Here is a 141,487-nt window from a genome sequence, read left to right on the forward strand (position 1 = left end):
CTCTTAGTCTGCCAGCGTCTGCTGCCACGGTAATGCTACCACCATTCCCATCATGCACAGGGGCATACGAGCTCCCATGAGTCCCCACACCGCTCCCTGCCATCTGCCGTGATTTATAGAAAATGGCCGATGATTTATGGCCTAGTCATCTCACAATGAAGTTGTTTTCTTTCATTATGGCGACCTCCCGACCCAGCCGCCACTCCCCTGCATGCTTGGGGAAATGTGTGCTAATCATACACCATAAAGATCTTTAAACAGAAGGGGGGTTGGCCAGGGCAGTGGAAATGGAGGGGGCTTTAATAAAATTAATTTTCAACAGCGTGTGAATACTAATAGAGCCGAGTAGAGCAGACCTTGGTGGTGGCGTGTCGGAGATGAGACGCGGCCACCGCAGAGAGATACCGGCCTTAATGAGACTGTTTTAGGGTATTAAGGACGGTGGAGACTAGGTAGCTGCCTGACGGGCCATGCACTGTAGCTACTGCACCGTTTCTCCTTCAGCTTTTGATCTCGAATTGAAAAGGACCTTTTGGAGTCTTGGGTGATCCAGAAGAGTTCAAAGATTAATGCCTAGTTAAAGCTTGTAAAACCTGGATGTCTCAGTGGTCACACATTTGCCCCAATGTTAATTTAATCATATGCTGCTGATTGTAACAAACAATACAGGGAATCCACTTCAAAGCTGGCCAGACTACTAACACTTTCTTTTTTTATCACTAATGATGCAGGTGGCGATAGTGTTTTTCCACTCTTTATTGGAGTCTTCAGATGACTGGAGAGCGCACACAACCCAAGGATGCTGCAGTGACAAATGAGAGTCTGCGGTCTCATTGCTGATTCACCACATCTTAAGTGTAATGGCCTGTGCCCTCTATCCTACCCCTGATTGGGGAAGGCTACGGTGCACCTGTGAGCCCATAAGAGCAGCAGGACAACTAATAACTGTTCAATTCAACTTTCAGTTTGCCTCCTCTAATGCCGTGTACACTAGCACGCGGTGCCGCGCAGTGAAACGCCGCTTCCCATTCATTTTCAATGGAAGGAAAGCGGTTAGAAGCAGAGAGGGCGGAGGACGGTGGTAGCCTACTTTCGCAGCCAAAATTATATATATATATAAAAAAAATATAAAAAATACACAGAGGATGCTTTTACTCTCAAGAAAATGCAAAGAGCGCCATCTGCTGCTATTCCCATGTCCTGCAGGAGATTTTTTTCTCCCACATTCTCGGGAAGATACTGTATATCTGCTCTCAATTTATACTTCAAATATACAACATATGTGATTACATGCGTCGGACAGGGACTGATGTTGGTTTATTTCAAGTTTCAATTTCAACAAATTCTATCAAGGGTGAAAGAAGTGAACAAAACATGAAATATGTACAGTCATAATACACAGAAAATATAACAGACGGTATATAAATATAGGTACGGGAGGGATAAAACAATGACTGAAGCTAAACAAAAGAAGCGTGCATTGTAAATGGTTCACAAGGAATAGAACAGCCAAGCCAATATTACATCTGTGGAAAATACTGCCATTAAACTATTGGCTTTATTTACAGCAGCCTTGGGATGCATCCCAAATGGAACCTTATGCCCTATATAGGGCACTACTTTGACCGGGTCCCACAAGGCTCTGGTCAAAAGTAGTGCACTGGGTAGGGAATAGGGTGCCACTTGGGACATAACCTTGGTCTTCGACGCAACACATTTCCTGTCTAAATCATGACATATAATACAGTATTTCGAAATAGGGGCAAAAATAACAATTCAAAAGCAGTATTCAGAAGCTATTAGTATGGATTAATATTGCAGGTATACTGTAAAATATAAATAAACAAGGCACAAGCAAATACACGCTCAAGATACATGGCTTGAGGATAATAGGGTTTGGTTTTTGATACAGGCCAACGTGTGCACACAGCATACAGTTACAGTATAGTATACAATGTTTGGTCTGTTAAATCAGCCCTAGCTTGGTAGCTGTGATGGATATCAATAGTGTGTGTGTGTGTTATATAATACAAGCTGACCAGACATTCATAGATTAGAAGCAATGTTTCTTCAACATAAAGTCAGAGTTGGGAATGTTAGTTAATCATTGAGGTTGCTGGGTATAATATTGCATGTTCCCTCACATGCAAATGAGGTCTCTCTCTGACTCTCTTTTTATAACAAGTCTGTGAATCAATGATTAAAAGTACTGTACAAAAACACTCATTTTGAGTTTCATTTTTGATTCAATTGCAACAGGCAGGTCTAACAAAAGAAATACTGTGTTTGTATTTGACAACATTTTGGACTTGGTCATAGCTATAGCTGATTAAATTGCTATGAGTTCTCACATTTGAGAAAACAGAAACATTGTGCACTGTTACAGTACATTTAGCAGTCAATGTAGTGAAACTGTACTACAGAAACAGTAAGGCCCGATAGTGTTCTCAGTAACACGCCACCTTTATCTGGAACTTTTAACAGGGTTGGGCTCAATTCCTTTCAATCAAATCAGGAAGTAAACTGAAATTCCAATTTCATTTTTATCCCCATAGACAAGCATTGAGGAAAATTGGGAATTGGAATTTCTGAATGGACTGAATTGAAATGGAATTGACCCAAACTCTGAATTCTTGTTCTAACCGAAACAACTGTACCTTTAACATTCATAATAAGGAGAGTAAAATACATTAGGTTTAACGCCATGATTAGTATTTCTAAAGCAGCAGTAACATTTCATAGGTGCGCATAAAAATGACATCTATACATTTCAAACAAGGATGGTTAACTTACAATGGTCATTTACAGTGCTTTGACAAAGACGTTTATCCAAGTAGTTGGATTTTTTGTAACTAATTCATTATTGCTGGATTCAATTCAAAAGACATATTTTTTCCCTGTCTTTAAATTGTAAAAAAAATTATAATAATTGCACTGGCACTTAAAATGTCCTTAGATTATCGACTAATACGTCAGATTGTCAAGGTCTTTCTACTATGTGACGAATAGGTACTGCCCATATTTCGATTTTAGACAAAATATTTCACATTTGAAAATTCTAGGACTCTAGAATTCTAGGACTCTAGAATACTTCAGATCCCAGTAGTTTTGACTCATTACAACGTGCCCGAATGTTAAAGCACAAAAAACAGCAGACTCAAACTCCACCAACTCAACCAATAACTCCCCTTCCATAATAATGTATGAAAGGTGAGATTGTAATCCTTGTGACAAGGGAAAACATTCCTTCACCAGTAGTTGGGTCCAAACCACACAGTCGAAACACAGGTGTTACACACACAGGCAGTTTACAGAGGCTTATTCAACACAGCTTTTCACTGCATGTACTAATCATTGGCCAGCCAAATGATCTTCTCCCACTAATGGAAATGAACGTTTTTTTTTTTTTTTGATTCTCACTAAGAAATTCTACCGCTTCACAAGGATTATTCTTTAAAAATACAGGCTTAAAAACATAGCATCGTCACTAAGAACAAATTCTTCAGACGGCAAATACTACAGAACAATTACTATCGAAATCGCCATTTTTAAACTGCCCCTTTACAAACAGCACGGTTCCAAATAAGCCTATCTGTCCATTGCGAGAAGGAACAGAGGCAATCGTGTGCAGGGCGACACTCTGCTTCCATCAACATTAAAACCTTTCAGACGGTTTGTAAAGGACTCAAGTTTCATTCAAAGCTCTATACATTCATTCGACTGGGTCTGAAGTAGTGTCGCATTCGTATCTTAAAACGTGGAATAAAAGTATTTACAAGACAACAAAACGGAAGGAAATAAAATACTGATTGCAACAGGCATAGGGTTTCCCAACAAGGAACAGCCTACAGCCTTTATTAGAATACATTAAAACCACAAGGAGGTCTGGAAAGAAAGATTGAGGCACAACCGTTTCCCTATCTGGGTCACGTTCATTAGGGCACGCTATGGAAAATATTTAAAAACGGTGAAAAGAAAAGAAAATTAGTGTTTCTTATTGGACCAGTAGTCCAGGTAGTCCCTTCCTGTTTCATTCCGTTTTGCACCGTTTGGTGCCTTATGAACATAACCCTGTACTGTATGTACCTGCACACACACATGGATGAAGCCGGAGGGCCACGTTCATTAGTATGAGGAGATGTCTGAAGAGCTGCTGCTGTTGCTGGTGGACGTCTGGGCTCTCTTTATGTACAAGTTCAGCAGCTTCATCTGGTGGGATAGTAAAGACGCTGAATGAAACCAACACATCGTTTCAAGACATTGAAAAACATTCTGCAACCAATAGATCTTGAAAAAAAGAGAAGGGAATTAAAGACATTTTCTGCATCCCAAATGGCACCCTATTTCCTAGTGCACTACGTAGGAAATGGCACCCTATTTCCTAGTGCACTACGTAGGGAATAGGGTGCCATTTGAGACCGACCCAGACAGGGTGCTGAGATGAGACGGTAGTGTACCTTGCTTCCTGTGAGCTGGGCCAGGTAGGGCTTCAACTCTTCACCGATGACAGAGTAGACAGCCACCAGACAGAACACACTGGCCTTCCTCACACTGCTCTCTGTGTTGTCATACCCCTGTACACAGAGAGACATCAGAACAATATTAGACATACACCGAGTACAGCAAACATTAGGAACACCAAACTGTCGAGTGTGAAAAACCCAGCAGCGTTGCAGTTCTTGACACAAACCGGTGCACCGTACCCTGTTCAAAGGCACTTCAATATTTTGACTTGCCCATTCACCCTCTGAATGGCACACATACACAATCCATGTCTCAAGGCTTAACATTCCTTCTATAACCTGTCTCCTCCCCTTCTACACTGATTGAAGTGGATTCAACAGGTGACATCAATAAGGGATCATAGCATTCACCTGGTCAGTCTATATCATGGAAAGAGCAGATGTCCTTGTTTGTTTTGTATATACTCAGTGTCTAGACAGTGTGGCATAATCCCAAGGACAGAAAGTCCTTATCTTATGTAACTAAACCCCAAGCATCAACACTTTATTGGAAGCAGATACATACCAAGTGCTTCTATTTAAAGTAGATACATATCAAGTTCTTCTATTTAAAGTAGATCCATTTCAAGCGCTTCTATTTAAAGTAGATCCATTTCAAGCGCTTCTATTTAAAGTAGATCCATTTCAAGTGCTTCTATTTAAAGTAGATCCATTTCAAGTGCTTCTATTTAAAGTAGATCCATTTCAAGTGCTTCTATTTAAAGTAGATCCATTTCAAGTGCTTCTATTTAAAGTAGATCCATTTCAAGTGCCTCTATTTAAACTAGATACATATCAAGTGCTTCTATTTAAAGTAGATCCATTTCAAGTGCTTCTATTTAAAGTAGATCCATTTCAAGTGCTTCTATTTAAAGTAGATACATTTCAAGTGCTTCTATTTGAAGTAGATACATTTCAAGTGCTTCTATTTGAAGTAGATACATACCAAGTGCTTCTATTTAAAGTAGAACATTTCAAGCGCTTCTATTTAAAGTAGATACATTTCAAGTGCTTCTATTTGAAGTAGATACATTTCAAGTGCTTCTATTTGAAGTAGATACATTTCAAGTGCTTCTATTTAAAGTAGATACATACCAAGTGCTTCTATTTAAAGTAGAACATTTCAAGCGCTTCTATTTAAAGTAGATACATTTCAAGTGCTTCCGCGTCAACTAATCAGTAAGTACATCAATAAATCAACCAATGGACTAACCAATCACTCAACTTGACCTATAAAGCCATTTTTACCTGCAGTAGTCCTGGTATGATGTCAGGCAGCAGCTGGTGGAGGGACTCCTTGGTGATGCGTTCTATCACCTTGGTCTGCATCTTGATGGAAGCCAGGTTGATGGGGTAGTCAGCTGTCTGGACGATGGGACACAGCACCTTGATACACTGTTCTGGGTGGATGGAGCCAGCCAGGGTGGAGGCTGACTCCTCTGCTGCCCGCACAACCTGGGTAGAGAGGGAAGGGTAGAGTGAGGAGGGTGAAATGGTTGATCATGGAATGTGTTCATTTTGGTTTATTGGCAGAGAAGGGTACATGTACAGTACCAGTCAAAAGTTTGGACACCTACTCATTCAAGGGTTTTTCTTTATTTTTGACTATTTTCAACATTGTAGAATATTAGTGAAGACAGCAAAACTATGAAATAACACATGTAGTAACCAAAAAAGTGTTAAACAAATCAAACTAGATTTTATATTTGAGATTCTTCAAAGTAGCCATCATTTGCCTTGATGACAGCTTTGCACACTCTTGGCCTTCTCTCAACAAGCTTCATGAGGTAGTCACTTGGAATGCATTTCAATTAACAGGTGTGCCTTGTTAAAAGCTAATTTGTGGAATTTCTTGAGCCAATCAGTTGTGTTGTGACAAGGTAGGGGTGGTATACAGAAGATAGCCCTATTTGGTAAAATACCAAGTCCATATTATGGCAAGAACAGCTCAAATAAGCAAGGAGAAATGACAGTCCATCATTACTTTAAGACATAAAGGTCAGTTAATACGTACAATTTCAAGAACTTTGAAAGTTTCTTCAAGTGCAGTTGCAAAAACTATCAAGCGCTACGATGAAACTGGCTCTCATGAGGACCGCCACAGGAAAGGAAGACCCAGAGTTACCTCTGCTGCAGAGGATAAGTTCATTAGAGTTACCAGCCTCAGAAATTGCAGCCCAAATAAATGCTTCACAGAGTAACACAGAGTAACAAACACATCTCAACATCAACTGTTTAGAGGAGACTGTGTGAATCAGGCCTTCATGGTCGAACTTCTGCAAAGAAACCACTACTAAAGGACACCAATAAGAAGAAAAGACTTGCTTGGGCCAAGAAACACAAGCAATGGACATTAGACAAGTGGAAATCTGTCCATTGGTCTGATGAGTCCAAATGCGAGATTTTTGGTTCCAACCACCGTCTCTTCGTGAGACGCAGAGTAGGTGAACGGATGATCTCCACATGTGTAGTTCCCACCGTGAAGCATGGAGGAGGAGGTGTGATGGTGTGGGGATGCTTTGCTGGGGATTTATTTAGAATTCAAGGCACACTTAACCAGCATGGCTAAAACAGCATTCTGCAGCGATACCCCATCCCATCTGGTCTGCGCTTATTCGGACTTATTCATTTGTTTTTCAACAGGACAATGACCCAAAACACACCTCCAGACTGTGTAAGGAGAGGGATGGAGTGCTGCATCAGATGACCTGGCCTCCACAATCACCCGACCTCAACCCAATTGAGATGGTTTGGAATAAATTGGACCGCAGAGTGAAGGAAAAGCAGTTCAGCATATGTGGGAAATCCCTCAAGACTGTTGGAAAAGCATTCCTCATTAAGCTGGTTGAGAGAATGCCAAGAGTGTGCAAAGCGTTCATCAAGGCAAAGGGTGGCTACTTTGAAGAATCTCAAATATAAAATATATTTTGATTTGTTTAACACTTTGTTGGTTACTACATGATTCCATATGTGTTATTTCATAGTTTTGATGTCTTCACTATTATTCCACAATGTCGAAAATAGCAAAAATAAAGAAAAACCCTTGAATGAGTAGGTGTCCTAAGACTTTTGACTGGTACAGGCGAGACTATACTTCATCCCGACAGTCTTTTCATAATTTTATTTCATGAGCTATCAACTCCATTAAAAAACGAACACATCATCACAGAGATGAAAGCTATTAACTCAAGATGTGTAGACTTAGCATGTCCTCTAAAGCAGAGCCTCATAAACAGAGACAGCCAGTGAGAGCTACCTCTTTGTGGGAGTCTTTGTGTGCCTCCAGAGTCTTCATGATGGTGAGTTCTGCATAGTTCTTGAAGCGTGCCGGCTGGTTACGTAAGATCTCCTTCAGCACTCGTAGTGCCAGGGCCCGGATGGTGTGCTGCAGGTTGGGGGGAAAGGACAAGACATGCTCAGAACCAACCATTCAGAGACAGTGGAAGGAAAAACAATGGGTTAAAACATCAGATTGTGGCATTGCTCCCAGGACAGGAGTTTACTTTATCTCTCCATCCATCCATACATCCATTTATCTTTTCCTCCAGAGTCCTTACATCTTGGTCCGACAGGGTCTCCAGCAGCAGGAGCAGCATGGTTTTGAAGTGTTCCTCCCACACTGCCAGGCTGTCCTCCCGGGCTATCTTCAGCAGCTCCACCAGGGCTCCCCTCCTCTCCTCTGGCCTCTCACTGGGGTTAGACAGCTCCTTCAGCAGCTCACCCGCCTTTCGACGACCACAATAGGTATTAGTCAGTGACCGCTGAATTACATATAGATCACTAAATGGAATTTGATAGGATCTCCATGTCCGTGACTTTATAGTGTTATTATGTAGCTATAGTAAAACACTGAAAAAAATGGTTGTTAAATGAATTCAACCAATCACCAGTTCCAGCTGCTCCGCAGGGGAACTGTTCTTGGTGTGCAGCATCTTGTTTTCTCCACCACACTCTTGGCGCCCTGCGAGGAAGAGGGTTGAGAGGGGGGTGGGGGAGTCTTACCTTACAGCTAATACATAGCCTATTATAAACAGGGTGGTCCAAGCCCTAAATGCTGATTGGCTGACAACCGTATAGCACGGGTATGACAAAACATGTATTTTTACTGCTCTAATTACATTGGTGACCAGTTTATAACAGCAATAAGGCACCTCAGGGGTTTATGTTATATACGACACCTGGGCCTTATTGCTTAAAATGTTTTATGACCATCCAAAATGGCACCCTATCCCTATATAGCGCACTACTTTTGACCAGAGCTATGTAAGGAATAGGGTGGTCAAAAGTAGTGCACTACATAGGGAACAGGGTGCCATTTCAGACTCTTGAGACAGCCTCACCATCTCGAAGCTGCTCCACGTCGTCCTCGTACACCGTCTCTCTCAGGGCAGCCTTGTCGTAGGCGCTGATGGTGTCTGTGTAGTTGTAGGGGTTGTAGTCGCGGCCCCGGGGCCCGGAGAAGGAACGCGGGGAGGGGGTGTTGAGTAGGGAGGTCTTGTTGTCCAGGGCCGTGCGACCCCCGGGCCCCTCCACCACGTCAACACCAGAGTGTGATGCTGTTCCAACACCCGGCTGAGGAGAAACAAGACTATTGATAAAAATGTAACATAACAAATGTACAGTTTTTTTTTAAATAACTAAACGTATGCATGTCCATTCTAGAGAAGATAAAAAATATTCACCAAAGAGAACATTTGCCAAACAAGTGCACTTGTTCACTCCCCCCTCTGGATTTAAAAGGAGTGGGCTGTGGGAAGACACTCCCTCTAGTCTATTCTAACACCAATCCAAATATTTTAAATCAATGAGGGTGAGTGAGTGAGTGAGTGAGTGAGTGAATGAGTGAGTGAGTGAGTGAGTGAGTGAGTGAGTGAGTGAGTGGAGAATAGTAGGGCAATTGCCAAAGCCCCTCACCGTGTCCTCTCTCTTGCCTCTGCCCGGCTCCATGAGGTCCTCCTGACTGCGGAAGCTGAAGTTCTGGATGGCCTCGGTGACGCCTCGCAGGGAACTATAGATCTGATCGGTGTTCAGGTTCTCTGTGTCGTACTCCAACATGCTTCAGGTCACACCGCGAGGGGAGGGTTATTATTCAAGTACGACACTAACATACATCACCACCACAGGAAGAAGACATCTCTGCCCAGTGGGCAAAAGCGGGGGGGAAAAACTGGTTGAAATGACGCCATTTTATTTACCTAGTACGTAAAGATGTCATTTCAAGCAGTTTCTCATGTAAAAGATCAACCGTGCATAACAGTAGGTGTTGACAGAGACAGAGTGGAACAGACTGGAGAGTCAAGGTGTTAATGTGGTGAATCCCCCGAAATGTGGCCACATGAGAGCACAGATTGCGGAATGGAAAATAAAAATGAAGTGAAAGGAAAGGAAAGGAAAAACAAAATAGACCGTGGGGTAGGGACAAATCAAGGGTGACACAGCTATGTGACAATGTACCTGGGAGAGTAAGCACTTCGTAGGGTCTTCAGGGAGGGGGCAGCAGGGGTGGAGGAGAGAGAAGGGAAGGGAGGGGGGTATTTTGACAGGCCATCAGCACTCCAACCCCATAGCCGACTGTAATGTGCCCAGAGCACGGCAAGGGAGGGAGGGAAGGAAGGAGGGTGGGAGGGAGGGAAAGAAAAGGGGGGAATAGAGGCGCGAGGGAGAAAAAGAGAGACGTGAGGAGGGAACAGAGCCGAGCAGGGGGGAACTACTTGTTGTGGTTGTTAGTTAAGTTAGTAGTGATGTAACTAACTTCTACGGTGTGTTGGGGACCAGGTATTAAAATGTTACGTCAGACCTACCTGGGAGAGAGCCCCCCCCCATGGGAGCAGTTGGTGGGAGAGGTGAGGGGGCTGCTGCGACTGCTGGGGTGGCGAGGTAGGGGAGGCGTCCGTCCCATGGTGCTACTGGGAGAAGCCTGCGGATCACACAGAATCGGAGCAGGTACAGTACATTATAAACTGGGTGGTTCGAGCCCTGAATGCTGATTGGCTGACAGCCGTAGTATATCAGACCGTATACCACAGGTATGACAAAACAGTTATTTTTACTGCTCTAATTACGTTGGTAACCAGTTTATAAATAGCAATAAGGCAACTCAGGGTTTGTGATATATGGCCAATATACCACGGCTAAGGGCTGTATCCAGGCACTCTAAGAACAGCCCTCAGCCGTGGTATATTGGCCATATACCACACCTCCTCTGTCTTTATTGCTTAATCATATGATGCTATCCCAGTATGTTTAGATTACAATTGTCCATGTTACAGCAAGCAAGGTTTAGGTTGATGGCTAACGGTGCCAGTGAGAAGAGGACCTTCCTGAGCAAATTCCCTACTCTTCTTCTCATGGGGAGTAGATATTTGGGATCCAGCCATTTTGGCCCTGCTCAGTCTCATCCTCTCGAAGACGTCGACTAGACGTGAACGTCAGAGTCAGGTCTTACCACGCCGGTGTTGCTGGAGTTCCGCAGGTGGCTATGCAGCAGTTTAGTGGCTCCGTCCTGGAAGGTCTTGGGCAGGGCCCCCAGCAGCATGGTGAACTCTGGGGTGTTCAGCTCGAACAAGGCGATCAGAACCACCTGGGCCGCCTGGGGATTAAAGGGTCACAGCGAGGTCAATGGTTAGAGGTCGACAAAGAGGGCGTTCACTTTTTCCCCCACTAACATCGATATGCGATATCACGCAACAGGGAAGTGCATTTCAAGGTAATGTTCGGCCCTTAGAGAAGAGGGAACATTCGACAAGCCCATTATGCTCTTACGGAACAATGAGTAGTCAATCAATGTACTGACAAATACATGATCCTTGTGCACCGCGCGGAAATACAGAAGCACACATTCGTTGAGGTTCAGCTAGCATTCAGTTAGTCAGGCGCGTTAGAACCAATGTCAGTTCTCGTAAACCAGTTCAAAAACCAGCATCGCAATGCTCTCGGGTGAAATTCCATGCATGTTGGTCAACCAAACCTGGTCACTGCAGATAAACAAGAACTATGAGTAGCAAGTAACAGCAGCACAGGCTATTAGAAAAACGAAATATTACCGCACATTCAGAGCCATTGTGTTGCCCATTCCCACCCCGTCGCTTAAAGGGGAAATCTGCAGTTGCGACATAAACGGTTTGACTTATAAATGAATTATATGTACCCAAATATTAGCTTGTTTAACTCCATTGTTTGTAAACAAAGTAAATGTAAAACAAACACGGTACAGCCTCAAAACATAGTTAAAACTATCATTTTGATATCATGGATGGTTAGTCCTTGCATCCCTAGCTCGGTCTATGAATTTGAGAGTGGTTGCATTTCTCCAGCCCAATCTCCCAGCTTTTTAGCAAAACAGTGGTTGGGTCAACACCTTGTTATCTTTTCAACTGCTGATTGCCGCTTTAACATTCACTCATTATGAAGAACACTTTGAAAGCAGAAACAACTGTTCTGGCTCATTCAGAGCCATTTCAGTCCCCATTCCCACCCCTGCATTGTCCTTTACATTCATAGTTATAAAGCAGAAACAACTCTGTGTCTGCCAGCAAGGCGAAGTTGGATTAGAGACAGAGAGCCCAGGCTTGAGGAAGTTATGTTAGGCAGACTGCAGACCGTGCAGCTTACTGATGGGCCGGGGGGCTCTACTACCTGCTTGCACCTCTCCTCCACGTTCCCCTCTCCAGGTAGAGAGGCTACGGTGGTGCTGGGCCTGCCTGACAACTCCTCACCTGCCCAGCTATGGTGGAAGCTCTGGGGTTGGGGTCGACCGACGGGTAGGGTGGGGAAATGATCCGTTTAAAATACAAAAATAAAAACAACCAAAAAAAGGGATAAAGCCAGCAAACAACAGTTATTTTAGAGCTTCGGCTGATCAGTTGAAAATTGGCCGGCTGGTTAAATCTGGGACATTTACAGAAATGCTGATTAATGTGCATTGTCCCTGTGAAACACAAAGTCAAACATTTTTTTAAAGTGTCTGACGCTGTTGCTATGGAAACAAAGAAACCCAACTCGACCCACCTTCCGGACGTCGGAGCTCTTTGGTTCCGTGGTCCAGGTGATGATGCGGGAGACGGCCAGGCGTGTCTCGCTGGAGTTGACAAAGTCTGCGGGGTCCATTTGACGGGCCAGGCACTCAATGTACCTCAGGATGGCCACCTTGACCTTCAGGTTGGGGGTCTGGGTCTGGTCGACGATGAAACGCATCAGGATGTTAAACTGCTGGTCCAACGGGAACGAGTCCCTGGGAAAGAGAGAGGAAAAGAAATAGAAAAAGGCATGAGATAAGAGGGATTGATCCACTAGAACAGGGATCATCAACTAGATTCAGGCAAGAGAGGGTTTTTTTCTTGCGTGGATTGTCGTGGGGCCGGTACCTAATTACAAATCATTTGTAGATGGCAAATTGACTGCAAGAAGTCCAAAGCGATATAATATTTGACTAAAACATAATAATTTCAAACCTCATTTGTATATTATCACGTGTCTTTCTTTTATGTGTGGAAATACTTGGGAACAGATTTCCCAAAATAAAATCACCTGGACCTGATAAAAAAAACGTATGTCCAACAATGAAAATGCAAAAAAATATATTTTCTCAGACAACATGGGGGGACAAATAAAACCACTCGTGGGACAAATTCGATCCCGCGGGTCGCCAGTTGGGGAACCCTGCACTAGAACCTCTACAAACAGACAAAAGCAACATCTAAGGGCTTTTCACACTACCAAGCAGAGCCAAACCAAGCTGTACTGAGCTGGCCTGGTTACACATCCACCATAGTGGGTGGAATTGTGCTGAAAAGCAAAAAGTGGAGAAATGTGTGAAAACAGTAATAGAGATGGGGCTTTAGTTCTGACCTGGTGACGTCCAGAGCCTTCTGGACCTTGGCCTGTACGGAACCCAGGAGGTCAGCTCCCATCTTCTTCAGCAGCTGGGTGAGCAGGACAAACAGCCAGTCCTGCACGTCCTCTCTGTGCAGGGTGATGAAGTCTACCAGGGTCTCCAGAAACATACTGAACACCTGACACCAGACACAGTGACCACCCAGCCAGTCAATAACAGGCTATACATATTTACTTTACCGTTAAGGAGTATTACAGTAGGCCAACGTACAGAACATCAATAATTAACCAATCAACTATCTGAATAGTTCGATTCGATTGCATTACTATTAAAAAGTGACGGACAAAAACAAAAACACTTACTCGCTGATGTTATAAATCCACCGCAAAGACCACCATGCGACACAAAAACAGACAGTTAGTTAGTACAGTAACTACATTAGCTTCACGTCAGAACACAGGTTATATCAGACACGGGGGGGCTCACCTTGCTGTGTGGGTCAGCAAACATCCTTGTGAAGATCTCACACAATCTCTTCAGCTCCACGCGACTGCGACACACGAGCGGAAGAAAAGTAAGGCAATCAATCGCACAGCACCTTTTGGTTTCGGCCAGATTTCAAATCAAACTTTATTTGCCACATGCGCCGAATACAACAAGTGTAGACTTTACCGTGGAATGCTTACTTACAAGCCCTTAACCAACAGTGCAGTAAAATAAGAAGAAAATATTTACCAAGTAGGCTAAAATAACAAGTAACAATAACAATAACGAGGCTATATACAGGGGGCACCGGTACCGAGTCAGTGTGCAGGGGTACAGGCTAGTTGAGGTAATCTGGACATGTAGGTGGGGGAGAAGTGACTATGCATAGGTAACAAACAAACAGCGAGTAGCGGCAGTGTACAAGGGGGGGGGGGGGGGGGGGTCAATGTAAATTGTCCGGTGGCGATTTTTATGAATTGTTCAGCAGTCTAATGGCTTGGGGGTAGAACCTGTTTAGAAGCCTCTTGGACTTAGACTTGGCACTCCGGTACCACTTGCCGTGCGGTAGCAGAGAAAACAGATTTGTATCTAGAGCACAGTTGTCTCAGTGACGGCCTCAAATACGCGACATTACAAAAGTTCAAAACAAAAATAGATCGTCTCTATCCCACCTGAGAATTCTCTGGCTAACGAGCAGGCTCTGTAGTCCCAGCAGCCCCTCCTTCCTCTCAGACCAGTTGGAACTGGCACAGTGGTTCAGCACCTCGGCCACGTCCTCCGTCTGTCTCATGTAGTGGGGCGGGCCGCCGTTCCGCGAGCCATACGAGCGCTCAGAGCAGGCGCTGCTGGCGTCGCTGTTAGCGTCGTCGTCTGAGTAGATGCCCGGGGACTCGTACCGCCGTCTGACTGGCCGCCGCTGAGGGGTCAAGGGTTAAGAGGTCAAATGGTCCTACAGGTACATATACAGCATGCTCACTAAGTCATGCCACAGAGTGAAGAGAAACCAACGACACTTACTGTTCAACAAGCTGCCATAAGACTACATTCGAGAGGCAAATAAGAGTCCAAATAGATGCTAATCCAAGAAAATGAGAATGCGAAAAAGCCATCAAAGCTATTATGATCAGCATGCTATGACTCAGATGGTAAAGAGGATGGAGAATCTAAGTCACACCTTGTTGTTCCTGGCGTCTCCTAGTAACAGGGCATCGGCTACAGCTGCCTCCACCTCGGTCCCAGTGTTGAGGATCCTCATGGCGTTGACAGAGGCTGAGATACGGGCCTGGTGGGCCAGACCTAGACGCTCTGGAGGAAACACAGGGATATTATAATACTTTTAGAATAGTATTGTAGTATTATAGGAGCACAGTAATACAGTATTACAAAGGAAAAGCAGTCGACCTATTAAATGGGGTGTAAAAGTCACGGGGGAAAAAACAAACCAAGCAAATTTCATCAGCAGGTCATGAGAAACTCAAGAGAAGACAACACAAAATAATAATATGATGAATTGTTTTATTTTACAGCACAGTATGAGGGCCAATAAAAAAAGTGTACTAACAAAACAGAATGACACAAAATAACACAGATTGACTTGAAAAATAAGACGCATCCAAACTGAAATAAGGAGGATGCTCAGCTCTCCATCGCCCTCTGTGGGTGATCGAGGCGAACTGCATGATGGAACACTGACATGCCATTGTCTGGTCTAATAGAGACGTGCAGGACAGGTCACCTGAGCGGCCCACAGACTCAGCCGAGTGGAGAGCACTGGTGGAGCGGGAGACACGTCTGGACGCTAGAGGAGGAACACGGGAGGGAGTGGGGTGATACTTTACTTGGATAGTCCAATCTACTAACCCTTATCCTAACCTTACACTTATCCTAACCCAAAACGTCACCCTTAGCCTAACGCTTATTCTAAAACTAACCGTAACCTTAGAAACCAGTGGCTTATCAACCGATAGTTTGTTGATAGTATGACCATCTGTAGAGCTACAGATGGAAAACCGGGAGAGGATATCCCACACGTGAAGTTAGACACAGCTTTAAAAAGAGCATCTTCTTCAACTCACACAGTACATGACCTGTCAACCCGAGCAGGAGGAATTCTACCATGTGGCAACGCTAACTGGCTTCATGCAAACATTAGCGGGAAAAACGCTGAGAGGCGTCCCGGCGTTGGACACAAAGGCTCTGATCGCAAGTCTATAAGCTGACCGCGGACACAAGTTCAGCGTCAACTCATCCCGTGCCGTGTCATCAATGACTCTGGCATGATTAGTAAAAAATGGTTGTTGAGGAAAATGTTGTTGTCACTCAGGAGTGAAAAGGAAAAATTTGAAAGACACAAGTAAAAGGCATGCAGAAGACGGAAGCAGAAGAGGTTCGTTTTGGTTGGTTTTCTTGTGGTCTGATGATGGCCTTTGTGTTCTATTCTACAGAGGGCTAGTCAGGGTTCAGGCCCCCGGCAACCAAGCATTTGAGGGGCATGGTGGCTATGGTCTCTGGGCTGGGCATGTTACTATACCGTACTCACCCAGAGGAGAGAATCCCCGAGCGGGGCTGGTGTCCCGGCTGCTCTCCCTAGAGGTGTCCCTGCTGCAGCCCTGACTCATGCTGGGCCGGGGGATACGACTCCTCGCTAGCATAGTGGTGGGGGGGACGGGGACACAGAGAGAGAGAGCAGCAGCAGGAGGAGGATGAAAGAGCTTTATAACACACAGCCAGACAGACAGCCCAACACACTCAGAGAGAGAGAGAGCCCAACACACTCAGAGAGAGAGAGAGCCCAACACACTCAGAGAGAGAGAGAGCCCAACACACTCAGAGAGAGAGAGAGCCCAACACACTCAGAGAGAGAGAGAGCCCAACACACTCAGAGAGAGAGAGAGCCCAACACACTCAGAGAGAGAGACAGCCCAACACACTCAGAGAGAGAGACAGCCCAACACACTTAGAGAGAGAGAGAGCCCAGCGGAGTAGAGGAGGAGTTGAATTAGTCAGGACAGAGGAAAAGAGGTTGCATTCAGTGACAGACAGGAAATTAGGTGGTTCAGAGAGCAGAGAGGTTGGAGAGGAGGAGTACAGCTGTAGAGGGGCTGTTTTCTGTCTTCAGTGTATCTGTGTGTTGTCCTTCCTGGTCCTTACCCAGGCCTGATCTGTCTGGACTGGTGTCTCGGCTGCAGCCATGGCTGCGGGGGACTTTAGGCCTCCTGTCTGCTGGCGTTGCTGCTCCAGTTGCCCTGGGGATCCTGCCGTATGTATGGCTCAGGAGACGACCAGGGGAGCCAGAACGACTGCCAGCTGCAACACAACATAGTATGGTATATTTATAAAGGGAGAAACATACATACCCACACAAATGTCGAAAAGGTGGTAAAAAATGTCAAACAATTGCTCTAGATCAGTGATTCTTGATCCTGGGGTCCCAAAGGTGCACATATTTGTTTTTGCCCTGGCACTACACACCTGATTAAAAGTTTGATGACTTGATTAGTGGAATCAGGTGTGTAGTGCAGGGCAAAAAACAAATATGTGCACCCTTTTGGGTCCCCAGGACCAGAATCAAGAAACACTGATCTAGAGAAACAACGTGTCTTTTTTCATTACGGAGTGTTGCCCATATAGCGGGGGAAGACACTCACGTTGAGACACTGACACCATTTTGGCTCGACTTCTCCCCCTACTGTCTGTGACAGAGGGACTCGCCCCCACGCCGCTCCCCGAACTCGTTCTCCTGGTACGCACACGGCCTGGAAGGGAGAGAGAGAGAGACAGACGGAGAGAGATAGTGATAGAGAGAGAGAGACAGACGGAGAGAGACAGTGATAGAGAGAGAGAGGGGAGGGAGAAAACAGACTTAACTTCACGTGGACACAGATCCATTCAAATGCAGACACACGCGGCTTGGCGACACCAGCCATCATCACCTGCAGCCAGAGATCTCATACATAAACAGAGACACTCGCTAGTCTATACTTGCAGGTTGCTGCCAGCCATTTCAACAGACACATGCACTCAAATCTCTATTAAGCTGGTCCAAGCAAGACATCTCAAGTCACAAATGTCTCATCCTCTATAAAAAACAAAAATCCATCTCAACATATTCATTCACAACAATAGACACAAATACAGAAACATGATTCACAACAAGTATATTCAAGTATTCTGTTCTAGGTAGGACAATGGTTCATTCAGGGGGAAAGGAGAGTACAGCACAGCATGAGTTCATGACATTACCGTTAAACAGGCAACGATAAAGGTCAATAACCCGACAGACACTGAGGCTGCCTGCCTTTACAGTCACGTGAGTTGGACAGGTCTATTTGTGGACACAGTCAATGTCTCGGTCTCCTCTCTCTGGCTATGATGACCCAGTTCAACGTAGTTCTACCATGCAGACAGTCCATGCAGAGTTCAACAGATGAGCACCGTATATAGTCAATGACGTAGCACACTACAAAGACGACCACTGTAAACATGGCGCAGTGTATTACACAGACCAAAAGGGGACAGAGAAATCTGGGTCAAGTCTTCCAGCTCCCACACATCAAGAACAAACACACAGTTAGCCATCTCATCTTACCCTCTGGCCTAATGTTACCAGGTGTGTTGTCTAAGGGCAAAAACAAGAGCAGGAAAGTCCAGGAGAGAGGTTAGCAGAAGTTAGCAGGATAATCCCCATATGGAAGACTGGGAGGGGTTACAAGATTTTGGAAAGGCCTTAAGATGTATTTTAATCATCATATTTTGAAAAATAAAATTGAAATTGTTGTTAAATCTCCATGCTATGGTCCTATATCCCTCGTAGTCAGCAAAAGCGTCTGTGAAGGTATGAGGCTCACAGAAATAGAATTATAAAACGGGGGTGGTTGAAGCACTGAATGCTGATTGGCTGACCGCCGTGGTACATCAGACCGTATACAACGGGAATGACAAAACATTTTTTTATTTTCACTGCTCTAATTATGCCGGTAACCAGTTTATAAGAGCAATAAGGCGCCCCAAGGATTTTGTGGTATATGATCACTATACCGCGGCTAACGGCTGTTTCCGGGCACTCGTGCCTAAGAACAGCCCTTAGCCGTGGTATACTGGCCATATACCACACCCCCTCGGACCTTACTGCTTAATTAGAACACACACACACACAAACACACACACACACACACAGAGAGACAGAACATATGTTTTGGCTCACCTAGAGAGGCGTAGGAGCCGGGTGGCAGAGCGGAGGCAGCGCTGAAGGGGGCGGGCGAGGCGGGCACGGGAGTCATCCTGGTCTTGGCACTAGCGGTGGCGGCAGCGTTCACATCCACGTCGCTACGGGAACGCTGGAGAGAGCCCGGGGTGGAGGGACCTCTGGAGGAAGCCGCTTTCGCTTCGGGGAGAGGAGTGAAGGGAAGAGAGGAAGGGAGGAAACGGAGAGGGAGGAGAGAGGAACAATGGTTATAAGCCAGAGAGAGGAAAGAGAGGGCGAGAAAAGAGGGAACGTTAACAGCTATAAACCAAACTCCCGTTTCAAGTCGTAATGTCACGTGCACAAGTACAGTGAAATGCCTTTCTTGCAAACTCTAAACCCAACAATGCCGTGATCAACTTCAATGTAGTACTACAAATAACACAAGGTAGAACCAAAACACACAGGAAATAGAAATAAGAAGAACCCCAGAAAGTAAGACGCTACACACAGGGTCAGTTCCAATACTATATTTACAATGTGCTGGGATACTGGACAGATTTCATACAGTACATGTCACGGACATTGTTGCTGTGCTTGAAAAATCATGATCGACATCTTTAGGAAAAATATATCTTCTGGTCTCTGATTATATCCAGAGCTGTGGATCATTTAACCGATAGAAGAGATCTGAGATATTTTCTCCAGTCAGTGATAGTAATGTCAGTGGTTGTAATGTCAGTGGTAGTAATATATGCGGTAGTAATGTCAGTGGTAGTAATGTCTGTGATGTAATGTCAGTCCTTACTCCTGGTCACGGTGTTTCCCATGGAGCTCTTGGCGGACTGAGGGCGGCTGTGGAGACAGACAAAGAGATAGAGTGATTAACCTGACTGACTAAGATCAATACTCCTTCAATACTACTACTTCTCATATCACAGACAGAGAGGGAGAGAGAAACTGAGACAGAGCACTACTCGAGAGACAGAGCACTACTCGAGAGACAGAGCACTACTCGAGAGACAGAGCACTACTCGAGAGACAGAGCACTACTCGAGAGACAGAGCACTACTCGAGAGACAGAGCACTACTCGAGAGACAGAGCACTACTCGAGAGACAGAGCACTACTCGAGAGACAGAGCACTACTCGAGGGACAGAGCACTACTCGAGAGACAGAGCACTACTCGAGGGACAGAGCACTACTCGAGGGACAGAGCACTACTCGAGAGACAGAGCACTACTCGAGAGACAGAGCACTACTCGAGGGACAGAGCACTACTCGAGAGACAGAGCACTACTCGAGGGACAGAGCACTACTCGAGGGACAGAGCACTACTCGAGGGACAGAGCACTACTCGAGAGACAGAGCACTACTCGAGGGACAGAGCACTACTCGAGGGACAGAGCACTACTCGAGGGACAGAGCACTACTCGAGAGACAGAGCACTACTCGAGGGACAGAGCACTACTCGAGAGACAGAGCACTACTCGAGGGACAGAGCACTACTCGAGGGACAGAGCACTACTCGAGGGACAGAGCACTACTCGAGAGACAGAGCACTACTCGAGAGACAGAGCACTACTCGAGAGACAGAGCACTACTCGAGGGACAGAGCACTACTCGAGAGACAGAGCACTACTCGAGGGACAGAGCACTACTCGAGGGACAGAGCACTACTCGAGGGACAGAGCACTACTCGAGAGACAGAGCACTACTCGAGAGACAGAGCACTACTCGAGGGACAGAGCACTACTCGAGGGACAGAGCACTACTCGAGAGACAGAGCACTACTCGAGAGACAGAGCACTACTCGAGAGACAGAGCACTACTCGAGAGACAGAGCACTACTCGAGGGACAGAGCACTACTCGAGAGACAGAGCACTACTCGAGAGACAGAGCACTACTCGAGGGACAGAGCACTACTCGAGGGACAGAGCACTACTCGAGGGACAGAGCACTACTCGAGGGACAGAGCACTACTCGAGAGACAGAGCACTACTCGAGAGACAGAGCACTACTCGAGGGACAGAGCACTACTCGAGAGACAGAGCACTACTCGAGAGACAGAGCACTGCTCGAGGGACAGAGCACTACTCGAGGGACAGAGCACTACTCGAGAGACAGAGCACTACTCGAGAGACAGAGCACTACTCGAGGGACAGAGCACTACTCGAGATACAGAGCACTACTCGAGAGACAGAGCACTACTCGAGAGACAGAGCACTACTCGAGAGACAGAGCACTACTCGAGAGACAGAGCACTACTCGAGAGACAGAGCACTACTCGAGAGACAGAGCACTACTCGAGGGACAGAGCACTACTCGAGAGACAGAGCACTACTCGAGGGACAGAGCACTACTCGAGGGACAGAGCACTACTCGAGAGACAGAGCACTACTCGAGAGACAGAGCACTACTCGAGGGACAGAGCACTACTCGAGAGACAGAGCACTACTCGAGAGACAGAGCACTACTCGAGAGACAGAGCACTACTCGAGAGACAGAGCACTACTCGAGAGACAGAGCACTACTCGAGGGACAGAGCACTACTCGAGAGACAGAGCACTACTCGAGAGACAGAGCACTACTCGAGGGACAGAGCACTACTCGAGAGACAGAGAGCGCAAGAGACAGAAAATGATAGAGAAAGACAGAGAGAGTGCCAAGTAAGCGAGACAAGGAGAGAAAGAAGGAGACAGGGAGACAGAGGAGGAGAAGGATAGAAAGGATGGAGTGTCTCACTTGAGGCTCTCCTGTGAGGAGGAGGAGGAGCGGTCTGAGGCAGGGAGGGACAGGATGCTGTCAGAACTCTTCATGTGGGACTGGAGAGCCTTCTGATAGGACGACTCTAGAGCCTGGAACAGCTGCTCCGCCTCCCGGCTGAAGTGGCCGTGGAACGTCCAGTAGCACCTGCACAACACAACAGAGAGGGCAAAGGCCCAGAGACAGTGAGACAGCCTGTCGTCAACAGGGCAATGTTTCAGGTTGGCAGATAAAATAGCAAACGTGGAGGAAAAGTTGTTACCGTGATGACAAACTCATATTTTCAAATAGAAACATGGTTCATACACGTCCGACATAGTGCGAGAAGTGACTTACTTCCTGGCCACTGATCTGGCCTCGGAGTCTGCATCATGGACTCCTTTCTTGATGGTCTCTGTCAGAACAGCTACACTCCTGTGAGGGATCAAGAAGAGTAGGAACACAAAGCTTCACTCTGTCTGCATGCAGCATCCCAATACCCTCCTCTCCACCAAAACCACCACAGCATAAAAAGCTACGGTTACGTCCCAAATGCCAACGCTTTTCCCTGTATAGTGCACTGCTTTCGACTAGGCCCCATGGGCACTGCTTTTGACCAGAGCCCTATGGCACCCTATTCCCTATATAGTGCACTGCTTTCGACCAGGGCCCATAGGGCTCTGGTCAAAAGTAGTGCCCATGGGGCCTAGTCGAAAGCAGTGCACTATACAGGGAATAGGGTGCCATTTGGGACGCAGTGTAAATCAATGAGAAGGCGACAAGAGAGCTCCCCTGACATCCCAGTCAGAGATTTGGTATCCCCACAATGGTGAAGCACAGTGTGCTTTAATGGGATAGATATCCCTCCCTGGCATTGCCATGGAAACTGCTGAGATGAGGAGGCACTCACTGACAACAACGTAGTTTCATGTTACCTGGACGGGCTCATCACAAACTCACTGGACAGTGGCTAGAAAAAAGGTTTACAGTACAGTAGCTATGTACAACACGGCAATACAATATTGAGTTGTTGAGGAGGGGGGACAATTCTAAGTATGAGTTCATAGGCCTGTCTAGTAGCCACCATTAAAGCGTACCTCTCTAGAGAGCTGGTCTGCCACTCCTGCAGCAAGAGGTCCAAGAACTCAAAACAGCGCCTGGAAATAGAACAAGAAGACTGTTAGGGAAAACAAACAGACGCTCAGCTAGAGTGCGATTAGGGATAAGCCTTTGAGGCAATTTGTTTGTTTACCTTCTCACGGCCACAGATTTCGACTGGCAGCTGCTGGTCACGATAGGAATGAGACGAGGGTAGTGTGTATGCTGGATGACAGAGAGAGGACAGAAACATAGTCATCCTCGTGTCACTGGTCCAGTTTACACTCGTTCAGTTACTAGCTGTTCTAGTAGAGATTGAGTGAGGAACACACGAGGCATCGTTGGAGAACAATCGCAAGCAACGACCAACAATGAACGCCCACATCGGAATGCAGTGGAATGTCATTTGCAGCCCTCGGGTAGGAAAAATGTGAGTTCGTGTTCCAAACAAGGAAAGGCTAGCCACTCGACCATTTTGTCTGACTGACGCTCAACTCAACTACCCAGCTCAATTCAACTAAATTCAATTCAACTGGTGGGACTAATAACAACCAGATAACACATGTAAAATAAACTGTGTATGTAAAATGTATATAGGTTCAGAACTTTGGTGAAATAGCAGAGTTACAAATATATGGCAAATAGAAATCAAACTGGATGAACATCAGAAATAGACGGGAGAGGTGTAGGTTAGAGGGAAGGCCAGGACTAAAAACAAACAAAATATAACTATTGTAAAATAGATTGTGTCTGTAAAATGTATATAGTATGTATAAGCTGGAAGTAGAAGCATATGTGTTATTGTTTATTAGTTTACTCCAATTAGGGGAGGGGTGGTAGGGTTTGTGGGAAATAATAAAGGAAAATATATTTTTAAAAGAGATATATATATATATATATATATATATATATATACACTGTATATATACATGTAGGTGTATTTGTATGTATATGTCTGTGTATATGTATGTGTATATATATATGTGGGTATGTGTATATATGTATAATATAAAAATATATATACTTATCCCAAAAATATATGGGGATTGGAAATGATGCAGACAATTACATTGATGGAAGCTACAATCTATCTGCAATATTACAGCTGATTTACCCCCTAAAAAAGATATATATAATTATAATCTACTCATTTCAAATGTAAATAACTTCACTCACTCTGATGATGAGTCGTATGACGGTGATTCCGGATGTGGCCATGACCTTGGCCGAGTTAGAGACCAGGGTTAGGAGAGTGGGCATGATGGACTCAGCACAATGATCAAACTTGTTCCCCAGGATGTAGGACAGGTGGCTGCAGGATAGAGGGACCATATGGACACAGAGTTATTATGAATACTATCTGATTTTGTACTGATGGGGCTGTACAATAAAGTGTGTGGGGGGGGGGGGAAACATTCTTTGTCATTTCAGTTTGTATAACGTAGTAACAGTATGGCTTCGGTAACGTTAAATAAAGCGCGTTCGATTTGAATTGAAACCGTGAGTAAGAGGATAGGACCAGAGGTCTCCTTACCCCAGAGTGATACAGGCCTCTCTGACCACCTGAGAGCGCAGGTCTTTAGAGGACATCTTGAAGGCTGCCTCCGTGAGACGCAGCTGCTGGGAGAAACCGTCAAAGTCCACCGCTCCCGCCAGGAGCAGAGAACGCATCTTCTTCAACTAGAGAAGAAGAAGACCATCAATCAACGTCACACTTCCAATCAAATGGTAGACGTGGCCGCTTAATAGAAACAGCCACTTAATGGTCAGTGGCTACAATCCAAAATCCACACTCAGAATGCATGGCCAATACATTGCGTCAAGTGGTACGCTAGCGTGGATACTGGAAGGTAGCCAGTGTGATGAAGTCATCAGGAGGTTACCGCAGTGACTCTGTGCTCCCAGTCTCGTTTGTCGTCGGCCAGCACCTCTCTGATCTTGGTCATGGCGTCCTCCATTTCCCTGTTAGAGAAAAGCTGAGAGGAGGAGGAGAGAAGAAGAACCACTTAAGAGGAAGCACATTCCTAAAGGGTTTAATATACGACTTGTAACATAGGGCCTGTGTCACGTGCCCAAGCGAGGATAGCGCGGAATGAGTTTTGATTTTGTTATGAGAGCGAACACGTACTTGCATAGCGGGAACTTCCTCGAAGGCACGGATAAAGTCCTCCTCATCCACAGCCCCTGCAGCAGCCGCACTAGGACCATCTCTCCCTGATATAAGCAGAGGAGCACAAGGTCGAATTGTTAACTTTACCAGCTATTCTAGTGGGCTATTATTCAGACAAATATGAATCTTGGATTGGCTGCAGCCTTATGGGGTTCACGCGGGGCATATCCCGCTCAATTCTCATTATCCCATGTTTCTATCAATCTGTATTCCGTTTCTCTCTGTGTTCTGGTTCCATTACATCATCACATAATCCTCACCATCTGCACTGCCCCAAGGGTACAGATAGACACGAGACAGCTCCACAGTGACTGGGTTATAGAGACACTATCTCTGTTATAGACACTAGACAGTTCCAGTGACTGGGTTATAGAGACACTATCTCTGTTATAGGCACTAGACAGCTCCACAGTGACTGGGTTATAGAGACACTATCTCTGTTATAGGCACTAGACAGTTCCAGTGACTGGGTTATAGAGACACTATCTCTGTTATAGGCACTAGACAGCTCCACAGTGACTGGGTTATAGAGACACTATCTCTGTTATAGGCACTAGACAGCTCCACAGTGACTGGGTTATAGAGACACTATCTCTGTTATAGGCACTAGACAGTTCCAGTGACTGGGTTATAGAGACACTATCTCTGTTATAGGCACTAGACAGCTCCACAGTGACTGGGTTATAGAGACACTATCTCTGTTATAGGCACTAGACAGCTCCACAGTGACTGGGTTATAGAGACACTATCTCTGTTATAGGCACTAGACAGCTCCACAGTGACTTATCTTCCATACAAATCCTGGACAGAGGTCATTGTTCAGGGCTCTGCGCTGACCTTTTTTACAAGGAGCACGTGTGCGCCTAAGATGAAAAATGTAGGTGCACACAAAGAAATGTAGGAGCACAATGAAAAGTACTTGAGATATTAAAGCTAGATTCGTTCATTTTTCTAGGTGCACTGGTGCTCCTAAATTAAAATTCCATGTGAATATGTGAGTAAACTGCTGAGCCCTGTTATTACCCATTGCCAAATAAAGGCTTTTCTAGATAATCCGGTCATCATAATGTCTAAAAGGCATAAGAATTGCACGCACACAGACAGACGCACACAGAAACACACAAGGATTCTTGAGGAAGCAAATGAACGGAATACTGTGGTAGGAGAAAGAACAAATCACAATTTGACAATGTTAAAAATACACATGGCTCGTCATTCCATCACTAACACACTCTCTGCTGGTGCGAACAGGAAGGGGCGTCTCACCTGTTGATTTGGTGCTGGAAGCAGAGCTGGGCCTACGGAACGACCCCATGCTCACTGTCTTCTTCCCTGACGACGGGCCCTTAGAAGAGGAGGACCGCCCCCCGTCCACCGAATCATCATCTTCAAAGTTCTTATCTGGGAGGGAAGGCAAAACAGAGAATTCAAGTTATTTCCACTCTGGCACAATTTGAATGCTGACTGTACGAAACAAACAAAGAATGTTTTATATCAGCGCCATGTGCTCAATCCCACCCCCTCCTACAACAATAACGCATTTCAGCGGCAGCCTGCATGACCTTTTGGCATGACCTTTACACAAACACACACACACACTGGGGGGAGGGGTCATCAGAGTACATTCTGTAGACAATTGTCTAGGTCTGATTCCGGTAACCGGTGGTTGCGCCCCCTTGCTGTGGAAGTGAAGTGACTACCCCCCCCCCTCCCCCTCCCCCCAACGGTGGTGAACTGAACATGTCAGTCCCGGTCGGTCGGCCCGGAGGGAGCAGTGTAATCTGCCAGAGCAGCGATCGATGAAACACAACCCCGTGCATTATTCAGAGGTCCACACAACGCACACCAACGCATCCCGTCAGTTATGTGTCGTCTACCTCACATTGTTCCTCTCCCCATTGCAATATTAAAATGAGGTACACTGTCCATATCACAACGAGGAGAACGCCTAATAAACCAGCCTCGTATAAAACCCCGCTCTGAGCATACCGCTGTCATCAATACCAGTTGTGATAAGGGTAGCTCATACAATCCAGACATTGTTACTGATAGCCTTCAGAATGTCTGAGACATCAGACTTCATTGTGCGTACTTTGTACCCAGCTGTCCTCTCCTGTCTGTTACTCTTCAACTGTCTGTCCCCAATCTCTCAATCTTCATCTTAGTGACAGGTGACTCCCTCCCACACTCTTGACCTGACCCACATTCCTCCACGGCGCTCATTAATATTAATACAATGGGTCTCTCCTCTACCTCCACCCCCCACCACGTGTCAAGAAGAAAGAGAAGCAGAGCTTACAGGCACAGATCTTCCTGCAGACGAGTTTCCTCAGCATGTCGACAGACAGTCCAGTCCAGACCCCCTCCTCATAGTCTCCCGTCTCCACAGGTTTCCCAGCTAGCTCCCTCGCTGCAGGCAGCTAGCAGTGACAGCTACACTCTCACCTCTCTGGTGCGTGAGCACCCGTGGCTCAGGTTTTGGCTGCCCTCCTGCTGCACAGTTCACACTCTCTCCCACTAACACACAAGCGCTTGCTGTGCTGTGATTCTAGGTGTCCCCCCCTACTGAGCAGTGAGCCAGCCCGTAGAGCAGTGATGACAGAGAAAGCAGATGGGCAGCTCCACCTCCCACGGGGAGGGGGAGAGGAGGCAAGGACACACCCTCTCTATCACGATGATATGACACCCAGCCTGGGAGTGGGAGGAGCCAGACAGAAACTGATGAGCCATGAATTCAATCTTAACAGGTCAGTGAGCCTAGCGCCATCACTGGAGAGTGATGAGAGAGACATGAGGGAATATCACACTCCATCTACAGGTGGCTATTCTCTGTCCTTCAAGATCATTTTCCTTAACAGATGTGCAATTTGTCAGCAGACAGCTGAGCAAAATGGAGGGAAATCCATGGCTGAAGGATGGGCTGAATGCAAATGCTAGAGTATAGTTTAGGTTCAGGATTTGCATTGTAAATAAAGACTGCGTTTTTTTCTGGATAAAAAAAAAAGGACCTTAGTTGGTGGGTGTGGCCATGGGAGTGGCCATGGGAGTGGCCAATGGTTCGGTCACAGTCCAACAGCCTCAGAAGCTGTTTTAAAGCAAATTGACATTTTTTTGCCATGGCTTATGCTATCTGAGTGACTCAAACGTTATAACAAAATCAATGGGGGCACATGCCATGACAAAAAAAGACTCCTGAATGCATCTTTTTGAGATTTTTATATTTTCCTTGACTGTCTAGCTTTTATTTTGGTGATTGTTAGTTTTTATTCCTTTAACTTTACACTGAAAACGTTTTTAAATCCGAAGAAATCCGCCCAATACTTTTCTATGCAGATAAACCCTGGACTCTGTGTGAGCAATGGCAGTACAACTGGTCTGAATGCAAAACACCCTGTCTCGTTAAAGCTACGAAGAACATAGACAACAATTTTAGACACATGTATAATGCAGCAATGTCACGCAAACCAGACGTTCCCTAATTCCTCCACTAGATGGCAGTGCCCCCTGATAAACGCACCAGTTGTTGTCTGAGAAGAGAGCAACAAAAGCTTCAACCTGAAAGTGATACTGTGGAATTCAACCTACAGTACTTCTGAGGAAAAGGCTCCATTATTCTCCACAGTACCTGAGGACACCGACTATCAACACACAGCTAGCTCTTCCTCTTCACCATCCGATACCTTGAACACAAACCAGCCATTCTCTCACAGAGAAACTTTCTCACCGGGGAACGAGCTACTCAAGTACCGGACAACACAGGAGCAGCACAATTCAACAGTCCCATTCGTTTCAAACATGAACGCAATTTCTGCAAGAAAATCCATACATTTCAGTAGTCATTTCTCACAATCATCGAGACAAATAGGAGTGAAACGAAGCCAGCATCAAAACAATCCATCCGGTGTGGCCTGAATGAATGAATGTTGAATAGGCCTACATGTGCACATAACCAATCCCATACATACGGGCACTCTCTTCACTCTGGTTAGATCTCCATTATTATGAAAGAAAAGCAATGTAAATTCAAATTTTCATTTTTAAAAAAAATTATAAAGTTAGAGTGGAAGAGGTGAACAAATTGTTGCTGGCCATTAATAATGAGAAACCACTTGGTATTGACAATTTAGATGGAAAACTACTGAGGATGGTAGCGGGAATATGTTGCAGCTCCTATTTCTCATAACTTCAATCTGAGCTTGGGAGAAGAAAAAAATCCTCAGACCCGGAGGGAAGCTAAAGTCATTCTTCTTCCCAAGAATGGTAAACCACTCTTTCCTGGTTCTAACAGCAAACCAATTTCATTATTGACCATAATCTGTTAGCGGTTAAAACGTATGTGTTATGGCTTTATACTCTCTGCTTTTGATCAAGGATATGGCAATCTAATAGAACACAGAGGGTTTTTTGAATGGAAGCCTCTCTAATCTAATACATGTAAACTGTGGAATTCTGCAAGGGAGCTGTCTTGGCCTGTTACTGTTTTCTATTTTTACTAATGATTTACCACTAGCCTTAAACAAGCTAGTGAAATCACTGCAACTCTAAACAAAGAGTTGAAGTTAGTTTCAGAATGGGTGGCCAACAATAAACTAGTTCTGAATATATCTAAGAGCATAGTATTTCAGTACAAATCATTCCTTAAGCTCTAGATCAGGGGTCTCCACACCTTTTCTAACATGAGAGCCACTCGAAAAATATGAAACGTCACGAGCTACAAAAACGTTTTCCTCTCCCCTGCAACTCTTCCCCGTTCCTTACTCTACAAGAGAAAGTAGCGGACTGCTTTCTGACAATATACCTGGTAAAATAATGGTTAATAAACCACTCTAAAGGGGGGCTCTATAAAAATGGGATTTTCATTTGTGTTCTTCCTGGTTTTAGAATTATTATTTTTTTTCACTCTCAAAAATACAAGTGTTCATAGAGAAACAATGGAATTGGATGTTCTGAGTCAATGTCATTGGTTTAATCACATCAGAAGGCAAAAAAATGTAGGTCGGGAAGAAAACAAACAAATATTTCCCCTTTAATTGCACATCTAGCGAGTGACATGTGCCGGTCTAGTGATGGTTCTGCACTGCTGCTTTTCATTTCATGTAAAAGTTTGAAAATAACAAATAATAGATACAAATGATATACTTCCTCGTGATATACTTCTGGCAGGTAAGCCTACTTTGCATATAACATTTAATTGAGATGGTTTTGGGGAAATCCATTTCTGTCAACCCACAAGACTGTCATCACACCAACTGGCTACACACGGAGTGATAGACAAATGCACCACACAGAGAAATGGGCAATATTGCTGGACCTTAATTGGCCGATATTGTGTTAAGTTTCAATTTTTAAGCCAATAGCGGCTAACCAGGGGTGGGATAAATGTCAATGTTGCGTTGATTAGATAGTAGCTGGGAGCTTGCGCTGTCTGATACTTGCGAGATTTGTTAAATGACAGGTTGCAGTGGAACACATGGAAATTACATGTACTTTCAGAATTGTTTGGCAAGCTACTCATCGGTGGCCTGGAGATCATCCTGTCAGAGACCCCTGCTGTAGACCTAAGCTGGATCTGGTTATGAAAAATGTGGCTATAGAACAAGTTGAGGAAATCTAACTTCTTGGTGACACCTTAGACTGTAAACTGTCAGGACTAGGTTACAACAAATGATCAAACAAGTCCTTCAGGCTCGATTCGATGGTATCTTGACTTCTGCCCGGTAATATGGGCAGGTGCTGCAAAGAAAGACATGATAAAGCTACAGCTGGCACCAGAACAAAGCAGCACGTCTTGTCCCACAATGTTCCACGAGCGCTAATGTCAACAGCATGTTGACCGTTCCTGGCTCAAAGTAGAGAAGAACATTTTCTGCATCACTTAACGTTTTTGCAACTCCAAACTGTCTAATCAATCAACTAACACACAGCTCTGACAGACATTCATACTCCACAAGGCAAGCGACTAAAAGTATCTTCTTAGTCCCTAAAGCCCAAAACAAATTCAAGGCAAAGCACCCTAACATATAGGAGCCATGACACTGTAGCATGGAACTCCATGCCATCTCAAATCACTGAAGCAAGCAGAAAAAGTCGCTTTTTTATAACAAATAAAACAGCAGTCCACAGCGCCTCTGACCTAAATAGCTGTAGCATCTCCCTCGCAAGCACTTTTGGTGTTTGGATTAAAGTTAAAGCTAGGATGTGCCCTTAGTGTCAAGATAAGAGTGCACGCTCAGAGAAAGCATTTGTAAGCAAGGCCTCGGTAGAGTAAGAATGTACTGCTCCAAACGACATGATAGTCTGGTCAGCTTACTGATGTTAGTCAGTAGAGCAAAGTTTTATGAAAGTGTATTATTATTTTGGGTGTGGCTGGTGGATGCTACTGGTTGTGAGTGTGGCGCCGAAATGAAAATGGACATGCAAAACAAGTTTATGAGAACAGGAGGAAACTCCATAAAAGAACCGGAGGAAACTCCCAAAATCAGGGGACTTTGTTAATTTGACGAATAAGTCCAAAGGCCACGCACTAAACCTTAGCTAAGCCTTTACGGGCGGTAGACGAACAGGGCAAATGTTTGGTTTAGTTCATTTCGATGCACTAGACAAGGCGAATGAGGTAGATGAAGCACGTCTGATGGCAATGACACCTCTGTTCAATTTATTGAACAGAGTGAAGGGATGGAGCTCTTAAAAAGTCCACATATGTAGCTAATTTCAAGGATTCAATTGAAAGTTTAGCTGGAGAAAATTCCAACACGGTTGCTGAGGCGAAGGATTCAATTGAAGCCTTTAACGGGGAGGAAACTCCATCTGTAGCTCATTTAAGAGCTGAACGGCACAGTTGCTGAGGTAAAAACTGTGGTTGAAGCCTTAGCTGGAGGAATTGTAGCGCTTCCATTGCAATTGCATTCAGTAGAATCTATGAATCACGTTATTGTTATGAATAGCATTGCCTTCAAAACGGGAGAACCAAGGACACGGGTGGTTCCTACTGTTGTGAGATTGTCGCTAGTGTTTGCAGAACAACTGGTTCTGAGAGATGAGGATCAGGACCTGCAATTGTAACAGTAAGAAACTGTAACAAAATGAATGAATGTAGCGTAGCCCTTATTATTGCATGCATTGCTAAGGCCTAACAATATGAAAGTGTGTATTCTTAATATAAATGTATGTACTTCATGTTTATTAATGCTATGTATTGTAATGTTTTAATGTATTTGAATTGATTTAGTTCTGTACCCGTCTATTATTGTTATGTAATATGTTGTTTCATGTAGTTCTCTAGTTCAGTGTAATTGTCTATTAATGTTATGTAATATGTCATGTTTTACGTTTTGTGTGGTCCCCAGGAAGAGTAGCTGCAGGTTTGCCTGTAGCTAATTGGGGAGCCTAATAAAAAGCACTAGCTAGCTGTAACTCTACCCTACAGACAGAAGGCACCTCTGCCAGTCATTCAGTGCCCCCAATTCATAATTTGTGTGTCACAAGTGCACTGGGCAGAGGGCTATTCACAGACCACAGTGGGCACCTTAATTGACTGGCTACTGGCAACAAGGAAGTGATGAGGAAGGAGACAGAAGTAACATTCAGTCCTCCTCTCTTTCTTCTGACCAAGACACGTGTCCAAGTTCTCCAAAGGGGAGGAATATGAGCTAAATGAACCAGGCCTAATTTTCCTTGTATCTAACATCATCTTAGTATAATGTTTCAACAATGTCAAACACAGTAACATAAATAGCCCAAACCATTTCCTTTAGAAGAAATGAAAGAAAGAGAAACATCCTGTATGAAATCTCCTGCGGTTCTCACCAACATCACTTCCTTTCATTTACCTACGGAGGCCACCGGTAAACACAATACGCATAGTCATAACATAGGCTAATAATCCCAAGGCAAACACGACTACAGCTAATCTACCCACGCAGTAGCTATAAAAGGCCTTTGTAGAGAGAAAAGAGATCCATACCTTCTCCTGTGGTCATAGCAGGGTTGTTGATTCCACACACTAAACAGAGCTAAGTAGCAGTGAGCAACAAGGACAAACACTGCCGTCTGTCTCTGCTCTATTGTGTCTACCTACCGTACTCCAGGCTACTCCTTCCCCTCCCCTTTAGCTAGGTCTTGTGACCGCACGGACGACAAAACGATACCACTCTCTTCTCCAAAATAAGAGCCTGCAGCAGAGTCCCTTGTGTTGCTACCTCTTCCTAGGCTCGGTCTCTCCCTGTCCCTTCGCCAGCCCAGATTCAAATCCAGTATTAATTAGTGCACGCCATAAAAAGAAATGAAAATGAGTGTTTCTCATTGGACAAATTCAGATGTAATACCTCCCCGTTTTCAATCGGGTTGGTACCAAATGAATAGGACACAGGATTCCTGGGCAGAGAGAGAGGTTCTTTCCACTTGCCTGGACAGTTGACATTCATGAGCTGTCAGCTGCACAGGAGAGGCAGCCCTTTGAAGTATCTGGTGTGGTAAAGAGGCAAGGCCAAGGCATTGCCTTTATGCCTGGTTAACCTTCGAGCCGCACAGAGGGAGAAAAAACTGTGTTGACAGCAAAGGGTTTTCCCCTTTCTTTGGCCCACTAGGTGACTAGAAAACGCCAATGAGATGTCGGTCGATGACGTCAATGAGGCATTACCATAAAAGAACCAGCATGACACCTTGCTTTGGCCAATTTGATCAGGTTTGATATGAAGTCGTTCAGCCTGCTAAATGAAAGCAGAGATTACAGAAGCTCTAGTCTAATCTCTACAGGGTGAACTCTGGTGATGAAAGTGAAGCCTTGTGACGACAGCAATTAGACCCTTTATGTCCCAGACTTAACAGGCCTGAGGAGGCGAAAATGATACGGCCGAAGCAACAAAGAGACACAGCTCCGATATCAGTCGGTCCTGCCACAATACTGCTGCTTCAGGGCAAGGCCCTACCCTGTGCGCAGAATACCAGGAACATGTCCAATAGAGAGCAGCTGAAAGGAGAATCTGACCCGCTGCCTGCAACACTGCATTTCTGCAGAGAGACGGCTCAATGCATACTAACTGTTCTCTTCTGAAAGAGCCTGCACACGGAACTGGTTTCTCTGTTGTTGGTTTTCTGTCCAGCTCTGAGTGATCTGAGCCCAGGTTCTGTATCCACAAAGCGTCTCAGAGTAGGAGTGCTGATCTAGGATCAGGTCCCCACCTGTACATACATCTCATCTTAATTTGACCAGTTTCTCACAGCAGGAAAATAATCCCGCAGCAACAGGAAATGTGAATTACTATGTGCATTATCATTAATAGACATGTTTGTAGGGGTTGATGACCAACTTTAGAAGCCTTTTTAAACCTCAAATACACGACAAGTTGCATTTCATGCTGGGCAGGACAGTTCTCTGCAACATCAGTGATCAAATGAAGATAGCAGCTGTGTATAATTTGATGCACTGTGATCTAAAAGCCAAAACTGATCCTAGATCAGCAATCATACTCTGAGATGCTTTATTGATACGGGCCCAGATTGGATAGGAGATCCCCATCAACTCCATAAGCATAGTCATAATCCCAGACCAGAACGTTTCAATATAACAAAGCTCAATGGAAAGGGATGAATGTTTCAATGTGTTGTTGGACAGAGAGAAAGTACAACAGTGGGAGCAAAGGAAGTACTGTGCTTACCTGAGACAGGGGACAGGATCATGTTCCCCGATCTTTGAACTTCATCAAATTTACTGAAAATGACATTCAACCTGGAAAGACAAAAGACAGTATATTGTTTTAAAGGCATCATCATACATTTATGACGAGGCTCAAGCCTAAAAGCAGACAGTCAGGCTCCCTAGTGATACCAGAGAACTGGGTCATGGGGATTGCACTCCCAACAGAAAGCCTTGGTATCAGAAACACAACAGAGGATGATGGTACCGTGACTGTGGTAGTCCCTTTTTCCCCAGGTCCATCCGCACCCTCTCCCCGACGTGTCTGTAGATTTCAACAAGACAGTTCATGGCCCCGTCTCGCACCTGTGTGTCAGGAAATAAAACAGGAGACATTTCACACGGCTTCACTCATCTGTCTGCCCACTAACCGCTTGACTCTGCGAACATAATCATTTGTCTGTATTGAACATAAAATGAGATGTAAAAAAGACAGAAATCCTCTCTTGTTGACTGTAATAGTCAATATAGTTGCGCATATGAAACGGACAATGATAAAAGATGGCTGGCACTATATCAGTACAGGAAGAGAGGTCGATGGACACAGCTTCCTGTTCCCGACAGGAAGTGGGAAATGCTGTTGAAGTGCGTGATGACCGGAGATAGAGCAAAGCCTTTTGAAAAAGTCTACAAAACAGGCTAATTGCAAGGAATAAACAGACAAGAGATATCAGGAAAATACTGAAGTCTGATAAGTTCACATGGAATCTGTAACACTGTTGGTCAACCACCAGAGAGTTCTAAAACACCAATAATGCTGTTGTCAAAGCTAAAATCCAGTTTAACACCACAATGTATACAAAACAAAAATATAAACGCAACATGTACAGTGTTGGTCCCATGTTTCATGAGCTGAAATAAAATATCGCTGAATTTTTCCAAATGCACAAAAAGCATATTTCTCTCAAATTGTGTGCACAAATTGGTTTACATCCCTGTTAATAAAAAGACACGCTAAAATGTGCACTTTTGTCACACAACACAATGCAACAGATGCCTCAAGTTTTTAGGGAGGCGTGCAATTGGCATGCTGACTGCAGGAATGTCCACCAGAGCTGTTGCCAGAGAATTAAAATGTTAATTTCTCTACCATAAGCCACCTCAAACATCATTTTAGAGAATTTGGGAGTACGTCCAACCGGCCTCACAACCGCAGACCACGTGTAACCACGCCAGCCCAGGAACTCCATATCCGGCTTCTTCACCTGCGGGATCGTCTGAGGAGTATTTCTCTCAGTAATAAAGTCCTTTTGTGGGGAAAAACTCATTCTGATTGGCTGGGCCTGGCTCCCAAGTGGGTGAGCCTACTGCCTCCCAGGCTCACCCATGGCTGAACCCCTGCCCAGTCATGTGAAATCCATAGATGAGGGCCTAATTCATTTATTTCAATAGATTGATTTCCTTATATGAACTGTAACTCAGTAAAATCGTTAAAAGTGTTCTGTTTATATTTATATTTTTGTTCAGTATAATTTAATAGTCTAAAATAATGTAACTATACCTGGCTTGTAGGGTCTCCTAAAAGATTACATATGTGGGGGACAATTTTGCTGAGGGTCAAGCCTTGAGCTCCATATCTGTAAGGAGAAGAATTTTTTCAATTTTTTTAAAGCACACAAAGAATGTGTAAGACAAAACAGATGAAATAGTAAGTTTAAACCATTCCTGGCTATTATGAACTTACACATTTAACGTGGCGATAAGGCAAATGCAGACACTCTCCCTGGTCCTGTTGTTCTTGTGTTTGAATCCTCCTAACATTCGGTCCCATACATACTGCAAATAAATACAAATAAAAACATTTATTGTAATCCGTTTTTTAAATAATTAAACGTTTATTTTCTATACTAACACGTAGGTGAGTCTACAGTGCGTGCTGACATGACCTGTGGGTTAGCAGCTTGGTCCATGATCTTTAGTAGAAGAGCTTGGTCCTGGTCTCTGACTTGGTCCTTTGAGTCGCCTAGTCGATCTATCAAACTCGGCAAAACTAACGGGAGGAAGAAGGCAAGGACAAAGACATGAATTATGTGACAACAACTCAAGGTGACAAGGACACAAGCATTTCGCTACACTTGCATTAACATCTGCTAACCATGTGTATGTGACCAATAAAATTTTATTTGATTTTGACTCAAGAAAACCATGAATCATAAAAATTTGTTGTAATGCATACAATTGCCAGGGATAGCTTACCAGTTCCAATCTGTGTCCTAAACCGTTCCTGTAATCTTGTTACTAAAGCTGAGAGTATGTCCATTCCCAACAAAGCCACCTAAGAATGAAGATCAAAATAAAAAATGTAAATACTAACATTTTTATCTAAATAACATAGGCTATTCAACAAAAGCATAAATGTTCGACATTTTGAGAAAGAATGCATAACATAAAAAAAGAATCCTTTGAAATACAAGATATGTTGCAAAGGATTGTGGGTAATGTGAAAAATCTTGCTTTTGTTCCCTTTATTAAATGTTTAAAAGCAAAGGAAGCCCTCAAACACAAATAATATATATTGTAACAACCTACTGATGCTGCTGTAGGACTACAGTAGAAAATAAAATATGAACCATGTCGGAAACCACTTTGAGATTTGATTAGGTCTTGGCTGGCACTAAGAAAGGTATCCTTCCTTGTCTTGGGGTGGTATGGGACACTCAATGAACGTGTAGTGAGAGTATCCCTGCTAACGCCATTATCAACACCTTCGCATCACCTTCGCTTCTTGCTTGGGCTATGGTGCAATTTTTGGAACCTCAGGGTTTTATATTTGTAGAAAGAGAACCATTTTGCAACAGTTTCCTGCTGTCTAATGTCCCCTAGTGGATAAGTTCACATTGCACATACAACATTATTGCCTGTTGTAAATAGCTGTAATTGACATTTTAAAAAAGGTGCTGAAAACTATTCAGAAGTGACAGAAGACAAAAACACACCATTTCAGAACAGGTTGTCCGTCAACAGCTGTGTAGAGCTGTGAGCCTGCTGCAGTGCCCCCTCCCTCTGAAAGTCCTGCAGTGTTTGACTAGGCCTGCCTTCCTTTCCTTCTTCATCAACAGCTTTCAACCTACTCCCATCTGATGCTGAAACAAAAACACAGCACTTCCAGCGCTGATAGTAAAAACTAACTGGTCTTTACTAGTAGGGCAATGACAGAAGTAAGCAAAAAGAGAAAAATCAACTAAACCCTGATCATTCTTCACGTAGGGGTTTAGCCCATTCATTGATTCTTAGCCATTCATATGTGGCATTCTCCTCCCCTCTACTTGTGGGGGCCAGCCCAGGTAGATAGACACCAGACAAACTGGGTCTCATCTGGGGTAGCCTAATGATAGTTTGTAAAATAAGCTCACCACTATCACCGTGGGAGTCCACGTCCCCATTACTGTACTGTTCTCTCGAAGTAATCACTCTGATTGGATGGGACACCGTTTCTAGAGCAGCACAGGGTGCAGCGTTCTGATTCGCTGCGAGAGAGGTAAGCTGTTTTCTATGCGTGTGCGTGCGCGTGTGTGTGTGTGGCAGCAGAGTTGTTGACATGGCTTCTCCCTTCATCACACACAGAGTTCAGAGGTCAGCTCCAGCCTGAAAGCACAGACAAATCAAAGCAGCGAACCCCTTGCTTGAGCTCAGTCGATAGATTGCTCAACATCAGAGCTTGACAAAAACAAGTTGCGTTACTGTTGATAGTGTCCTGCTCCGCCACCTCAATGTTTACATGGAAGAAGCAGTTCGAGACTCTGACCCCTGATAGTCTGGCTGGACATTTGTGGAGTTTGAATAGCTGGGCCGAACTGTCTGCTCTGCTGATAACATTAGGGTCCCATATTATACTATAGCCTTTCAGCAGTGCAGTGATTGTGTAGTTAGCTAGAGTTTACAGGACAAATGTCTCTAGGGGGATACCGTCTCTAGTGGATACAGATCAAACACAAAGGATTCCAGGTCACCAAACAGATAGACCGTCCCCTTGGTGAAGAATTAATTCCTTACCGCTCAGCCTTCATCTTGTGTTTGTGCCTGTGCTGAGGCTGAAGACCTAACAGTGAAAGAATGGGTGGGTGATGTAATGTTTTGGTTTGCTGGACATGTAGGCTAGCTAGGCTTAGGCTACATCTGATGAAACCCAATCACATCTTATCTAGGACTGACAAGGTGAGATCTACTCTGGTGGGATCTGGGGGTCAAGAAGACCTTCAAATTAGCAGAGTACTAGGATACACAAGGATCACAGACACCAAGTGGTTTAGAGTCCATCCACCTCATTCTGCACTGTTCTTTATGACAACCAGCTATTAAAAGCCCCATAGTACTGAGCGGCCATCAACGGTCATCAGGAACTAACCCACTGGTCAGCTCATCACTGACATGAAGGAAGCCTAGACATGAAGTAGGCCTATAAAGCAATTCACCTAATATTGTGCACAACAAGCCTTTGTGTGGAGTTTGAAGCCACTGGGCCTGTAGGTTATATTCTCCCCCCTGGTGACATCTCACACACCCTTGCTGAATTATGTCCCAGTGAATGACAGATTATTTCCTACACTTGTGTTACACCAGTCACTTTCAAGTTTTTGGCTGCCTGTGACAGTGCCATCCCATACCTTGAAATTGCTGGAGTTGACCCAGTTGGTAGCGACACCATCCACCATTCTGTCCAGCATGGTCTGGTCCTGCTCCAGGTCCTGGGACTTGTCCTTGTCCAGGATGGAGTCTATGATGTCCTGGCCCACCTGTAGTCTCCTACCCAGGTCCTTCTGCATAACCTGCTCCATACAGTATTCCATATTCCACTCCATAGTGTCTCACCAAAGGTATAACACCACAATATCACGAGACAAGGAAAAATATATAGGCCTAATCTGCTCACAGAGAAGATCTCAAGTGTAGTGTAGGCCTATATCCCAGATATATTACACACTTTCCTATATCCCAGAAAGTGTGTAATGTTAATCCCAAAAATATGCTGTGGAGATGAAATCACGGGGAAGTCAAGAATGCAGAGATAACAGAGTCCAGTCAGGAACTGTCCAGAGGTTTTAGGTCACTCGTGTTCCAGATCAAACTACAAATATGATCGGTTGTGGACAAGAGGACTGAGGATGAAGAAGAGGATTGCTGAAATGATTGTACTTCATTCTTCAGTAATTCTTCGCTTTCCTGTAGACCTAAAATCCAAAGGGGATACAGAATTATTATAACAAGTACTCCAAACAATAGACCTCATTGTAACACAAACTAAGCAACACAGTGTAATTACAGTCAGTGTAACAATGAGTAACTAGTTAATAACAATAGTATTTAGATGGACTACTGAACTGAGAATTACACACTAACGTTACACAGCAATAAAGCCCCATTTTTATTGAAGCATTGATACAGAATTTACTTAGCTAACGTTAGTTACCGAGCTAGTTAGCTAGCTACTTCACATGTTCTGAAAGTTGCTAGCTAGTGTTATTGGTTTAGCCATGCTAGCTGGCTAGCTTAGTAAATGAGATAGCTAGCTAGGTAGCTTTTGTGCTAAACAAAATGGATAACTAGCTAGCTAACTTGAAATATTACGAATTATTTGCTATACAGACACATAACTATCTAGCTAGTTAAAATAGTAGTGTTAAATAGTTAGCTAGCTTACATTTGATTAAATGCAGCTAAAGTTATAAATCAACGCTGAATCAAGGAGCGCAAACATAGCCAACGTTAGCCAGCTAGATGAAGCTAACTAGCTAGCCACTAGCTAGCATGTCCTCACTGTCTCTGGCTCCTCCAGCTAGCCAGCTAGCTAGCTTCCGTAGGCTAACTGTCTCTAGGAGCTACCAGCAAACACTGAAATTATGCTAACAAATATCAGCGGTCAATTCATTTAGACTACAATTAAGCAATTCCTGTCACTAATATATCAAGGGATTATTAACTAGCTAGTTAGCCAACTACCAGTAATCTGCATCCAGCCGCTCGTCTCAGTTCAGATTCGTTCTGAAAAAATCAAGAGCCAGGACACTGGACTTCCAGCAGTAACGTTAGTATTATAGCTAGTAGCAGACGATGAACCCGCATCTACTGTATGCGTGGAGCCAAGTACAGTACTCACAGCAAACGGTATGTAGCTTGCTAGCTAGCTCGATCCAATGTGTGATGATATTATCTAGCTAGCAACAGTTAATAAAAAAAAATTATGCTAGCTACATTAGCTATTAGGTTACATTGTTTACAGTAATAATTTCAAATGAATGTCATACATTTGTAGCTTGTTTGCACGCCAACAGTGCCCTCTGCTGTCTATTACTGAAAGCTCACTCTCACGTTCAAATATTTTATTGCAAAACAGTAACACTGACAATTAAGAGTTTGTACAGTGTGTTGTGTTGTATCTCAAATAGTTTCACAGTCTTATTTTATAATTAAACACTGTGTAAATAACCCTATTTGAATTTTAAAACAGCACAGGTGTCAAACGCAGGCTATTATGGGATGACCTGATCTTAGAACTTGGTCCTCCTTTTTAAAATAATGTGACTATGACCTGTTTGTCAGTAGAACCTCTAAATAATAAACTCAGCAAAAAGAAACATCCTCTCACTGTCAACTGCGTTTATTTTCAGCAAACTTAACATGTGTAAATATTTGTATGAAGATAACAAGATTCAACAACTGAGACATGAACTGAACAAGTTCCACAGAAATTGAATAATGTCTCCCTTAACAAAGGGGGGTCAAAATCAAAAGTAACAGTCAGTATCTGATGTGGCCACCAGCTGCATTAAGTACTGCAGTGCATCTCTTCTTCATGGACTGCACCAGATTTGCCAGTTCTTGCTGTGAGATGTTACCCCACTCTTCCACCAAGGCACCTGCAAGTTCCCGGACATTTCTGGGGGGAATGGCCCTAGCCCTCGCACTCCGATCCAACAGGTCCCAGACGTGCTCAATGGGATTGAGATCCAGGCTCTTCGCTGGCCATGGCAGAACACTGACATTCCTGTCTTGCAGGAAATCACGCACAGAACAAGTAGTATGGCTGGTGGCATTGTCATGCTGGAGGGTCATGTCAGGATGAGCCTGCAGGAAGGGCACCACATGAGGGAGTAGGATGTCTTTCCTGTAACGCACAGCATTAAGATTGCCTGCAATGACAACAAGCTCAGTCCGATTAAGCTGTGACACATCGCCCCCGACCATGACGGACCCTCCACCTCCAAATCGATCCCACTCCAGAGTACAGGCCTCGGTGTAACGCTCATTCCTTCAACGATAAACGCGAATCCGACCATCACCCCTGGTGAGACAAAACCGCAACTTGTCAGTGAAGAGCACTTTTTACCAGTCCTGTCTGGTCCAGCGACGGTGGGTTTGTGCCCATAGGTGACGTCGCCGGTGATGTCTGGTGAGGACCTGCCTTACAACAGGCCTACAAGCCCTCAGTCCAGCCTCTCAGCCTATTGCGGACGGTCTGATTACTGATGGAGGGATTGTGTGTTCCTGGTGTAACTGGGCAGTTGTTGCTATCCTGTACCTGTCCCGCAAGTGTGATGTCTGGATGTACCGATCCTGTGCAGGTGTTGTTACACGTGGTCTGCCACTGCAAGGAAGATCAGCTGTCCGTCCTGTCTCCCTGTAGCGCTGTCATAAGCGTCTCACAGTACGGACATTGCAATTTATTGCCCTGGCCACACCTGCAGTCCTCATGCCTCCTTGCAGCATGCCCAAGGCACATTCACACAGATGAGCAAGGGTCCTGGGCATCTTTCTTTTGGTGTTTTTCACAGTCAGTAGAAAGGCCTCTTTAGTGTCCTAAGTTTTCATACCTGTGACCTCAATTGCCTACCGTCTGTAAGCTGTTAGTGTCTTAACGACCGTTCCATGGGTGCATGTTCATTAATTGTTGATGGTTCATTGAACAAGCATGGGAAACAGCGTTTAAACCCTTTACAATGAAGATCTGTGAAGTTACTTGGATTTTTACGATTTATCTTTGAAAGACAGGGTCCTGAAAAAGGGACGTTTCTTTTTTTGCTGAGTTTATTATAGCAACCCTCAATTATTCATTTTCCTCGGGGTTCCTTGTGTTTCAACATCACATATGACAAAGATATTACTAGCATGTGATGAGTATCATACGCCTCCCACAATTGAATTATGTCTTAAACTTTGTATCTGTTATATAATACAATTACATAAACACAATCTAATTCTTGTTGACACAACGTCCCTTTAATTTCATGTCAGAACTGCGTACATTGCAAATAGTATATTGTGCATCACTTGGACATTATTTACAAACAGCAACAAAAGTGCAAATATCCCTTTCTCTAATGTTAAAGAACAGCTCATATTATAATGACAAATATAAACAACTACAGTAGTGTTCAATTGCTTGAGATAATGACAAATCGATAGTTTCTCAATACAGTAGTAACAATGGATGGATGGATTTGAAAAAATATGAATAAAAATGGAATTATCTTTCTGGTATGAAAAGACAAAGAGAACCTAGTGTGGCTAAATCCACACAACCACACTGGCTCTTGTCTGGACTGACAAGTATAGAATAAAACAAACAGAACGGAAGTGAGGCAGGTTCAATATTTCCAGTTATTTTCCACAATACATTCCCTCTGCATATTAAAACAAAACCTATGAAGCTGGTGAGGGACAGCATGGAGTGAGAACTAGAAAGTAACAAGAGAAACATTGTACTTGGTGGCGTTTCCTGGCTCAGCTTTTTTTCCCTCCAAAGTGCATTCTTCATTGCAAAAAAAACAACAACAAAAAACATACCCTGGATAAACTAAATCAATTGACATGATACGCGGTCTTCTAGCAAATACATACAGTACCAGTGTTAAAACTATGTTATTACAGTTCAGTATTGAGGAACATTTGAGAAGCCGCAAATGTCAAAGTAACATCGACATGTGAAATATACCCTGGGAACAATGGGTTCTAAGGACCACCAACTTAACATTGACAACGTAGACTGAAGTCAGTTACAGTAGGCGTTGAAGCGTCACTGAAAACATAAATATGGGGTCAGCAGCACATCAAACTAAAACAACTCATCCCAGACATAAGATGCTTCCCTCCTTGCCATGATCGACACCTCTCTTCCTTCATCTCTCCATCTTGGTCCTCACACCCCTATTCCTCCAACCCTCCCTCTTGATCCCTCTTTCCTGGTCCGCACACCCTCTTCATTCATCCTCCTCCTTTGTCCTTACACCCCTCTTTATTCATCCTTCCATTTTCTTTGTTGCATTTATCCATCTTAGTCCTGATCCCCCTCTTTCTTCACCCCTCTTGCTCCATCCCTACATTCTAAACACTGGGGGGCCTGTATTTGAGAAGTGACTTTTCTTCATTACAGGTTACAGTAGCGTTAGACTATTTACAGTCTAAGGGAGGGGAGGGGCAAAGAGGTCCTGGGGATAATAAAGCTTCTTCTTCTTCTTGGGCAACTAGTTAAACATGATGGATTCTGGGTCCTGGTTCATCATCTGGGCCATGTGACGGAGGACATCCTTCTTAGTGATGATGCCCAACAGACGCCTAGAGAGGGGGGGGGGGGGGGACAAAACCGAATACAAATCATTCCACCATCCAATAAACCTCAGAAATGATTCAACAGAGTCTATAGTTTTCATAAATCTAAACACCAAATTAAAATGAGCCAAAAGCATCTTAAGGCTAAGTTTATTGTTAGAACCTTCAAAAAGGAGCATACATAAATCTCTGAGCTGTTGCCCAAAGCCACCGTTACTAAAGTTGCACTTGATTTAGTGCATTGTTATAGGGTAAGAATTAGACACTTTAATATTTGTTGCCATAGGTGATAATATCTCATAGGAGCTGATCTGTCGTCAGTGTTGTGGAATAATTCTAATGTTAAGGTAAGATTTGAAAAGGGAGAACGCTGATCCGAAAGCAGCGCCGTCTTTCTTTCGATCCTATTATTATTGCGCTAATGCATCAATAACGCATTTAGCGAACGTTCTATCTGGGTGGTGTTTTGGGAAACGTATTCGTTACATTTTTCGCGCCGTTGCGGGAAAGATCCGTTGTTAAAACAGCCGTAAGCCTAAATTCCATCGCTATCGGGAAACCGGGCCCTGGACTGTATGTCGCTCATGGGCAACTGCCCGAGGACTACAACATAATACATTCTAAACTCATCTGGTGGACGAAAACTGTGTTCGATTGGTTAATTGACTGATGACAGACTCACCCGCTTCTGGTGACCAGACACTGTCGGAGGCCCAGCTTTCTGAAGATGTCCACCACGGTCTCCATGGGGGTGTGGTCCGTGACAGTGAAGGGGCTGAGGTTCAGGATGCGCCGCAGCTTCAGGGGCTGGGGGTCGCAGGCCTCGGCCACCTGGGGGTTGTCCTCCGTGAAGTAGACCACAGAGCTGCTCACCACCCCGTCCTGCTTCTGACGGGCAGTCTCTGAGAGAGAGAGGGTGAAATATCAGTGGCTCCTCAGACACGACAGATAATAATGAACCGACACATTAAATACAGTATTGCTCAACACATGCTGATGGCTTTATATGGGACTGACAGTAGCTATTGAACACAACTTATAATTCACGTTCTCCAAACAAAAAACGTATATTTAGCCTGTCATTTCACGGTGAAAACAACCTAATGTAACAGTCCCACTATTTTGTGAAATGGAACCTTTATTAGTACCCTAGATATTGATGTTGTCGAGGGAGGCCAGAGAGAGGAGGTCATTTTGGACGTGGGTTGCTCATTTGATTGTTGGATGGAGTGGGCCTTTGCTGAAAACCTTCTTAAATACAAGCCCCTCATATCACGCATGCACAGCCTTGGATACGAGTGCATGTCGGCAGCACTGATATTTGGCAGCCTCGGCCACGTTGCATAGGCTTACAGTTCACGGCCTTCAGATTGCAGGCCCGCCTAAGACTTGAGCAAAGCAATTAGCAAGGTACTGTTCTCTTTCAGCTGTTATGGGCATCCTACTGTATGGAGAATGTGCTTTTTGTATCCTTAAGTGTCTATGCATCCAATCCTTCTTGATCGTAATGTGATTTGTGGATTTGAATACAGTTTTTTAAAATGTGTGTGTGTGCGTGAGAGCCAGGGTTAATGTCTTACTGATGGCCACAGTGAGTTCCCTGCGCTGGACGAAGCCGATGAGGCGCTCTGACTCTCGGGACACGACCACAGGGAAGCCGTTATAGTCGGTGTCCTTGATGAGCGTCTCCACGTCCTCCACCGTGGTGCTGTCCTGGGTCAACACGGCCAGCGGGGGCTCACTGCGCCTGGGACGCATCACATCCGTGGCCAGGGTCCTGTGTACGGATCACATATTGGGAATTCTTAGGGTCTGTTTCTCAGACACAGATTAATCCAACTCCTGGAAGCAAAAGCATGCTCAATGGAGAATCTCCATTGAAATATATTTTTAGTTCAGGACTATGCTTAATATGTGTCTGGTAAAACCAGCCCTTCGAGAAGGGGTGACTCTTGACTACTGCAGGGTTAAGACTTGGACTAGGGGAGGTGTGAGGTTCCTCTCCTGAGGAGAAGGAATGACAAAGTTCCTAATATGTATCCCGTAATACCTGTGCGTGAACTCGTCCCTGACGTCCAGGTAGGGGTAGCCGTTGAGTTGGATATGGGACTCGTAGATACCCTCCTTCCCAAAGGCGTCCGCTACCCACTTACTGGTGACGGCTGCGGCCATGAGAGGGACGATGTACTCCAGACCACCGGTCAGCTCAAACATAATGACCACCAGGGACACGGTCATCCGGGTCACACCACCTATAAACAACAAAACAAAAGTTGATGACCTGAGTGTTTATTTTATAGAGTAATCCCTCCCCGTTTCAGTCTGTCTTCTTCCGTTTGGTGCCTAATGAACACAACCCTGATGATAACTCACCCAGACATGCGGCAGCGCCCACCATAGCGTAGAGACCTGGGGTAACACAGTCGGCTCCGGGACGACACCAGTTCTTAAAGATGAGCCAGTCGTGGTGATGGTAGGCCATCTGCTCCACAGCGATGCCCACGATTCGCCCAGCGATGGCCCCCACAGCCATACTAGGAATAAACAGCCCAGACGGGATCTGAACACAACACAGAGGACATAAAACAACATGGTTGAGAGGTGATCTGAACACAACACAGAGGACATAAAACAACATGGTTGAGAGGTGATCTGAACACAACACAGAGGACATAAAACAACATGGTTGAGAGGTGATCTGAACACAACACAGAGGACATAAAACAACATGGTTGAGAGGTGATCTGAAGACAACACAGAGGACATAAAACAACATGGTTGAGAGGTGATCTGAACACAACACAGAGGACATAAAACAACATGGTTGACAGGTGATCTGAACAAAACAATCACCCAAGAGCACGGTTATCCTACTCACAATATCTGGGATCAAAACTTGGTAACACTTTATTTGAAAAGGACCTAACACTTTCATATTTCATAACCTATACATAATGCATTCATTAGCAGTTCAGTAACATTTCATAGCTGCTTACGTCAGCTATCATAACCCCCATCTAGCCATGCCGTACAGCATACTGACCTTAATGCCAAAGGTGAAGATAGTTATTACAATCTTAAAGATTAGAGCCAGGGCCAGCTGCCACAGAGCGCTGTAGACTCCGGGCCCAGCAGGGCGGTCTGGGATGTCGTCCACCGGACGGCTCATGTTGGGGTTATTAACGTAGTCACACAGCTGAGAGGACTCCAGGGCACCGCAGTCGTTGAACAGCTCGGAGATGAGCTCGCTGGTGCTGCGCCGCGTGTACGGGTTAGGGAACGCCAGGACCGCGGTAATGCCCGTTATCACGATCACCTTAATCAATCAAATCACAATCACATTTATTAATGAAGGCCTTTTTACATCCGCAGTTCTCACGAAGTGCTTTACAGTAAACTGGCAAAGATCCCAAAAAACAAGCAAGAAGCAGAAACTGGCATTACATTTGAGTCATTTAGCAGTTGCTCTTATCCAGAGCAACTCAGCTACAGTTGAAGTCGGAGGTTTACATACACCTTAGCCAAATACATTTAAACTCAGTTTCACAATTCCTGACATTTAATCCAAGTAAAAATTCCCTGTCTTAGGTCAGTTAGGATCACCACTTTATTTTAAGAATGTGAAATGTCAGAATAATAGTAGAGAGAATTATTTATTTCAGCTTTTATTTCTTTCATCACATTCCCAGTGGGTCAGAGGTTTACATACACTCAATTAGTATTTGGTAGCATTGCCTTGAAATTGTTTAACTTGGGTCAAACGTTTCGGGTAGCCTTCCACAAGCTTCCCACAATAAGTTGGATGAATTTTGGCCTATTCCTCCTGACAGAGCCGGTGTAACTGAGTCAGGTTTGTAGGCCTCCTTGCTTGCATACACTTCTTCAGTTCTGCCCACAAATCTTCTATGGGATTGAGGTCAGGGCTTTGTGATGGCGACTCCAATACCTTGACTTTGTTGTCCTTAAGCCATTTTGCCACAGCTTTGGAAATATGCTTGGGGTCATTGTCCATTTGGAAGACCCATTTGTGACCAAGCTTTAACTTCCTGACTGATGTGTTGAGATGTTGCCTCAATATATCCACATCATTTTCATTCGTCATGATGGCATCTATTTTGTGAAGTGCACCAGTCCCTCCTGCAGCAAAGCACCCCCACAACATGATGCTGCCACCCCCGTGCTTCACGGTTGGGATGGCGTTCTTCAGCTTGCAAGCCTCCCCCTTTTTCCTCCGCACATAACGATGGTCATTATGGCCAAACAGTTCTATTTTTGTTTCATCAGACCAGAGGACATTTCTCCAAAAAGTACGATCTTTGTCCCCATGTGCAGTTGCAAACCGTAGTCTGGCTTTTTTATGGCAGTTTTGGAGCAGTGTCTTCTTCCTTGCTGAGCGGCCTTTCAGGTTATGTCAATATAGGACTCGTTTTACTGTGGATATTGATACTTTTGTACCTGTTTCCTCCAGCTTCTTCACAAGGTTTTTTGCTGTTGTTCTGGGATTGATTTGCACTTTTCGCACCAAAGTACGTTCATCTCTAGGAGACAGAACATGTCTCCTTCCTGAGCGGTATGACATCTGCGTGGTCCCACGGTGTTTAAACTTGCGTACTATTGTTTGTACAGATGAACGTTGTACCTTCAGGCATTTGGAAATTGCTCCCAAGGATGAACCAGACTTGTGGAGGTCTACAATTTTTTTGTGGAGGTCTACAATTTCTTTTTACAATTCTTGGCTGATTTCTTTTGATTTTCCCATGATGTCAAGCAAAGAGGCCATGAGTTTGAAGGTAGGCTTTGAACTATATCCTCAAGTACACCTCCAATTGATTCAAATGATGTCAATTACCCTATCAGAAGCTTCTAAAGCCATGACATACTTTTCGGGAATTTTCCAAGCTGTTTAAAGTCACAGTCAACTTGGTGTATGTAAACTTCTGACCCACTGGAATTGTGATACAGTGAATTACAAGTGAAATAATCTGTCTGTAATCAATTGTTGGAAAAATTACTTGTGTCATGCACAAAGTAGATGTCCTAACCGACTTGCCAAAACTATAGTTTGTTAACAAGAAATTTGTGGAGTGGTTGAAAAACTAGTTTTAATGACTCCAACCTAAGTGTATGTAAACTTACGACTTCAACTGTACAATTAGTGCATTCAACTAAGATAGTATCTATTTAGAAGATTGTGATTTGGCCTCTCTGCTAAATCAGTGCTCGTAACAAGTAACTCAATGCAAGAACTACCCTATGGGCCCTGGTCAAAAGTAGTGCCCTATATAGGCCAGGGAATAGGGTGCCACAGTTAGTTACCTCGAGGACGGGGTACTTCCCCAGCAGAGTGGTCTTCCTCCTCCTACACCAGGCGATGTTCCCCCGGATGAAGAGGGTTCCCCAGAGGCCCCCGAACACCCCCAGCAGGATGAAGGGGACCAGCTCAGCCATGTACCAGGGGGTGTGGTACTCCACGTAGAACAGGACCAGTCTGCTGTTGCCGAACGGGTTGATGGCGCGCAGGGTGAAGGCCGCCACCAACGCAGCGAAGAAGGAGCGCCACAGAGTCTTCAGAGGGAAGTAGTAACTCACCTGAAGAGGACAGAGATTACATACCGACGGCAGTCCAACTGAAACACTTTAGCATTCCAAAGGCAATGGATCAAAAAAATAACAGTAACATATCTGGAAATGAGATGACATTTGATTGAATGGAAACAGCAGGTGATTTATAAATAGGCTTGAGTATACAACACCTCCTCCAGGCTGAAGAGAACTCCTCCAATCGGAGCTCCAAAAGCCACTGACACCCCAGCAGCGGCAGCGGCCGATAACACCTGCACAAAAGACAAGCCGCGTTCCATACAGACTACAACTAAATACTTTTAAATTGTTTTATTTCCCCAAATTGAATTATTTCCGCAAAAATGGGAGCGTAATGGGCTATTACTGTAATGGGCTATTACCTCTCTGCGCTTGCCCTCGTTCTTGCTGTATTTGGAGAACAGGGAGCAGAAGAGGTTACCGCAGCAGCAGGCCACGTGAACCAGGGGCCCCTCCTTCCCCAGGCTGAGCCCGGAGGACACAGCCAGGACCAGGGTCACCGTCTTGATCAGCAGGGTCCACTTCCCCAGGTACCCCCGGATGATGAACCCACTCAGGATGGTCTTGATCTACACAAGACGACACACAGCAACCCCTCATTGGGATAACCTTTGCAACTGTGCAGTCATCGGAAATGAACGCACACTCTTTTCAGCCAAGGAAAACGTAGTATTTCAAATACTGTAGCACGGTTATTTTTTATTACATTTACATTTAAGTCATTTAGCAGACGCTCTTATCCAGAGCGACTTACAAGTTAACGCTACAATTTCAAAACACTCACCTCAGGGATACCTGACCCACAGGCGTAGGGGGCAAAGACTCTTACTAGAGACACAGCCAGGAAAGAGAATAATAGCGCCCACAACACATACAGGAAGTAATTCAACACATATGCCCCGGCACCCTGGAGAAACAAGAACAGGTGGAATATATGGATTTAACAACCTGATACACAATCATCCCACCCGCTACCACAACAAACACCAAGATAAACCTCACAAACTGAGAGTGGTTACATTTCCCCAAGCCACACCCCTTTATCTAGCCACGTGACGGCTGCCGTTCGTCGGGCTAAAACGCAAACGCAGTACTGGGGCTTTAAATCAAGAGGACGCCTGGTTAGCGGTTATTGATCTGCTGACCTCAGAGTGACCGGTCATCAGCTCGGCCCACTTCTGCCACTGCGGACACTTGTCTCTGTCGTCGAAGGTGGTCTCGTTGGAGGTCCAGCAGCACTGCTCGTGGCTGTAGTAGAATGCAGACAGACACACCCCTTCTTTCAGATCGGTCATCCAGTCCACAGCCAGGTCGATCACTCCAGCCAGCGTACCTACACGGGAGGACACACAGCACGAGATCACAGATCACACTAAGCAAGGGAACAGGCAAGCCTATCAAAAGGATTCAGACCAGACGTGGTACTTCACAACTCTGGCTGTGTGGCTTTTGATTGGTTGTTAGAGAGCCACGTGTCATGTCATGTGTGTGCAGTATGAATCCCGGCAGCCAGAAGCAAATCTCATGTGCGCCATACTACAAGAGACTAGCGCGGTACCAAAGAGGTCAGACCTTTTGCAGGGTGCCTCTGCGGTTCCTACCTGTGAGCATTCCTATGAGCAGCATCACCACCCATCCTGACCAGGCATCCAGAAGACTCTTAATCAGCTCCCAGTAAGACTCCTTACTCTTGGTGGTGATCTAGAACAACCATCAATCAACCATCAGCGGCAGGTTCAACGGATCATCAGGTTAACATAATCAGGTGGACATCAAGAGTTTTTCTATGGTGATGACAATTATGAAGAAGAGGATGAAGAAGAATTATATCCTCTGGGGATGAAGAAGAAAATGCTTAGAGTGTAGAGCTGGGTGTGGGTGTGTGCTCCCCTCACCTTCCTATGGCGGTCTGTGTCACGTGACTTCTCCCGGAGCCAGTCAATGGTGTGGAAGTCTTCGTAGGTGCTGACATCAGGGAAGGGCTCATCCAGGAAGTCCATCAGGTTCCCAGTACCATTCATCTCCTCTGAGGGAGTGGCCCCAGTACTGCTGGCCCCTGGACAGAGAGACAAAATAAGATTTTGTTATTATTGTCTAATGAAGGACTTCACGCATGTCCGTTTTTATTGTCTAAAGAAGGACTTCACACATGTCCGTTTTTATTGTCTAATGAAGACCTTCACACATGTCCAACGGAGATAAACTTCTGCTTTATCCCAACCCCTCTAAAAGACACACACAGACAGAGGTTGAAGAGACCGCGAACCCAGCCAAGTCTGGTCTCTGATTCTCAACACTGTATGAAGCACTATGCTGCCAATAATGCCCGTGAGATGTATGAAATTGTAATTCTTGGGATCTTGTAATTCGGATCACCAGACAGACCTTGTGATACTGTGTCCAAGTTTTAGCTTCAGTTTGGACATTTGTCCAGGGCAGACAGTGGGCCCTATTTTATGTTCTTATTAGCATTTTATTGCACATAACGACATTAGCAGCTTACTTGGATAAATGGTCGCTATAATTCTGTGATGTTTTTTTCCCTCCGGGGGTAGCTACGTCATGCAGAGGCAGTGAAAACAGTAACGTTACCGAGCAGTCAAGAATACAAGAGTAGGCTAGCTACTTGCGGGCCATGCATGAATACTGAATTACAAATCGTTGATCAGTGACATATGCCTTCATGTAGCTATTAGACATAGCTAGCTATAGCAAGTAGATATGGATTTAATGAGACCGATAATGTTAACGTTAATGCAAGTTATGATTTGGCCAGATATGCGTCAACCTTTATTAATTCTGGCATTATTAGACATGCTATGAAATGCATGCTTACCGTCTCCGTCCATTGTTCACACAACCCGACTCCTCAAAATAAAGACATCTATATCTCTTTGCTATATAATCACCAATATTGAATGCATTTTGATACTGTGTTAGGTTGTCACCTGCCAAACCTGTTCAGAACATAGAGAGAAGACGTCATAGATGTATGCTTCCCACAATGCATTTGCTCAACCTGTCAACGCATGAAGGTGGAATTGTGAGTAGTGAAATGGTGACACCTTGTGGCTGAAATAAATAAATATTTTAATCCGTTTATTCATCTCAGTGCGTAGGCTACTGTTCACTCAGAGAGACCACCAGACCACTAAACCGCCTCTATAAAGAGGGTTATTTGTGTACTATTGTGTGTTGAAAATGTGTGTTCTTCTCTCCTTGACATGGCCTGCATATTCAGCCTCCTACTTGGGTCACAAGCTCTGTATGTCAGAGATCTGATACAGGAAAAAGGAATGTATATCACCGGATACTGTTCCAAATCAAATAAATGCACCACTTTGAGTACCTCTGTATAGTAAAACAATCACTTGATTTCTTTAAAATAGCACTTCATAAACAGGCTATTGAATGTATTTGATCAATTCAGAGTCTCCTAAATCTATAGATGACATGTCAATGCCCAAGTAGCAGCATAGCTTGTTTTGTCTTTTTAGTTGACATAGCAACCAAAGAATCTGATGTCTTCTCCCATTACCATCAGCCTTATTTTAAAAGGTACACACAGTCAGTTTTATTCTTATTTAATCTCATCTCCCTGGCAACACTCCATGAGGCCCCACAGTTTCTAAAGAGACCAAGCTAGTAGTGAGAGAAAATAGTGCATTTTCACCGTGTGTGTGTGTGTGTGTGTGTTCAGTGGCCTCACAAGCGCAGACCACGTGTAACCACGCCAGCCCAGGAACTCCATATCCAGCTTCTTCACCTGCGGGATCGTCTGAGACCAGCCACCCGGACAGTTGATGAAACTGATGAGTATTTCTGTCTGTAATAAAGCCATTTTTGTGAGGGAAAACTCATTCTGATTGCCTCGGCCTGGCTCCCCAGTGGGTGGGCCTGGCTTCCAAGTGGATGGGCCTATGCCCTCCCAGGACAACCATGGCTACGCCCCTGCCCAGTCATGTGAAATCCATAGATTAGGGCCTAATGAATTCATTTGAATTGACTCATTTCCTTATATGAACAGTAAAATCGATGAAATTGTTGCATGTTACGTTTACATTTTTGTTCAGTATCACTTGATCAAGTTGTAGCCTATTGATTCCTTCTTGATGAATACATCAAAACGAAAATCTTTTGTTGTTTCTCTGTAATATAATATTTTTGACATAGAATTAGGCATTATGATTATGGCTCTAGATTGCAGGGAAAGGTTCTTTCAGGTGTTTGAAAAATGCAAAATTCTTCCAGAGGAGAATCATTATGCCTCCCTCCATTATGCCCCCACTATCCCCCCATCCTCACGACACCCCTTTGTGTGTGTGTGTGTGTGTGTGTGTGTGTAAATCAGTATTTTTATAACATCCTGTCTGCATTTTAAAAGCATCCTGCGTTAGGCTACAACCTCCTCACTGTGTGTGTGGAAATGGACATCACCATAGATCTGAATGATGCTGTTGTTCAATGCGTCTGACTCTCACTCAGTCACTCTCTCCTGACCACTGAGCAAAGCAGCGGCTGAAGCGAGCCTGCAAGGGGAGGACAACATGTCATCAAGCCGCTACCTTCCTCCTCTCAACTGCAGATGATGCGTGCATGTGAGTGAGCTACTGATCATTTGAATAAGTTATTCCCTCCCAGCCCATGCTGGTAGTAGTAAACCCTAATTGGGCGTACAGTCTTTTGAACAAATTGAGCCTCAATAGGAACCTACTGGCCGTAGCTTCCTCTTGCTTCAACTGGCTGCAGTTCAGAAAGACAGGAGCAGAGAGAAGCAGTCGGGAGCCCTGGCTGCAGCTGACTGTGGCACAGAGAGACAGGGGGAGCAGGCAGCTCGGGAGCCAGAGCTGAGCTGAGCCAGAGAGTGGCCACTCAGAGTGGGCAGCACTATGGATCCGGGGGTGTGCGCTATGGAACTCCTCGGGGTCTTCTTCTCTATTGGTGCCTGGATCTGCTCACTGGCCACCACCATCATGTCCACCTGGCTGACCCTGTCCACCGACCTGCTGCCCGCGGAGAGCTACGAGCTGGGCCTGTGGGAGACATGTGTGGTGCAGGACCTTGGAATTCTGGAGTGCAGACCCTATGACAGTCTCCTCGGCCTCCCTCCGGACATCAAACTAGCCCGGATCCTCATGTGTGTAACAGTGGCCACAGGCCTCCTGGGTCTCCTGCTAGCCATTCCTGGAATCTACTGGATCAACAGCTGCAACCAGGGGTCTGAGGGGTTGAGGGTGAAGAGATTGATGAAGATGCTGGGGGGGATATTGTGCTTGGTCGCAGGGACACTGGGTCTCATACCTGTGTCTTACATCGCTCACCTGACGGTCATGCGGTTCTTCGATGAGGCCGTGCCGGCCATTGTGCCGCGCTGGGAGTTTGGGGATGCCCTGTTCTGTGGCTGGACGGCGGGGTTTCTACACCTGGTGGCTGGCTCTCTGCTGGTCACCTCCTGCGTGTGCCTTCAAGAGGAGCCCTGCATCTTACAAATGCCTATACCGCTACAGAGAAGACATACACACGTACACACTACCAATACCCCACATAGGAAGAGGTCCATGGAATATGTTTGATGAGTTATTGAGAAGTGAGAGCAGTATTCTCAGTATCCTCTGCCTTTTCTCTACCGATGGTGAATAAAACACTGCTTATTTAAAGCTTTTTCATGCTTATTTACATTAGCTATAGTTATTGAGTACTCCTGCTGGGACAAATCTTTCTCCATATACTGAGACAGAATTTGCACACAATGCTGGTACTTATTTCAATCACTCAAACAGGGTTTTGTGCATGTCATGTTTGCAAAAATATCACCTACATTTATCAAACAGAAATTCTTTATGGAACCAAAGAGACTACAGCATTTAAAGCTGCCATTTCTTCCTAATATGTCGCTGTGCCTGCTGTTGGTACTGTGTAAGAGATAGTGTGCAATGGTGCCAGAGAATTTGCTGACAAGCAGTATATTGTCTGTGAAATGACTGTAAACTATTCTGACCAAGGTTGATTATTCTGTATGTCAATGATTGTCTTGGATATCATATCTTATCACAATACAAACTATTTTTTTTACAGCATCATTATTGTCCAATAACTACATGAAGCCAGTTTGAATGGAGCTGGTTTCTCACTAGCAAGGCCATAAAAAATGTATCCCTTCTTATAGCCTACACAGTTACTCAATCAACAACGCATTACAGGAATAATTAATCATACAAATTGTAAACAGAACAAAGAGAAAAAGTATAACATATTGTAGAAAGCAAATAATAATTAATGTGAGGAATGTACTAAGTATTTGGGAATGTGTGTTTTAAATGGTTAAATATAAGGACTTGATTGCAACAACTTGACAAGACAATGACTTCATGGATATTTCAGGATCTGATTGTATTTGGTTCATTTCTGCTGAAATTTCCACTATACATTCTCTCTAGTTAGAGGCCAATATTACTGATTTACCACAGACATATCATATATATATATATATATATATATATATATATATATATATTATATTGTATATTGCTCTGTTGTGGTTTTCTGACTCTGAATTGATCAGACATTATAGTGCCACAAGGCTACATATCCTATACCAGTTATATCCATAGTGTGGAGAAATCTGTACATAAAAAAAGTTGATATCAAATAAAGAAAAAACCTGACAAAAACCTGACCATGATTCATTCCTAAGATCACAAACCACTTGCTTGTGTTACATAAGCGCAAAACTGTTGCTAGACAACGACGAGGAAGTGAGTTTAAGTAAGGTGAGGTGACAGACCAAGACCAGTGGAAACGGAGCTTAAGTCTAATTCCTGCTGATTTCGGTCTTGGCTCCTGGGCTAAGCTGTAGTTAATGAACATCATAATAATGATACGTAATGTGAGGAATGTCAGATTTCCTGGACATCGCCCATTACACACAAGCTTGCTCAGGCAGGTCATGTCCTTATACTTCATTTAAAAAATGTAATTTCTCCTTTATTTATTTAGCCAGGTGAGATATGAATCTCTTTCTCAATGGTTCCCTACATGGCCAAGCGGAAACAACAGCCGTAAAATACTTCCTGTCTATTTCAATGCTATAATTTAATCTCCAAATGAGACCATATTCCTTATGCAGTGCATTACTTTTGACCAGGACCCATAGGGAGCTGGTCAAAAGGACTGCACTATTTAGGGAATAGGGCACCATTTGGGACACGCACTTGCTTCTGAGTGCGCTCTGCTACAGCTCCTGTCAGGTCTTCACATTACGAGACCCCGCCTGGACTTTGAAATGCTCGGACTGCTCCCCACCGCCTCCTGTGTCCATGTTGTCATCTGAAAGATTCCATTGTTGTCCCCTCACAATGGAAGTCATTATAGCTTCCTATGCTAATCGCTTGATCCATCATAGGCAGTGGTTGGTCCTACATCAGAGAAACACATGGAGCCAACCACTATATGTTAAACAGCTCTGTTGTCACATGTCACTTTGAAACACAATGGAAGGGAACATTCGAAACCATTCTATCCTACCTCAATCTCACAGTCACAGAAAACCACAACAGCTCTGTTGTACAGTGCTGGTACAGTTATGCTCTTTTCGCAGCAGATTGTGAAATGCCTTGTGGGATACGTCTATCGCTTGGTGGTTAATGATTAGGGTCAGGGTGGTTAGGGTTATCACTACTGACGATTAGGGTTTGGGTTAAGGACAGGTTAGGTTCTGGATTTGGGTCTGGATCAATGAAGTTCAATGAGTTGTATCGATCTATTCCTTCACTATTAACTTTACTGTAACAACTTTAGTATTGTTACAGACTCATTTACAAAAAAATTGTACTGGATGTACAATCTTACACCCTATTTCGCAACAAAGCATCCTTCACTCATGCTGCCAAACATACCCTTGTAAAACTGACTATCCTACAGATCCTTGACTTCGGCGATGTCATTTACAAAATAGCCTCCAGCACTCTACTCAGCAAATTGGATGCGGTCTATCACAGTGCCATCCGTTTTATCACCAAAGCCCCATGTACTACCCACCACTGCGACCTGTATGCTCTCGTTGGCTGGCCCTCGCTTCATATTCGTCGCCAAGCCCACTGGCTCCAGGTCATCTATAAGTCTTTGCTAGGTAAAGCCCCACCTTATCTCAGCTCACTGGTCACCATAGCAACACCCACCCATAGCACGCACTCCAGCAGGTATATTTCACTGGTCACCCCCAAAGCCTTTGGCCACCTTTCTTTCCAGTTCTCTGCTGCCAATGACTGGAACGAACTGCAAGTCACTGAAGCTGGAGACTCATATCTCCCTCACTAACTTTAAGCATCAGCTGTCAGAGCAGCTTACAGATCACTGCACCTGTACGCAGCCCATCTGTAAATAGCCCACCCAACTACCTAATTTCCATATTATTATTTTTTTTGCTCCTTTGCACCCCAGTATCTCTACTTGCACATTCATCTTCTGCACATCTATCACTCCAGTGTAAATTGCAATTATTTCACCACTATGGCCCATTTATTGCCTTACCTCCCTAATCTTACTTCATTTGCACACACTGTATATAGACATTTATACTGTGTTATTGACTGTACATTTGTTTATTCCATGTGTAACTCTGTTGTTTTTTATTTTACCTTTATTTAACTAGGCAAGTCAGTTAAGAACAAATTCTTATTTACAATGACGGCCTAGGAACTGAACAAGGAACTGCCGCCTTGTTCAGCGGCAGAATGACAGATTTTACCTTGTCAGCTCGGGGATTCAATCTAACAGCCTTCCGGTTACTGGCCCAACGCTCTAACCACTAGGCTACCTGCCGCCCCGTTGTCTGTGTCACACTGCTTTGCTTTATCTTGGCCAGGTCGCAGTTGTAAACGAGAACTTATTCTCAACTGGCCTACCTGGTTAAATAAGTTAAATAAAGGTGAAATAAAATATATACTTTTTTAAATGTAATATTTCCCCCCCTGAAACATTATGCTGAAGGCAATAAGGAGGAGGTAACACAATGAAGTCAATGCCCTGAGGACAATAACTGAGAACTTCAATGCCACGACGAGTGATTACACAACAATGGGAAATCCAGACCATGTTACACAACATCTACAAAACAATAAACCTGTCATCACCTTTCAACCTTCTACCTTAATGCCTGAGATTTACGTCAGCCAACAGCACTATGCCACGTAGTTATGATGTAGTAACGCTATGGTAAATACAGACTAGGCCAGGGCTCTCCAAGTTAACACTGTTCCTGGACAGCTACTGTCCCGTAGGTTTTCACTCCAACCCTAATCTAGCGCACCTGATTCTAATAATTAGCCGGTTGATAAGCTGAACCAGGTTAATTACAGCTGGGGTTGGAGCAAACACCTACAGGAGGGTAGCTCTCCAGGAACAGGGTTGGAGAGCCCTGGACTAGAGACTAAACCCACAGTCCGGTCCTTTAATATCCTCATTCTGCCCATGATGAGAGTGTGTCCTGCCCACTATAAAGTCCTCTGCATCCTCTAGCCAGACCACAACCAATCCTCTCAATGAGTTGAGTTCCTCTGCAAACAAAAAAAAGTATTGGACCCCTGATGGAAAAAGCTATTTTGTTCCCTCCCAACACAGTGTGCTGTCCACAGGATCTGACTGTTCTGACTTTCAGCCAGAGTAACAATCCCCACTGTGATTGTCCTTACTCCGGCTTTGAGAGGTCTGGTCAAGGGCTCATATGCCCTGCCACTGCCAGTCTCAGCCTCCTCCCCTGCACTGTTCACATGAACGGGGCCCAAATGAGAAATAGAGGCTCCACAATACACATCACTTCTTCTTGGCCACTGGTGTCTTCATTTTTGGGACCGTAGTTAACAAGGACATTACGTAAATTTGTCAAAGCAACAAAAAAGAAACGGAATAAAAACCTTTAAAATCCGCGAAAAAGAGCAATGAATGAACACATTTGGGGGAAAAAATCGAATCCCTTCCTCTTTTGTAGCACAATCAAATGGATTATATGATTTTGTGGGACTGCGACTGTCAAAACACCTACGACTGTTTCTGCCAGAGCCAATATTTGACTTTAACATGATAACACCTTACGGCCCCTAACGGAAGCCTCGTTACCAGGAAACAATGTGATCTATGTGGTCTAATACGGGCAGACAGTGGGTGTGTTCCTAATTGCACCCTTTTCCTTTTATAGTGCACTACATTTGGTCTCTGGTCAAAAGTAGTGCACTATATAGGGAATAGGGTGCCATTTGGGACGAAGCCAGTAACTACCCAGCATTCACCAGTCAGTGGGGGAGGTCTACAGAGTGCAGACTGCAAGGCACAGTCAGGGATAGAGGATAATTGAGGTCCTTGCCTTGCTGTCTAAAACCAGAATGAGGAACAATCCTGTTGCTAATCCACATCAAAACAAATACAGTGTGTGATAAAATTCTATTGATTAAAACATTGTCTCTTTTAAATCACATGATTTATCACAACAAATTCTGATTGAATTGTGTATAATATTGTTCCTGGATGTCAAGAGCCCTTAAAAGTTGAAGAACACAGTTTCAATATGATCAAATAAACAGAAACGGTACAAATTTTGCATCATTTACAAAGAAATACATCCAACGGCATCAGCAATACAAGTATGAAATGTAAAAACATTTAATGTAATCAGTTTTTAAACTCCCTTTGGAGTTATTGCAAGGCAATGACTAAAGACAGGTGTGTTGCAAGCATGTCCTCAAAAGAGAGAAAAGCGCGTGTCTTTGTGTACCCTCCCAATTACTGCTACTCTACAGTAGCAGTATTAACTCAATACAACACAAACACACTGAAATACTCTGACTATAAAATGAAGGTGCTTTTTTTATTATCAACTATAGCACAATCCTTAGGTACAAGAATGTTACGAATCAATGTATGATCATGTAATCTGACATATTTTAAAGGGGCAATCTGCAGTTCAAACAATAACAAAGTGGTTACCCCACCACCGTTTTGGTAAACAGCTGGAGGGACGGGGCTGGAGAAACTTAAGCATTCGCAAATTCATAGACAGAAGTATGGATACGAGGACTGACCATCCAGGATACCAAAATTATAGTCTTAACCACATTGACGCTATACAGTGTTTGTTTACAATTACTTTGTTTACAAACAATGGAGTTAAAAAAGCTTATATTTGGGGTTCTGATGGGTATAACAGTCAAACTAAACTCATGACGCATTTCTAAGTTATATTCTTCAAGAATCAAATGGGTGTACACTGAGTATACAAAACACTAAGAACTCCTGCTCTTTCCATGACAGACTGACTAGGTGAATCAAAGGTGAAAGCTATGATACCTTATTGATGTCACTTGTTCAGAGGTGGGGGGGGGGGGGGGGGTTCTCATACTAACCATATAGTTGCATCAAATGGCTATTCCTTTATGTCACATCAAATACAACATTGAATATGGTCAACTCATATGTCAGAAACAAACTAATATCACAAGTGCTCATCAGAGTGGAAGGCAGGATTGTCCCTGGCCTGAGAGTTATTCAGACTATCCCTACCGTGTCCCACAGACCCAGGAGACAATGTCCCAACACTTGACCCATCAAAGTGTCTCGCCTCTGGACAAGGCGGCTCCACTCTGGGTCCTACCTTGACAGGGAACCTGTAGAAGATGAAGATAACTCCACTGACGATCATCATGAACGACCCTATGATCCCGACCCCGATACCTGCCCCCGCGTTCTGGGTCACAGGTGCAGGGGGCATGTGGAAGTTCGACGGGAACGCAATCGTTTGATTGGTCACCACCGAGTTCAGGTTCCACAGGAGAGGTATGAGAAAACACACAGCGGACAACAAGCAGAGAGTACCAGCCACCGCGAACGCACAGCGGATAGGCGTCTGCTTCTCCAGGCCGAAATAGACGTTCCTGAGTGCGAAGACGGCGGCGGCGTTCCCACAGAACCCCACGACCAGCCCTATTAGAGTGAGCACCTGGGCCGTGGCGACCTCCGGGGGCGTGAAGTCGTCCGACAGCGCCATATTCTGACAATACATGACCCTGAACCCAGAGGTCACGAGTGTATGGCTATAGAAACACACCCTCCAGATTCCGACCCAGGCCACTCCTGAGGTGATGAAGGTCAAGTCGGCCACCTGCCAGACCCTCCACTGGATGAGTCCAAGGGTCACCGCAGTAAGGACCCAACCCACGGCGCTCAACCACAGGCTGACGAACTGAGGGTGAGCCGTGTGAACCAGGTATGCCATATAACACACAGAGAGCCTCACCTTAAACGGACAGCCAAGATAATCCACCGACAGTTCTCTTAGTCTGCCTACAGACAAACAACATCTTCCGATCAGATGAACTGAAGCCCCATCATCTCAGTCAGAGCTCATCTCAGAGAGCTGCCGTGCTGAATGAACAGCGGTCGATCTTCTTAAAGGTCCTGTTTCTCACCCTCAGGCTCCAGTCTCACACCTCATATTAAGGAAGAGGCTTGGATACGTCGTCGTTTTCCCCCAGATCCGGTCCTGCTGTCTCTAGGTTGGAAAACAAAGCAACTGCTGCCCTCTGAGAGAAAAAAACAAAACATGAATGTGGTGAGAGCAGGCAGCTAACAACACACCTGTGAATGTGAAGAGGCTCAACACAATACATATTTGAGGAGGAAAGACTAAACAGAGAGAACAATGACTGAATGGCTATGACAACTGGTGCCATGACAAAGTCTACAAACAGGGAAATTACAATGGGGATTAAATGCAGCGGATAGGGACACATGAACTAGATGTTGTCAATAGGCTCTATGTCCCAATTTGGACTACCTCAAAAGGCTGTGGTATGGTTTATTGCATGCCACAACGCAACACAATCAACATGTGGGAGAATAAAGAATAATGAACGTGGGAGAATAAAACTTAAACATGCCATAACTGAGGTTGTTGTTAAAATGATCAAATTAGTTCAAAGACACATGCAGTAACCAAGAACAGCATGTGAACACATTGATTGAATAAGACAGTGGGTTAAAGCATATAGCATACTTCTAGAGAACCTTGACAAATGTCATTAAAACAACATAATCCCAATGGCTACATCGAGCACCTAAGTATCACTATGGAAATCTAGCAATTTGTTTGCCTTGTCTGAAAATTGCCTTTATAAATCAACCGTATGACGTAAAGACCGACAGAGCACGCTAGATCGATAATCAAACACACAGGATGTGGTGATAAAATCGAAATACAAACTGATATCTGACAAAACAACACATTACCTCTTAGTTCTGACAGGTTAGTAGTGATGAGAGCTACAGATCAACAGTCAGTGTGCCGGACCGGTCATCAATCGTCCTGTATTCGTACCGCTGTAAACAAGACAAGACCGACGCTTCCTCATCTTGTACTACATAAAGTCACAGTCATAACATCTCTGTGAATGATTGACTCTTCTATTGCTATTCACCAGAAAGAGGAAAGGGAAGGTGGGGCTAATTAACCAATCCTACATCAGGCCACACTTAAAACCCTGCCATTTCTTAGCTTAGTCATTGTCGTTATGGCCACTGGCCAATTGGGTAATAAGGTCACAAATACCAAGACCGTCAGAGTCATTCTGTTTATTGTCTTCAAATTGATGTGAGAGTACAATGCATGCATGTATGGTTATACAAAGTATGGACATACAAATCCTTTAGTGTTCAGTGGCAGACGCCCAGGCACAACGTCAGGTTGAGATAGGTCCCTAAACATGGGAATTCTGGGACAATAAAGTGCTAATTCAATCTTTGATTTTAAGATCCCTTTGTTGGTCAAATCGCACCTTCCGCTTTTAACCCAACTCTTCCAAAAGAAAGAAACTGCCATTCAAAATACACATACATGTTTTGGAGAGGTGCAGGGGTCTGCCACACTGGGCACCTGTTGTTGTGGGAGGGGGGGGGGGGGGGGGTTAGGTGCCTTGCTCAAGGGCACAATAGCATGCAATGGCATCTAGGATTTGATAGCAGGAACCCTCCGGTTACCAGCTCACTTCCTGACAGATTTTTTTATTGCCGGACCCGGGACTCGAATGAACAATCCTCTGGTTCCTGGCTCGCCTCTGTACCTGCTGCTCACAACGGATTTCAAATGTTTAATTACCTTTTTATACTTTTGGAATTAAAAAAGACCCAGCACAGGGGTAAAAAAATAAACATTGTTAAGGAATACCATACTAATGTATGGGTAGTGGGGCCTGAGAACAAGATTGGTTGAAAACATACACATCTATGTTGTAGCTATTAGTGGTGTGTGTAGTATGATATGTACTGTTGGGCAAATATGAAAATAACTTTAGACTTCTGAACCAAACCAGCACTGTCCCATTGAGGAAAAACCCTGTTAATGATCTAATTATAAAACCTATACTTCACAATAAGAATATATATCATTTGTATTGTAATTAACTACAAGGTAGGTTTATAGGTGAGTTTACCTGAAATGTCAAGTCATCTGTAAATATTTTAAAAGGCTACAATAAATTACTAAAAAAAACAACATCTTCCATCACGCCTTATATTAAACAGAGACGCTCCGCCTCGTCTTGGGAATCATTTGAGAGCATAGCCCTCACCATGAGGCCTCACCAACATCCCTGAATCAAACACATTTATCAAAGCAAGTTTCATCGATCTTAATGAATTTCTTCTAAGGCGCTACTTTAAATCCAGAAACAGGGTGTTTCTTCAGCACAGAAAAACAGCTCCTGTCTGTTCTGTGGAACTGAAATGTAACAGGCTTCAAGAAGTCAGTCAACTACAACAAAAAGCACACAGAAAATCCATCATATCCAAGTCCAACAGCGCCTCTCTGAGGCTCTCTAGTGGCCAGTCTGTGTCAGTACACCACATCACCTCTGTGTGGCCATTGTCAGAAGGAAAAGTCTAAACGAGATCCTTGGAACGTCCCAACTCTGACGTTGCCCTATTGAAGTTGAAAGGTAAAGGTTAAGGTTAGGGTAAGGGTTAAGGTTAGGGTAAGGGTTAAGGGTTAAGGTTAGGGTTAAGGTTAGGGACGTCCCAAGCATCTCGGATTGCACTAAGCATCGTCAGAACAGCAGCCTTTGCTCCAACAATAAACTATCCAGCAGACATTTCAGCTGCTCCTCTCCAAGTTTGATCTTGTCTTCCAGCTTGCGCTGCTCGATGATGAGGGCTGACTTCATCTTGACAAAGTGCTGGTAGTCTGCCAGGCTCTCGTGGCTGAGGTGAGCAGCCATGATGCTGTAAACCAGGCGCTCCCGCCGGTCAAGGTTCTCCTTGAGCTCTTTGGCGTCTTCATGTTGTCTGATCAACAACTTCCTCTTCTCTGACAGGGTGCGCTGAGAGATGGAGGGCAAACAGAGGGTGCAGATCAGTAAGAGGGATACTAACAAATGCAGGGAAGCAGTTATGATGGAATCAGTCGAACAACTTCCTGATTAACTTACAGTACACACATCAATTAATGTTGAACATGAATATTATAAGTTGGTAAATGCAAACATCCCTTTAGGCTGGTTTGTAATACCACTATAGCTCTGAGCTAATGAGGATGAGTGTTAACCATCTAATCCTGCCTCACGAGTAGTGTGGGGAGTGAGCTATGTCCTGCCTTAACCTCCACCCTAGCCCCTACCCTAGCCCCTACCTTCTCTTCTGGTGTAGTGTCTTCCTCCAGACTGTTGAGAGCGTTCTCCACCCTGGCCAGTCGGCCGGACAGGGACAGCAGCAAACTGACCACCTTGTCCAGATCTCCCACGAACATCCTGAACTTTTCCAGCTCGTTGGGCTTGCAGACCTTCTGCACCATGGCCTCCACCTCGTCCCCCAGAGAGTTGTTATCGTGGACGTCCTCCTGAAGGCTCTCCCTGGCCTCGCGCAGCACCTGCAGCTTCTTACCCAGGCTGTCAATCAGCTCTTGCTGTGGGGAGAAAGACAGGGACAGACAAGGAGATGACATTGGAGAGAGCCATTTCAGAAACTGAATAGTACTTGAGGAACTATTCCTTAAATCCTGGAGAGCTGCAGAACGGCAGGTTTTTGTCTTGGCTCAGCAGTGAACCACATTCAGCCAATCAAAGTGTTGAAGATCAGTTGAATCGGGTATGACGATGCTACACTTGGGGAAAAGCTGCAGTCCTGTGACTCGCCGGGAGCTGGATTGATGATCAGTGATTGATATGGCATGAAACAGTCAGTAATAATAATGTTTCATTGTCACATACACCAGATGGGTGCAGTGAAATGTGTTGTTTTAGAGTAGGGCTCTTCAACCTTGTTCCTGGAGAGACACCGTCCTGTAGGTTCCTACTCCAACCCTAATCTCGATTCCATAATTAGCTTGTTGATGAGCTGAATCAGGTTAGTTACAACAGGGGTTGGAGCAAAAACCTACAGGAGGGTAGCTCTCCAGGAACAGGGTTGGAGCAAAAACCTACAGGAGGCTAGTTCTCCAGGAACAGGGTTGGAGAAACTGGTTTTACAAGGTCAGTATACTACGCTGTGTCTCTGTACCTTCTTGCTGGCCAGGTTGATGTCCAGTTCGTCCTCCGAGTCTTGCTCCAGCTCCTCCAGCTCGTCCTCCTGCATGTCCTTCATCTTGTTGAGCAGCTCAGCCTTGGGGGCAGACGTACTGTAGTAAGAGGAGCTGGTCACCAGGGACCCTGTGGCAGCAGACATGCCCTCCTCCTCTCTCCTGGAAGGGATAGAGACCGAAAGCAGAGGGTTATTTAACCAATAAGGCCCAAGGATGTGTGGTATATGGCCAATATACCACGCCTAAGGGCTGTTCTTAAGCACAGCACGAAGCGGAGTGCCTGTATACAGCCCTTAGCCGTGGTATATTGGCCATATACTTCAGAGGTGCCTTACTGCTATTATAAACCGGTTACCAACATAAATATAAAAGTCGTTTTGCGTCATTATTATCTGATATACACACACGCCTGGAATGCTGTTGTAGCCAATCAGCATCCAGGACCCAAACTACCCGGTTTTTAATTCTGGTTATTAGTACTGTATATTCCCTATGTAGTGCAATACTATTGAGAAGAAAGCAGGCAATAGGATGTCACGTGAAATGCAGGAGGTGATCGCTCAATATCGATGGGCCAGAGCAACTCCTACACTTCTAAGATCTCAGAGAGGTCGGTTAAAATTGCAGGTAAAATGGAAGGTTTATGCCCCTCCTCCAATGTATTCAGTTGTAGTCTGTGATTCAATATACTGCCAACAAGGGGCATCTGTGTTAAGACAGCCACAGTCTATGGGTTGATCAGTGTTTATAATTGGACTAACGTGTTTTTGTCATGTATACATTTCCCTCTACACATCCTCTCAATGGGAAGAAACATTAACACCCCATAATGTGTTTTTTAACTCATCTGAACAAATACCTCTGAAGTGGGAGAGGAAGTCAGTCTGATAAAAATGTAAAAAACACAAAAATACACAGAACGATGTGTGATTATCTAGATTATGTTATGACTACCAGTAAATGCCAAGTTCATTTGTTCATAAATGTTATATTTCTGGACTGTCAGATCCCACTCCCAGTCAGCTCACCGGTCATCCATTCCCCTGGGCGGCAATCCCTGTTTGGGGGAGACTTTCCTCCTCTGGTGCCCCCCATCCAAGATCTGCTCCCCCTGGGGGAAGATCCCCTCCATCAGATCCATGGTGGTCTTCATCTTACTCTGGTCCAAGATGTCCACCAGGGACTTATCCTTGTCCATGATGTCTCTGGCCAGCTCCTCTCTCTTCACATCCTCCTCCGAGTTACTCTTCTGAGGCTGCTGGGGACCCATGGTGGAGGTACTGGAGGGTCCGTTGGTCTGAGACTGCCCAGGGGACAGGGCCTCTTCTGGGGCTACAGTGAGGGTTGGGTCCCTGGGGGGACTCTGGGGCCCATGGCGTGTGTAGGGGGTGTAGGCACGGAACAGGGAGTAGGGCTGCGGCTCAGGGGAGGGCAGGCTGGTCGGTAGGGGCGGGGGAAGGTCGGGCCCCTCTGAAACTCCAGGGGCCCTATTTTTCTCGCTGTGCAGCAGGTACTGGCGGCTCTCCCTCTCTGTGGTGCTTTCAGCATGGACGATCTTCACAGGGACCTTCTTCCCTACATTGCTCATCTCCATCACAGTGTTCGTCCTGTTCTCTGGCCTGTAGCGAGACAACAGTAGCTAGTCTTAACTTACAGTTATCCAATGTATTATGAGAAAAATTTGTGAAATGTTGTCACTTGAAAATGACACAAATAATGTTATGAACACATTCTTTAGCCTTTAGTCTACTTCACAGCTCAGTTTACTGAAACTGAAATAGGATTTTATGTCAGGAGTGAGTCACATTAACCACATCTACAATATACAAGCTTACAGTCCATGTTACTGTCTGACAGTGGACAGGTTGAGTCAATGATAATTACAGGGATGGAACGGCGCCGCCGACTGAAAGGTCATGCAGTCAGTCAATCATATGACCAAATCAAATTACAGCCTTCTGTCTCCGGGCTTAATGTTAATGCCCTGGCTACTGTGGCAGAAATACTGTATGTGCCCCAATGCTGAGCAGCTGAAACCAAATCATTGGGAAATGGATCATAGGAAAACTAAACCATTGCATTCTGGTCTGTGGCACATCATACCATGTAATTCCAAAAAATCTTCCATAGCCTCCTCTATCAATGTGCTGCTACTACGATAAAGAAATGAGACTTCAAATCGAGCTGCCTCACGCTACAGAATCAGGAGATAGGCTCCTGCAACTAGGTGCCGTTCTGGCTCGGACAAGGCTTACTGTAAGTAAAGCAACACAACACAGGACAACAGTCCCCAGTTAGTTACGTAATGCTGTACAGTAGTTTGAAGGGGAGCTGAGGAGACGGGCATAAGAACGCCAGTTAAGCTGCTTAGCGCTTACCTGCTCTGGGCTTCATCCTGCATAGACACAGAGACAGGAGGCTGGTCCGTCAGCCTCTGTGGAGCAAACTGAGGAGAGGGAGAACGAGTCCCACCTGAGGAGGGAACCGTCAGACTGGCAGGCTGGTAGGAGAAAAAAGGAGAGTGGGAAGAGGGGGAGGGTGGCGGCTCTAGTGTTGAATCAGCTGCTCCCTCCTCCGTGTCCAGTCCAGCGGGTCTCCCGGGGGAGGGAGAGGGGAGCTGGGTGGAGCCCAAGGAGCAGGCTTGGTTTGGGGCAGGATCCAGCTCTGTGCCATGGGGGGAGCAGCTGCTGCTGGATGATGGTTCAGCCTGATGGGTGCAAGGGACAGGCAGGAATTCCTGGGAAGATAGTCCGTAGGAGGAGGATGTGGTTGAGGAGGTTTCCAGGCCTAGGAGAGCCCAATGTGGCATGATGATGAGGCCTGTATTCTGGGGCTTGGGAGCGGGCGTTGGAGGTGGTAGTGGTTGCTCAGACACAGAGCTGTGGGTGTGGTTGGAGGGGTACGGGGGGAGAGCGGGGAGGTTGTGGGCGGGGTCCGCAGAGTCACGTTTGTATCTGTGGTCGGAGGGGTGAGGGAGAGGGAGGGGGGTGGCCACGTCTCTGCTGCTGTGTGGCTCTGTGTCGGTCAGTCTTGGAATAGACGGTTGTGGAGGCTGTGGGAAGTGGTCGAGCAGGGCTGGCTGCTCTCTGCTCTCGCTCTGCCTTCTGTCAAACAGAAGAGGAAACTATAAGACAACCAAATACTCACACTAAGTACATATTCAACTGAAATGAGGAGCAGAGTCCTTTCATGAATTGATTTATTCATTTTTATTTTCACAAATTCATCACATACTATGCATAAAAAATATAAAAAATAACTAAAAACATCAACTAATCTCTGTAATAACACCCAGGGTGCAGCGAGTGGGTTTACAACCTGAGACCTGAGTTGACTGTGAGAGCCTGAAACAGGATTGGTTAACACTTTTACATGTAGCTTGACCTCTCAACCCCTTATAACTACACCTGGGCTGAACTGGCATGCTCCCCCCCTGCCCTAACTCAAACTGCTATTGTTATTATACTGTAGTACACACTCATGTACATGCGGGTGTGCGTTACTGCACCGCCAACAGGTAACTATCACCTTGAAATGTGTTCCAACAATAGGTGGATAGGTTATAACCGATCTGAGAACAGAAACCAGAGTCGAGAAGAGAATAATGTGGGATGCTCACCTGGTGGTGTAACTGCCTCCTTGCTGGTCCCGTCTGTGATCCAGATACGGGTTTTCAACAGAGTCTCTCCATGGCACAGGGATCTTCTGAAAGAAAATGAAGAACACACTGAATTGCCTTAATATAGCTGGCCCAATATAACCTTCTGTTAAAACAGCACTCTGGCCAGCTGGTTTAATGTTTAGACAATACAACGTGGACTTTGATATCTATAAAACAAACTCATGCATGTCTGTGCTAATGTCAAAGGAAGTCACGCAGATCCCTTCACTACCGCTACACTAAGAACCAGTCGATGGAAACGCTCACCTGTGTGTAGAAGTCTTGTGAGGGAGACGATCTGGACCTCTCGTGGACACAGACAGACGTCTCCTCTGTTCCCTGGTCCAGGATGTTGTCAGCAGAGTGGTACCTCCCCTGGGGCTTTGTGTCTGAAGCCTTCCTCTGCATGTCCCAGGTGACCTGGTACTCAGCGAATGTCCCCAGCCTCTGCTGCTCCAGTAGGGCCTGTCTGCCTGCAGGGCTGAGGGGGTCTGGGTGGTGGTCACTGGAGGTCTCACTGGCCAGGCCCGGCCTCCAGCCCTCCTCAGTTTCCCCTGAGTGGGCTCTCCCCCTGGCCTTGCCCTCTCCGTGCTCCAAAGTGCTGGAGGTGGTGCTGGAGCTCTGCTGGGCTGACTTGTGGATGGTTGAGATGGGTCTGCAGAAGGCAGGTTTATCAGCCATTTCAAAGAACTTCCGCCGGTCTACAAATGACCGTGCTGTTCCAACAGGATGTTCTCCCTCACCCTCCACTCCGAGCTTGTTGATCTTGTCTGGCTCGGAGAACGAGTGGACCCTCTTGTTCAGAGGGAAACGCTTGCGGCCGCCAATGCGGGAGACTATGTGTGAGTTGGGTTTGGTTAACGGAGCCTCCGACCCTGACCCGGGAGGTTCTAGGTCTCTCCTCCTAAAGGACGTGGCCTGGAGGACCCTAGCCTGCGCCTCTTTGAGGTGGTCCTTGTAGGAGAAGGAAAAGGAGCCATCGGAAGAGGTGGACTTCCACCCCCCCGGGTCTGTCTCCTCTTCCTCTGGCTCCTCCGTCTCGCTGGGGCAGGTCAGGGTGGCAGCACTCCGGCTTTTCTGCAGCTGGGCCCTCTTTAGCTGGATCTCGTTGCGGAGGGTGGTGGCATATCGGTCGCTGCGTCTCGCCAGTTTGCCCGTTGCCGTGTTGTCCGTTAAAGCCTCCTGTATGGCGTGGTTGGCTTCTCCCCCGCCGTTGGATGGTGGTGGTTGTGGTGGTGGTTGTGGTGCCGTAACAGGGTGATTGTTCTCCACCAGGCTCTTACTCTCCTGTGCTAGAGAATGAAGCATGGGGCTTCTACTCTCCTGAGCCAGACTGTGGAGCATGGGTGTCTTTTGAGAAGAGATCTTGTGGTTCTCCTGAGAGACCCAAGGGTCTTCTCTCAGTGGTGCCGCCTTTTGGTCCTTGGGCGGACTGGGAGAGTAAGAACTTCTAAGCTGGGCCTCTGTAGAAGGTCTCTGGCCCTCACTCCTCCTCTCCTTCTCCTCAGTGGTAGGTTTACCAGATGAGGATAAGGAATTAGAGGCTGTGTGCCCGTAAAGCAGAACATTGGCCGGTTGGAAATTTCCGTTCCGCTCCTTGCTGTTGGTGTAAGGCTGCTGAGGATTAGGAGGATACTTGACCTTGTTGGTCTTGTGGGAGGAACTTGTGGAGCCCCTGTCATTGGAGCCCTTAGCTAGCTCCATGTCAGCCCTCCAGACCTCTGATTTGCTCTGTCTAACACGAGTCTCTGGCTGGGCTGGCTGCTTGGTTGTGATGCAGTAGTACCGGATGTGTCCTCCGCCGTCATAGTTCTGGTCGATGGTCGAGGTGGACAGGGACGTGGTGGAGGACCTCACATGGTTCCTGCTGTTACTGCTGTTGGTAGGGAGCTCCTGGAGGCTGTGGTAGTAGCTCCCGACGCTCTGAGGCTTCGGTGGATGTGGGGCGGACCTGGTCTGCAGGTAGAAAGTGCTTTCGTCGCTGTACTGCCGCTGGTGATTGGGCAGGCAAGCGAAGGGAGACTGACTCTGTCTCACGTCCTGGCTAGACACCGAGAACAGTTTGTTTGGGTTGCTGAGCTGGTTGTGGTTGTAGTCAGGTGCTCCTGCTGCTATATTTGGGTGGAGGAAGTCTTTCTTGCGAGGTGGAGGGTTGTAACTGCACCTGGGGTCTACCCCGTTCTCATCGTGAGAGATATGGTTGCCCCGGCCTCTGTAGCTGCTGTTCTCTGGGGCCTCAGCCAGCCTGTCCACCCCTCGTTCCTGGTTCTTCATCTGCCCGTGTGGTGGAGCTCCAGGCCCCTCTGTGTAGGCAGGGTACACCTTGGTGACAGCAAAGCTGTCACTGCGTAGGGGAGGAGAGGGGGGCGCTGCTACCCTCCTCCTCTCTGGGACATGCCACACAGGGCCTATGTGCGATCTGCCTGAGCCTGAGCTGGAGTAGCGGGAGCCAGGCTGCTCCTCTGGGACTGTCCTGGGGCTCTCCAAGCCTCCGTCCCCCTGGGGCAGCTGGAGGTACCGGCTGTGGCGCTGCTCACCCGGCCTTCCATCCTCACTGGTCTGTGTCTGGACCCCCTTATAGAACATGCTGCCCTCAGTCGCAGCAGCGTCAGTGTTGGCGAGGGCCAGAGCAGGCTCCGGGGGAGGGCTGGTAGTGGAGAGGCAACTGAAGGCCGATTCTCTCTTCCCACCAGACCCTCCACCGCCAGAGAGAGGCTCAGCGCTGCGGTGGTACCTGCTGGGGGAGAGGCATCCTGGTGGGTAGGGGTGTGAGGGGCGCTCTACTCTCTCCATATTCCCCACGGAGCTGAACTGGCTGGATAACTGGCGTAGATTCGAGTCGTGGTCCCCGCAGCTGGATAGATCTTTTGTGGATGCGCTAGAAATAAAACAAGACATTGTGTTAATAATCTGGTTAGCAGTAGCTAAATTAGATTTATATTAGGTATTATAAGCCACTTATTCTGTGTTTTCTTGTTCTTTGATAACTGACCTACTTTTAGATTTTTGTATACAATGACAGGAGATGAGAACCCCATAAGAATAATGGCTGCCCCTACCTCTGAGGAGATGGAGTAACCATAAACTCTCTGAATGTAACTCAAGACAAATTCTCTAGGAACTGTGATGACCCTAACGGGCAGTGTCTGAGTAACATTGACACTAGGAGGAGGTCATAGATTCTTCCAGCAGCTCACCTGACTTCATGTTTGACCTGCCACACAGGTGGAGGTGGGGGTGCAGGTGGAGGCTCTTTGTGACTCTCTGTGCGTTCGGGGTGGTCTTCTGTGAACTTGGAGGAGTGCCATGAATGGGGCCGGGAGACTGGTTCATTCCTCCTACAGAGAGAAGGTTAAGGAAAGCACGTTATTGAAATGCAACTAATTAGAAACCAGAAGGTAACAGACAAACAATTCATTCTAATTTCAGTCTCACCCCTTGAAGCGGTTCTTCCTGAAATGCATGTCGGAGAGAGGTAACAAAAATATGTAATTCAGTAAAAAAACTACTACAAACTACTATAAAAATTATATACAATCTGATGTGGAAAAGTTGTTCATTCATTGTGTAGAAGATATGAACCAAAACAATGAAATATAGACATAGACAGATGAGATACAAAGTGAAGCTTTCGCCGAACAAACCTGACACACAGACAAGCACCACAGACAACTACAGTACTATACGCCACGTAATGTTGGAAGCTGGGATGCAATGGGTGACATCAACAACAGAGTGGGATTGGGTCGGTTTGGGATAGCTAGTGTACTGGAGGAGGTTGCTATTCCACAATACCTCATAGAACTTCGTAATATCTTGGTGAGAAAGTTCCTGGCCACATGTTTGTCAGTTTCTGATTCTGATGGCATGGTGGTCTGTGAGTCAATATCCACCATTTTCATTTTCCTGGGCATGCAGCAGAGGAGGAACACATACAATATAGTCAAAATCCTAAGACAAATCCCTAGTCACTATCATTTAACATTTTAGTAATTTAGCAGACTTACAATAGTGAGCACATACCTTTTTTTTTTCCTTTCATACTGGTCTACCAACTGAGCTACAAAATACTGAAGATCCTCAGTATACTGTCAGTGACTGACCAATGGGAACTGTGCACCCCCTTCTGGCCAATCAGAGATTTATGCTTTATATTCATTGTACATTGAATGGTATGTAACATGGGTGACAGACCTTAATAATTAGTAGTTCATTTGGTCAACTCTTAGACGTTTGATGAATCAGTACTCAAAACGCAAGAGGAAACCACCATTGCAGTAGTAATCTATGAGAAATATCTGTTATTTAGAAGAACAACACTGAGACAGAATAGAAATGACCTTTAACATTGTCTGTCTGGTGGTCATCCCACTGCCATATGGCTGTACAGCGACAGACAGAGAGAGATCCCTTGAGTGTAAACAGCATGGTGTAGGCGGGGGCTTAGCCTTTGAATCAATTAGAAAGATGAGATCAGTGGTTTCACACTATGTGCAAGCTGGCGTCTGCTCAACACAAACCTGGGTTCAAATACTATTTGAAATATTTCAAATACATTTAGTTTTTGCTTTAGCCTGCCTGGAGTGCCAGATGGGTGGCATTTGCACTTTTACAACTATTATATTGGTTCCATTGCACCAGGAAAGTTCAGTCAAGCCCAGATAAAGAATGTGAAATTATATCAAATAGTATTTGAACCCATGTATGGTCCAACAGGGCATTTTCAGTCCCTTTTTTTTGTCACCCTGTGACCCACACCCGGTTGGCACGACCAGAATGGACTAGACAAGAGCAACATATTGTGGACTACAGATACTGTATAAGCGTAAGGCTAAGAGCCACCCACTCAAATCCTTAACCTCTCTGATCTACGATATAAGACTCCTACATTCCATCATGGGGCCAAAGGAATGTGAAGATGTATTTTGCTTTGCAGTCAGCCCCAAAGGAGCTCAGTCTGAAGTGGGACATCAACGTTGGCAATCTTCCAAAAGTTCACGCACTTGGCTCATGGAGTCAAGCTAATTTATGGGAGGGAGGCAGAGGGCAACCTGAGAAGCTCTCCTCCTCAATAAGAAGCATAAAGAAAGAGAGCGTCAGAGACAGACCACGTAGGCACGCACGCACACCGACACGCACTCACTCACTCACTCCCTCCCTTCCTTCCTTCTCCAGTCAGTCAGTGGTCCTGAGAGTGGTATGCTGCCCTAACAGAACCCCAACAGAGCTCACAATAGAAATGCAAATGGCTATTCTAGTCAGGAGTCCTTATTGTCAGGGTTACAGCTGAACTGCCACAGCTACCCAGAGGGGAGGAGACGACGTTGGGGCTAGTTTCAGAAAATTCTCCTCCGGTTTCAGTGAAAACGACATTCGAAAACAAACAGTAGCGAAACTGACCCAATTGGGTGTGAATATCTAGGCTATGCGGGCAGCAAGTGTGAAACGCGTAGCCTAGACTGTAGGCTTAGATAAAAACAGAATAAAACAAGAGGCAAGCTTTGTAAATACACATGGAGGGAATTAGCATTTCAAACTGAAAAGAAGAGATTTATTGAAACTAAATTTTAAGTCGCTCGGCGTGGAGTTGACACAGCATTAGGTAGGGAGACGGATGAGAGAGAGGGAAGTCCAATGAGCTTAATTAATAAGAAGAAATCAAAGAAAACTTACCAAAGAATTCTCAATCTCGCTGTGGCATTTCAGATGCACTCTTTTGTCAAGTTCTCTTTCAGCAAATAACAGCGTCTCAGAGAGCACTGATAAAGCAGGCTGAAAATGACTGCTCCTCTCCTCAGAGCCTTTCTACGCAGTGCATTCCTTTGAGACACTTCAATGATTGACAAGGCACTTCTACAGACCCTGGTCAGATTTTACAGCTTCTTTGGCAAAGGAGCCATCTGTGCAAAGGAATCCTCCACATCCATAACTTCTGCTGCATCAGTTCAATCACAGAGATCTCAAACACAGACAGAGAGCTCTTCTGCCATACTCTTTACACACACAAACTGACTGACACTCCAACAAGTGTGTTTGCTCCCAGTGTTGTATATAATAGATTTCCTAGGGGATTGTGGGGATTTACCTCGGGAGGGGAGGGACCAGGGTTATTGTCATGCCCAGTGTCCTTGCTGTAGATCATTCTATGGGGCTTTCTCATTGGCTCACGTCCCATTAACCACTCGCATGGAGTTGAAAAAGTAAAATTGTGTGTGTGCTGACTGACGATGCACACACACACACACACACACACACACACACACACACACACACACACACACACACACACACACAATCCTGGCATGAGACAAATCAACAGGGTTTCACCTAATTGCAGTTAGCTTGGACATGTAGCTCCGTTTGAAACCGTCCCAATTCCAGAGGAATCTGTAAAGCTGATTTGACAGCATTACAAAACAGGCAATTGGCAATCAACCAACGCGCACCACACAGTTGGCGGTGGGATGTATGCTGTATCGTAGCGACGAGACCTCCTCTTAATTAACGGAGTCATAGGTCAGCTGACAATGGAGAGAAGAATACAGAAAAACAACTGATGGTACGCTCTCTCTCGTTAGTGAACACCGCAATGACCTTGACGGCAGAAAGACAAGGCCAAGATAACTAACTACTTGACTTCTCTATCTGAATGATATCAGTCACGGTGGAAAACACAGCAACTCGGTACAGAGGGAAAAGAAAAAGTCCCAGTAGAGATTATTTAGTCCTGCAGTCGAAGAACAAGCGTCATCGACAGATACTCCACCATTACATTCCAGAATGGCGAGGGGGTTGGCGGTTGATGTATGTAAACCAAACACTGCAAGTCCCTAGACACAATCAATCCCAGTTTAAAATAACAGTAAACATTTCTAAGAGAAGAGCTATTTTTCGACTGGTTCAGATAACCAGGGAAAAAACAGTGACTCTAATAAGGACGTAGAACTGTTGAATCACCACCTTGCTGGACAGAAGAACCAACCCAAACAGAATCAGGCAGTGTGGCCTGCTATGGCTCGGCCCACTGAGCCCCGCTGCCTGGTTTTTAAATGGGGGCTGAATGAAACAAGCAACACAATAGAAAGTGCCTGCGTAATCACAGCTGGGCTTATTGGCTGGTTAGAGAGGAGACCTCAGCATCAGGCTCCACACCCACGTTACATGCCGTTCTGTTCCTACAGGGTTCAGATACCAGCCTGTAAAATATTCGGTATAGCATGTGGCAGAGGAACGATGGTCAGTCCTCTTTACACTCATTCTACAAATGACATCTGGAACAATAAACTGATGGCCTAATAAGTCCTAACACAGATCTGATAAAGTCACCCCAAAAAATGTAAAGTGTCTGTCTCAGAGCAAATGCTTACTCTAGAGTAGAACAGTTTGTCTTGGTGTGGGAGTGGAGGTAGAGGGGAGGCCCTCACTGTCATGTTAACGGTTCAGTGTTAATCCGGGGCTTTGCCTGAGGATGGGCGACTCCCTGCCTGACAGAGTAAACACTATAGGATCTTCTTCTCCCTCCTCACATGTTTAAGTTGACTATACAATACCTCCTAAAGGATCATTTAACCACATAGCCCAATTCAATTCAAAGTTGAGGAAAAAGTTGGAAAGACTTGCTTGTTTTATTTTGGCTGTCAGCAACGCCGTTTTCAAATCTGATCATGGAAGGAGGACAAAACTACAGTGTGACATAGCTATAATAAAACAATATAGACGATTGTCATTGTGCAAAAATGACTATTTTTGAAACACTAAGACCCCTAAAAGATAAGCTTTACAGCAGATAGTTTCAGTGTCCTGCTTGTCCTGTGAGTCTCACTTCTAGATAACTCTTACCATTAAAGTGAATAACAGAGAAAAGCATACCTGAAATGATGTCTTCAGTGAAGTCCTATTCCTACCCTCTCAATCCAGGCATATCAAGGGAGATACAACAGCAACCACCCCCAGAGCCTGGCTGTCCTCATTTGACTACACTGCCTTCCCAAAGCAGAGCTGATGAAAACAATGAGCTCTAGTGAGACAACCTATCCCAACTAGCAATGTCAACTCACCTAGGCAACATGGAACGTTCCACTTTCCACACCAAGCGGGGGGAGGCTAAATCTACAACACATTAAAAGAGTTAATACAGTAAAAGTCGATCCATCCAGATACTCCACAAACTATGGAGTCTACACCAGAAATAAAGCATATTATTTTACACTGGTTCATATAGGATTTGCATAAGATTTTACCTGGTACAATCAGTCAATTCCCACCTTTTTAAACAGTGTTTACTACTTTTGCCGTCTTTCTAAGCTGAGTGAGTTCATGCCTGTGGCTTTACAGGTTGTAATAGGATTCAGGCATTAAGACGCTGGAGCCAGTCAGCAGGGACCTTGTACGATGTCATGAGGCATGAGTTTACACTAAACTACTCTAACATACTTCATTGGATTCATGTTCTATTTATTTATTTTTTAATCAGTTTTATGCAAGTATGTGCCTCAAGAGTGGCCTACTATACTATAACACACTTGAACAGAAAAAAACATGTTTATATGAACACAAAAACCACAAAGAGAAATTCGACTACATATAAAAACCATTCAGATTTCCATAGAGCACTGGGAGTTACATGAATTCACTAGGCTTATATTACATATAAAACATATAAAAAAGCATATAAATATATATATTACATATAAAAAAGTATATAAATATATATATTACATATAAAAAAGCAACTTCGGCCACTAGATGGCATGTTGTTGTGCCTATTCTACTTATCCCATCTGTTCTGCAGTTGTTTGTTCTGGTTGGCAGCAGGGAGTGTGGAAGACCAGAGTCCCGAGAGATGAAATTACATTAACAGCACAATACAACACAGAGGTGTGAATGTCTGATTGAGGATATTCAATATTGGATACCTAAATCAAATCAGGGTTGATCCATCATTGGCCCCCATTCAATTCACTGTGTGTGTGAGAGAGAGTTAAAGTCTAAAATCCACAGGGGGGGTTCCCAAAGAATTCACCTAAGAATACTCTGCATGCCTTCTAGACCAGCATATGGTCATTAGCTAGTTACTGGTGGTGCCAAAACGCAGCGGGTTGGCAGTTTGGCCATGGTCTATTCACACACAGTTCTTTTCACACACACAGAGGCCCTGCCGGTTGAGTGGTGACGGTCACCTACCACCATCACCAGCTGTCTCTGGGTCTATCTACGTCAGGGACAGCCAACGACACAGCCAGGCAGCTAGACCAGCCAGCCAGGACCCTGGAATTCAGACAAAGCCCATGGGACAGAGCGCTGGTTGGCCCTGGCTCCCCAAACAATGGCCCTAACTGGCCCTCTTTGTGTGATTGACAGGGTGCACTCACATGGAAAATGGTTCCCCTTTTGTTCCGTGGTCCCTTCTCTAATGGTGTGATGGGCTAGCTAGTGTATCACACGTTTGTGGCCGACTGATAAACTAGAGGACAGCCTCAAATGGCGTTATAGTGCTTGAGTAACAAGTAACATAATTGATGTGCTTAAATTGATGTTTACCTTCAATTGCCAAGTCCTCTCAGAAAACCTTGTCATTTGGCATTGAAAGGGTAACATTCCTGAGTAATGAATGAGTCACAATGAGGAAGTGTTTGACCTATAGTGGGGCAGTCGGAGCTGAAAGTCAGAATGATCAAGGGTCTGTCAATGGGATTTAAAAGTGTAAGAAGCATAAGGGAAACAGAACCGATAGGTGTCTCTAGACAGAGTGATGTCTGATGATGACAGAGAGCCGAGATAAAGTGGGCTAAAGGTCCCCCATGTTTCGAAACTTAACATATCTTGTTCTCTCTGCCCCTACCCTCGCCCCCTACTCCCCAGATACTCCTCTGTGCCATTTAAGAGTCATTATCTAACCTGAAATAACAGCCATGACACAGAGAGAGAAGTCTGGACAACGGGTCCATTGTCTTCCTCAGCCAATCAGAAGAGAGGCCCAGTCAGTCTCTACAGGACATGCAGCCCCCCTGCCTAAGTCATGACATGGGCAGTATATTTCTGCTGTATACAACCTAGTTACATCCCAAATGGCACCCTGTTCCCTATACAGTGCACTACTTTTGACCAGAGCCCTATAGGCCCTCGTGGAAAGTATTGCACTATAGAATAGGTTGCCATTTGGGACAAAAACCCAGACAGCCAGCCAGAGGAGCATGCGAAAAACCACAACACTAAGTCTGGCTTTTCTAGTGTAAATATACACTCCAAGGCACTAGATATTAGTGTTGCACGGTATACCAAAAGTTCTGTACTTTTTCGACATTAGAGCATGAAAAACGGGTTGGTACTAGAAGTTTTTATTTTCTGTACTTCTGTCAAATGTCTCACGGATCAAGTATGTCTATGCGCGCAGCCAAACCGAACGAGTGTGCTCGCATACTTCCATAAGTACTGTTTGTCCATTTTAAAACAGCGTAGCCAGTAATACATTCAGTTAATCTAACTCAAGAAATCTGTCTTTAATTTGATGGGGGTTTTTCCCCAAAGAGAGCTTAGTCGCGCAATTTTACATCTAACTAAGTATTTTTCTGTGAATTATTTTTGCATAAAACGAGTCATCTCTCATTGAATAACAACAAAGACTATTGAAGATTCCTACAGTTGACCAATCGCCGACGAAGGGGCGTAGACTTCAGCTCCGAACCTCGGCTTGCCTCCAGAAAAAAATGTTGTGTGCCTGAACAGCCTAAAGAAAAATGACTTACTGAAGTCCAAAACGTCACAAACTGTCGTCATAATATAAGCACGAACTCTACGGAATGTTTCCGCTGTGAAGCCTTTATCGCGCGAGCACACCGTGTATGCTGCACAACCTGCACTGGGAGTCCTGGGCTGTTAGCTCCCCACTCATGCTGCATAGAAGTTAACACACTTGAATAATGTGACACTGCATGTAGAAATGTTGAAACTGTTCACAAAACAAACACTTTACAATGCAAGAAGATACCAGTAGCTTCCAGCTTTGTAGGCTAACTTCCATTTCTAGCTTACAGCTCAAGCTAACGTCAATTCACTACTCTCTGGTACTTTGTTTGAGAAACCATAATGAAAAATATGCTGATTTCAAAGCAGATTGTCACCAAAACTTAAATCAATGTCTCTCCCAAAGACGATCTATTCTGCCTCAGCTAATTGACTGTCTGAGAGAATAGGGCTCTGATGGCCGCCCCACCAGTGTTGCCAACTAATTTTCAAGGTAAGTTGCTAGAGGCAGGTTGATTTGTTGCTAAAAGTTGCTAAATGACGTTGTGATGTCATTGCGTAGAATACACAATAACGTTACTCAAATTGACTGGCCATCTCGGCGACAAATATGATTTGACATTTCTTCAGGTACAGACTTCCACTCTTTTCTGTACTTCTATCTGTACAATTTTGATTGAGACATGTTGATTGATGTTGTAATTTCTGTTCAAGATCAAACATTCGTGGCCAACTATATTAATTGGGTTTGGCTCGTAAAACCCACAATACTGCTGCTGCAGTCAGCCAACAATGATTTGCAATTTGCTGAAATTGCTGCTGGCCTGCGCACGAGCTGAGCGCCTGCTGCTGACGTCACTCACAATGCACTTTTGCAGCCAGGGACGTGTGTTGTGGGAAAGGGCTTGTGAAGAAAAATCTTATTGCAAGAACTGGGAGCTCTTTAAATTTGAGGTGTCCAAATACCTTAGAAAATATGGTGGTAATCTTGCTAAGACCAGAAGAATTGAGGAGAAAAAGGTGATCATTAAGATAACTTCCCTTTCTCAGAGGTCCCCAGCCGGCCTCTCCAGGGATGAGAAGATGGAACTAATTGAGTTACAAAATAAACTGGATAATATATATAGATTAAAAGCAGAAGGAGCCTTTATTAGATCTAGGAAAAAATGGATTGAGGAGGGAGAACAGAATTCATCCTATTTCTTTAGACTTGAGAAATTTCACTCTAAAAATAACACTATCCATAAATTAAACATTGATGGTGTTATTACAGATGACCAAAAAATTATCGCTAAATACTGTAGCAATTTTTACAGAAAATTGTATAGCTCTACATACTGTCAGGAATCCACAGATATGTTTTTTAACTCACTGAATAATGTTCACTCTATCAGTGATATAGAATCTAAACAGTGTGATGAACCCATCAAAGTTGAAGAGATTATAGAGTCTATCAAACATCTAAAGAACAATAAATCACCAGGTGTTGATGGAATTACATCAGAATTTTACAAATTATTTTCTGAACAAATAGCTCCCTTCCTATTTGAAGTCTTTTTAGAGAGTATTAAAAACAATGTTCTCCCTCCTAAGCCAGGGGTTAATAACACTGATACCTAAGCCTAAAAAAGAAGTGCTGCTCATCGATAACTGGCGTCCAATTTGTCTTCTTAATAATGACTATAAGATATTAGCCTTACTACTTGCAAAAAGAATTAAAGAAGTCCTGGATGCAATCATTGATGAAACACAGTCTGGCTTCATGAGGAACAGACATATTTCTAACAATGTCAGACTAGTATTAGACATACTTGACTACTCAGACCTAATAACTGAGGATAGCTTCATATTATTTTTAGATTTTTATAAAGCATTTGACACAGTAGAGCATCAGTTTCTCTTCCACTCCCTTGAGAGACTTGGCTTTGGGGATTTTTTCTGTAAGGCTATTAAGACTCTCTATGCAAATGGTAACAGCTCTATCAAATTGAAATATGGCACCTCACCTAGATTTGAGTTAAAGAGAGGAATTAGGCAAGGTTGTCCTATCTCCCCGTATCTGTTTTTATTAATCACCCAACTTCTTGCAAATTCTTTAAAAAATTGTCCTGTACAAGGTATTTCCATAGCTGGTAAAGAAATTATTATAAGCCAGCTGGCTGATGATACTACACTTTTTCTGAAAGACGCTAACCAAATTCCCATATCGATCAATGTGATACAATCCTTTTCCAAGGCGTCTGGTCTATACCTTAACATTGATAAATGTGAACTCATAGCTGTCAAAGATTGTGTGACACTTTCATATTATGGTATTCCAGTAAAAGAAGAACTTACATATTTAGGCATAACCATTACAAAGGATCAGAAGTCTAGAGGCTTACTAAATTTTAACCCTCTTATTAAAAATACCCAGAAGAAGCTAAATCAATGCCTACAGAGGGACTTATCTTTAAAAGGTAGAGTCCTAATAACCAAGGCTGAAGGTATCTCTAGACTAACATATGGCGCTCTATCTTTATATCTTGACAGTAAAATAAGCAAGGAGATAGACCAGATGCTTTTCAACTTTCTTTGGAGAAACCGTATCCATTACATTAGGAAAACTGTTGTAATGAACACTTATGAGAATGGTGGACTGAATTTTCTGGACTTTACTACTTTAAATAATACTTTTAAGATCAATTGGATAAAACAATTCCTAAGAAGACCCACTTCTATCTGGAATTTTATTCCTCATCATGTCTTCTCTACTTTTGGTGGCCTTAACTTCATGTTGTTGTGCAATTATAATATTGACAAAATTCCAGTGAAACTTTCTGCTTTTCATCGGCAGGTTTTCTTGTCATGGTCCATAATTTATAAACACAATTTTTCTCCACACAGATATTATATATGGAATAATCGGGATATATTGTATAAAAATACTTATTTGTTTTTAGAATATTGGTTCCGAAATAATATCCTATTGGTGAGCCAACTGGTAAATGCAGAGGTTCTTTTACTCAGTTATAAGGAATTCTTATCTCTTTACAAGGTCCCTGTAACACCTAAAGATTTTGCAATTGTTTTAGATGCCATTCCCTCAGGTGTTGCTCTGTTATTCAGGAACGTGTCAAGACCTGACCCTCAGAGCCTACCTTCTATTGACTTATCAGTAGGAAAGATTTGTTTCTCTTTTGGCCCATTCAACAACAGAGCGATACGAACCTTGTTTCAGCAGGATGTTGTATCTATACCTTATGTCATGCCTTATTGGAATGGATTTATTGATAATATCTGTTGGGAAAAAAGTTTGGAGGTTGCCACACACATACCTACTTGTTAACAAAATTAAGAAGGTTTCCTTTAAAATTATTCATAAATATTATCCTGCCAACCACTATATGAACTCAAATTGCTCCTTTTGTAATGACCACCCAGAAACAGTGTTGCATCTTTTTTGGCATTTTATACATGTGAGAAAACTGTGGCAAGACATCAGTAGATTTATAATTGAACACATTTATGAAGATTTTACACTATTGTGGAGAGATGTACTGCTTGGATTCTTTACATACGATAAAAATAAGCTGAAACATTTTTATGTAATTCATTTCATTATTCTTTTGGCCAAATTTAATATACACAAATGTAAATTTACTAACAAAAAAACACATTTTCTTACCCTACAAAAAGAAATTGAACTGTATTTTAAGACTATTAACTACTCTACTAACAAAAAAGCTGTTAGAATTGGAAGTGTATGCATGTCCCTTAAGGTCCTTGTGTAATTGTAATGTGATATTGTACCCCCTAGCTCGATTGTCCATTATATATAATCTATATATACTTGTGTTCCCTTATGTACTTTCTGTATTGATTTGTTGTTATAAAAATAAAAATAAATTTAAACATTTTAAAAAAGGGACGTGTGTTGTGACTGAGTGTGTGACAGAGAAAATCGTTTTTGTGTCATTTAGAGGGAAAATGCATGCATTTTAGCGTTTGAGTCACTTTTCAAATGTTGCTAAAAGTTCAAAATACATTTTTAAAAGTATTTTACTACCCTGACCCTGACAAATAAGTTGCCAGGGTAGTCTGAAAAGTTGCTAAATCTAGCAAAAAAATTGCTAAATTGCCATCACTGCGCCCCACTCTTGCTAATGAATGACGTCATTACTGGTTAAAGAGACTTTTAAATAACTTACTTCTATGCAAATGTTGTTGATCAGTACAATAAATGGAAGGGAAACAGAGTGTCATCTGTAGCCCGATGAAATCAGCCATAACAAGCTCAATCTTGATTTACCCAGTTTATCAAGAGATTTACCATTCAAATAAGTTATGTAGTCAGACAAAGTCAAATTGATTGTATTATTGTATCATTTATTAATTAATGCATACATGGCTGTCTCTGAAAAATGTTGACATATATCAAGTGCCATTCTGTGACTTTGGCTAAAATGCCTTATTTTATTTATGTGGTATTGTTTTGGAATTGTTTTGGTATAAAGTATCGTGATAGTATCGAGTATGGTTGTGCCGAGTAGTCGGGAAAAAATGAGTATCGTAACGAATATGAGAAATGTTTCGGTCTGATCATTTAGATTGCTGCTGCCTCCTGTTCGCCTGCTACTATGATAAATCAAATGGTGAGGACGTTTGCTAGCTAGCAAGCTGTCAATGTGCATATCTAACAAGCGGGCCAAGGGTAGAGAAGATGAACCGCCGATGCGCATTCTCTGACTGAGTGACAGCAAACTTTTCTTCCCGTTGCAAGTTGAGGAAACAGACACACTTGTTTGGTCTATAAACGTGCAGGGAGATAGGTATTTTGACATCTACTTAGGCATATTAAAACACTTCCGTTTTTGCCGATCACGAGTATCATCCGATCCGATCTGACTAGGAGATATTTGCTGGCATTGACACTTTCACACCTACCAGAGAATGTGTTTTATGAACACGCCACAAAGTTCCGAGCATTCCTTCACCTATAGGGCAGTCTTCAATGTTCTCTACACTGGCTTTCTCTCACTGTTGTGTGAAGGGGTTAGTTTTCTTACATAATATACGCCATGTACTGCATCCCATCCCTGTTGGGTAGATACAAAAACTTCACACTGCTTTACTAAGCATAGTAGATATCACGGATGAAAGAGTGTAAAAAAATATACATATTAAAGAGAGAAGTTCGTACCTTGTCCTAGTGTAACTATAACAAGTTGTGGCCTTGTCCTTTGTGGTTTAGTAATGATCAGTTAGCATTCCACTCTTCCAGTTCAAACTAAGGTATACTGTACTTTATGACCAAGCAATATTCTTTAAATTACATGTGTCTAGTATAATAACAGTCCTGTATATGCATGTCAGTGGTTAGAGTTGCACCAGTATATAGTCCCTGAGACCATACACATTATCTTCACAAATACAGTACAAGTCAAAAGTTAATTTGGACTTAGTGGGACTATCATTTGTTTTTCAACAGGACAATGACCAAAAAACACACCTACAGGCTGTGTAAGGGCAATTTAACCAAGAAGGATAGTGATGGAGTGCTGCATCTCACGGAACCCAAACCGGCTGCGCGCGTGCGCCATCGTGCGCTATCATGCATAAATCTATTTTGCCCCCCCACACCAAACGCGATCACGACACACAGGTTAAAATATCAAAACAAACTCTGAACCAATGACATTAATTTTGGGACAGGTCGAAAAGCATTAAACATGTATGGCAATTTAGCTAGCTAGCTTGCACTTGCTAGCTAACGTTAATTTGTCCAATTTAGCTAGCTTGCTGTTGCTAGCTAATTTGTCCTGGGATATAAACATTGAGTTGTTATTTTACCTGAAATGCACAAGGACCTCTACTCCGACAATTGATCTACACATAAAACGGCCAACCGAATCGTTTCTAGTCATCTCTCCTCCTTCCAGGCTTTTTCATCTTTGAACTTATATGGTGATCGAATCTAAACTTTCATTGTATTACCACGACAACCGGCAACAAAGTTCGTCTTTCAATCACCCACGTGGGTATAACCAATGAGGAGATGGCACGTGGGTACCTGCTTCTATAAACCAATGAGGAGATGGGAGAGGCAGGACTTGCAGCGCGATCTGCGTCAGAAATAGGAATGAGTTCTATTTTAGCCCCTGGAATGAGTTGGTGTGTCTAAACGTTTGACTGGTACTGTACATAAAATATTGTTAACAAACCCCAACAAAGGTCAATGTGTGACTGCAGCTTGCCCGCAACACCAATTACAACTGCTTTATGTATCATCCCAGCAGGTCAAAGTGGGTTGAAATGATACACCCCCAACTGGTTCTGAAATGCCCTTTCTGAATGCACCGACTACAGTACACAGGACTCCTCGTTTTCAAGATAGTGTCTTTGTTGGGTTAAGGTTAGCTTGTTTGACACTTTGCAGACACATGAGTCCAGAGTGAAAGTCATTTGTACAAAAAACACTCTTCCTGATATGCCCAACTCTTGTGTGCTGAATTTGGTATTGTGTGTCAGTTTCAGATAAAACAATATATTAATGCATATCCGTAAGTGGGATGTATATACCGTTTTAAACACAGGGCACTTCTTCTCAGCACAATGGGAGAGATGGTACCCAGCAATCACTCTATGATAGTGCCCATTGAGACATCCTGTGTTGTACTCTTATTTAATGTCTGTCATATTCAATTCAATAGAAATGTATTGTGCCTGGGTGTAAGGGCAATTTAGTTGCAGCTCATAGCCCACCTTCTGACGACCAGGGCGAGGGTCTTGTGGGAGCTCTTGACCAGACAGACGGCCTCCTGCCTGGATCCACTGATGGGAACTGTGTTGATGTTGACGATCTCATCTCCCACCTGCAGGCTGACCGTCGCCGCCCTGCTGCCCTCCTCCACCTGAATCACACAACAGGAATGTTTAATTAAAGGTGTTTATAAGTAGTTTATTCATCATTAATAAAACAGTTATAACATACTGGGGCAAATGTTGAGATTTTGTGACTGGTAACATTTCTGAAGTGACGAGTATAAGAAAACAATTGCACACAGAGAGTGTTGGCAGGGGAAAAGGGGCCCAGTCAAGGGATGCTGTCTGATAGTGACGTGGATAAAATAACATGTTACAGACTTAATTTCTCATTAGTGAAGTATATTTTAATAACAGTTCACTTTCCATAGTTCATCGGTTTAGAAGAATATCACATTCCATCCACAGACTGTGTTGACAGGACCTGCTCTTCAACCCTGCCATGCTGGCATTGAGTCAACTTCATTAAAAATGGTTCCATCATATCCACCCTTCCAAATCCCCTCTATCCAGCCCCGTCTCAACGTTCAGAGGGGGACTAGTCTACTACTGACAAGCAAATGGAGCAAGTCACAAAGTACTGTGAGATGTATGATTTTGTAAATTATATAAATCTAAAATGAACAGGATGGATTGTTATTTTGTGTAGCTTCTGAAAGTGACGAACAGCTGGAGAACACAAGCAATATGGCGTAAACCCAATCCCTGTAAGTGATGGTGGCCAGTGACCATGGATCCGTGCTGAGTCCATTGTGTCCAGTCTGCACTGGAAGAATTATACTGTGGCAACCTGAGAGCTCTGATAAAAAATTTAACCATAAGCAACTTGAGAACGTTTGGAGCAGACTTGTTGCACATTCCTTCACTTATTCTCTACACATACAGGAGTACAGGAGGAGAATGGAAACCGATAAACAAACTGTTTCCTCATTCTGTTGGAGAGCAGCACTGACTGAGCCAATCCTGGTCTGCCAAACACACCTTATCTTCACTTCTGCATTCCTCACTGGTTCCTGGCACTGCTGTGATGAGTATGGAAGACAGCCGCAGCCCCCCCACCCAAACACACATAGAACAAAACTAGTGGTGACTAGTGGAGATGTGCTCAAGACATTGGCCAGGGCAGAACTTTAAAGGTGAAAATGTGCAACATACCAAAGGCATAAAAGGTGTGGGGACAGCCCCAACTATTTCTGGACTGAGAAAACATGTGAGTGTTTGATGAAACACACACAGTTAACCAATCAAGAAACTACAGTGATGTTCCAGTGTTTAATCTCCACACAGCCTTATTTTCATATCAGGGGAAACAGGAAAGGTGAAACCCATCCGTGACAGTGGAGAAATAAATATATTTACATTGTTTTGATTGATCTATGGTACTTGTTATTGTTGTTAATTTGCACATTTGTTGTTAACTAGTGTGGCTAAAGTTAAGTCAATACGATTCTCTGTATTTGTCTTTCTTCATCCTAATCATCATCATAGATAGATAGATAGATAGATAGATTGATAGATATACCTTGGTTATGAGCAGTGGTTCTCGGTGCTCCAGGCCTCCTCTCAGAGTGAACCCCCAAGGGGCCCCACCAAACAGCATGACATCCACAAATCTATATTCAACATCATCCTTATTCCTGTCCCCGACAGCCGTGAATATGTCCGCGCCTAGGAAGACTTCTCTGGCTGACGTCCTTAACTCGCTTCTGTAGTCGACGACGTCCATGGTGTTGAAGAGGGATGGGAATTCTGACAATCAGAAGTTCCCGACTAACCCCCGTTTTATTTCACAAGAGAAAGATCAACTAACTTAGTCACTATAATTTTCTGTCATATGTGAACACCTGCCATACTCCATACACGACAATGCGTTTAGCTGATGAATAACAACAACACTCAGCTTGTACAGTTGTAGTTTATCCTGGTTAAGACAGCGAATCGATATAAACTGTCCTCTTTCTTTCCGTATGTTTTCCATCACAGACATATTTTCTCCGTCACTCATGGTAACCAACGGTGACGAAAAACCATAGACCTACCCTCCTCTCCAATTGTGCCTATTCAACAGGCATAATTTGATGCCTCACGCATCGTTTTCAACCAGCTGGCTTCTCTTAATAAGCAAACAACAACCCAAAGTTTTGACACGTCTGATAAAAAACATGGTTAATGTTTTAGAAAGCAAAAAAAAAATGTAATCAAATAATTTAGGCAAGCCTACTTGAGGAGAACAAGAAAAGAAGACGGAGTCCGGTGAAAACCCAGTGTTGGAGGTCTGCACGGGACAGGCACCTGCGACGAGACACCTGCACAGACAGAAATAGTAATGGCGTATTTTTGTATGCACTATAATCCGACATGGTTCGTTCGACAAGGCCTATGGAGAAAATGAATGGTGTTTTTGGAATAACTCCGAAAATAAAGTGTGGTAAATTTGGGCTTCGAACATGTTATTCGATGAGATCATCTTCATCAGCTAATGTCACTTTGTGAGTTTTGACGAATTTATGTAATAAAAAAAAAACACAAAGGCTTCATAATTCGCTAAAGTAATGTTAACTGACTGATACTATATCATAGAACAAAACGTATAAACTCTCCTAAACTTGTGTTAACCTCAGACCTTATTTTTGGCGTTTGTTCCAAAACTGTATTATTTCGCCATTCATTTTCCCATAGGTATGGCTGAACGAAGCAGATGTAACTAATTTCCGGGTTTTAGGACCACAAACTGGCGAGCAGAGGCGCGCGCTCTGGTCTAGCCGCGCGTGCTCGATCGTCAGACTAACATTATTAATGATTTCGATCTCTTTTGAGTTTCTCATGGGCAACATTTAATCAACACATTTTATTCCATACGATAAATGCCTATCTGCCATTAAATATATTTTTGAGATTGTACTGCCCCCCAGTGGGGAGAAAAAAAACGTTCAAGAAAGTTTGTAAAACCGTATAGGTTCTTGAATACAGCCAAATGCCTGCAATCACTCATGTGACCCGTTCGGGATGTTTTGTGTTTTTTTTTAGCAACGTCATTGTAATCAGAGGCCGCACGAAGACATTTCTGCAGAAGGTGATTTCGTCGCTTGGTCTAACGTTTAGATTTAAAAAATGGTGAAAGTAACATTTAACTCGTCCTTTGGACAAAGGGATTTGAAGAAAGCATGCAATGTCGAAGCGCTTATTCCGGAGGAGAGGGTGAGTTGAACTAAACCAATGTGGTTAATATTTGTTGCAACAAACGTGGATGACGCAACTGTAACCGTTCAAACAACGTAGAACCATAACTGAAACAAAGTAACGTCGATTAGAAACATGTCTAGATTCTTGATAATTCAACCCGTAACACGGGCGATGTCGGAAAATGGCTGCTACACAAATCCTTTTCGGTAGACTGAGTGTTGTTCGCAGTTCCTGGCCTGGGCAGGACCGTGTTAGATTTTCGATTCGGTGTTGATTTAGTAGAGGCCTGGAGGCTTGAAATACCTGAAGAACATTCAGGTCGTCTTTCCTATTCATTCGAACAGTTCTTCCTGTTTTGGTTATGAAGAGTAAAAGGTAAATGCGTTTATGTAGACGCCATAGACAGTCTTGACAGTCTGAATTGACCAAATTAAGTGTGTTCATGTCGTAAGGTCGGTGTGTTGTCTTTCCTCCTGACAAAATGCATGCTGTGTACAGACGTTTTTGTTAACCTATCAACTGTTAGTAGATGCTGTATCCGCAATAAGAAGCCTGTGAGTCCAAACTCACCCCAAGCGCCTGGATTCATGTTTAAGGTTGGCGCAGGGTATTGCCCATAATAAAGGTACAGTGTATTCGAAAAGTATTCAGACCCCTTCACGTTTCCACATTTTGTTACATTACAGCCTTATTCAAAAATCGATTAAAAAAAATACTCATCAAAGTACACACAATACCCCATAATGACAAAGCGAAAAGGGTTTTTAGAAAGTTCATAGAAATTGAGGCCTGAGTGGCGCAGCGTTCTAAGCCACTGTATCGCTGTGTTTGAGGTGTCACTACAGACCCAGGTTTCGATTCCAGGCTGTCACAACCAGCCGTGACCTGGAGTGCCGTAGGATGGAGCACAATTGGCCCAGCATCGTTAGGGGAAGGTTTGGCTGGGGGGGCTTTACTTGACTCATTGTGCTCTAGCGACTCCTTGTAGCAGCCCAGGCACCTGCAGGCTGGCCTCGGTTGTCAGGTGAACAGTGTTAACTCCGACACATTGGTGTAGCTGCCTTTGGGTTAAGAGGGCGGGTGTTAAGAAGCACTGTTTGGCGGGTCATGTTTCGGAGGACACATGACTCAACCTTCTCCTTTCCTGAGCCCGTTGGGGAGTTGAAGCGATGAGACAAGATCGCAATTGGATATCATGAAATTGGGAAGAAAAAGGGGGTAAAATACAACAACAAAAAAATACCTTATTTACATAAGTATTCAGACTCTTTGCTATGCGACTTGACATTGAGCTCGGGTGCTTCCTGCTTCCATTGATCATCTTTGAGATGTTTCTACAGCTTGATTGGAGTCCACTTGTGGTAAATTCAAATGATTGGACATGATTTGGAAATGCACACACCATATAAGGTCCCACAGTTGACAGTGCATGTCAGAGCAAAAACCAAGCCATGAGGTCAAAGGAATTGTCTGTAGTGCTCCGAGACAGGATTGTGTCGAAGCACAGGTCGGGGGAAGGGTACCAAAACATTTCTGCAGCATTGAAGGTCCCCGCAGTACCCTCCATCGTTCTTAAATGGATGAAGTTTTGAACCACCAAGACTCTTCCTAGAGCTGGCTACCTGGCCAAACTGAGCAATCCAGGAAGAAGGGCCTTGATCAGGGGGTGACCAAGAAGCCAATGGTCAGTTTGACAGAGCACCAGAGTTCCTCTGTGGAGATGGTTGTCCTTCTGGAAGGTTCTCTCATCTCTACACCCCTCCACCAATCAGGCCTTTATGGTAGAGTGGCCAGACGGAAGCCACTCATCAGTAAAAGGCACATGACAGCCCGCTTGGAGTTGGCCAAAAGGCACCTAAAGGACTCTGACCATGAGAAACAAGATTGAACTCTTTGGCCTGAATGCCAAGTGTCACATCTGTAGGAAACTAGGCACCGCTCATCACCTGGCCAATATCATCCCTACGGTGAAGCATGGTGGTAGCAGCATCATGCTGTGGGGATGTTATTCAGCTGCAGGGACTGGGAGACTAGTCAGGATTGAGGGAAAGATGAACGGAGCAAAGTACAGAGAGATCCGTGATGAATACCTGCTCCAGAGTGCTCAGGACCTCAGACTGGGGAGAAGGTTCAGCAGTAATAACACATCCGCCATGCTGATCCTCAACACGTGGGCCCCTCAGGGGTGCGTGCTCAGTCCCCTCCTGTACTCCCTGTTCACTCATGACTGCACTGCCAGGCATGACTCCCAACACCATCATTAAGTTTGCTAATGACACAAAATCATTAAGTTTGCTAATGGCCTAATCACCGACAACGATGAGACCTGACACTGTGGTGCAAGGACAACAACTTCTCCCTCAACGTGATCAAGACAAAGGAGATAATTGGACTACAGGAAAAGGAGGATCAAGCACGCCCCCCTTCTCATCGGTGGGGCTGTAGTGGAGCAGGTTGAGAGCTTCAAGTTCCTTGACGTCCACATCACCAACAGAGTAACATGGTCCAAGCACACAGACAGTCATGAAGCGGGCACGACAAAACCTATTTCCCCCTCAGGAGACTGAAAAGATTTGGCATGGGTCCCCAGATCCTCAAAAGGTTTTACAGAGCATCCTGACGGGTTGCATCACTGCCTGGTATGGCAACTGCTCGGCCTCCGACCGCAAGGCACTACAGAGGGTAGTGTGTACAGCCCAGTACATCACTGGGGCCAAGCTTCCTGCCATCCAGGACCTCTATACCAGGCGGTGTAGGAGGAAGGCCCTAAACATTGTCAGACTCCAGCCACCCTAGTCATAGACTGTTCTCTCTGCTACCACACATCAAGCGGTACCGGAACACCAAATCTATGTCCAAGAAGCTTCTAAACAGCTTCTACCCCCAAGCCATAAGACTCTGGAACAGTAAATTAAATGGCTACCCAACATTTGCATTGTCGTTGCCCCCCCCCCCCCCCCCCCTCCACTGCTGCTACGCTCTATCTATGCATAGCCACTTTAATTACCTCGACACCAGTGCACATTAACACATTGACTCTGTACCGGTACCCCCTGTATATAGCCCAGCTATTGTTATTTACTGCTGATCTTTAATTATTTGTTATTCTTATCTCAATTTGTTAGGGACTTTCTTAAAACTGCATTGTTTGTTAACGACTTGTAAGTAAGCATTTCACTGTAAGGTCTCTATACCTGTTGTATTTGGCGCATGTGACAAATACTTTTGATTTGAAGGTTGACCTTCAACAGGACAATGACCCTAAGCACACAGCCAAGACAATGCACGAGTGGCTTCGGGAACAAGTCTCTGAATGTTTGAGTGGCCCAGCCAGAGCCCGGCTTGAACCCGATCAAACATCTCAAGAGAGACCTAAAAATAGCTGTGCAGCGACATTCCCCTTCCAACCTGACAGGGCTTGAGAGGATCTGCAGAGAAGAATGGGAGAAACTCCCACGTGTGCCAAGCTTGTAGCATCATAACCAAAAAGACTCGAGGCTGTAATCAGTGCTTTGTCATTGTGGGATATTGTGTGTAGATTGATGAGGGAAAACAACTATTTAATCAATTTTAGAATACAGCTGTAAAGTAACAAAATGTGGAAAAGGGGAAGTGGTCTGAATACTTTCCAAATGCAATGTATTTGGGTGGCTACATGGTTCCATTGGAAATAGAATGCAGATGAGATTACAAGTCTATAGAGAATTTATTTACTATAGAGAATCTGAGTGAGTTGGGGAATAATAGCAGAGAAATGCAGCAGCCAGGGACAGACCTGGGGAGAAAATGCCCTTGCATAGAAAGACCTGGCCATCATGTCTGTTTCACCTGTAGGAGAGCAGTTTGGGACAGTCAGACGGGTGAGATTAAATGCTAATATCCTGGATACGGTGTCAGACTAGTGAAGGTCTGTGACATGACCAGACAGCATGGTCCACAGAGACCAGCCATGAGCCACCTCCTTATTCCTGACCTGTAGCCATGTTAATAAGCTAACCTGAAGTGACGAGAGTGAGACAAGCATGGCCATCATTCAATAGCCCCTGTATCTGTTGCAAAATATGGACCTTGGTTTACCTCAAGCACGTCTCTGTATCGACAGTGGACTAATGGGGAGGAAAAACAATATGTTCCTCCACTAAATTACGCGCATGGGGATCTCTCAGATCTGTTTTGTTTTCCTCATCTGATCTCCAGGGAGAGCTAGAGCTGTTGACATCCACTCTTTTGTTTCAATACGAACCCCACCCCAACTCTGCATAAACAAGTTCAGGAAAAGGGCCTGCTGCCAAATTACAACATGTGGCCCTGGGCTCCATAATATTAAAGTGAGGGAGCAAAACAACAGAGGTGATGGAGAGGGCTAAAAGATAAGGCAGTAATTGAATAATGGTTAGAAAGAATGTCTTGAAGAAGTAGATGATGGAAAGGAGGTGTAAGGTCACAGAGAAGCGAGGGAGGGTTGGTGAGCAAGAGAAAGGGAGGGAGGTTTAGCTGTGTGTTTGAATGGTACGTTACATAAGCATCTCTCTATCACTACTACCATACTCCAACTTATATCAACAGAACACACCACAGCTGTATTGTGCTGCATAGTCACACTATTTGAATCAAACACCGTTTGGCTATGTTGTGTTGGAGTGATTTTATTTGAACAATAAAGAGGATTTATAGAGGTCAGTTTTCTTAATGCTAGCCATGATTCATCTGGACTGACATAGCCTACTGTTAATTGAGAACGGTTGATGAACCAATATTATGTAATGGAACAAGCAGGCAGACATGCTGGTATTGCAAGAGGCTGTCTATAGGCTCTACTCTGTATGTTATAGAGGACCACAATGGCAAGAAGTCTTGACTTTTTTTGTTTGTATCCTCTGCAATTTTAATATCGGCCTATGTACTGTAACTGTTGCCTGGTGTAATGTATTTTAAGTGATCAAATCAAATGTGCATGCACTATATTTGTCTTCTTACTCTCAGGACCTGGAGGATGGCATGCAGGTTCGTCGGCAGTCCAAGGTGTGGTGCTGGTACAGGTGCCTGGGCCTGGCTCTCATGCTGTCAGGTGTGGTGGTGGGAGGGGCCTACCTTTACAAGACCTACATACTGGTGAGGGACTGTTGGTTAGACCCCTATAATGCCATAGGCTCAACTATATACTGAACAAAAATATAAACGCAACCATTTCAATGATTTTACTGAGTTACAGTTCATATCAGTCAATTGAAATATTCATTAGGCCCTAATCTATGGATTTCACATGACTGGGCAGGGGTGCAGCCATGGGTGGGCCAGCCAATCAGAATGAGTTTTCCCCCACAAAAGGGGTTTATTAAACACAGAAATACTCCTCGGTTTCATCAACTGTCGGGGTGGCTGGTCTCAGACGATCCCTCAGGTGAAGAAGCCAGATGTGGAGGTCCTGGGCTGGTGTGGTTACGCGTGGTCTGTGGTTGTCATACCAATTAGACGTACTGCCAAATTCTCTTAAACGACGTTGGAGGCAGCTTGTGGTATAGAAATGAACATTCAATTCTCTGGCAATAGCTGTGGTGGACATTCTTGCAGTCAACATGCCAATTGTACTCTCCCTCAACTTGAGACATCTGTGGCACTGTGTTGTGACAAAACTGTACATTTTAGAGTGGCCTTTTATTGTCCCCAACACCTGCGTAATGATAATGCTGTTTAATCAGCTTCTGTATATGCCACACCTGTCAGGGGGATGGATTATCTTGGCGAAGGATTAATGCTAACAGGGATGTAAACAAATTTGTGCACACAATTTGAGAGAAATATGCTTTTTGTGGATATGTAACATTTCTGGGATCTTTTATTTCAGCTCATTAAACATGGGACCAAGACTTTACATATTGCGTTTTATATTTTTGTTCAGTATAGTTAAAGCTTCCTTTCCTTGGTTAGAGGACACATTTGCATACGCTGTGGGCTGGTTTCCCAGACACAGATTAAGCCTAGTCTTGGACTTTTGAATCAGCCCCTAATCAGGAGATAAATCAGGAGATATTTCCGGGAAACTAACCCAGTGTGCTAGCTAACTATCTACAGTGTTGGTCAGGGTGAGAGACAAGTCCTCACTGTCGTCGTCTTACCTTGACTTCCTCAGGAGCGCACGGTGTATTGGTGCGGGGTGGATTACCTTGAGCAGGACTACATGGTTCAGGACAAGGACGAGGTGGCCTTGCCCTCTGCGCTGAGACACATCCAAGAGAGCATCCGTGTGCTGGAGGACGTGGAGCTAATCAACGTGCCCGTGCCCGAGTTCTCAGACAGCGACCCGGCCGACATCGTCCATGACTTCAAAAGCGTGAGAAGAGAACACTGCTACACACACACACACACACACACAAACCAGGTTTCCATCCAACCTTTTTTATGCGACTGAAGTGCATGTCGGATAAAGAGTCACGACAGGCCGAAACTGAACATTTGTCGGTCAACTTTCCAAATCTCGACAACCCTAAATACACTAGACAAGGTGAGCTCTCTTGTGTTGGTAAAATTAATTATGTGAGAAATGTCGGTGGAAATGCTTTTATGTGCAAATGTTGATATAATAACCATCACATCGAAGTAAACTTGGAGTCACGCGATGACATGTGCACCTCTCACTGCGACTTGTTTGGGAACCATGCAGTTTTAGGCTACAGATTAAATCCGTTTTGAAGAACTTCAGAGTGAAGTGAACGTGCAGAGGTAATGAGCACGGTGCGCCTTTCCAATAAATATCCAGAGTCTTATTCTGGCGACATGATCAGCAATGCTTGGCTGCCATTTTGACAACTCAAAAATAATCTAGCTTTTTTGTCCATAATCTCGTCATGTAGGCTCATACTCCCATATGTATCTGTGAGCTGTTGGCTTGAGCGCATTTGGCAATACCAGAGTGGGCACACTGAAAATCTGATGGAAACCCATTTAACTTGTATGTTTTTATTTGGTACATGGGAATTTAACTGCAAACGGTATTAAGTCATCAAGCACAGCCTTTTATCCGCAACAAGTCAATTTGATGAAATGCATATCTGGTGGGGGAATGTGCATGTTTTTATGTGGATTTTAGAAAATTCACATGAATCTGTTAATTGTATGGAAACCTACCTACACACACACACACAGTGGTCTGAATTGTTGTTGAGAGATACTGCATATGTGACATCACAGAGCTCGGTCTATCTAGCTGCTACCATGCATTTACGGCTCAAAGAGGAAAGTCATTCCTCCAGCGTATTAGCCGCCAAACTCCTATTTCTAGAAACCGGTAAGTGTTCAATACTGGGTTAATAAAACACGGGCTGAATTTAAGTTGTTGAATGTAATCATGTGTTGAGGTCTGAGGTGTGAATGTAAAGTACCTCTGGGTGTTTTTGTAGCGTTGGATCTAATTCATTTCCTCCTCCTCAGAGGCTGACAGCCTACCTGGACCTGAGCCTGAACAAGTGCTACGTCATCCCCCTCAACACCTCCATCGTCATGCCTCCCAAGGACTTGCTGGAGCTGCTCATCAACATCAAGGTACCTGTAACACACACACATACGACTGGAGCTGTTTATATGTATTTCAATATTCATCAAATGTTGGAGGAAATAATGTTAATTAAGTGTGAGTTGCCCCCCCCCCCCCCCTAGGCTGGTACCTACCTTCCCCAGTCCTACCTGGTCCATGAGCAGATGATGGTGACTGAGCGTCTGGAGAACGTTGACCAGCTGGGATACTTCATCTACAGCCTCTGCAAGGGCAGAGACACCTACAAGCTGGAACGCAGAGAGACCATACTGGGTTAGTACTGCTCACACACACACACACCATACTGGGTCAGTACTGACACACACACTTTTTAAGATGTACCCCGAATAGTCATGTATTGACCATTTTGTGAAATTCCTTCGGCCCTTTGGTGGACCTGAGAACACACAGCATTATACTCTGGCCAATGAACAGGTGCTATAGCAGATGTTTTATATAGGCCTACACACCCATTTTTAATACATATTCCTTCATCTGTACCTTGCAGGCAGGGAGAAGCGTGAAGCCCTGAACTGCAGGACGATCCGTCACTTTGAGAACAAGTTTGTGGTCGAGACACTCATCTGTGAGCCTTAAAGTGAAAGGGGACTGGCTGCTTCAGACAACCCATGTATAGTTTCACTCACTGTCTGCCGTGAGATTTTTAACCCTTCTCTCTCTCCTATACCACCCCTCATAGATCCTTTACTCTTCTGTACTGCTGGTAGTTTTGAGAGTTGTCAAATTTAAGTCAAGATGATTCCAAGTCAATATTGTTGTATAAAACTAATGCATTTTTCACTTTGCGTAAAGTACCATTTTCATTTGGGGGCAACTCTTCTCTTAAAAAAATAAGATGTGTCCAGTTTTTCAATATTTTGTGGGAATTGTTTTCTTTACTCTGGGGTTTATTGTTAAAGAAAGTGTTTAAACGGACACTTAAGTCAGCTAATTACACTGTTATAAGGTATACCTAGATTGATGAAATATCAACTCAATGAGAATATGCTTACTTTAGCATAGAAAATGAATGATTCTTGTATCTGCTGTCACTAGTACAGTGGGATGAAACAAGAGGAATCTCATACCCCAGGTCTGTCTGAAAATGGAGCAACTAACTTGTTTATATAGTCTGTAAAAAGGAAGATTAATACCACAATAAATCTTAATTGTTTTATTGGTTTTTGTTCTCATGGTTTTACAAATATGATATTTATTTCTAAAGTTAAACTTTTTTACTGTGCAACACAATGGCATGGACTGTTTTACTTAACATCCAGAGAGATCTTGGGCTGAGGGAATAGAACACTTGTTCTTACACTTATATTCTCCATTTACACATTAAATGAATGGCTCCTCCTGGAGTAGTCAAATCCCATAACTTTATTGATCTTCAGACGTTGACATGGATTTAGCTTACACTTTAGTCTTTGGATGAGGCTGGTTTAGTAGTACCTGGGGTTGCATTTAGCGTTGCACAGCGTTGTGGAACATTGCAGATAGAAATGTCCTGAATAGAGCTGACATGAGTCCTTATGCTACATGTCAGAGGCATGTTTATTCTACATAACATATCTGAATATTCAATAAAGTTGTGCTCTGCTGACTGTGCCCCTAGGGTCCAGTTCTGGGGCTGCCTTGTGAAGGGCCAACTGGGTTTCAGACACCACTACAGTATTAAGATAAATGGCATGCAAGAACAGACCCACTTTTAATAAAAAATAAAGGATTTGACTGACAGACAAGCACATTGGAAATAATATTTCTACCTCATAAAACACTCAATGCATCAGTTTCAGCATGATGAACCCATTGAAAGGTTTTGGTGCCGGTTTGTTGGTTAATTTCTACAATCAACGGCTGGCTTTTATGCTCATTTTAATTAGTCCTCATCTGAGGCAGTAATACAGCTTTTTATCATTTTATTTCAGTAACAATTAACTATCTTACTACAAATGTATGTGCTTTCAATTCCAAACTCAAAGATCTACATTTTCAAACCCATCCCACTGGCTATTTTTATTGCAAATGGAAGTGATACCTTAGACACACGCGCACTCACACACTTCAATATGGCACAAGCTTCCTTTATCACCTCCTATAAATGCGTCAAGAAACCCCACCTGTCAACTATGGTAATATGGGTGAATATTTAAAACCAAACCAATAACCACACCATATCTAAAATATTAAGACAGGAATAATAATATAGCAGAAATGGAGACTAATGAATCATTTTTTTCCCAAAAACATGCAGTCTGCCACCCTACAATAAGAATCAAATATCGAAATCGTTGATGCAAATGAGTGGCAGAGTATTTGTCTACCTAAAAGGAGGCTTCCTGACAGTCCCTCTACCAAGACAGGCAAAGTCAATCTCTTCTCTGTCTTGATTACAAAGTGAGGCAGTGACTTAAGACTCACTAATTTTGCAATTTGAGTTATCCTTTCTACTTTAGGCCAGACGGCTATCTCAGTGTTTCTCAAACTTGTTTTGTGCCATTGAAGCCAACGTCTTCAATTAGAGCTAGCCATCCCAGGGAGCAAAGGTTGAGAAACACTGCTCTACCTATCTATCCTGATACTAGAACTGGCCTGTGACGTGAGGCAAGTGCAGTAGTGACTGAGCATGCTCTAAGCCCTAGTGTTCTAAGCTGCCCTAGCTAGCCTGGGGCCAGAACCAATTCATTAACTACTGAATCCAAACTGAAGAGTTTTTCAAAATGGGTGTTCAGAAGAGCTAAAAACATCAGTTTCATAGTTTTTTCCCCACCACTAATGTCTATGTTTTGTCAAATGTAGACAAAGTATGTGCTTGTCTTGTCAGGGACTGTCAGCTTTGTTATGTCGCCAAACTTGACATCGTATAAAGTTCAAGAGCAACAGTCCATCTCCTCATCCCACTAACCAATAGGAGCTCCTGGTTTTAAATAACATAAAATATGAGTCTAGAAAGGCTCTGGGAATGTCAGGAGAGAAAATATTGGAAAAAGCATTCTCATCTAGTGTCTTCTCTTGGGCTGAGAGTAGAGAACTTCATCGGGATCATCTGACACCTATTTCTATCCTTAAATCAGCAGCCCTGCCCGCCGTACCATCCCTCCCTATATAATACATGGTCCAAATAAATAAAAAATGTTAAAATAAGCGCAAAAGGAAATGAGATTTTTTTTTTTTTTAAATCACAATAATCCTTGTGGCCTTCCTTATAATAATAGTAAAGACAAAATGAAGCCCTAATAGTACATACAAAAACCACCACCATACAGTCTCATATCATTCAAAAACACAGGGAATATCTACAAGTGGCCGTTGTACAATGTACTTCATCTGGTAGACCGGTTGAGGATAGTTGTATACTCTTCATGAACGCTCATCTCCTCTTCGTCGACTTCCACAATGTGATCATGCTCTGCCTAACAAAGTCTTTGACCTTCCTATCTATACCTCTCAGTCGGTGTAGTGCATGATGGACTCGACGTAGTTCCCGGGGAAGAGGCCGGTGGTGCCACTCATCGTTCCTTCGTACCAGCCGTCGTCGTTCTTCTTGATGACGTAGATGATGGCGCCCTCGTTGAAGGACAGCTCGTCCTCCTTGTCCGCCGCGTAGTCGTAGATCGCCACCACTGTGCACCAATGAGAGAGGAAGATGTTAGAGGAACGAAGAGGTTAGGGGAGATAGGTAGAAGACAGGGGAGATGAGAGGGCGAAAGACAGAGGGAAGAACAGGAGAAGTGGACAGGGCAGGGGTTAGATCAGGGTGGAAGAGAAAATCACTCGCTACCTTTCTCCATGTAGGTGCGTGGGGCCCACGGGGGGTCCTCCTCTGCGTAGGGATCACTGTACTCCACCACGGCCGACTCTTCCTCCTCCTCATCATCCTCATAGTCCTCTGGAGGTGGAGGGGGCGGGGTGGGTTCCTCAAACACAGCTTCTTCTACGGGAGGCGGGGGAGGGGGCACGTCTGAGACTGGGGGGGGGGGGGGGACACCAGTCAGGAACCACCATGCCTACATTCCACTGGTTAGTTAGTTACATGTTGACTGACACTGGCATTCCCATGCATGTGGCATAGGGCTGCAGTGGTTGGTTGGGTATCCATGCTGAAAGTGTATAAAGAAAAACTGGGGGAAAGGAGAACAATTTCAACGTGCACAGACGAGAAGTTTATTTCAGACAGGTAAACCGAAGTTGATGGATAGTTCAGCTTTGAAGTATCGACAAAAATAGACTCACGTCGTGAGTAAAATAAACACATGCAGGAGGGAGCCACTGCGAAGACGAGGCAACAAGGCAGAGGAGCTAAAAGCCACTTACTGGTCTCCTGTACCCGAGCCACAAAGCCCATCAGAGGGAGCTGGGGAGTGATCTGCATGGAGGGGGGAGGCGGGGCAACAAGAGGGCCTGCTACAGACACACCACACCACAGGAGAAGCGGGGAGAGCGAGAGAGGAGAAAGAAAGAGGGAAGAAAAAGAGGAGCAGATTGTAATTAGGAAAGAAAGCAGAGGAAGGAAGGCAGAAAGAGAGATGTGGTGGAATTAGAATTTAGAACATGATAGAAGCCAGTTAGATCAGTAGGCAGACTAGGCATTAAAAAGGGCTAAATCAAGAGCAGGAATCATTTCACACAAAAAAAAAGACAGCGAGCTGCTGAGACCTTGGCGCTTTGTGCCTTCCCATAGGTTCGCCTGTCTGCTGAAATCAAATGGCGTTTTCGTGTATGAATTCAATACTCCAGTGAGGTTCCGGGAACTCACAAAATGACAGTTTGCTTCCACAAGAACTGAAAACTTTTGTCAGCTAGTATTTAATGTTTTTTAACCAAACTCCCAAGTAACAGAAATAATTTGGGTCGGTATACATTTTGTTTCTACAAATGAGTTACAGGATGGACCAGGAGCTCAAACGCTCCAGGATCCAAACCAGACAGTAATATATGAAAGAAAGCTCTAAAATCCAGACTCAATATCTAAACACAAAAGACAATTTGCGTTCTGGTAGGAGTGATAGTGTTGCTGGTCAGGGCTGTTACCTGGGACCTGGTTGAAGTGGGGTCCTCCGTTGGGCTGGGGCTGGTTCAGGGGCATGTTGGAGTTGGGCTGGCCCGTCAACGACGCAGGCCGGCGGTACGGCAGAGACCCCCCCACCGCAGGAGGGTTCTGTGGTTGCACCGGTCGGTTCATGCTGAAGAACTGGGGGGCACCTGGGGTACAGACAGCATGGGGAACCAGAGAGAGATTTTGGTACGGTGTAGCTATGTCGCTGAACTTATCACTTCTGGTTCCTGTCACATGATGCACTTAATTCATGGGATCAATTTAAGCACTTTGCTGTTTTTGGTATTCAGACATCATCATGGCAGATTTCAAGTCAAAGACCCTTTTCAACATCACTTACTGTAAGAACACAAGAACAATTTAACTCATGCACAAGGTGTGATGATGGCATGCAGGTGGTGACTGGGAGCGATGGGAGAGAGTTGCCCTAAGGAGGGAATGAGATAGAGACACCCAGATGAAAAAGGAAAAGACAGAGTGACAGATCAGACAGTGATAGGGAGGGTGATGGAGGAACTCTGATGATGCAGGGGTGGAGAATGACCGGCCCACGTGACAACATGCCTGCCGGTACACAGACAGATACAGGTCCTGGGATGATGGGAGAGATGGACGTGATGCAGGGGTGGTGGTGGTGGGACACTCACCTTGTGCAGGGGTGCTGAAAGCAGCAGGGCCGGTGCTAGTGACAGCAGTGGGGAGCTGGGGTGGGGGAGGGGGCACAGGTGGACCCTCAGGAGGGGGGGGGGGGGAGGGGTTAGGAGCTAGAGAGAGTACAGGGAGGCCATCAGGTGGGACGGGAGTAGTGGTGGTAGTGGGAGGTGGCTTAGCAGGGTTGGGAAGGGCAGGGGCGGTACCTGCACCATCAGTAGGTGGGAAAGGGAGGAAGGCAGTGGAAAAAAGAGGAAAGGAAAGACAGGAGAAGGAGATAAAGACTGGTGCTCAGACACTATCAAGGGGGAAGGAAGGAGAGAGTTTAAAGCAGTCTGACAGACCGTATTGCTCTTTAGAGAGCTAGTAGGCGGAGCTTAGACAGTGGGCAGGGCATGGGGCCAGACCTTACCTGGGAATGCTGTGGGGGGCGGGGCAGGCGTTGGCACGGCGATAGGCAAGCCCACGGAGCCGCTGCCGCTATTCTCTCTGCTGCTGCTGCGGCTGCTGCTGCTGGGGTGGCTGCCTCCACTGCTGCCGCTGCTAATGATGTCACACAGCCCATCACATAACCCAATCAACACCCGCTTGCATTAAGTCATTTACCGTCTAGAGGTTATATATACACTTTGTAGGGCCGGTTTCCCAGATACAGATTAAGCCTACTACTGGACTAAAAAGTAGTGTGATTTTTTTGTCCAGCACTAGGTTTAATCTGTGGTGCACGAAACCGGCCCTCTGAGCCCTATTGGTATCAGAGGACCTGCAAGCACAACCTACCAAACCAGAGACTCTCCTGGCCCAAAATCCTGGCCCAAAATCCTGCCCCACACCTACCTAGCACTGAATGGATTTAAATGAACAGCTCTGCTTTGAGATGACATGTACAGCAATAAAGAAATGAATAAAACGTCACAAATTACAACATGACATTTAGCGGTGGTCCATTAGTGAGACATGACGTGACAAAGACAGAGGCGCCACAAAGCTGGAGGCATCTGAAGAAAATCAAGGCGAGAATAAAAGAGGAGGAGACTGGAGACAGGGAATGAGTGAGAAACTGGATGGATGGAAGAAAGGACCAACGCATAGATAGATAGGTTGAGCTGAAAGAACTGTCTGTTTAATTTAAGCCAAGGTCAACCATTGCTAATATTAGTTTTAACGTCAGTTTCAAACGTAATAATGTGCTCAGAAGGAAATAGAGAAGGGACTGACGGAGAAAAGGGATCAGCTGTATTACAATGGCCAAGCTTCAATTCTCTGGTGGCAGATACTCTGTCATGTAGTCCTTAAGATCTTGTTCTCACTGCCTGGTAGGAGCCTCAGTGACACCCAGAGCTGCTCGTGCTTATCTGATCTTCCTCTGCTGTTACGCAGGTGATAAAGAAACATATTTGAATACATTCCTATCTGAGCTGTACGTTCGTTCTGTGTGCTTGGTGTAGTGCCTATTCAAAGTGTTTCAGACCAGTTTTTCTAGTGATATTATTTTACAAGTCATGTGGGTAGGGTTGGGGGGGAAAGTAGTTTAGTAGCATGTAGCTACAGTGTTTATAATCTATTGCAGCTGATCTTTACTACAGGGCAGTTGAATCTAAGCGTGTCTGTTCAGTGAGTCCAGGGCCGCTCGAAGTGTGTTCTAGACGTGTTTTTAGCTAGCGGTGTGCTGGGAGCATGCGGGGCGGGGTACCTGTACGTGCGGTTCCTCTGATTAACAGACGCAGTGCGTGCAGGGCTCTGCTGTGGGGGCGCCATGTTGCCATGGCGCGTCGGGCTCGAGACGTAGTCGTTAGGGACAACGGGAGGACGCACCGGCTCGAGTGTCCTATAGGGGGAGTGGCGCCTGCGAGGGGAGGGGTATGAGAGGAGTTTAACATCCACAAGTGAGGGGTGGAGGAGGACAAGAAAAGGAGGACAAACATGGGAACCAAAATAAATAAAAGAGAACCAGTGCAAACTCAAAAAATGGGGTGTAGGTGGGAAAAGGCATTAAATGCATCAGTCGTATCTACAGCTGCTGCTGCTTCAGTTCTTACACAGCCCAACATCAACCGAGGACAGTGATGTCTATTGATGTGCTTCAGTGGAATAAAAAGCCTCAAAAGTATGGATGAGGAGCCAAGTCTTTTCTCCCCCTGTGCTTGTTTAAGCGATGGAACGTTGAGCGCTGTTGCCATGGAGAGCATGACATCACACATACGGGGGCGGGGGACAAAAGCAACCAAAACACCACAGACAGAGATGCCTCCTCTACACCAGAGACTGGACTAGGGCAGTGTGTCATGGACTACCGGCATGCGTCTCGTTTTAGGGGGGGGACATGTTTGAAAGTCACACACACACAAACAGCACTTAAACTTTAGAAGAAACATAAAACACAATGTTATAAACCATTACATACATTACTGTTATGGACAGGTCTGTAGAGGGGGATACAAACTGGACAGGGACACATAACAGGACAGAGCAACAATAACAGTAGCCCATAATGTCAATAAACAGATTTGAAGATACCCATTCACTGGAAAGAAATTAGGTATGCACATTAATTAGATCACCAAACAGCATATCATGTGCCACAGGCTAGCTTTGACCTTTTCACAGAGAGGTCTGCTCCGGACCTTAACTAAATGTCACTGAAGGTCGCTGCTGGGTGGTGAGGTGGTAGCCTGGTCCCTAGCCCACCATACGGGGCTTAGGAGGAGCAGAGGGACACTACAGCAATCTGTAGTACAAAGGGACACCTGGTGCCTGGATGATCAGATCTTGTCCATTGATGAACATGTTTTAGATGTCTGATCGTGGTTGGCTGAGACTGAAAGCATGTTTTTCTCAAGGACATGAGCAGCATGGACAGGGGTTGTGGTACCTGCCACGTCTACATACCCAATGGTTCCCTTCCCTGACATGGGTGGGCTGGGCGGCTTCTGTGTGGGTGGGTTGGTGCGAGGGAGACCTGCGGCTCCAGCCTTCATGTTCTGAGCACTGGCCTGTAGGACACGGTGAGAGAGGATACAAAAACAACAACAGGGAAGTACTAGTCAACAGAGCAACACAACATAACCTGGGATCAGACAAAACACACTCTGGTCTTACACGCATACCAACTTTGTTTTTAGAGTCCTTACCTTAAACCTTAGCAACCACTAGGTTCATTTTAAAAAGGCAAATAAGTGATGCAAAGAGAGAGAAAGAGAAAGGAGGATTAGTGACTAATAGTGAGAAAATGCACAGAAAAATATGTAGCAATGTTATAGGCCTACAGTCCACAGATGTTAGGGAAGCAGCGAACAAGTCACACACTGTCCTAGATAAAGTGACTCACACTGTTACCACCACGCCCTCGTGCTTATCCCAAGGGCCTACTACTGTCTTTGTACCAAACAGGGGGGGAGTTTCCTCCAAAACGTTTGTCGTGCTAAGATCAGTGTTTGTCCATGATCTTAGTGCTACAAAAAGGTTGATGATAACTCACTCCAGTACAAAAACAAGACGTACTACTATCATCAGGAATCCAGTCGTAACCGTCAATGCCCCACTGCTCCCTACCTTGACTCCGTGGCCCATGTCATCCAGCAGGCTGTAGTCGATTGGCTTGCGGATGTAACGCACCGGCCTCTCTGGATTGGCCGGAGCAATGATCTTGTGCGTGCGAGAGGTGTTCTTATTGGTGGTCAGGATGCCAATCTCCCGCCTTGCCACTTTCTCTTTGTGGATGTCCACTGTCTGGGGCCGCACAAGGGGGAGAAATACAGTTAAGTCTATTTCTTGACAGACTTGAACAAAACATATTTTTGAACTAGGCTTATCGTTTCTAATCAGGTATTCATACGCTATATGGATGTGTGTGTATTTTGCAACGTGTGCATCTGTGTGTGTGTGTGTGTATATATACAGTGTGTTCCACGTCCCGGCAGCCGTACCTGTGAGATGTGGTTGATGGAGGACTCCATGCGGCGGAGCTGGGAGGCCTGAATGTCAAGCATCTGCAGGACATTGTTGGCCAAGGTGTTGATCAGGTAGGCTACGCTGGCCAGGGACTGGGTGGTGTAGTTCTTAGTCTCCTCCAACGCTCTGTGCTTATCTGGTGACTAAGGAGTGAGAGTGCAAAAGAGGATAAACAGATAGACATCAGTAACAGAGAAACGAGAGTAGAGAGGCAATAACAAAACAACAAAGCCAGGCAGCATAAAAAAAAAGAGAGCATCGATATCATATAAATAGGATCTTGCAGGGGCTGAAGGATGACTAGGCAAGCTAAGGCCATATGTTTTCAGAGGGAAACAGTTTCCTGGAGATGAAGCTTTCCTTGCTGTTCTGACCAAGACTTCCCTTGTTAACAGTATGTGCTGAATGAGAAAAGTAATGTCAAAGGACAATCCTCTACCCTCCCCCATATGACCTGAATTACATGGATGTGTGTTAAAGACAGACTGAATGCATGGATTCTGGCATGTGTTTCTCTGTTGCTCATTATGAAAAAAACGAGATTTCAGTCTTGGGGGTGTGGTTCGATGTGGCAGTTACTGATGTTTGCCCCCATGAGACACCATAGGAACAAAGCCAGCATTACTTCTTCAAAATAGTCAAGAAATATGTAATTAATTCACATTTTAGTCACGCAGTTTAACATCTAGTTAAGGTGTTTGGTGTAGTATTTCTCAAGTAAAAAAAATAAAATGCGCAACTTGTGGTCTTCAGTAAACAAAATCAGATCCGCTGCACTGACAGGAAGGTCTGTCTCACTGTCTGCGGGTAGGATTAGATAAATGTGTCTGAGTAATAGATGCCACGTAGGCCGTTTTCTATCAGAGAAGTTGTTTACTTGTCAAATAACTTGGTGCCAACCAGCACCTGAATATGACTGCACGTCACATAATTTAACGCGTTCATACATTTTTTACGTAGTTATTACACATGGATTACACTATCACTCGTATTTCATATGTCACAACGATTAATCGATACGTATGCTATGATGCTGGTAAAGTTGTCTCGCGCACCTACAACTGCTGTTCATTAAAAAAAGCTAGCTTGCTCATGGATGCAAAACAATGTTCTTCCCCAAAAACATAGCAAAACAACATAATCTGTTTAAGTAGCGATGGTTAGCTAGCTAACTATATAGCTAGGCGTCATCATCTAAAATAACTGTCTTATAAATTCGGGTTCTTATTTGATTAATGGTGGTCGGACCCATCTATGTGAAGCTAGCCACAATAGGGGACTTTGCGGTTAGCCTTCAAAATAAAAAGTATGTCATTGACAGTGATGCAAATGCATACAAATAGTAGAACTATTCCATAATTGAATAGATCAAGTTAAACGAGGTTGGAATGTTATATAAAAAAAATCTACAAAAGACAATTTGTTAATTTAACAAGAATCTGTTGCAATCACACTGGATGTATTGTACTTTAGAATTGCATTGGGGGCATACTTATTTCACTGTACAGCCTTACCTATGGATTGTGGCTCAATGACATTGAGTATCAGTCTACTCAGTGACACCCAGAGAACATTAGCATCGTAGCTCTTATTGCAGGACTCTGAAACAACTGAATTGAGACACATTTATTGTCAAGCTATGTGTATTGAACACTATTCATGAGGAAAAACAATACTGCTTGGATGTTTTGGAGTCTGATAACTGAGGATGTTGGGGGGAAAAAATATATGGGGTACAGTAGACTGTTACCCCCTTTCATTGGTCCCCAACCCTTAGATAAAGCTGTACAGTGCAAAATAAATGTCAATACTAACAATAGGCTGACTGGGGAGGTGATTTCAGTCACAGTCCTGCAATAAGAGCTACAACGCTAATATTTTTACATTTATTTTACCTTTATTTAACTAGGCAAGTCAGTTAAGAACAAATTCTTATTTTCAATCACGGCCTAGGAACAACTGCTTTGTTCAGGGGCAGAACGACAGATTTGTACCTTGTCAGCTGGAGGATTCGAACTTGCAACCTTTCGGTTACTAGCCCAATGCTCTAACCACTAACCACTGCCGCCCCAGGGGCGTTACGTTATTTGCGTAAGCTCTTCACAGTTGTGTTCTGTGGGTGTCACCGAGTAGACTGATACCACATTTCATTGCTTCACATTCCAAACTTGTTTAACATTATCTAGTCTAAATATGGCATGACTCCACCAATTGTAACCTTCTGCATAACTTTCAAATAGGTACTTTTATTTTGAAAAAAAAGCGCAAATTCCACTACTGTGCATAATCTTTATTGTGGCTAGCTTCACAACGCATAACCCGATCAGGTCGAGCCTCACTAGCCATGATGAAGCTAGCTGGCTGCTTATAACGTTAGCTTTGGGCAAGAGAATTAAGTAGCTGGCTAGCTATTTATTTTCATGAACTGAAGTTCAATTTCAATAGGAAAACAACAAGTGGCTACTTAGCTAATACTTACTCACAATGATTCCTAAATCATTGCTAAGAATAATGAACATGACTGCAGTTTCTACTTGTCATTGTTTTCAGGCTTGTTGTATTGGTGCTAGCTAGGTACCAAGCTAAAGCTAGCTAGCTACCCACCCCAGAAGTTGCGATCGAACAAAATTCTTTATTACCAGCGCGGTATTGTAAACACATTGTTCGTGACCGGTTTTTGCTTGTTTGCAGACTTTTTTTGTACAGCTTTGACAGTGCTATTGATAGTAGTTGTGACGCTTGGCTTGCACATGCAAATTCAGAACACACAACATTCTAGAATAGAACTGTGTTATTTGACTTGTCAAATTAAAAAGCGAATTAAAGTGTTATTTGAACGTGTATCTTTTTTGATACGCAATGACCCGTGTATCTTTTTTTGACACGCAAAGACCCAAACGGCGTTCCATAGTATGTCGTGAAGCTAATAGCAGTGACGCTATTACTGTTTAACTCCAGTAGGGCAACATCTTTACAATAGCGCACTTGGTAAAGTTAGTGTACCGGTGCTCAACCAGTCGCAAAAGCCAACATCACCCACAACAGAGAACGGTTGATTGTCAAGGGCAATGAATTTCATTATCTTGGCGTTAATGGATTTCACCTTTGAGTTGTCTCGCTGAAATGTTCTTACTCTTTCAAATGACTGCTTGACTTGTTGACTGCTCAATCCACACAGCAGACATTGAGGGCTAGGTTAGGAATGCTGTGTTGCGCATGTAGTGCAACATTTTACCTGGTCGTCATTATGCCATGGACCTACGTTATATAGGTATGCACGTCAGCTTTGACATCTTTTTTCACATCGGCATTAAACTACACATCGGGCCGATACCAATGTTGGCATTTTTAGCTAATATTGTCCGATTCCGATATATCGTGCATCCCTAATAACTACTGCTGTACATACCTTTCCTATTCATATATACTGTCCATACACACTATTACACATATTGTTTATATACATATACACCAGAGTCTGACATTACTCGTTCTGATATTTCTTAACATTTATGGGATTTACATGTACCATTTTGTGTTAGGTATACTGCACTGTTGGAGCTAGAAGCATTTCGCTGCCCTGCGATAACATCTGCAAAATACACAGTAGCCAGTTTAATAGGTAAACCACCTCGTTCACGAAAATGGTTCGCTCCTACAGACAGTGAGTCACGTGGCCATGGCTTGCTATATAATGCAGGCACAGGGATCGAGGCATTCAGTTACTGTTCAATTGAACTTTAGAATGGGCAAAACAAGTGACCTAAGCAACTGAGCGTGGTATGATTGTCGGTGCCAGGCGCGCCGGTTCCAGTATCTCAGAAATGTCTGTCCTACTAGGCTTTTCACGCACAATAGTGTCTAGGGTTTACCGAGAAGGGTACGACAAACAAAAAACATAGTCAGCAGCAGTCCTGTGGGCAAAAACAGCTGGTTGATGAGAGTTCGAGAGGCAACAATCGTGCAAGCTAACAGGCGGTCCACTATCAAGCAAATGATGGCGGTCAGGATTTGGCATAGGCAGCATGAGTCCATGGGCCCATCCTGCCTGGTGTCAATGGTACAGGCTGGTGGCAGTGGTGTAGGGAATGTTTTCCTGGTACATGTTAGGTCCCTTGATACCAACTGAGCAACGTTTACATTTCCCCGAATCACTCCAGCTGTTCTGGATGCAAAGGGGGTCCAACCCAGTACTAGATGGGAGTACCTAATAAACTGGCAACGGAGTGTATGTGTACGCGACCAATAAAATTAGATTTGACGGAATTAAAAGTTAAAGGAGAAGGATAGGTTACAACGACAAAGAGCCAACAGGCAGGCTGCTACTTAATATTCTGAATGGAGTTATTTGTAGCTGTAGGATGAGAAAGTGCATGCACTGCATCGGCTGCGGGTGCGGGGAGCATGATCACACAGTCGTCCGGAACAGTATCGGACATCACACTCTCCGCAGCTTATGTGAGTAAGACCTTTAAACAGGACAACATTCACAAGGCCGCTGGGCCAGACGGATTACCAGGACGTGTACTCTGAGCATGCGCTGACCAACTGGCAAGTGTCTTCACTGACATTTTCAACCTCTCTCTGTCTGAGTCTGTAATACCAACATGTTTCAAGCAGACCACCATAGTCCCTGTGCCCAAGAACACTAAGGTAACCTGCATAAATGACTACCTACCCGTAACACTCACGTCTGTAGCCATGAAATACTTTCAAAGGCTGGTCATGGTTCACATCAACACCATTATCCCAGAAACCCCTAGACCCACTCCAATTTGCATACCCCACCAACAGATCTACAGATGATGCAATCTCTATTGCACGCCACATCGCCCTTTCACACCTGGACAAAAGGAAGACCTATGTGAAAATGCTATTCAATGACTACAGATCAGCGTTCAACACAATAGTGCCCTCAAAGCTCAATAAGCTAAGGACCCTGGGACTAAACACCTCCCTCTGCAACTGGATCCTGGACTTCCTGACAGGCCTCCCACAGGTGGTAAAGGGTAGGTAACAACATGGGGTGCGTGCTCAGTTCCCTCCTGTAGTCCCTGTTCACTCATCACTGCACGGCCAGGCATGACTCCAACACCATCATTAAGTTTGCTTATGACAACAGGTGTAGGCCTGATCACCAACAACGATGAGACAGCCTATAGGGAGGAGGTAAGAGACCTGACTGTGTGGTGCAAGGACAACAACCTCTTCCTCAACGTGATCAAGACAAACGAGATGATTGTGGACTACAGGAAAAGGAGGACCAAGCACGCCCCCCTTCTCATTAACAGGGCCGTAGTGGAGCAGGTTGAGAGCTTCAAGTTCCTTGGCGTCCACATCACCAACAAACAAACAAACATGGTCCAAGCACACCAAGACAGTCGTGAAGAGGGCACGACAAAACCTATTCCCTTTCAGGAGACTGAAAATATTTGGCATGGATCCTCAGACCCTCAAAAGGTTTTAGAGCCGCACCATCCTGACAGGTTGCATCACTGCCTGGTATGGCAACTGCTCGGCCTCCAACTGCTAGGCTCTACAGAGGGTAGTGTGTACGGCCCAGTACATCACTGGGGCCAAGCTTCCTGTCATCCAGGACCTCTATACCAGGCGGTGTCAGAGGAAGGCCCTAAAAATTGTCAAAGACTCCAGCCACCCTAGTCACAGACTGTTCTCTCTGCTATCGCACGGCAAGCAGTACCGGAGCACCAAGTCCAAGAGGCTTCTAAACAGCTTCCACCCCCAAGCCATAAGACTCCTGAACAGCTAATCAAATGGCAACGTTACCATCTATGCATAGTCACTTCAATAACTCTACATGTACATATTACCTCAATTATCTCGACCCCGGTGCCCCCACACATTGACTCTGTACCGGTACCCCCTGTACATAGCCCCGTTATTTACTGCTGCTCTTTAATTGTTAGCTATTCTTCTTACTCTTTTTTTTGTATTTTCTTAAAACTGCATTGTTTGTTAAGGGCTTGTAAGTAAGCATTTCACTGTAAGGTCTCTATACCTGTTGTATTCGGGGCATGTGGCAAATAACATTTGATTTGCAGCCAGTTAGCCTAGCTAGCTAACGTTAGCTAGCTTCTCCCAGTTTGATGATAAATAACCTAGCTATGGCAGCTATTAGTCTACTATAGGGCGAGTCGGTTTGGATGGTTGCTGTCTCATCTCTCCCTCCCTCCCTCCCCAAGTCACTTGCTCAAAGTATGGCCCCTCCCCCGCCTGCTATAGCACCACCTCTCGGCTTTATCAGCTCCAGTTAATTAATTAAGTCGCTTAAAAACATGAATTTCTGCTGCTTCCATCACTCGGATCAGATCGGCCCTGGATTCGACCAGTCTATATGGAATGGGTGTAGTTGTCCTCGGGTCCGTCCAGAACGGGTTTCTATATTTAAAAATGAATTTATGCATATCGAGTCATGGTGGTTAAGTCCCAGATCCATTTCGGAACAGGCCCAACTTTTTGGACCCGTGAAGACCTCTAGTTCCAAGGCAGTGGCACTATTGACAAACGTTTCACAATCGGTGTCAGAACCTCACTTTATATTAGAAAATACGTACTTCATGGCATGACTAACGTTATGAACAATTTAGCTTGTTCTGCCACTGCCAGAACCACCAGTAAGTAGTCTATGAAACACCGATTTTCCCACTCTACAGTCAGTAGCACAAGAAGTTCGGCATTGATGATACAGGATGTCCGATCCAATATGCAGTGACTTGTTTTGGCACACATAAGGCTATAACATTAGCTAGCTAACGCTAAGTATTGGCAGGAGAAGAACGCTTACAAGTGCCACACATTATATATATATGTTTTCTTCACGACCAATGTTGACATCCAGCTAATGTTGACACGAATTGGGAATTTCAAACCCCTACTACTGGATAATTTGACAGCACTGGCAGCGCAGCTAACTAGAAACCGTGGCTAGTTGGAATTAGTAAGCTCGTTTGCTATAGTCATAATTCGTTTACTTATGGCTCCCTTGGTTCTCTTCTGGTATCAGAACGTGTACCAACATTTTAAATCCAATTCCTTACCTTAGCTGAATAGCTTGTTGTGTACCCCATCACGGCACAGTCAATCATGAAACCAGCTGTGCCCTGATAATTCGTGCTAGCTCAGTTAGCTAACCAGCAAGCATGATTTGGTTGGAGGTAAATAGCAAACGAAGTCAAGTTAGTAAAAATACTAACAACTAAATAAACGTTTGATAAATGACGATACCTGTATGACGGTTGGAGAACGACAACCAATGTTTTCATATTAGGAAAAACATAGCTACGTTCCGCATGAAGTAGCTAACTAAGGTTAGCTAGCTATCTATAGCCTAGCTTGGTCGCGCTAACAGGAGCACCCTTACAGTTGAGTCGCTGCACCTCATCGGCATAGCTCGTAGCAATCACTTCGCCCACCGTCAAAGATAATACTCGTAGAATATATAATTGATAATGTTATAAAAGTATCATTACCTGAACATAGTTGCTTTCGCAATACTCGGCAACTCTTTCTAAATTGGTAAAACTATCTAATAAAGCACTACGTCCAGCTGGAATCTCCTCTTCCAAAAGCATTTGTAACTCCGCCATTTTCACATCTTTAGCAACCAATGCATGCCAGATCCCAGCCTCTCCAACGCTCATGCAGAAGTGGCGTTGGGCATCCCAACTATGACGGAGTGTATGACAATCTGTGACAAATTTAAGTGGATATGATACCTAGATCTTTGCTCTTTCAATTCCTTTCCAATTTACATTGTGACTGGTGTAAATTATTAAAAACCTAAAGAGTCTGTTTTGAAAGGAAACAATACCATCTTGAAAAAGGTTGTTAATAAATCCAGAAGTTACGGATATTATTTTTATTTGAAACAATTAAAGCTAATGTAGCGATACAGGGGAAACAGGGCTGGGAATACAGAGTGAGCACTTGTTGACAATAACGGCCTAGACGTCTTGACAGTGGCAGAATATGCTCACAACAGGGGGGCTGCAACAAATGTGCAAAATATTATATTCCTATCCTAACACACCAGTAGTGTAAACTTTATTTTAAAAATGAACTGTCTAAAATGCCATGTATCTGGGGGAGTGGGGACCACGTGTTTTGGAAGGCAGTTCAGCTGGAATGTTGTGCAGAAGTCCAAGAGTGGAGATAAAATAGCCATCACTTGTGCAGCATTTGGTTTAAGGCAAGGTTTAAGACAATACATAAATGATCATGTAGCTTGAAAAGATAGGTACGTACTGGTTCTCATATTGAAATAGGGGGGACAAAAAGCTACTTCAGGTGGTAGCTCAAATGATCTTGTCGCCATTGGCAATGACTTTAGCTAATCAAAACCATGTTCAAGAGCTGACTGACAAGTAGTCCTACAAAGCTCGCCATCATGTTTACAGCTTTTTTAACAGTTCCACTCGGTCTAGAATCTAAGCTAACTGACAAGTACCTTCCCAATTAACACAGTTCCTCTTCCACAGATGGAGTTTGAGACAAATGTCCACTGTTAGTTAGCTTCTTCTGCTCACAGTGATCCATGTGTCATCTTTAGGTGTGGACACAAGCTCAGATCTGGCCTCTACCACCTGTCCCTTCACCTGATGCAGCTTCAGTTGGCGCACTACAGTGCTGAGGACGACAGTGGCCACTGTGTACGCAAACCTGAAATGTGGCGAAATGGTGGTATGAAAAGTTAGTTACAAGCCCACATTCTTCTTTGCCTGGTAGTGACACTCCCTTTCCATTTCCTTTCATTTGATATTGTAGAAGAAATATGGTAAAACTGTATAATAAGTTGCTCCTGTGCAATTACAACTAGAAAATGCCCTAGCCCCTTGGTTAATCTCAAGTGCACGCCACTATCCTTTCCCATCCCCGTTACCTCAGCTCAGGACAGGCCTGGTTCCCTGAGAATCCAAGCAGAGAGAAGCTTTTCCTGGCTGAATCTTCTGTGAATCGGTCTGGGTCAAACCTGGATGTAGAAAGTGCAGGAATTCAAACTTGGTACCAAAAGAATCCAGCAAAAATTGCCTCTTTAGGTGGCAAAAGGTTCAAAGGAAAATGCATATGAACAGACTTGTAGGGACGGCTCCAGGTGTCTGCATCCTGTAGGACTACCCCAAGGGCATAGATCACCAGTGTCTAAAACAAACATAGGAATAAAGTGTTTTAATTATTCACTTTAAAAACAACAAAAAAATCATTTTAAATCCACAAGCACTTGCTGACTGTGACAGTGAGATGTGGATAATAAATTGACTAAGTTGGGAAGAGGAGAAAAAGACACCTCTTTAGGAATAATGTGCTGATCGACTTTCCCTTCATTTTCCTGGAGCCGGGCTGCGATGGGCGTCAGTTTGGCTGTCCGCACAGTCTCGTTCAAAACCTGCTGGAAATACCTATAGTATAGAAGATGCATTTGATAAGCATGATAAAAAGTATCTATAAACATACCTTGAACACATGCTACCATGAGGATACCTGCCCCTTCTGCTGTGACCGACCAGGGTTCGAACCCAGGTTTCATGTAGTCCACAAGGCTATTAGCCCCTGTTAACTTAGGCATTAGCTCAGGAAGCTCACACCAGTCTTCAGGTCTCATATAAGGTACACGTCATGCAAGAGTGGATCTGAAACACCTCTGTTACACTGCATCACATCGTTTATGTTATTTGGCTGTCAGAGGTCACCTGAGCTGTGGGATCTTATCCAGAGAAACAGGCTCAGCGCCCAGAACATCCTCCAGCTCCTGATGCAGCTTCTCCTGAACTTCCTCTGATGTGGACAGGAAGTGTACTGCCCAGATGCACACTTGGAAAATATTACAACCACAAAGAGAAACATCAACACTTTGTGAGAGAGATTTTCTGACAGAATACTAACCAAATGTATGATTTTATTCTCAGAAAAAAATTACGATTGGATACACCATAGAAGCCGCAAGTTCTGACGTAGATAGGCATAATCTATTTATTACTAGTACTCACAATTAGCTGTGATGACACAACCTGCCAGTGTGAATACCATGCTGTCCTCCATCACCTACAAAAGAGAAACAATGAAAACAAGCGTTCATTAAAACAAAAGTAGGAAGGAAGTTTTATTTTCCTCTACACATGAGTAACAGCAACAGGAGGCTCTATGCTCTACCTCAATGAGTCTGTTCTCCTTATAATCAAAGAATCTGTGCATCACCTGTCTCTCTGTGAGGTTGGACTGGAGAAGAGTGTCTACAAACGCTGTCTGGCTCCTTTGTCCTTTCCTGTCTTTAGCCACAGACATCAGCACTGTTTCCATTTCTGCCAGCGCTGTAAACAAACAATGTACTTAGCATGAGGACAGAAAATGTATACACATCTCTTTTCAATTTCAGATACATTCAGTAAGGAAGTGAGATGAGATGTACAGGTAACACATATGATCCATAGCAGTGAACTAGTTCTCACTCACCACTCTCATAGTGCTCCTTTCTGATGGAGCTCTTCTCCATGGAACCGTCCAAATAGCCTTTTCCGATCTCCGACCAGATCTGACAAGTAAAGGGAATTATCTGTGAAAATCTGCAAACAACACCGGTCGTAATGGGCATCTTTTCACCAGAAACGGTGACTTTAAATGTGACTGCTCACTCACTGCCTCATGGTTCTTTCGGAAGCCGATGACTTCAGCATCATTCCGGAAACGGTCACCCAGAGCGAGTTGAGTGACAGCCTTCATGGCCAATCCTAGCAGATGGGCACAGAGGGGTGTGTGCTGGTCCTTAGGGAAAGACTGCCACTTCCCCACTAACTCCTCCACCAGCTAGAACAGGACAAAAGAGGAGGGAGGGAGACAGAGAGAGAGTGTGTGTCAATGGGAAAGGGGGATACCTAGTCAGTTGTCCAACTGAATGTATTCAACTGAAATGTGTCTTCCGCATTTAACCCAACCCCTCTGAATCAGAGAGTTGCAGGGGGCTGCCTTAATCGACATCCACGTCTTCGGCGCCCGGGGAACAGTGGGTTAAGTGCCTTGCTCAGGAGCAGAATGACAGATTTTTATCTTGTCAGCTCAGGGATTCGATCCAGCAACCTTCCGGTTACTGGCCCAACGCTCTAACCACTAGGCTACCGAACTATAACATTCCAGGGAAGTGAGCACAAAAAGCTTTTGGAGTAAACAAATACTAATGGATACACAAAAACAGAAGAAAGTATCGCAGAATACTACAGCCAAATATTAAAAACTGCCAAATGACCAATGTGTAAGAGGCAAACCTTCAGCAGCATTGGAAAGTTTTTCTCCAGGGTGTTGTTGACGGCACTCTCATACAACTTCTTCCTCATTACAGCCTCTGTGGCCCCTCCACCCGTTCCTGACTGGTACCCTAGCAACGACTTCAGCATTGTCTCAAATGAGTCCGCTACAAGTAAGGATAGAAGATGTCACAGTGGAAAACATGTTACTGTTTCTTTATTTCAAAACAACACTGTACATGTATAACGGAAATCCCCTGAATCTGTTACGATGTCTATCTATACCTACATTCCACTTAGAATGGTGCAATCTTTTAAGCATGAATTTTAAGTAGCCGGACTAACCGGTGTCTGTATGTAGCCTCGCTACTGTATATAGCCTCGCAACTTTTTATTTCTTTACTTACCCATTGTTCACCTAATACCCTTTTTGCACTATTGGCTAGAGCCTGTAAGTAAGCATTTCACCTGTTGTATTCGGCGCACGTGACAAATAAACGTTGATTTGACGTTAGTAGGGACAGAGCACCCGTTTCCCTTTCCTCCCAATAGTTTCCCTCCCTCCCCAGTACATACTAGTCCTGTTGGGGTTGATGTGCTGCCGTAGCTGGTCCACTGAACCCAAGCTGACCACAGGGCGTCCTCCAAACCAGAAGGATGCCACAGGACCAAACTGTCCATGTAGACTAGCCAGGAACTCATGCAGACTGCCTCGGTTCACTATGTCTTGCAGATTTCCATCCCTAGATTAAGAGAATGAGACGAATAAACCAATATGAACCTAGGTCAGGCCAGGGCCCGTATTCAGAAAGCTTCTCAGTGTATGAGTGCTGATCTATGATCAGTTTAGCCTTTTATATGGAGATGAATAGACAGGGGGATCTGATTCTGGATCAGTACTCCTACAGTGACGCTTTATAAATATGGGCTGAGGTCAAGTGTGGTGACCTTACCCGAGCGCTAAAGAGAGACCGTACTTAGAAAGTTGTAAAACATATCTGGTCATGGTCTACTCACTTCTCTTCGGTAGGGTTGAGACCTGGTATACCAGAAGCACTTCTTGATGACTTGATAAAAAAATGATTCAAGCATATTACTTTCAGTTTCAAGAAAGACGTAAATTAAACATGACAAGAAATTCTGTGGGGTTTACATATTCTAAGTCCATGGCAGTAAACTCTAAAAACTTGAGCTTTGGAATATATTTGTCCACTCTACAATTCACTTAAACTGCTGAAACATTTGGGTGCTAATGGTAGATGCATAAAATGTCCAGGGATTTTTTTTTTAACTGTCATGTCACTAAAACTGCACAAAGTTAGCAGCTTTACAAGTAACGTTAGCTAGTAATGACATTGGTGGATATACGATGTTGCAAATATTACGATGTTGCAAATATTGGCTAATATAAGCACAAGCATTGACTTACTGGATACAAATAGAGGACTGCGCCGACCAGAATGATGACAAAAGTCACTGCAAATATCGCAAAGTCCAGCATGTTTGCTGGTGTTACTCAAAAAAAAACGTTTAGACAGGTAGCTAAAGCGATACTATACATACGGTATAGCTACCACGTCTACGGTAGCATCATAACGCCGTGTTCTACTGCAAAGCCTGCACACAGTCAGTGAGGCCAGAGCAATGCATCTCAGAGCGCATGGATAAATCAGAACGTACAGAAGCAGATACAATCTAACTACAAAATGTTACAAACTCCTTGATCTGGCATAGCACAATTGGTAAAATCAATTCAGTGGAAAGCTGAATTTTCACCTATCCAGATAACTTAGTGATTGGTCCTAGCCCGGTCTACTTAGACCTAGGCAAGGGAGGAAGCAATGGTCCATTTCCCAAAAATTCGAACAGCACTTATATTCTGGGCAATTACAAAAGTGTCGGTAGATCATAAGTACGAGAGCAGATAGAGGAGAGCAGATACAGTTTTAGTATCTTAATTTCATCACCCTGTTGCAAGAGAACACTTGTAGTGTATTCTAGGTTTAAAAAGGCTTCTGAAGATTGTACTTTTTCCACTTTGAAATTTCCAATTTGATTTTCCCTTACAATAAAAAACTAAAATAATCAACCGCTACAAAAATGCCCATTAACGATTTTAGCATGTAAATCTCAGTGGGGCAAAAAATGTTTTAGTCATAACTATTTGTTCAGCACTTTTGGAAATCTACAGCGACAGAATTCAAAACATGGTCCTTCTTACAGTGTTCTCCCTGTACACTAAGTCAGAACCGCAGGATAAATAAAGAGGCATATAAGCAGACAATACATTCCTCAAAAACAGGTTATAGGCTACATGTGCACCACCAAGTCAGAACAGTAGGTGAAATTAAGAGGATGATAATAGACCAAAAATTAGGGTAGGCTACTAACAGCTTACTACACAACATACACTTAGTATTACTTTCTTAGCTACAGTATACATATCTCCCTGGCATATTACATCATTTATGCAGCAGCATACAATTCATTTTTGAAATCACCTTGTTGTGCTGTGCTCACTTGAACAGGAAGGTGGCGCGGTGGTCCTTCGTGGGCAAATTTTGTCATGAAACTTTGTCATCAAAGCATTCTCTGGATTTATGGTGCTTTCAAGACAACTGGGAACTGAAAAAAAAGGTTGAATCATGATACCGTCGGTGATCTTCAGGTCGTAGCTCTAGAAAGAGACCAGAGTTCCCGATTTACAATTCCGAGTTGGATGAAAGTTCAAAACGTATTTTCCCAGTCGTAGCTTGTTTTTCCCGAGTTCCCAGTTGTCTTGAACTCACTAAAGTCAGATTTTGCAGTTCAGAGTTAAGTTGTTTTGAGCGCGGCACAAATCATGCTTCATTGACAGCAATGTTGAATGTAAAAAAAAAAATTACTAGGAAAATAGACCGTTAATCTTAGACTTGGGACCACACAGCCACTCCACTGAATAGCAGGCTAATGATTGCTTTGCAACGCTTGCAGTTAGCCACTCATTCCTTCTAAACCACTCGTTGTTGAATTTCCGGTTTCCAACTTGTTGTGTAATGTTTATGTCCAATGGCTGGTGAGCACCGATATGTTTTATCTATAATTTCTCTTCATATGACAAGGATTAAAAAGTATTTGCCAGTAGATTGTCAACTTCATTCATGATGATGACTGCTAGCTACGATTTAGAAAGTAAGATGTTGACATGATCAGAAGGCCTTGAGCCTTCTTTGACGGGCACTTCTAATGTAACTCTATGGCAGCACCCAAGGGGCTTGAATTTTCAAGCTCTACCCTTAGACTTGGCGGTGACGTAGTATCCCCATGAGTGACAGAACACTGAGCCAATCACGGCACAGCGCTGCATATTTACTGTTGGCTTGCCCCATCACCACAGAAAGCACTGAGCTAGGCTGAAACACCTGCATTTTGGAACTGCCTTACTCAAGAAAACAAAAAATAGACCATATTTGTATGCGGCTTTATTAACTCAATGATATCATTTTTTTTACATTGTTTGCTAACTGATATGTGCCAAAATAACATACAAAACAGGCAAGCCCATTTTGAATGACGGGTTGCCACTGATCCACATAATAATTCACATTTCCTGTTGCTGCAGGATTATTTTCCTGCTGTAGCAAACTGGCTCAAATGAATCCTACATATGTAGGAGCAGTTAGGAGTTGTTCACTCAAATAATGAAAGAATCCTGGGTTGTAAATCGTTAACAGAATTACGCAAAAAATCTGTAAAAAAATTACTGCAATTGAATTGGACACAATGGAAAATCATAAAAGTCGCAAACCATAGTTGGGGCACCTGCTACTGTCCTTCCTTCCACTGGCATACTGTTATGTTTAGCTTATAACTGTTTTCTTTCTCTTTCTGTTGTCAGGTGATCAAAGTAAGTGTGAAAACAGTCTGGACAACCCCTCCATCTCTCTCTCTCTCCCCACCTCAACTGGAGAGGAGGCTGGTGGGAGGAGCTATACCAGGACAGGCTCATTGTAATGAATGGAATGTTATCAAACATATGGAAACCACATGTTTGAGCACACGGCAATAGAGTACAGTATAATGTACTTTATTGTATTGTACTGAACTATACTTTACTGCACTCTACTGTAATGTACAGTGGTGTCCAAACTTGTGAAACATAGATGTCTATGATTGGTTCAGATATTGTCCAGACAACCAAATTTGGTCTTGTTTGGGGGCGGAGCTCATTCAATAGCGAAAATTGCCTGTGTGTAGAATAATACTCAAATATGCAAAGGAGGATATTGCATCTCCTTAGACTGAGATCTATCTTAGTACTTGGTGTGTGTTAGTATGATTATTGTGGCATCAGTAGCAGAGGAGGCTGGTGATATGAGCTATAGGAGGATGGGCTAATTGTGACGGCTGGAATGGAATCGATGGAATGGAGTCAAACGTGGGATTCCATATGTGTAATGTGTTTGATACCCGTCTTCCAATAGCTCCTCCCACCAGCCTCCTCTGACTCAGTAGCCTCTAAAACACGTCTCAAAATCATTCCGCGGAGGGCAGAGGGTCTCTGGGTTTTTGGTGCGCCCTTGTACTTGATTGATGAATTAAGGTCACTAATTAGTAAGGAACTCCCCTCACCTGGTTGTCTAGGTCTTAATTGAAAGGAAATAACCCGCAGACACTCGACCCTCGGTGGAATGAGTTTGTCACCCCTGCTCTAAAACATTAGAAACCTGTCCACTGGGTGCATGTTTTTCATTCAAATGTTCAAAGCTTGATGATGAGTTGGTTATTTGAAACAGCTGGGTAGTGTTAGGGCAAAAACCAAAACGTGCACCCATGGAGGGCCACAGGACTGAATTTGCGAAACCCTGCCCTACACAAGCATATGTTGTAGGCCATTCATGCAAATAAAGGCCTTGACATCTTTTTTCTGTCTACTCTAAGATGTAGTGATTAGGTAGAAAACAAGAAATTGAGAAAGAAAACGTTCTGAGCCAGAGGTAGTTTGTGTATACCAAGGGGTGGCGTTATATGGCTGTCTATCATGTCACACATAATTATGCATTTCTGTGTTGTTCAGATCAGGGACCCATAATGTTATTCTTGTTGGGTGAAAATCCACTTAATTTACCGTAGTTCAATAACCAAAAGAGATGTTTACAAAGTCAAGGGGTCATGTCATACTGTAGCTAACACCCCATTCTTCTGCAGACATCTTTCAAACTTCATTCAGAGCAGATATTTAAGAGTTTTTGGAAAACGTGGTCGCATAAAAAACTGAGGGAGACCCTTCGCTAAGCCCTGCCCGCCTTGGTTACTATTGCAAACTCGGACAACATTTTCCCAGGAAAACCAATTTCACCTAACAACTGTCAAAATTCCCTCACAATGACCTCAAACTGTGATTTTAATATGCAATTCAATTAAACACAGACTATCCCTTGCTAATCAGGAGACTCTCTGGTATGTTGTGGTGGACTGTCATTACAATTGCTTACGGGAACCTGGTAAAATGAAGGTTGTAGTGTGGCTAGCCACAGGATGGCTAAATGCACTGTCAGCATGCAGCCAAAGTTACAAACCATTTTTGGAGCTAACTAATGTTTTTAAATCGTATTGTGATGTCAACAGCAGACGCTTTGTATTCATAACATGGCTAACTAACATACTAACTAACTAAAGTGCTGGTCCCATGTTTCATGAGCTGAAATGTTCCATATGCACAGAAAGCTTATTTCTCTCCAATTTTGTGCACAAAGTTGTTTACATCCCTGTTTGTGAGCATTTCTCATTTGGCAAGATAATTCATCCACCTGACAGGTGTGGCATATCAAGAAACTGATTAAACAGCATGATCATTACACAGGTGCAATCGACCTGGACCGGGTATCCTGGAAGGATATTGACCTCATCCCGTCAGTAGAGGATGCCTGGTTATTCTTTAAAAGTGCCTTCCTCACCATCTTAAATAAGCATGCCCCATTCAAAAAAGATTGAACCAGGAACAGCCCTTGGTTCACTCCAGACCTGACTGCCCTTGACCAGCACAAAAACATCCTGTGGCGTACTGCATTAGCATCAAATAGCCCCCGTGATATGCAACTTTTCAGGGAAGTTAGGAATCCATATTCACAGGCAGTTAGGAAAGCTAAGACTAGCTTTTCAAACATAAATTTGCATCCTGTAGCACAAACTCAAAAAAGTTATAGGACTGTAAAGTCCATGGAGAATAAGAGCACCTCCTCCCAGCTGCTCACTGCACTGAGGCTAGGAAACATTGTCACCACCGACAAATCCACTATAATTGAGAATTTCAATAAGCATTTTTCTACGGCTGGCCATGCTTTCCACCTGGCTACTCTGGTGGATGAATCAGAATTAGTTGGGTAACATAAGTAATTAAGATGTCATATCTGCATAATATTCTTATGTGATATACTTTTTATTAGAATTTATTTCTAATAGACTCTAGTGTTGGCAGTTGCATTTCTTCCATCAGCTGGGGCTCAGTCACTTGGGGCCCAGAGAGGGGAGAGGTCAGGCTTGTCTTTTACATGTCTCTGGTGCTATGCAGAATATCAGAAAGGGAAGAGGACAGGATGGAACATTGTCTTCATATGTGAATGTATCTGTTAAACCATGTGAAGGGATGGTGTGATTAATGGGGAACCAATTACTTGTCTCCACAATGTCTGTGCGCATGTCACTCCCTCCTTTGGCATTGGGGGAGGGTTATGGCAGTGTCTGGAACCATTATATGTCCTCTCTGATGATGTACTTTTCCTGGGATAGTGTATGACATAGTGGCTCACTCCCCTCAGTGAGCTTGTCCAGGAGTGGGGTCAAGAGGGGGTTTACTTGAGATGGGAGTATCTAGAGTTAACATTTGTTATGCCATTGGCTGAGGTAATGGTTCTGTGCTATGAAGTATCAGGAACGAGATTAGGGACCAAACTGAAAGATAATTTATAGTGAATGGTATCTGGCTATGGGATACTCCTCTCTCTCAAGTAAAAGTCTTTCTTTGTGAACTGTTCCTAAGATCTGTGGTACGTCATGTAGGTTGAGAGGGGTGTATCTTGGCTATAAAAGATCTTTGTAATTTTCTGTTGTCACTTTCAATGGTTCATTAGAGATGGCGCATCATTGAAAGTCAAAATGCTATTGCAAAGCTCTTATTATTAAAAATGTAGTTTAAGTATAACTCTGACTGGTGTGTGAAGTTTGTTTCTCCTCATTTGGTAAATACAGAAATAAGCCACCACACTACCCCTACCCCGGTCAACTGCCCTGCACCCCCCACAGCAACTCGCCCAAGCCTCCCCTATTTCTCCTTCACCCAAATCCAGATAGCTGATGTTCTGAAAGAGTCGCAAAATCTGGACCCCTACAAATCCCCTGGGCTAGACAATCTGGACCCTCTCTTTCTAAAATTATCTGCCGAAATTGCTGCAACCCCTATTACTAGCCTGTTCAACCTCTCTTTCGTATCGTCTGAGATTCCCAAAGATTGGAAAGCTGCCGCGATCATCCCCCTCTTCAAAGGGGGAGACACTCTAGACACAAACTGCTACAGACCTATATCTATCCTACCCTGCCTTTCTAAGGTCTTCGAAAGCCAAGTTAACAAACAGATTACCGACCATTTAGAATCCCAACATACCTTCTCCATTATGCAATTTGGTTTCAGAGCTGGTCATGGGTGCACCTCAGCCACGCTCAAGGTCCTAAACGATATCCTAACCGCCATCGATAAGATACATTACTGTGCAGTCGTATTCATCGACCTGGCCAAGGCTTTCGACTCTGTCAATCACCACATTCTTATCGGCAGACTCAACAGCCTTGGTTTCTCAAATGACTGCCTCGCCTGGTTTACCAACTACTTTTCTGATAGAGTTCAGTGTGTCAAATCGGAGGGCCTGTTGTCCGGACCTCTGGCAATCTCTATGGGGGTGCCACAGGGTTCAATTCTCGGGCCGACTCTCTTCTCTGTATACATCAATGACGTCGCTCTTGCTGCTGGTGATTCTCTGATCCACCTCTACGCACGCAGACGACACCATTCTGTATACTTCTGGCCCTTCTTTGGACACTGTGTTAACTAAACTCCAGACGACCTTCAATCGTCTGGAGACAAAACTGCTCTTAAATGCAAGTAAAACTAAATGCATGCTCTTCAACCGATCGTTGCCCACACCTGCCTGCCCATCCAGCATCAAAACTCTGGACGGTTCTGACTTAGAATATGTGGACAACTACAAATACCTAGGTGTCTGGCTAGAATGTAAACTCTCCTTCCAGACTCACATTAAGCATCTCCAATCCAAAATGAAATCTAGAATCGGCTTCCTATTTCGCAACAAAGCATCCTTCACTCATGCTGCCAAACATACCCTCGTAAAACTGACCATCCTACCGATCCTCAACTTCGGCGAAGTCATCTACAAAATAGCCTCCAACACTCTACTCAACAAATTGGATGCAGTCTATCACAGTGCCATCCGTTTTGTCACCAAAGCCCCATATACCACCCACCACTGCGACCTGTACGCTCTCGTTGGCTGGCCCTCGCTTCATACTCGTCGCCAAACCCACTGGCTCAAGGTCATCTACAAGTCTTTGCTAGGCAAAGCCCCGCCTTATCTCAGCTCACTGGTCACCATAGCAGCACCCACCCGTAGCATGTGCTCCAGCAGATATATCTCACTGGTCAACCCCAAAGCCAATTCCTCCTTTGGCCGCCTCTCCTTCCAGTTCTCTGCTGCCAATGACTGTAACGAACTGCAAAAATCACTGAAGCTGGAGACTCATATCTCCCTCACTAGCTTTAAGCACCAGCTGTCTGAGCAGCTCACAGATCACTGCACCGGTACACAGCCCATCTGTAAATAGCCCGTCCAACTACCTCATCCCCATACCTTATTTATTTAACTTGCTCCTTTGCACCCCAGTATCTCTACTTGCACATTCATCCTCTGCACATCTATCACTCCAGTGTTTAATTGGTATATTGTAATTACTTCACCACCATGTCCTATTTATTGCCTTTCCTCCCTTATCTTACCTCATTTGCACACACTGTATATAGACTTTTTTTCTACTGTATTATTGACTGTATGTTTGTTTATTCCATGTGTAACTCTGTGTCATTGTTTTTGTCGCACTGCTTTGCTTTATCCTGGCCAGGTCGCAGTTGTAAATGAGAACTTGTTCTCAACTGGCCTACCTGGTTAAATAAAGGTGAAATAAAACAAATAAAAGTGAATAAAGTTGAATCCCCCATCCTACAATGAATGTTAAGACGATTATGACAATATTTTTTTCAAATATCACAGTTATTGTCCATCATTGTCGGTTACACGGCTATACGATTATTGTTCCAGCCCTAGTTCCAGTGCTACACATTTTACAGGATTTGATTTAGTGGTGTGGTAATGTTCTGGTTTAATGGTGTGCTATAGAGCCTTCAGAATGTAATTCACACCCCTTGACTTTTTCCCAAATAAATTCTGTTACAGCCTGAATTTAAATTGATTAAATGTAGATGTTTTTGTGTCACCGGCCTACACACAATAGCCTATAATGTCAAAGTGAAATTATGTTTTTTGAAATGTTTACTAATTAATAAAAAATGAAAAGCTGAAATGTCTTGAGTCAACAAGTATTTAACCCCTTTGTTATGGCAAGCCTAAATAAGTTCAGGAGTAAAAATGTGCTTAAGTCACATAATAAGTTGCATGGACTCAGTGTGCAATAAGTGTTTAACATGATTTTTGAATGGCTACCTTATCTCTGCACCTCACACATACAATTATCTGTAAGGTCCCTCAGTCGAGCAGTGAATTTCAAAAACAGATTCAACCACAATGACCAGGGAGGTTTTCCAATGCCTTGCAAAGAAGGGCACCTATTGGTAGATGATAGGTATAAATAAAAAGCAGATATTTAATATCCCTTTGCACATGGTGACGTTATTAATTATACTTTGGATGGTGTATCAATACACCCAGTCTCTACAAAGATACAGGCGACCTTACTAACTCAGTTGCCAGAGAGGAAAGAAACCTCAGGGATTTCACCATGAGGCCAATAGTGACTTTAAAACAGTTAGAGTTTAACGGCTGTGACAGAAAACTGAGAATGGATCAACAACATTGTAGTCACTTCACAATACTAACCTAATTGACAGTGAAAAGAAGGAAACCTGTACAGAATACAAATATTTCAAAACATGCATCCTGTTTGCAACAAGGCACTAAAGTAATACTGCAAAAAATGTGGCAAAGCAATTAACATTTTGTCCTGAATACAACGTGTTATGTTTGGGGCAAATCCAATAACATATTACTGAGTACCATTCTCCATATTATCAAGCATAGTGGTGGCCGCATCATGTTATGGGTATGCATGTAATCATTAAAGACTGGGAAGTTTTTCCAGGTAAACAAAAACAGAATGGGCACAGGCAAAATTCTAGACAAAAACCTGATTTCAGTCTGCTTTCCACCACACTGGGAGATTAATTCACAATAACCTAAAACACAAGGCCAAATCTACACTGGAGTTGCTTACCAAGAAGACCGTGAATGTTCCTGAGTGGCTGAGTTACAGTTTTGACTCATGAATACTTTCTGAAGGCACTGTATTTAATGGTGTGGTATATAACAAGACACAGCCATGCTGTTTCAGGTCAATACTGCGAATGGTATGTTTGGTTTAAAGTCCCCAAAATGACATATAGAAGCATCTCAGTGGGATAACATTTTTATTATTTCCAATGGTAATCAATACATTTGACAAAACAAGCACACATTCGGGTCATACAAAAATAAACTGATTATTGCCAAAAACAACGTGTACATTTTGTGTTGGCTGATAAAATACAGTTCAAAAAATATGTGCAAGAAGAAAATGGAAAAACTATTCCTCAAGTAGACATTTCTGATTTCTCCTCTGGTCTCAAGGACTCGATCTCCATAGCCATTAGGAACCCTGGTTTGGAGGTAAGTGGAGAGAGAGATTGGCAGCCCATGTCACTTCTAAAGGCAAATGACATACAAAGCTTTTATACACATGAAAAATGAAAACACATCTCTGAAGGGACATTAACATGTGCGTCATTCGGTAAGGTTGCTGAGTGTGTGTACAATCCAGTCAGATTGCTGTGGTCTGTCTGAGGTGCTTTGTCCCTTCTAGTAATTATATTTCTATGGTGTATACAATTTCAGTATGGTGTATACAAAACATATTAAACAATTTTATAGAAACGTATTGAGACTGTGGTAACATATAGGACTGAGCACGTCAACAATGTCTGTCGCAATTTATCTACGCCTGAGTAGGTGGTGTTGTTTTAAGTAGTATTTTTTCTTTCGTCTCTGTTTGTGACTGTTGTGCAGTAAGTCTTGGTCAATGTCATATGGAACTACGTCTGTGGAAATATTAAGTTGCTGTTTGTTCAATTAAATCAAAAAATTTTTTTTTTTTTTTTTAAAACTACTTCAGCCTCACCTTCGGTGTAGTCCATCTCAGGCCTAGTGGAGATGAAGATCCAGGCCATTCCTACCAGCACAGCCACCACCAGGTTCACTATGATCCACGGGTTCAGGATCTGGTGCTCTGACCCAGGAGGCCTGGGGAGGAGAGGGGTTGTAAAAGTCACAATGCTTTTTTGTTTGTTTGGCTGGAGTCAGAGGAACAGAAGAAAAGGGGGTTCTCTTCTCTCCGACTCCCAACAGTGATACTGCTGAGTAGGATAATCAATATACAAGAACTAACTTAGAACTACATGTTAATACCAAGACAATAAGAACAGTTAGTTAGCACACCATAAGGTCTCGTTAGCACTGGGGTACAGGTTGATGCGGTCACTGGTCATTTGCTGGCTGAGAGAGAGGACCAGAGCTGAGAAGTACACTGCAGGAGGAGAGGGAAAGTTACTTCAGTAAAATGACCATTTGCCAAGGCCAGAGAGACAAAGTGCTTGCTGGGCTGGATCATAGGCTGCATCATATACAGGTTGGCTCCGTCTGTCCTGAATGAATGAATTGAGTAACATACTGTAAAGATGTTTTCACTCACAGAAAGAGGCTAGAGCAACTGGGTCCAGGGTGACAAACTCTCTCATAGCCATGGCGCCTTTGGCCAGATTCACCCTGAAATGGAAAGAGAATGAGTCTCTCTCCACACACACACACACTGGGGAGGGACGGGGCACACTGGGGTATGTTGTAAAATGTGCAAGCCTGTAGCTAGAGAAGGAGATGTGTGTGTGTGTGTATGTGTTTGTGAGGGGGTCCATTGATGGAATAGAACGACAGTGCGTTGTATACATACACACACAAACACCTCCTAGCTCTAGCCACAGGCTTCCCATATTTTCACAACAATGGCCACATTTATTTTGGGCCTGAACCCAGTGTGCCACACACAGACTCCCACTCTCTCTCCCCTCCTTACCTGTCAAAGGCTGACACGGTGCTTATAGCCAGTAGCAGGTAGAAGAGAGACTGTGCAGGGTAGGCCAAGCTGTGGTACTGCTGCAGTAGGTTAGGCAGAGTAGTGAGATGTTTCCCTGCCAGGGCATAGATCACTATGATGTTCCACACGGCATAGCCTGCTAGGAAGCCGTGGCAGAACAGCCCAAGCCCCCTGTACATTAGAGAGATAGAGAGATGTGAGATAGAGAGAGCATACACACACACACACACAGTCTTTCAAACAGACACCTGCACGCACACACCTGAAGCCACCATGTACCCTAACAGACACATCCTTGGTGGTCCACATCTGCTGGATGTCCACGAAGTTGTCCACCTGATCGCTGGACTTCGGTCTGTCTGACCGATCGGCCGCTTGAAACCTCTCTGAAAGTAAAACAACACATCATTATCCAACATATAAGACAGGACTCACAAGGATGTCCAAATAATTCATATAAGGCCAATTTCTCCAGACACAGAAACAAGACTAGTCCTCGACCAATTAAAGCTTCCAATGGAGGTTTTCCATATAAATTGCTTCATAGTCCAATACTAGGTTAATGAATCTGTGTCCTGGAAACCAACCTATACTCTTAAACTCTACCATGCACAGCTAACATAAAATAACAGAAGGAAGGGGGACACTCACTGCTCCCCTCTACAAACACCTTCCCCACAGGCTGGCTCTGTCCCAGGGGAGCAGAGAACAGGGAATGCCGGGGGATGGGTGACTGAGTGTCTGTGATGACGTCATCGTCTTCTACATCAAGCTCGTTGACGTACTGCGTCTCTGACACTTTCGACTTCCTAGGGAGTGACCACAAAAAAAGAATAGAAAGAACAAAAGCGAGGGAAACTGAGCTCATTAATAAAGCATATCATAATATCATAACAGAACCATACAAGTGAAAACATACCACACACATTTGACTCTACACCATAAATCAATCAAAGTTGATTTGTCACATACATGTGATTAGCAGATGTTATTGCGGGTGTAGCGAAATGCTTGTGCTTCTAGCTCCTACAGTGCAGTAACATCTAACAAATTACACAACATATACTCAATACACACAAATCTAAGTTGGAATGAATTAAGACTATATACATCATATGGACGAGCGATGTCAGAGCGGAACGGACTAAGATACAGTAGAAGAGTATAGAAAACAGTATATACATATGAGATGAGTAATACAAGATATGAAAACATTAAGTGAATGAGATACCATAGAATAGTATAGAAAACAGTATATACACATGAGATGAGTAATGCCAGGTATGTAAACATTAAGTGACTAAGATACCATAGAATAGATAGGCCATATTATTGTGTCTCTTACTTCTTCCTCTTGGGTTTTTTGGTCACTTCTTCCCCTGCCTCTGCTGTGTTCTGGACCAGTCCATCCCCGTTCACCAGGTCAGCCTGGTCATCCTCCAGGTCTGAGACACAAACAAGCGAACGAACAACGCTCCACATGTAACTTAGTACATTTCACAAATACAGTAAGTACAACTATGACATATAGCCTATAAATGGTTTTGGTAAAACAGAACGGAATGTATTGAATATAAGTGGAATATAATCTTAACCATGCAGTAGCGATAGAATAAATAATACACAAACAAGATAATGTTTGAGTTAAAAGTAGAAAGAGTAGGTATATGGTTCCCCTGAGGCCTGTTGTTTACCTATAGTCAAGCCTGTTGTTTACCTACAGTTGAAGTCAGAAGTTTACATACACTTAGGTTGGAGTCATTAAAACTCGTTTTTCAACCACTCCACAAATTTCTTGAAAACAAACTATAGTTTTGGCAAGTCGGTTAGGACATCTACTTTGTGCATGACAAGTAATTTTTCCAACAATTGTTTACAGACAGATTATTTCACTGTATCACAATTCCAGTGGGTCAGAAGTTTACATACACTAAGTTGACTGTGCCTTTAAAGAGCTTGGAAAATTCCAGAAAATTATGTAATGGCTTTAGAAGCTTCTGATAGGCTAATTGACATCATTTGAGTCAATTGGAGGTGTACCTGTGGATGTATTTCAAGGCCTACCTTCAAACTCAGTGCCTCTTTGCTTGACATCATGGGAAGATCAAAAGAAATCAGCCAAGACCTCAGAAAAAAATTCTAGTTCAAGTCTAGTTCAAGTCTAGTTCATCCTTGGGAGCAATTTCCAAACGCCTGAAGGTACCACGTTCATCTGTACAAACAATAGTACGCAAGTATAAACACCATGGGACCAAGCAGCCGTCATGCCGCTCAGGAAGGAGACGCATTCTGTCTCCTAGAGATGAACGTACTTTGGTGCGAAAAGTGCAAATCATTCCCAGAACTACAGCAAAGGACCTTGTGAAGATGCTGGCGGAAACAGGTACAAAAGTATCTATATCCACAGTAAAACGAGTCCTATATCGGCATAACCTGAAAGGCCGCTCAGCAAGGAAGAAGCCACTGCTCCAAAACCACCATAAAAAAAGCCAGACTACGGGTTGCAACTGCACATGGGGACAAAGATTGTACTTTTTGGAGAAATGTCCTTTGGTCCGATGAAACAAAAATAGAACTGTTTAGCCATAACGACCATCGTTATGTTTGGAGGAAAAAGGGGGATGCTTGCAAGCCGAAGAACACCACCCCAACTGTGAAGCACAGGGGTGGCAGCATCATGTTGTGGGGGTGCTTTGCTGCAGGAGGGACTGGTGCACTCCACAAAATAGATGACTTCATGAGGAAAGAAAATTCTGTGGATATATTGAAGCAACATCTCAAGACATCAGTCAGGAAGTTAAAGCTTGGTCGCAAATGGGTCTTCCAAATGGACAATGACCCCAAGCATACTTCTAAAGTTGTGGCAAAATGGCTCAAGGACCACAAAGCCCTGACCTCAATCCCAGAAAATGTGTGAGCAGAACTGAAAATGTGTAAGCGAGCAAGGAGGCCTACAAACCTGACTCAGTTACACCAGCTCTGTCAGGAGGACTTATTGTGGGAAGCTTGTGGAAGGCTACCCGAAACGTTTGACCCTAGTTAAACAATTTAGGCAATGCTAACAAATACTAATTGAGTGTATGTAAACTTCTGACCCACTGGGAATGTGATGAAAGAAATAAAAGCTGAAAAATCATTCTCTCTACTATTATTCTGACATTTCGCATTTAAAATAAAGTGGTGATCCTAACTGACCTAAGACAGGGAATTTTTACTTGGATTAAATGTCAGGAATTGTGAAAAACTGAGTTTAAATGTATTTGGCTAAGGTGTATGTAAACTTCCGACTTCAACTGTATAGTCAAGCCTGTTGTTTACCTATAGTCAGGCATGTTGTTTACCAATAGGCAGGCATGCTGTTTACCTATAGTCAGGCATGTTGTTTACCAATAGGCAGGCATGCTGTTTACCTATAGACAGGCATGCTGTTTACCTATAGTCAGGCATGTTGTTTACCTACAGTCAGATATGTTGTTTACATATAGTCAGGCATGTTGTTTAGCTATAGTCAGATATGTTGTTTACCTACGGTCGCTGCCTTTTTCTTCTTCTTCCTTCTCTGTGGTGCAGCTTCCTGCGAATCGGGGGTCAAGGCCTGGATGACCTCAGATGACCTGCGACTGCTCAGACCCCCCATCTGGGCCATCTCCATCCCTGAGTCTGCTGCACATATAAACAACACAACTCTCTTATTATATACTTGAGGTGTACTTACTATGTGGTTCAAGTCATTACTAGTACTTTAACTGTATATACATGAATATCTGACAGTGGAATGCAAGCTTTATAGTTAACCCATAGCCTGAAACTTAAAGGCAAATTGCCTCCAAAATCTGGAACAACGCTGTTCACCAGCAGTTCAACAGAAGGAGCTCCCGAGAACTATTCCTTGGAAATATTCCTTTTCCACCCACCCTCTGGGCTTTCAACACCATCCACCTGACTCTTCAACTTCTTCCTCTTGCTTTTTGGGACCGGCATCTCGTCTACATAGGAGACAAAACAGGTTAAGAAAACCATATCCAAGCCAGCAGCGCCAACCAAAACTCTATAGTTAAATTATCTATTACAACATCCTTCTGAAGGCAACTCACCACCTGTATCTTGACTTCATGCAGTTGTTGAAATGCCATACATAAAAAAGGGAAAGAGAGAGCGTGAGAGAGATGTTCTGCTGGGATAAATGAGTTGAAACAGTATCACAACAGCATAAGGAGGCGAGACTCACCTTGACATGGGGGGCAGGGCACGCTGTCCACGCTAAAGAGGACAAGGAAGAAGAGAATGAGGCTTGGCCAACATCTTACATAACACACCTTAATGATTACTTAATATACTTCATTATATTCACTTATTTAACCTTTATTTAACTAGGCAAGTCAGTTAAGAACAAATTCTTATTTACAATGACGGCCTACCCTCCCGGCTGAACACTCCCCTAACCCAGACACCGCTGGGCCAATTGTGCGCTGCCCTATGGGACTCCCAATCACGGCCAGTTGTGACATAGCCTGAGAACAAACCAGGGTCTGTAGTGACGCCTCTAACACTGCAATGCAGTGCCTTAGACCGCTGCGCTCTTGGGAGGCCCTCAATCCATACATGCCAAGAGATAGGATCAGAGGGGAACCAAGGAACAACAGAACCAAGCAAGTGGTTGTACAAAGCTCTCTCCAAAACTTGCTTTCAAAGTAGATAACACTCCCAGTCACAAACAGTACATTTCTCCAAATTATCTCAACAATAAAATCCTCCAAAACTCAACAACCTGGACTCAGAAAACAGAGTCCTTCTCGTACAGAGAGAAGATCCAGCAGCACCAGGGCCCGGTTACCCAAAACTAGGCCCAGGACTGTGTATGAGAGAGAACTTACCGTGATTTGTTTTCTCACCATTCTATCCAAGAATCAGAAAGGGCTCTGAGGATATTCCTGTGGCACTGCCTAATCCTGGGCTAAATCTGCAGTATGCATCTGCCAAGGTACTGGAATACCAACCAATCAAGGCATAGATCAGATCAGACTATTCAGACTTGAGGGATCTGACCCCTTGAGGTGAAAGTGACCCTCAACAAAAATAGCCTAGACTAAACTACGACACATTTATTGATGTAATAATTTGGTGTAAGAACAATTTTGATTATTATTAAGGCCATATTTAATTTCCCTCTCATGTTGGGCCACAGTTTTGAAGTGACATAAGCAACGCCTCTTCATGGTGTTGTTGACCTTAACCCCTAATGCTGTATGGTTCTGCAGCAAGTTCCCCGTTACACCCTCTCTGATTTGTTGTTGTTGGGCCCTCTGCAGGGTGCAGAAACCAGAGACCTATGGGAACTGGCTGTCTGAGAGCAGTCTTTTGACTGGGCTTGTGCTCATAGGCTACCAATGTGCTGCATACTAGCTAGTTACAAGTCGAAATACTCTTAAGATTTATGATATGGATGGTCGTGTAAGTGTAGTGGCGCATGCGCGGCTAATGGTAGTGGTACCTGTGGAAGAGGCGGGAGGTCCCTCCGTCGAGTGCTCTGTTCCTAAATAAATATTTTGATTAAAAAACATAAACTGCACACACTGGGCAACTGGAATAGGACAAAAATCACTAGTTATAACGAATTTATGGATACATAGTTATAGCTAACTAAGATATAGCTAAATTATAACTAGCTGGTCAGCTAAATTAGCTAGAGCAACCTTGTGTTTCCGACCGTTACAAGATCAGCTAGCTGAAATAACTAGCTAGCTACAGACCTGGAATCCTCCTGTGTCCATTTCTGCGGGATACCCTATTAAAACAACCCCGATAAGAGATAGCTAGTTAGCTACCTAGCTGTTAAAACGTTTTGGGCTGGTAACGTCTGCATGTTGGTTGCCACGCTGTTTACCCGACCACTTTGTTTACACTCGTTGCCTTGCCATTACAGTGATTTTTAGCTGAGAACACAAAAAGGAACTTCCGGTTTTCAAAATAAAAGCATTCTGTCTTTTACACATGTTGACACAAAATGCCACACAAACACATATTAAAAAACACGCGTTGACACACAAAATTGTATTTTTAAAATTGGTAACAGTATACATCACATATTTTAGCATTATTCCATATCCCATTATGTTACACAAAAAATATTCGGTATAATAATAGCCTGGGATTACAGCCTGTGCTGAAGGTATCCTTCAGTATTATGAAAACATTGTGTTCAATGGTGAGCACACAACTCCACTTACTTGCTCACCTTCCTACTGAAACATCGTACCAATCTAGAGCACTTGGATATACGTTCTTTGGCATTAACATTCATTTTATTAAATCAAATAAAAACATTAAGAAAATCCAGAAATTCAGCATGGACAATTATTTGCTTTAATTGTTAACGAAAGATGAGAGGTTAACCTACAACCTCTCATAGCATGCCTATGTAGCACATCAATACATTATCTCCAACTATGCACACAATTTCAGAGAAAAACAGACACATGATTTTTGGTTTAATCCAGCGCCATCATAGCCTTGAATAGGCAAAATAGTCAACAACAGATTCAAGCAGACACAAGGACAGTATCTGTATGAGTCTCTCAAACTCACACTAAACAAAACAAAACAATAAATCCAAAACAAATTCCACTGGAGAGCAGAGGGGTATCTTCAAAAGTAGCAACCAAAGGTGACAGACACTCCTCATCCATGTTGTTCTCCATTCCCTCTTTTACGATGCCCTGTTTGTTATCCTTTTATGTCCTCTCCTCTCCTCATTTCTCATCAAAACTCCTCTGTGGGTCATATCCAGTTGGCAGGAACCCACTGTGGCTCGTCCTGAGCCCTCCTCACAGTCAAAGAACTGGCAGTAGTGAGACTCCATCTTTCTGGCTGCCTCCTCAATCTCCTGGAAGTCTTCCTCCTGTTGGGAACAGAATAACATGACAGTTGGTCACTATCTTAAATATGGCATGATGGTCAGTATTTCAACCATTTGATCACCATAGGGATGGCATATTATTACCAGGTATCTTTGGAAAAAGAGGTTCAAACTGTGAGAGACTTCCTGGTCAATGAAAAAAACGGAGAAATTATAATAAAACCATAAGAGTGCTTACTTTGAAAGGGATGTTGACGTAGTAGTTTGTGGTGATCTGAGCGTCCTTTCTGGTCTCCTTCATGCGTTCTGCGGTGGGCGGCTTCACATAGATGATGTAGGCCTTGAGCTCATGTGTCCTCACTGACTGGATGGCCTGGAAGGGGACAGTCATCATACATGGGTCAATTGAGAACTAATTCTCATTTTCAATGAAGACCTGGCCAAGATGCAACTGAGGTCAACACAGAGCTAACTCCACAATAAGGCCAAGTCAATGATGAAGCCCCACTGGGGAAGAACCCCAGCAGGACTCATGTGAGGCTCGATTTCGATGACACAGATCCTTCCACTGTTCAAAACATCCTTCACAGCATCAAGACTAGTGCTGTAGAAATGACCTTTGTACTCCCCGTTTTCCAGAAACCTGGTTTAAAACAAATGCAACACAAAACCCTGGCTTATAATCAGGTGGTCCACATCAATGTTATTAACTTACTTAATCCTCTTTGTCCCCATTAGGACATAAGGCCACGAGTCACATTCATATTGTGACAGTTGATTTAACAACATGTGTTTGTGAGAGGAAAGCGATAAGCTGTTATTCAGGGAGTACCTACTTGTTGTTGTAAACCATGTTCTCAAACAGTTCTCTGTTGATGAAGTGATACTCTTTACCAGACTCCTCATGGCTCTTAGCGGCTCGTGTCTTGTATTTCAGATGACATCATAGGACGACATCAAATAAGACATTGATTGTATCCATGTCAACAATGGAAGAAAGTCAAATAGATTGACAGGTTCACAGAGGTTAGGTGGTTTACTTACGAGGCCCTGCCCCTTGAAAGGTCACTGGGTTGATTTCGATTAACCGTCTGCGAAGTTCGTTCACTCTAACGCCAGAGGGACCTGAGAGAGAACAACACACTTGTGAGATCTCTGTCATGTCATCACACATATTCTGCGTCAATACAAGTAGAGACACACTACCCATGTACAAGAACAGTGACACAACATGTGTCATACCGTCTCTGCCTTATTGGCCACAGAACCATTTACGCGTTAGCACGTACTCATGACAGTCAATACACATTTGAATCTTGTGCCAATCTATTTGTGTAGCTGGTTAGTGCCAGACTGGTGAATTACCCACCAGGGCGACCAGGCGGTGCTTGTCCTGCGGGTTGCACTGGTATCGTACCACCTCTTTGTATGGGTTGTTGAGGGCACTGTAGCAGCTGCTGGAGCAGCGGGTGTAGCAGGACTGCTGACTGGAGCCTGTGCTTAGGGACTGCCGCCGACACGGACACAGGCTACGTCTGAACCCAGTCAGATAGATCCCCTCGATGTTAGTGCTGAACTCACCATCCTCTAGGAGCGGGGGAACAGGGAGGGGGAGAGCACGATAATGGGATGAATGTGTATGTCACTAGACATGGTGTTGGAGTTGATTCTAATTGAGCTCAAAGGAGAGCTCAGTAGAGCAAGTTATGTTCACCTTCTCTTAGCTCCTCTCACATTCCAAATTGGAATTCAGAAATGATTGAGATAAAGTAAACAGTGTTATAGTTGAGTGATACTATATTTTGTATACCACAGGCTACATGATGAACTAACTTCAACAAAGACTTAAATACCAGATTCAAAATCTTCCTCTATTTTCCTCAGAAAATAGAAAAAAAACATACAAAATAATCCACCAAAGTCATCTTGAAGTAAACAAATGAGTGAAACAATATGATTTATTGTAGAGGAAATTACTCACACAGGGTTTGATGCAGGTGTGCGGCTGGTAGGGCTGAGACCACCAGAACTCTTTCTGTTTCCTCCTGAGCAGGTTGGTGGAGGGGATAAGTCCAGCACAGGGTGCCGAGGTCCTGGGTAGTTTCTTGGCCTGCCACCAGAGGGTGTCTGACTGGTCCACGATCTCCAGCAGGTCTCCCTTCCTGAAGTCCATACCTGCCTCGGCGCAGGGGATGGCCGGGTCCTGCTGGGGACTGTAGTCTGCCATGACACGCACATACAGCTGGGACACCAGGAGACACAATACAACAGACAACAAGACACAAGGACAATGCAATGAAAAGATCTTTACTACAACACTGAAGACAGGAACTGAGCCATAGGTTTTCTTGGTAATAGTAACCTCCTATTGTCAAGAGAAATACTTTGGTTTTGGTGCCATTATGGTTCAATCAGCTTACATGACTTGTCTGATACTGTTACCAGGGAAGGGTAGGTCGGTAAACATGCCATTACTCACTATCATCTGGTTGTTGACTGGGCTATCTGTGATGGGAACCACTTTGAACATGAGAGTGCCTTGAGACCGAGCCTGTGGGTCCAAAGACAGATAAACGCCCATGTACATCACTGGTGGATGAAGACGAACTACAGACACCATCTGTGTTGACTGTGTGAAATGTGTGCATGTTTGGGCAGCCAAGCAGTGTTCTGCTACTCACCAGTATCTCAATGACCTGCTCAGGCTCCAGGCCATCTAGAGAGTAGCCATTCACCTCTGTGATCCTGTCCCCTGCATGCAGCAGACCTAGAGAGAGAGAGGGGGAGGAGGGGCACAAATGAGAAAGAAGAAACAGATTAAAGACAGAGTGAGAGAGAGTGTGTGTGTGTGTGTGAGTGAGAGAGAGAGAGAGAGGTGGTCTCACCGTCGCGGTCCGCCAGTCCTCCATGGATCACCCGTGCCACAA

General features: G+C 44.1%; 9 protein-coding genes, 1 non-coding gene and 1 pseudogene across 52 annotated transcripts; 3 read left to right on the forward strand and 8 right to left on the reverse strand.

Annotated features, from left to right (window-relative positions):
* Nucleotides 1-1,298: 1,298 nt before the first annotated feature.
* On the reverse strand, nucleotides 1,299-40,953 carry LOC139532171 (CLIP-associating protein 1-B-like). 16 transcript variants are annotated; one of them, XM_071329402.1, is made up of 41 exons: nucleotides 40,806-40,953; nucleotides 39,316-39,879; nucleotides 36,908-36,986; nucleotides 36,598-36,701; nucleotides 36,396-36,487; nucleotides 36,213-36,288; nucleotides 34,920-35,017; nucleotides 34,674-34,744; nucleotides 26,284-26,418; nucleotides 24,976-25,061; nucleotides 24,731-24,823; nucleotides 24,382-24,527; nucleotides 24,024-24,159; nucleotides 23,002-23,072; nucleotides 22,847-22,906; nucleotides 22,107-22,184; nucleotides 21,750-21,917; nucleotides 19,812-19,858; nucleotides 19,025-19,204; nucleotides 18,410-18,439; nucleotides 17,469-17,576; nucleotides 16,972-17,127; nucleotides 16,361-16,465; nucleotides 15,557-15,619; nucleotides 14,996-15,126; nucleotides 14,493-14,737; nucleotides 13,822-13,885; nucleotides 13,350-13,513; nucleotides 12,510-12,732; nucleotides 12,138-12,239; nucleotides 10,948-11,091; nucleotides 10,304-10,419; nucleotides 9,957-10,073; nucleotides 9,417-9,558; nucleotides 8,843-9,074; nucleotides 8,390-8,463; nucleotides 8,060-8,227; nucleotides 7,759-7,887; nucleotides 5,751-5,957; nucleotides 4,458-4,574; nucleotides 1,299-4,209 (listed from the first exon to the last, which is right to left on the reverse strand). In XM_071329402.1, exons 2-41 carry the CDS (start codon nucleotides 39,508-39,510, stop codon nucleotides 4,126-4,128), a joined length of 4,836 nt encoding a protein of 1,611 aa, XP_071185503.1. In that variant the 5' UTR covers nucleotides 39,511-39,879; nucleotides 40,806-40,953; the 3' UTR covers nucleotides 1,299-4,125. The 16 variants fall into 16 exon arrangements, with proteins under 16 accessions (XP_071185503.1, XP_071185502.1, XP_071185505.1 ...); XM_071329401.1 differs by lacking the exon at nucleotides 40,806-40,953 and adding an exon at nucleotides 40,649-40,784; XM_071329404.1 differs by lacking the exon at nucleotides 40,806-40,953 and adding an exon at nucleotides 40,350-40,611.
* On the forward strand, nucleotides 37,338-37,467 carry LOC139533137 (U4atac minor spliceosomal RNA). The gene has a single exon (XR_011666722.1). It is a non-coding gene; the product is annotated as a U4atac minor spliceosomal RNA (small nuclear RNA).
* A 1,947-nt stretch (nucleotides 40,954-42,900) lies between the features above and the next one.
* Nucleotides 42,901-52,837, reverse strand: LOC139532172 (H(+)/Cl(-) exchange transporter 4). The gene is made up of 14 exons (XM_071329419.1): nucleotides 52,692-52,837; nucleotides 51,751-51,911; nucleotides 51,457-51,556; nucleotides 51,001-51,188; nucleotides 50,640-50,762; nucleotides 50,218-50,424; nucleotides 50,008-50,088; nucleotides 49,571-49,843; nucleotides 47,298-47,570; nucleotides 46,628-46,814; nucleotides 46,305-46,506; nucleotides 45,835-46,031; nucleotides 44,937-45,156; nucleotides 42,901-44,260 (listed from the first exon to the last, which is right to left on the reverse strand). The coding sequence occupies exons 1-14, from the start codon at nucleotides 52,702-52,704 to the stop codon at nucleotides 44,170-44,172; spliced, it is 2,316 nt and encodes a 771-aa protein (XP_071185520.1). The 5' UTR covers nucleotides 52,705-52,837; the 3' UTR covers nucleotides 42,901-44,169.
* Nucleotides 52,838-54,353: 1,516 nt separating this feature from the next.
* Nucleotides 54,354-56,526, forward strand: LOC139532173 (putative claudin-24). The gene has a single exon (XM_071329420.1). It carries the CDS (start codon nucleotides 54,745-54,747, stop codon nucleotides 55,426-55,428), a length of 684 nt encoding a protein of 227 aa, XP_071185521.1. The 5' UTR covers nucleotides 54,354-54,744; the 3' UTR covers nucleotides 55,429-56,526.
* Nucleotides 56,527-60,456: 3,930 nt separating this feature from the next.
* Nucleotides 60,457-63,344, reverse strand: LOC139532211 (claudin-34-like). Its single transcript, XM_071329567.1, has one exon. The coding sequence runs from the start codon at nucleotides 62,115-62,117 to the stop codon at nucleotides 61,338-61,340; it is 780 nt and encodes a 259-aa protein (XP_071185668.1). The 5' UTR covers nucleotides 62,118-63,344; the 3' UTR covers nucleotides 60,457-61,337.
* A 113-nt stretch (nucleotides 63,345-63,457) lies between these two features.
* Nucleotides 63,458-89,950, reverse strand: LOC139532208 (protein Shroom2-like). 7 transcript variants are annotated; one of them, XM_071329540.1, is made up of 13 exons: nucleotides 89,840-89,950; nucleotides 89,141-89,388; nucleotides 87,559-87,707; nucleotides 73,867-73,977; nucleotides 73,507-73,524; nucleotides 73,269-73,409; nucleotides 70,339-72,949; nucleotides 70,030-70,115; nucleotides 68,789-69,514; nucleotides 67,439-68,029; nucleotides 66,389-66,569; nucleotides 65,523-65,795; nucleotides 63,458-65,214 (listed from the first exon to the last, which is right to left on the reverse strand). In XM_071329540.1, exons 2-13 carry the CDS (start codon nucleotides 89,342-89,344, stop codon nucleotides 64,942-64,944), a joined length of 5,364 nt encoding a protein of 1,787 aa, XP_071185641.1. In that variant the 5' UTR covers nucleotides 89,345-89,388; nucleotides 89,840-89,950; the 3' UTR covers nucleotides 63,458-64,941. The 7 variants fall into 7 exon arrangements, with proteins under 7 accessions (XP_071185641.1, XP_071185643.1, XP_071185642.1 ...); XM_071329542.1 differs by lacking the exon at nucleotides 89,141-89,388 and having other exon boundaries at nucleotides 89,840-89,924; XM_071329541.1 differs by lacking the exons at nucleotides 73,507-73,524; nucleotides 73,867-73,977.
* LOC139532212 (integral membrane protein 2B-like) lies at nucleotides 89,807-99,509 on the forward strand. Of its 2 annotated transcripts, none has more exons than XM_071329570.1 (6): nucleotides 89,807-89,941; nucleotides 95,785-95,913; nucleotides 96,932-97,132; nucleotides 98,230-98,340; nucleotides 98,455-98,605; nucleotides 98,841-99,509. In XM_071329570.1, the coding sequence occupies exons 2-6, from the start codon at nucleotides 95,800-95,802 to the stop codon at nucleotides 98,927-98,929; spliced, it is 666 nt and encodes a 221-aa protein (XP_071185671.1). In that variant the 5' UTR covers nucleotides 89,807-89,941; nucleotides 95,785-95,799; the 3' UTR covers nucleotides 98,930-99,509. The 2 variants fall into 2 exon arrangements, with proteins under 2 accessions (XP_071185671.1, XP_071185669.1); XM_071329568.1 differs by lacking the exon at nucleotides 89,807-89,941 and adding an exon at nucleotides 90,334-90,816.
* On the reverse strand, nucleotides 99,492-115,684 carry LOC139532209 (abl interactor 2-like). 18 transcript variants are annotated; one of them, XM_071329549.1, is made up of 12 exons: nucleotides 115,484-115,684; nucleotides 107,969-108,136; nucleotides 107,595-107,771; nucleotides 107,174-107,191; nucleotides 106,932-107,035; nucleotides 105,736-105,888; nucleotides 104,455-104,585; nucleotides 104,039-104,248; nucleotides 103,367-103,537; nucleotides 102,650-102,736; nucleotides 102,117-102,302; nucleotides 99,492-101,958 (listed from the first exon to the last, which is right to left on the reverse strand). In XM_071329549.1, the coding sequence occupies exons 1-12, from the start codon at nucleotides 115,652-115,654 to the stop codon at nucleotides 101,783-101,785; spliced, it is 1,752 nt and encodes a 583-aa protein (XP_071185650.1). In that variant the 5' UTR covers nucleotides 115,655-115,684; the 3' UTR covers nucleotides 99,492-101,782. The 18 variants fall into 18 exon arrangements, with proteins under 18 accessions (XP_071185650.1, XP_071185648.1, XP_071185653.1 ...); XM_071329547.1 differs by having other exon boundaries at nucleotides 102,650-102,739; XM_071329552.1 differs by lacking the exon at nucleotides 115,484-115,684 and adding an exon at nucleotides 115,052-115,217 and having other exon boundaries at nucleotides 102,650-102,739.
* A 152-nt stretch (nucleotides 115,685-115,836) lies between these two features.
* On the reverse strand, nucleotides 115,837-120,885 carry LOC139532174 (cytochrome P450 20A1-like). Its single transcript, XM_071329421.1, has 13 exons — nucleotides 120,675-120,885; nucleotides 120,263-120,312; nucleotides 119,822-119,988; nucleotides 119,267-119,412; nucleotides 118,644-118,811; nucleotides 118,461-118,539; nucleotides 118,206-118,318; nucleotides 117,998-118,052; nucleotides 117,701-117,821; nucleotides 117,298-117,409; nucleotides 117,088-117,152; nucleotides 116,893-116,982; nucleotides 115,837-116,672 (listed from the first exon to the last, which is right to left on the reverse strand). Exons 1-13 carry the CDS (start codon nucleotides 120,744-120,746, stop codon nucleotides 116,522-116,524), a joined length of 1,389 nt encoding a protein of 462 aa, XP_071185522.1. The 5' UTR covers nucleotides 120,747-120,885; the 3' UTR covers nucleotides 115,837-116,521.
* Nucleotides 120,886-129,972: 9,087 nt separating this feature from the next.
* LOC139532175 (transmembrane protein 237B-like) lies at nucleotides 129,973-137,626 on the reverse strand. Of its 4 annotated transcripts, none has more exons than XM_071329425.1 (14): nucleotides 137,530-137,626; nucleotides 137,196-137,237; nucleotides 135,933-135,964; nucleotides 135,799-135,812; nucleotides 135,619-135,690; nucleotides 135,230-135,367; nucleotides 133,050-133,149; nucleotides 132,356-132,513; nucleotides 131,967-132,090; nucleotides 131,684-131,875; nucleotides 131,306-131,379; nucleotides 131,053-131,140; nucleotides 130,736-130,857; nucleotides 129,973-130,216 (listed from the first exon to the last, which is right to left on the reverse strand). In XM_071329425.1, the coding sequence occupies exons 3-14, from the start codon at nucleotides 135,938-135,940 to the stop codon at nucleotides 130,152-130,154; spliced, it is 1,155 nt and encodes a 384-aa protein (XP_071185526.1). In that variant the 5' UTR covers nucleotides 135,941-135,964; nucleotides 137,196-137,237; nucleotides 137,530-137,626; the 3' UTR covers nucleotides 129,973-130,151. The 4 variants fall into 4 exon arrangements, with proteins under 4 accessions (XP_071185526.1, XP_071185524.1, XP_071185523.1 ...); XM_071329423.1 differs by having other exon boundaries at nucleotides 135,230-135,364; nucleotides 137,455-137,619; XM_071329422.1 differs by having other exon boundaries at nucleotides 137,455-137,619.
* An 837-nt stretch (nucleotides 137,627-138,463) lies between these two features.
* LOC139532939 (MAGUK p55 subfamily member 4-like) overlaps nucleotides 138,464-141,487 on the reverse strand; it is a 7,332-nt pseudogene continuing 4,308 nt past the window's right edge.

Source organism: Salvelinus alpinus, chromosome 10, assembly GCF_045679555.1.
Source record: "Salvelinus alpinus chromosome 10, SLU_Salpinus.1, whole genome shotgun sequence".
Classification (NCBI taxonomy): domain Eukaryota; kingdom Metazoa; phylum Chordata; class Actinopteri; order Salmoniformes; family Salmonidae; genus Salvelinus; species Salvelinus alpinus.

Bases quoted from the DNA above. Each gene is read 5' to 3' on its own strand.
- LOC139532211 (XM_071329567.1), bottom strand. From the start codon at position 62,117: ATGGCATACCTGGTTCACACGGCTCACCCTCAGTTCGTCAGCCTGTGG.
- LOC139532209 (XM_071329547.1), bottom strand. From the start codon at position 115,654: ATGAGCGTTGGAGAGGCTGGGATCTGGCATGCATTGGTTGCTAAAGAT. The intron at 108,137-115,483 runs GTAATGATACTT...CTCACTCCTTAG, and splicing joins GCGAAAGCAACTATGTTCAG to TCACCAGATAAGCACAGAGC. The intron at 104,249-104,454 runs GTAAGGTCTGGC...CTGATGGTGCAG, and splicing joins GCCCCCCACAGCATTCCCAG to GTACCGCCCCTGCCCTTCCC.
- LOC139532212 (XM_071329568.1), top strand. From the start codon at position 90,730: ATGGTGAAAGTAACATTTAACTCGTCCTTTGGACAAAGGGATTTGAAG. The intron at 90,817-95,784 runs GTGAGTTGAACT...TCTTACTCTCAG, and splicing joins CGCTTATTCCGGAGGAGAGG to GACCTGGAGGATGGCATGCA. The intron at 97,133-98,229 runs GTGAGAAGAGAA...CCTCCTCCTCAG, and splicing joins TCGTCCATGACTTCAAAAGC to AGGCTGACAGCCTACCTGGA.
- LOC139532172 (XM_071329419.1), bottom strand. The intron at 50,763-51,000 runs GTCAGCAGATCA...TTGTTTCTCCAG, and splicing joins TGATGACCGGTCACTCTGAG to GGTGCCGGGGCATATGTGTT. The intron at 46,815-47,297 runs GTCAGTATGCTG...TGTTGTGTTCAG, and splicing joins TCTTCACCTTTGGCATTAAG to ATCCCGTCTGGGCTGTTTAT.
- LOC139532208 (XM_071329540.1), bottom strand. From the start codon at position 89,344: ATGGACGTCGTCGACTACAGAAGCGAGTTAAGGACGTCAGCCAGAGAA. The intron at 66,570-67,438 runs GTGAGCTGACTG...TATCCCTTCCAG, and splicing joins CCCAGGGGAATGGATGACCG to GAGAGAGGAGGAGGGCATGT. The intron at 65,215-65,522 runs GTAGGGGCTAGG...TCCATCTCTCAG, and splicing joins ACACTACACCAGAAGAGAAG to CGCACCCTGTCAGAGAAGAG.
- LOC139532175 (XM_071329422.1), bottom strand. From the start codon at position 137,475: ATGGACACAGGAGGATTCCAG. The intron at 133,150-135,229 runs GTAAACAACATA...TTTGTGTCTCAG, and splicing joins GAAAAAGGCAGCGACCGTAG to ACCTGGAGGATGACCAGGCT. The intron at 131,876-131,966 runs GTGTGTGCGTGC...TCTAATGTACAG, and splicing joins AGGGTACATGGTGGCTTCAG to GGGGCTTGGGCTGTTCTGCC.
- LOC139532171 (XM_071329402.1), bottom strand. From the start codon at position 39,510: ATGGAGTGGAATATGGAATACTGTATGGAGCAGGTTATGCAGAAGGAC. The intron at 35,018-36,212 runs GTATAGTTACAT...CCTGACACACAG, and splicing joins TAGGAGACCCTACAAGCCAG to GTGCGAGACGGGGCCATGAA. The intron at 21,918-22,106 runs GTAAGTCACTTC...TGTGTTGTGCAG, and splicing joins GCCAGATCAGTGGCCAGGAA to GTGCTACTGGACGTTCCACG.
- LOC139532173 (XM_071329420.1), top strand. From the start codon at position 54,745: ATGGATCCGGGGGTGTGCGCTATGGAACTCCTCGGGGTCTTCTTCTCT.
- LOC139532174 (XM_071329421.1), bottom strand. From the start codon at position 120,746: ATGCTGGACTTTGCGATATTTGCAGTGACTTTTGTCATCATTCTGGTC. The intron at 119,413-119,821 runs GTATGTACTGGG...CCTTACTTGTAG, and splicing joins CATCAACCCCAACAGGACTA to CGGACTCATTTGAGACAATG. The intron at 117,822-117,997 runs GTGAGTACTAGT...ATATTTTCCAAG, and splicing joins TTGTGTCATCACAGCTAATT to TGTGCATCTGGGCAGTACAC.